The 117,851-nt window shown below is 42.4% G+C and overlaps 3 protein-coding genes across 3 annotated transcripts; 2 read left to right on the plus strand and 1 right to left on the minus strand.

Annotated features, from left to right (window-relative positions):
- Positions 1-8,574: 8,574 nt before the first annotated feature.
- GKN1 (gastrokine 1) lies at positions 8,575-14,649 on the minus strand. Its single transcript, XM_032873605.1, has 6 exons — positions 14,583-14,649; positions 12,082-12,135; positions 11,610-11,747; positions 10,307-10,417; positions 9,332-9,479; positions 8,575-8,672 (listed from the first exon to the last, which is right to left on the minus strand). Exons 1-6 carry the CDS (start codon positions 14,592-14,594, stop codon positions 8,578-8,580), a joined length of 558 nt encoding a protein of 185 aa, XP_032729496.1. The 5' UTR covers positions 14,595-14,649; the 3' UTR covers positions 8,575-8,577.
- A 14,627-nt stretch (positions 14,650-29,276) lies between these two features.
- GKN2 (gastrokine 2) lies at positions 29,277-37,174 on the plus strand. The gene is made up of 6 exons (XM_032873606.1): positions 29,277-29,731; positions 31,717-31,767; positions 32,216-32,353; positions 34,868-34,978; positions 35,605-35,761; positions 37,087-37,174. Exons 1-6 carry the CDS (start codon positions 29,720-29,722, stop codon positions 37,167-37,169), a joined length of 552 nt encoding a protein of 183 aa, XP_032729497.1. The 5' UTR covers positions 29,277-29,719; the 3' UTR covers positions 37,170-37,174.
- Positions 37,175-82,976: 45,802 nt separating this feature from the next.
- Positions 82,977-89,196, plus strand: BMP10 (bone morphogenetic protein 10). The gene is made up of 2 exons (XM_032873607.1): positions 82,977-83,400; positions 87,954-89,196. Exons 1-2 carry the CDS (start codon positions 83,067-83,069, stop codon positions 88,892-88,894), a joined length of 1,275 nt encoding a protein of 424 aa, XP_032729498.1. The 5' UTR covers positions 82,977-83,066; the 3' UTR covers positions 88,895-89,196.
- The last annotated feature ends 28,655 nt before the right edge of the window (positions 89,197-117,851 follow it).

The following is a 117,851-nucleotide window of genomic DNA, read 5'->3' on the forward strand; positions in this document are numbered from 1 at the left end:
CCCGCTGAGCAGAGGGCCCTATGCAGGACTTGATCCCAGGACCCTGAGATCCCGACCTGAACCGAAGGCAGAGGCTTTAACCCACTGAGCCACCCAGGTGCCCCAATAGTCAAGGATATTATCTGCTCCTCTGTGGTGCCTCTGGGGGTTATGAAGTCACCAAAACTTCTGATGACCCTGCAGGCCAGCTCTGTATGCTCCCTGCACATCTTCTGACCCCCGTGGCACGAAGCACACTGGGCAAGGCTCGGTTTGGTGTGACTTCCTCAGGCATCATTGAGGCCAAACAAAGTGCACATGGGAAAGCACACTGCAGGCTTCCATGCTCTGATTTAGAGCCTGGCAGAGAACAGACTTGGCTGCAGTGCACCTCAGGAACAGCGGCTTCGCTCTGCAGACCTCTCGGCATCCTGGTGCTGAATGAGCTCGTTTTCACTTACTCTTCTGGGGACACGGGTCAAAGGCTGCGTGTTTGGAACCACAAGGCTCAGAGCTGATCAAGAGATGAGAGGCCTCTGCTTTATGTCGGAATGAAAGGGCAGTGTCTTTCCATCCACACTGGTCTATCCTCTTATGGTCTTCAAAAATTATCTTACTTTTCGTGCTTTTAACTTTTAAAAATTGTCATTAAGTATTGAGTTAGTGCATGAGACTATTTAAAAATGTAGGCTGAGTATAAAGAATAATGACCTCGCCCATAGCCATGAACACTCCTCCCCTCAGTCTAGTTTGAGGCAGAGGGACGACCTCGCCGCAACCTTGGAAGCCTTCCATCCGCCCTCCATGAACCCTTCTTTCCCTCTCGGGGGTGCACAATTACACCGAACTCTGTGTTATCGTTCCCTCGCTTTTAGTCATAGTTTACCACATTTGAAGGTGTTTCCAGAATAAAATGCATGCGTTGTTTAGTTTTGTGTATGTTTCAACTTTATATAAATACAATACGTTGTCTTCTGCGATTCCTTTTGTTGGCCGAACATTGTTTTCCCTGGAGTCATCCATGTTGTTATGTTTGGCTCTGATTAATTTTGTTTTCTCTTTGTGATGTTTGGTATTCTACCAAGTAAACGGATCACAATTTATTTATCTGCTCTTCTGCTGCCAAACATTCGGATGGTTTCTAGTTTTTTGCTGTTCCAAGCTCTGCTGCTTTGAACACTCTTGTGACATGTTTCTGGATGTCCATATGCAAGAATTTCTCTAGGATATATATCCAGCGGTAGTGTTGTGCCATAGGAAGTTCACATCTGCAGGTTATTAGACAATGCCCAGTTGTTTTCCAAGGCAGTCTTACCAACTCGTGTTACTAATTCATGGCCACGTACTGTTACTCTGCATCCTCTCCAGCTCCCAATATTAGACTTTTACAGTTGCCAATAGGTTGGGAATAAAATGATCTGTCACTGTGGTTTTAATATGCATTTTCCTTATTAGAATGAAGGTAATAGCCCTTCATATCTAGGTTCACCATTCGGGGTTCCTCTTCTTCAAGAAACATATTTGTGTCCATTTTTCTATTACTTATTCATTTTTTTCTTGTTGGTATGTAGGAGCTCTTTACATAATTTCTGTATTACTTTTTTATCCAGTTTTTGTGTTGCAAATATCTCTTCTAGTTTGCGGCTTGCCTTTTTGCTCTATTTTTGGTGACTGGATAAAAAGACTTTTTTTTTTTTTTTTACGCTGAAATATGCCAAATTTTATTTTATTTTATTTTTTAAATTAACATATGATGTATTTTTTGTTTCAGGGGTACAGGTCTGTGATTCATCAGTCTTACATAATTCACAGGGCTCACCATTAGTACATACCCTCCCCAATGTCCATCACCCAGCAACCGATCCCTCCCACTCCCCTCCCCATCCAACAACCCTCAGTTTGTTTCCTGAGATTAAGAGTCTCTTATGGTTTGTCTCCCTCTCTGGTTTCATCTTGTTTCATTTTTCCCTCCCTTCCCCTACGGTTCTCTGTCTTGTTTTTCAAATTCCTCATATCAGGAAGATCATATGATAATTGTCTTTCTCTGATTGACTTATTTTGCTTAACATAATACCCTCTAGTTCCACCCATGTTGTTAAAAATGGCAAGTGTTCTGCTTTTTGATGGCTGCATAATATTCCATTATATGTATATACCACATCTTCTTGATCCATTCATCTGCTGATGGACATCTAGGCTCTTTCTATAGTTTGGCTATCATGGACATTGCTGCTATAAACACTGGAGTGTACATACCCCTTTGGATCACTACGTTTGTATCTTTGGGGTAAATATCCAGTAGTGTAATTCTTTTAATGCAGAGAAATTTATCACTATTTTTACTTTATGGCTAGAGCTTTTTCTGCAAAGTTTAGGAAATCCTTCCTTCCATCTGTAGTCCTGAAGTTACTGTTCTTTTTTTTTTCCACTATAACTTTTGATGTAGTTTATTATAGAGCAATAAATAATACAAGGAGATTGAGAGATCAGATGCTTCTTTCTGTACTCACAAAAGATGAAGGCAGAAAGTAAGTAACAGTTCTTATAAAAGACTTCTTTTTTTTTCTTGAAAGAGTGTCTTATTTATTAAAAAAATTTTTTTGGATTTTCTTTTTTTTTATTGTGTTTAGTTACCCACTGTATAGTACATAATTAGTCCTTGATGCTGTGTTCAACGATTCATTGGTTAAGTATAACACCCTGTGCTCATCACAGCAGGTGCTCTCCTTAATACCCATCACCCTGTTACCACCCTCCCCCCACCCCATCCCTTCTGAAACCCCCAGATTGTTTCTTGGGGCCCATAGTCTCTCGTGTTTCATCTCCCTCTCTGATTTCTCCCCCTTTGGATTTCCCTCCCTTCCCCTATGGTCCTCTATGCCATCCGCCTCCTCTCCAAGGCTGTTTGTTATACAAACATCCCTACAAAAATAATTGAGAGCAAAGAGCAGTCCGTGTCTCTACTCATAATATGTATAGAAACATCAGGGACTCCTGATTTTGCAAGCATATTCTAAATTTAGCCCATCATGTACCACACACACTCTTGGCCTGCTGAGAATTTGTTTTGAATCACACTGAATCTATAGATTGAGGGAGAGCTGACTTCCTTATAAAAACAAGTCCTCTGATTCATGGCTGTGGTCTCTTGGCACTTACTTAGTCTACCTTAATGTCTCTCAAGAAAGTTCCCAGAGAAGTCTAGCATATCTTTTGTTTAACATATTACTTGGTAAGAGTGTATCCCGTCTTGCCTCAAATTCCTGCTGCGTCTCCCTATTTCATCCAGGATAATACCTGAATTTCTCACAATGGCCAAAAGGCTGCTCATGATCTGTCCCTCTCTTAACTCATCGCCCTCATCTCCTCTGCTCTGTTTTGTTCATTCTCCTTTAGCCACACTGACTTCCATACTGTGCTTTTAATGTGCTAGGCACACTTCTGGCTTAGGTTGTACACTCTTTCCTTTGCCTGTAATGCTTTTCACCCAGAACTACTAGTGTGGCTAACTACTTAATCTCCTTTTGTCTTTCAATATCACCTTTCTTTTCTTTTTTTTTTTAATATTTTATTTATTTATTTGACAGAGATCACAAGTAGGCAGAGAGGTAGGCAGAGAGAGGAAGCGGGCTCCTTGAGGAGCAGAGAGCCCGATGTGGAGCTCGATCCCAGGACCCTGAGATCATGACCTGAGCCGAAGACAGAGGCTTTAACCGACTGAGCCACCCAGGAGGCCCTCAATATCACCTTTCAATGATGTCTAGCCTACATACCTATTCAAAATTGCAAACTGTCTATTTCCTCCTGGCATTCTTGATTCCCTTAACTTGCTCTGCATTTTCCCCTCGGTATTTATGATTTTTCCATCCAACTGTATTATACTACGTAATACTATTCTACCAAATGTCCTACTCTTCCTTTATATATTTGTTCTTTTGTGTGTTAATTGTATTTATCCTTGATACCTGTGTCCTCTAACTAAAATATTAGCCACCTGAGGCAAGGATCTTTGCATTTGTATTGGATTTCAAGTGTGTGCAATAGTGCTATGCCTGTAGAAGTTATTTAAGAAATATTGTTAATTAAATTGATTTTTCCAAGTAATGTTGTATATTTTGCTGCTGTTACAAATGCTATTTCAAAATCAAATTTCTATGTTTGCTGCTGATATATAGAAAGGCAGTTTATACTTGAAAGCCATTTTTTAAAAGCAGGAATTTCTTTCTTTCTTTTGAGAGAGCGAGCAGGGGAGAAGGTAGAGGGAAAAGGAGAGAGAGAATCTTAAGTTGGGCATGGAGATGGATGTGGGGCTCCATCCCATGACCCTGAGATCATGACCTGAGCTGAAATCAAGAGTTGGACACTTAACTGACTGGTTTAAAGTTCCTACAGGGAATCTTTCTAAATGCTTTGACTCCTATGAATTATCTGCAGATTTTTTTGTATTTTTACACAGAAAACTATGTCATGTGGGCATAATGGTAGATTTTTCTTCCTTCCTCCCTTTCAAATCTTTATATTTCAATTTTTTTTTTTTACTTTACTATCTTTCAGTGTAGTGTTTCTAGGAGTTTTGATGACAGACATTTGTCTTATTTTTGTCTTAAGAGGCATGTTTCCATTGTTTTTCATGATACTTACACTAGTTCTTTTTAGATAATCTTAATTAATAAAGTTTCTTTTGATTCCAGATCTTCTGAGAACTACTTGTTTATTATGAATGAATATTTAACTTTACTATGGAATATTGCTACTGTTGAGATACATCATAAGACTGTTGTCTTTTAATCTTTCAATCTGGCACAGTACATGATTAAATTCCTAATATCAAACCAATTTGCATTACTAGAAAAATCCAACATGGTCATGTTACAGTCAATCTTTTCTACACTTTGCTCAATGGATTTGCTATAATTTTGTTAAGACATTTTTGCATCAATATTCATAACAAAGATTGTCCTGTACTTTTCTTTTCTTATACGATCCCTGTCGAGTTTTGGAATCAATTTAATAGTATTCTCATAAAATGAGTTGGAGAGGACTCCCCACTGCCACTGCCCCCGCCAACATCCACCTATACATTTGAATAGTTTTATAACATTAGAATCTGTATTTTCAAGTTTTGTTAAATCTCAGTATAAAAACCACCTTGGCCTGGAATTTTCTTGTGTAAAGTTTTTAAACTTCTGAACTATCTCCATTACTGGTTATAGAATGATTCAGTCTCTGTATTTCTTATCGAGTGAGCTTTGGTAGGTTCTTTCTTTAGAAATTCAGTTCACTTACACTTTCAAATTTATTGGTAAAGAGTTGTTCACAACTTCATTTTATTAACATCTCAGTATCTGTGGCTTCCATGGCTTAGTATCTTCTTGTCTGTTTGCTTCTAGCATTGCTTGTGTTTTATCTTAAAAAAATAATTAAAAATTTGTAGTGGATGTTACATGATGTTACATTAGGTGCCTCACATAGTGATTTGACAAGTTTGTACATTACTCTTTGTTATTAAGCTTTGTTCACAGGTGCAGCTACTTAATCTATTCTGTTGTAGTGTTACTACAATATCACTGACTGTCTTCCTTACACTGTGCCTTTTATTCCTGTGACTTCTTCATTCCATAACCAGAAGCCAGTACCTCTCAATCCCCTGCTCCCATGTTGCCCAATCCCCAGCCACCTCCCCTCTGGCATCCATCATTTTGTTCTCATAGTTATAGATCCAATCCTGCTTTTTGTTTGCTTATTCATTTGTTTTTTTGTTTTATTTTGTAGATTCATTCTACTTGTTTCTTTTTGGATTTCTGGTCATTTCTACTTAAAGTTTGTCAATTTTATGCCTTCCCAAAGAACTACGTTTTGACTTGTTGAGTCTTACTCAACAAATATTTATTTTTTAAAGCGTTTATTTATTTATTTGACAGTGAGAGAGAGATCACAAGTAGACAGAGAGGCAGGCAGAGAGAGAGGGGGAAGCAAGCTCCCTGCTGAGCAGAGAGCCCAATGCCGGGCTCAATCCCAGGACCCTGAGATCATGACCTGAGCCAAAGGCAGAGGCTTAACCCACTGAGCCACCCAGGTGCCACAACAAATATTTTTTGTATATTGTTTTCCCTATCTTATTAACTTCTGATATTGTCAATATTATTTCTCCCCCCATTTATTTTTGATATTTTATGCTTTTCCCTCATTTTTAAAGTTGAATTTTTTGACTCAATTTTCAACCTTCTTTTATGAAATGAACATTCAGACTATAAATCTTCCTCTATCCATTGCTATAGCTGCCACTCATGATGTTTTGAAATGTAGTGCTTTCATTATTGCCCAGTTTTAAATGCATCCCACTTTCATCATGAATTCTTCTTTGACTCATGTGTTACTTAGAAATATACTGCCTAATTTCAAAACAAATGTAGCTACGTTGTTTTATTTAGAAGGGAATATTTGTTCTCTTACTTAGCTTGAAGGCAGAAAAATGTGTTCTTTTTTTTTACACAGATTTTTCCTTTATTTAAATGTTCACATTTTTAATCTATACATTTTTATTTAATTTTATTTTTAATAAACATGTAATATATTTTTATCCCCAGGGGTACAGGTCTGTGAATCACCAGGTTTACATACTTCACAGCACTCACCATAGCACATACCCTCCCCAATGTCCATAACCTCACCCCCCCAACCCCCCTCCCCCCAGCAACCCGAAAAATGTGTTCTTTATGATGCCAATCATTTGAAATTTTTTGAGACCTGATTTGTGCATTAACATGTGATCAATATTTGTAAATGTCCAATACATTCCCAAGAGTAATATGCATTCTGAAATGTTCTACATATGTTCATTAAAATAAGCTAGTTAGTTGTGTTAAATGTTTTTATATTCTTAGCTGCTTCATCTATAAGTTATTGAAAGATGTGTCAAAATCTTTAACTAGGACAGTGAGATTGTTAAATTCTACTATAATTTTTATAATTTTTCCTATATGTGTATATATATATATATATATATATGAAAATGTCCTAGTGTATACAAAAGGAAATGTCCATGAAGAGCTTATTTATTTATGAGATGGAGAGAGAGAGAGAGAGAGAGAGAGAGAGAATGAGTCCAGGGAAGGGACAGAGGAAGGGAGAGAAGCAGACTCCCCACTGAGCAGGGAGCCCAATACGGTCCTAGATCCCAGGGACCAGGGATCATGATCTGAGCTGAAGGTAGATGTTTAACTGACTGCACAATATATTTTGATAGGTGTATATAACCTAGAATTTTTATATCTTCCTAGTGAGTTTAATTTCTTATCCTGAAACAGTGACTAGACAATTCTTCTAAGAAACATGGGATTCATCAGTTCCCAAAAGTCAGTTATATGACATTGTATCCAGCTTGTGAATCACATGTTTCTTTCTTTCACACTGCCAGTGACAGGGCAGTATGTAAGACCTTGATCTTTGATGGGTTTCCACATTTCATGGCTTCAGGGTATTTTGGAAATTTTACTGCTCTGGTAGTACCTGTCATGTGAATAGCAATTAAATTGCCTCAGCATAAAGAAAATTATTATAATTGCTTCCCAAGAAGGCCTGGTAAATATTGCATTTTTTCCGAATGGTGGAATCAATGTCTTTTGTTCTTATGGTTCTTTAGGGTATCCCATCTGAAGACATTAGCATGGATTAGATATCCTCTTATGGCATCAGGACTAAAAAAATATGTATGGGGAGCATTAACAAAAATGAACTGAGTTTCATATTGTCACACACAACATTTGGGGTCTCTATTTTTTCTGAGCTCTTTCTTCTTCAGCGAAGACCCCATTGCTGCACCTTCACCAGGTGACTCCACTTCCCTGGTCAACTGTGATTCCTTGAACCAAACAGAGTCAGGGAAAATTGGAATTGGGCCATTACCTCTTGAGGGAGAAAGGCATATAAACATGGGAGTTGAGGCTAATATTTTGGTTCAACCCTCTTCCACCATGACAGAGCCATCTGCAAGATGGAAAGAAGAGAGAAGCAGAATTTAAAGAGGAACAGAGAAGAACTAAGAAGTGGCTTCAGGGAGAGAGAAGGGAGACTTGGGTCTTGATCTCAATATACTTCTTGGTTCCAGTCTCTTTGATTTTCTTGCCCTAAGATTATTTTAGACACTCCAATAACCTTGCAGTAACCCCCCACCCCTCCTGGTGAAAGCTGGTTTGAGCGGATTTCTGCCCTTGCTGATCTGAAAGATTACTGTGCACATCAGCTGTGGATCTGGCTTCAGATCAGTGGGATTGTCTTGGATCCATGCCCAGAACTGTGGTTAGTAGTATCCAAAGCATCTGAAGGGCTTCTTTATAAGGGACAAGCCCTGAATATAAGCTAACCATTGGGTCCCATGCACCCCAACAGCTTCCCACCATCATGTTGCACTTTTGAGCCTGTGTGTTCCAAACAGGAATCATAAGGAATTTAGTGCTAAGTAGGTTTATTGAAACTTGAAGAGGCCAAACATAATCAGCAGAAAACATTTCAGAATGACATGAAAAAAATCATCAGAACCCGCATTTTTTGCATTGACTCTTCTGATGACTAAACTCCAAGTGACTTTTTTTTTTTTCTTTAACTCTCAATTACTTCTCCACAGTAGGAAAAGTTGAGAAGCAACAATACATTAACATCGTAACAACGACTTCCATAAAAGAACAGGCTGGCCCCTATTAAAAAGAAAAGAAGAAACTGTTATCAGTATCTTTTCAAGGACTCGTGTGTGTGTGTGTGTGTGTGTGTGTGTGTGTGTGTGTGTGTGACAGTTTCCAAGCTAGCTATGTACTAATTTCAAGATCAACCTACCTCTATCACCTGTCTAGCTATTTATCTAGATTTAATCAATCAATTCAGAGATCTGGAAAGTTGCTGTTATATTAGGTAGGTGGATACTTTGTTTTTCTGCAAGTCATTCTTTGAAGGTGCAGAAATTAAGTGAGCTGTAAAGAGTCAGTACATTCTATTGGCATTTTCTTTTTCTTTAGCAATTCAGGCCTTCCTTTAAATATATCTTGCAGTAACTCCAGATCCACTCTTGAAAGGCAGTATTTACTTCCCAGTGGCAAAGAGCACAGAATCCAACGCCAGAATGCTTGGGACTGACCCAGACAAGAGACCTGTGACCTCTCCCTGTGCCTCAGTTTCCTCATCCAGAAAGTGAGAATAATAATAACTTATCAGGTAAGACTGCCGGCAGGAGCTCCTAATTTAACACACGGAAAGCACGAAGCAAGTGCTGAGTGGTCGGTGTCTTCTATGGACATGCCCAAGAGTAGTCTGACAATCCCAGCAGCAATACCTTGGAGTGTACTCCTGAAAGGCTACTCACCTTTGATCTCCTCAGCCATGTATGTTGGAATCCCCCTGCACATGCTAGCAATGGGTTTTCCTAACTTGCTCAGGTCGTTGACTTTTTCCGGGTTGACAGAGTACCTCAGGCCCTTGGGAGGAGGTCCTCCTGGTCCTTCACCCTGAAGCTGAGTGTGGAAAGGAAGAGAGAGAATGAACGCCCAGCCCAGTGGTTTGTTGAATGAGGGTTGGGTACCAGGTCTGCAGGCGGTATTGCCGGCTAGTTTTTTTCATAATCAGCACCCACCCTGTATATCTCAGAATTTCTATGTTCCAAAAGATTTCGCTGATGTGCAACCTCAGCTTCTCATAAAAGCAGAAGTCTGAGGTTAAATTTATTCTGAAGCTTGGACCTCATTGGGTCACTTTATATTTCTTGGATGGAGCTGTATGATAATCAGTTTCTGAGAATGCTGTTTATTTTCTCTACCTGGTCAATGAAAGGTGACTGTTTTTCAGTTATAGAAACATGAACTCAGGCAAACATTTTAAAGAGCAATGGGTCTTCTCTCCCTACTTCACTAAGGTTGGCAGATAAAATATAGGACACTCACTTATGTTTGAATTTTAGATAAATCATTTTGTCCTAAATATTGCATAGGACATACTTAAGTTAAAAAACCATCCATCGTTTATCTGAAACTCCAACGTAACTGGGTATCCACTATTTTCATTTCTAAATATAATAATCCCAACCCAACGCTTGTGGGAAAAATGTACTTGGGGAAGTGTAGACAGCTGCCATTGGCTTGAGCAGAACTTTACTCCTCTAACAGAAAAGGCAGGTGTGAGCCACAGCATTGAGGGCTGGCCGCTCCTTTGTCTTAGGCAATTACCAGTTCCTCTTCCCTTTTTGTGCTGCACATGACAATGTACTGTGGTCAAGAGGAAATGACTGTGACCTCATTATTTACTGACCTCCCTTGAGCCAAATTAAAAAGTCTTTTATTTATACCTTCTTTTCCTTCACCAATTTATCAAGAGTTTGAAGAGAGGGCATGGCGTCCTTGTTCATTCTATGCACAATGCATTTCTTCTTGCCAAAGAGTCTGACTGCAGCAAGGTCCTAATAGAGAAGACGGTAGATAGTAAGAAGTAGGTTCCCCAAGGAGCTTTTCTTACAAAAATCAGTTTGACCAGCAGAGGGAAATGGAACTCCAAGATTATGATGAACTCAGATCAGAGCACCGGGTCTGGCCCAGTTTTGCAATCATTTTTGTTGTTAACATTTGTAAGCCTGGAATACAATCTTCTTGAGGGCAGAGACCCAGAGTCTAACTCGTTGCTTTATCTTCAGGTTCTAGCATGGAGTCCCCCTGCACATGTCTGCTTTGCTGAAATAAACTTGAAATTGCTATCACATTTTAATCTCACATGATCTTCATACCATTTCAAGGAGACAGGTCAGACAGGGATTGGTTTTCTAGTTGATCACACGATAAAACTAAGATGATAAAGAGTTGCCTTTTTACAAAGTACAAAGTTTGTTAAATAAAAAGCTAGTAATTGCAGAATTGGGTCTTCTAACCAGAGCCAAGTGTTATTTTGGTTTGGTTTTGGTTTTTTGCTTCTTTTACTGATTAATATTGTCATTTACATTTCCTGTAATGAAATATCCATTTATGTCTTTTTAGAAGCAAATTGAATATGGACTGAAATAGGCAATAGTGATATCATGCAGGTCTCTCCTCATTACAGAGGGTATCTTCAGGGAAGGCAGAAGGATGTTCATATTTGTCTAACAGCCCCGCAATCCTTGGACATAGTAGATCCTAATTACTTTTCCTTGGTCTGAATTTTGACTGTTTGTGGGAAACATTAATAGGGTTTACATCTAGGGAGTGAAGCTCGGTGACCAAAATAAGCACTTTGACCTACAACTCTATGCTTATGTGCAGACAAATGTTACTTATGATTTAAGTATCATAAGTAACCATGTTACTTATGATAAAGAAATTACTTTATGTAGGGGTGCCTGGGTGGCTCAGTCAGTTAGGTGTCTGCCTTCTGCTCAGGTCATGATCCCAGAGCTCTGGGTTCTAGCCCCGCATCGGGCTCCCTGCTCTGCAGGGGGCCTGCCTCTCCTTCTCTCACTCCCTCTGCTTGTGTTCCCTCTCTTGTTATCTCTCTGTCAAATAAATAAAATCTTTAAAAAAATAGAAATTATTTTTAATTCTTTTATGGTTAGCAGACATTTTTGTTGTTGTTAAAAAAGAAACATATTTGTAAAGAATGTAAATTGTATGTTGGCTACCTACAGTATTATAGTCCCAGAGGGCATTCCAGGAGTCCCATCCGTTGTTATTGTCCACATTGGCCACATTATGCTCATTGTTGACACTCACTGACTGCTGCCCACTTATACCACTGTTGCTGTTACCGCCAATGTTGATGTCCTAAAATTTATAAGAAATTGACAGTGATTTAATACCATGTTTCTTTGCAAATGCACTTTAGTAATACACTTCAAAAAGTTTAATACTGGAGCACCTGGGTGGCTTAGTTGGTTAACTCTCTGCCTTCTGTTTAGGTCATGGTCTTGGGGTCCTGGGATTGAACCCCAAGTATTCCCTGCTCAGTGGGGAGTTTGCTTCTCTCCCTCCTTTTGCCCCTCCCCACTCTGCTAATGCTGACTCTCTCATGGTCTCTCTGTCTCTCGCGTTGCACACTCTCTCACATAAGGAAATAAAATCTTTAAAAAATTTATAAAAAAATAAGTTTAATACTTACAGTGGAAGCAAGGGCTGGGGTCAGAAAGACTCCAAGAAGTCCAGCGAAGACAATCTAAAAATCATAAGTAATATTGGTCTACTATCACATGGCAAAAAAAATGCCCTCTTTTTTTCTTTACCCAAGCTTACAAAAAATACTAATTTTACCACACTGTTGAGTGGTCTGTCTTTTCTTCTTTGACCTTTGTATTCTTTTCAGCCATAGAAAGTTTTAAAGAATGTAAGATTGTAGTTTGATTACTTGTAGCAATCAGGTTATTGTGGTGTATAGTTTTAAAAGTATTAATGTAGTTCTTATGAAAATATATGTAATAATAATATTATTATAATATATAATATATAGTGTTATATTATTATAAATTATATGTACATTATATATAAATTATAAAATATATATAATATATAAATTATATATTCATTTATATATTTATTCATATATTTATTATATTTATTTATTATTTATTATAAATATTCTTATATTTTATTATATATTATATTATATGTTATATATTTTAAAATATGATTATAAATATAAATATATTTATTATAAATATTTAGGTATGTTATATATAATTTATATATTATATATTTATATATTATAATTATATAATACATATTTATATTATATATAATATATGCATAAAATATATATTATATATTATAAATTATATAATATATAATATATAGTAATATATATTATATAGTTATATATTATAATAAATATATAAGAAAATTAAATTAATTAAGAATTTAAGATTTAAAATTAAATTTAATTTTAATAAAATTAAAAATTAAATTTAATAAATTAAAATTTCTTATAAAAGTTTTTCTTATGAAAAAACTATGCATTTTGAAATATTTCATTTTTTATGAAAAAACAGCATATTGAAAAACACATTTGATAATGAATAACATACACGATATGCAAATGGATATAGGTTCTGAGAACTATGTCAGAAAATGATTTACTTTTCTTATTTGATCTGGAATACTTTCCTTCCTTCACAGACCTCCTAGTAAAAAAAAATACTCTTCTTATATATAAAAAAAAAAAAATTAAGCAACGGATCAGTAAGCAGCCTGGCTGCTACTGAGGGACTGAGGGTGGAAAGTTCTGGCTGTCGAGTGTGGTTGGCAGAAAGGAAGTCAGGCACTGTCCTAGGGTACCTGGATTAGTCATTTGTCACTGGGTACATGACATTAGTTATCAGAACACAGAGATTTTATACAGGTGCCTGATTCCGAGTACCTATTAGCATTTCCTTGGCCTGGGACAAACTGGTCTGAGATCTGCCCTAGTGATTCAAGCTAATTGTTTTATTTGCTTAATTTTTCTCCTGATAGCTTAAGAAGGAGGTAAAAATGAGTCTCTTAAACAGTGAGAGATGGGGAAAATTTAAGAGATCTACTAGTACAACACAGTCCTTTCACATATGAGGAAGTAAGCTTCAGTTGTTAAGTAACATGGTCACGCTTATCTTGGCTTGTCACAGCAGAACAAGGAGAGAAACCACATTTGACCTGGGCTCAGAGCTCCTTTTTTTAAAACTGTGCTGTTATTAGAGCTTAATTCTAGGTAATCATTTACATTTGCAACTCCACTCTGAAGCAGCGGCTGCTGTAATATAATGTTTAGTATGTTAAAGCATGAAGACATCCATTGGATTTCCAGCCTCTCTGTGTCTTGCTATAAGTGACACACAGTGCCACCAGTTACTTTGGTGGAATTCTGTGGTCTACCTGCCACGCTCTCAGCCTTTTATCTGGAGCCACAGGGAAAATGCTGCACTAGCTTCATGCTTCAGGTGTTTTCATGGATAAATGACTATGGTCAGGGTTCAGGAAAGCCATTCATACTTGGAGATCCATTTCACAGCAGAGAACGTGACAGTAAGTCTCTCACCCATCTCATTCAAGAATCTGCTTGTTGTTTTTCCTGAACATGCTCGGGAATTTTGGTCAAAAGAGGAATTCAGTGGGGCACTTGGGTGTCTCTGTGGGGTAAGCTTCTGCCTTTGGCTCAGGTCATGATCTCAGGGTCCTAGATCGAGCCCTGCATCAGGCTCTCTGCTCAGTGGGGAGCCTGCTTCCCCACCCCACCCCCCCTTCCTGCTGCTCTGCCTACTTGCTATCTCTCTCTCTGTCAAATAAATAAATAAATAAAATCTTAAAAAAAAGGGGGGGGATTCAAGAATGTGGAGAAAGATCAGGCATTTTCTAGGGTTTAGGGACTGCCTGCTTTGGGACCAGCCCTGAATCAGGAGGACTGGAAGGTAATTTCATTAAGATAGCATGAAATACAACATTTAGACAACTGTCTACTCCCAGTACAACTATCATTCTCCACAGAGATGCTTATAATTGCCATGATTCAATGACAAGAAAGGAGATTTTCTTAAAACAATGGCGAATTGTCCTAAGAAGCAGACCCCTCTTAGCTGAGAACGTTAACGGTCCTTAATCATAAGATAATACATTCATAAGGAAAAATCTACTCACTGTGAGCTTCATCTTGGCTTCACCAAAACAACGGAGTAGAGAAGAAGGCAGGCATGAACTCAGACAAGAACACTTCTCATATTTGTACTTACCTAGATTTACTCAAACTAGGTGTGACTAGGTTGGGCCAAAGATTTATCTTTCTCCATTTTCCATATCTGTGCCATGGTTCGGCATACCAGGAAGCCTTTGGGAATATCAACCTGCTTGCCAAGGCACTTTGACATGGAGCCCAGCTGACTCATCACTGTTGAACTTGAAGATATCCCAACAAACTCAATATGACTTATGATAACTGCTGGTCCAACGGCAGCTGTGGGTGTGGGTATTTTACGTATTTGGTGTCACTCGGAGTCAGAAGAAGAATATCCCTAAAATCAAACAAGAACATAGATGAGAAACTGTGGACACCCTTGGACTTGCAGATAGCAGGTCCAGTAAGGATGTGGGAATAGTTTCCTCCTTGTACTGTTCTTTGAACCCATCTTGATGGTTTAGCGTAGGCAAAATGTGTCTATTAGTGACTCCCAGCACACCTGCTTCCTTTTCTGCACTCCTGAGCTCTCTCAGTGGCACCACGTACCACACACAGTACACAGAGAGTGCCATGCATGCCACCAGAAATCCTGGGGGCTGTCTTCAGCAATGTCTTCTCACCACCATGTCTAGGCATTTACTTAACCTTGTCATTTTGTCTCAGAAGGGCCCCAGGACTCTGGTCTTGTCCACAGCTTCTTTCACCAGAACTTTTATAATAGTAGTGTGATGGATCACTCCGGTCACTGGTCTCTCATATTCCAGCACGTTTTTCCCAAGGTGATCTTTCTAAAGTACATCTATAAATAGACACAACTCTTCTATGCGAAGAAACGTTCACTGACAGCCTGCAGGACGAACTTTAAACTCATTGGAATGGCACAGAAGGTCTTTTAGAATTAGGTTTCCAAAACCTCCCCCGCTGCGTCTCTCCTATAATCCCGCTACACCAGATTTCCCGCAATTGCTGGAATATTCGCTCTACCCCTTTGTGCATGCTGTTGTCCCACCTTGGAGGGGTACCCTTTTGCTTTTCTTTAATTCATAAACTGCTATTCATTTGTCAAGGCTCCGCTTAAATACCACTCCTTCCAACATACCTTCCCTACCTCTCAGGGGAGACTCCCCCCCCACCGCCCCCGGAGCTATAAAAGCAACCTCTCCTTTCATTCATCTCTAGATAACTTAATTTTCAGAAATTATGTCAAAATAATTTTTAAAAAATGTTTTCAGCAGAAACACAGGGTAGAAACTGTCTCTTGGCCTGACAAGGGAATGCTTAAAACAGTCCTGGAGATGAATTAAAGTTTTAATTTTTTTTCTACGTTCTCCTCCATACTGAACCTACTAAAGCAAATTGCCGAAGAGGAAAACTGTATTTCATTTATCACTGATTTATAAACACCCTCTTTAGAAGCCGTTCTGAGATCATGATTGTCCTTGTACATGTGGACTGGAACTTAGGAGGGGGCTACACAGTTATAAAGCTTGATTCACTAGCAATGCCTCTTTGAAAATGTAAGTGGGTTAGTGTAGCTGTGATAAGATTTTGTTCATGTTTTTAATGTGTCCACTAATTTCTTGCAAACCTAGTTTTTAGCTGCAAAAGATCAATAAACCTGGGGTAGGGGGAGAAGACATAGGTGAAGAGGCCTTCATCTGCTTTAGGAACTGTCACATCCCTGCAAAGTCAAAGAGGGGACAGCACGGTGCCTTTAGGTCCAGTCTTGGGTAGTCACTTTGGTATATGAGTACGGTCTAACACACTTTTTGCATGTAATACCTTACCAAAGGTTCAAGGTTGACATTTTTTCCAGTGGGCCTGTGAAATGCTGGTGTGGAGGATCCTCTGGGAAATGGACACATTGTGAGACAGATAGAGAGCCGATAGCCGATAGATAGATAGATAGATAGGGTTCAGACTCCAATAATGCCCTGCTTAGAGACTGACAGTTTACACTCACGTATCAAGTGTGCTAAGACATCTGTAGGGGAGAAATCAATGTCGTGTTGTTTCATGCAGATTCCCCTAAATTTAATTGACCATAGAACCTGGTTGTTTTCCTTTTCTACTGATTTATTTTTCCTAACACTCCTTAACGTCCCTGAGGGGTACCCTCCTTAGGGAAACAACAATTGTGCTACATCTGAGGATACAACCTGGACGTGAAGAGCCACTTGGGGAGCTACTGGTTGGAATGAGGGGCCAGGAGACCTAGATTCTGTTCTGCTACCTTCTTTCTATGAGTCTCATACACTCTAGGCTTTAGATTTCCTGTGGGTAAAAAAGAAGAAATTTCTCCTTTATACAACATTATTTCAATGGCTCCAAAAATCACAAGAACTTCTTCCTCTGTACTCTGTGAGGTAGTTATGGAAGTGCCAAAGGTGGTGGGGGGTCAGGGGGTCACAATTCTTGTCTCATCTAAGGCCAAAAGTCCTAAGGAAGTGTGAGTGAGTCTCTTGTTCCCTCCCATAAATGTTTTGTGTGTTTCTTTTCATTCCATAGGAGAAAGGAGAACATGTCAACTTTTTTGCCACCTCCACAGAACTAGAATATACTCACATACACCTGATGCCCAATACGCCCATTTTAAAAATAAGCATTGTGGGGCACCTGAGTGGCTCAGTGGGTTGAGCATCTGACTCTTGGTTTTGGGTTGGGTCGTGATCTCAGGGTCCTGAGACTGAGCCCCAGGTCGGTCTCCATGCTCAGTGGGGAGTCTGCTGAGATTCTCTCTCTCTCTCCCTCTCCCTCTGCCCCTCTCCATGCTCCCACAAGCACTGTCTCTCTCTCTCTCAAAATAAATAAATAAATCCTGAAAAAAATTGGAATTGCATAAAGGAGATGCTCAAGCTAGAATTAAAAAATGCATTATGTTTACTCATTCCGATTTTTGGAGCCAGCTGGAGAGGTGCAGCTTTGCCTTGGTCATGGTTACATAGCAAGGGAGTCCCAGGAGATGGGGTGGCCCAGTGCCCTGGGATTAGTGTGGGGCAAACCAGCACAGGAGTAAACAGGGCCTGCCCTGATCGCCGAGCTGGACGCTAAGCCACGCCAAGAGGCAAGCCTTTATCGTTGTTTTATCTCATGGCTCACACACCCAAAGCCTCACTTTACCCCACATCCTGTTGTGTCAAGCTGGGTGGGGGCTCCCTTGTGTGGAACAAACAGGGAATGCGGTTTTCCCTGTGATAGCTTCCTCCCATAAATCTGGGGGGCCTTTCGGAGCTTCACCGCAGACAAACTTTTATTTTCCTTCTTTTTCTCTGAGTAGAGGAGAATGTTTACTTACTGGGCCTTTCTCATCATTAAATATCCTCCTTCAAGATTCCCTCTCCTGTGTGGACGATGGGTGGACCTCGACGTCATTAACATCCAGGAAGCCCTTGGTAATCTTGTTTTTCCCTTCAACCCTTCCCCTATTTCCCCCAATATTTAGGGTTCAGCTGGCCTTCAGCCTGTTGGACATCCACCATAATCTAGTGGCTTGAGTGTGGAAGCTCCTTCATGCAGAGATTCCTTCCCAGTTTCTTTGCCTCTACTGTTGTTTTCTGAGCATCCTTCGTACCCATTGGACATTACTTGTGACACAGCCCCAAGTCAGACGGTTGGTTGGTTGTGACGTCTGAATACATTGGGTCACCCCAGGGGTGGGAGGGGGGGCAGGTTGGAAAACCCCTGCCTGCTCCCGTGGTCTCAGGGTACTGGGCTGCAGCTTGGACCCTAGTTTCTGTCCCGTGACCCCAGCGGTGGGGGCTGCGGCCACACGTCAAACCTTCCACATGCACTTGTGGCCAGGAATGCCACATCCAAAAAAAAAAAACCAGCACAAGGGCCATGTAAAATAACACATGCACGATCATTGCTAGAAAGCTTCCAATTCCAGAAAAGCCATGCTTATTACATAGTCGTTTTTGCATAGGAAAGAAATTCTTTTCAAATTACAGCAAAGCGGGGGAAGCTCTTTCCTGGGGCATCATCGAGCCCTTCCTTTTTGTTGTTTCCCAGAGGCCCTTGCTTTCCAAAGTCTATATAACTCTGCCTTTCTGTTGCTGCTTGCATGTCAGTCCAGTTGCATCTGCCAAACATTCTGGGTCCCCTTAGAGGCCACCAGTGATAATTTTTATCTCCGATCTGTCATTAACCTTGAGCATGAGAGAGTTGTGAACAGGGTTTGGAAAAATCTTGCTCAAAGAAGGTCTCCTGAGCTATGACATCATTTGCATAAAATATATGAAAGTAGAGATAAAGAGAATTTTGGTAAAAAACTTCATTTTTTGTCATCATGAAGGACAATCGGACCTGGTTAAGTACTTCCATCCTAAAAAGGAGCTGGAGAAAATATGACCATATGAGGAATGGAAATCACCAAGTGAAGGAATATGTTGCTTTCCTAATTATCTTGTAGATGACTTGGAAATAAGAACAATTATTCTGTGTTCGGCGTTCACACTGAAGCAATTCAGAGAAAGTAGTGTAAAAACACTCCCGCGGAAGGTGTGTTCCTTCCCCTGCAGCCCTGAGGTGTGGGGAGGGCCAGACTCAATGGGGGAAGCTGCATATCCCATCCCATCCCACCCCATCCTGGGAGGACCAGCAAGCGGCAGCTGCGGGGGCGCACCTGGGGCCCACGTCTTGGGAGGACCCAGTGCACCCCTTCAGGGAACTGCCTCCTCTGGGGGCTTTGCAGGCAGGAGCTGAAGGCCAAAGTCAAGGACTGGCCCCAAGGTGGCTGAACCATGATGTGGGATTCTGCGAATCCTTGAGTTTTCTGCAGGGTGACTTATCGGAACTGGTTTCCTTTCTACATCTCAGGTAGAAAATATACACATATGCGTCATCTTTCCACTCCTGGAGGAACGCACCTTCAGATGAAGACACTAGGTGTTCAGAGGTGCCTTGGGGAATTCCGAACTTTCATGTTTATTCAATTACCTACTCTTTTCCTACCCACACCCCAGCCTCCAATTCCTGGAAGCGCTTAATAAAACATATCCAGTGGGGCTGATTCTGGAGTGGCCGTTTTCTTTTGAGGTCCCACTGGGTTTAAATAAAAAACCAACTCCCCACATCTAAGCCAGGAAAGTTTTCTCATTTGCTGCTCAGCAGAAGGTCACCAGGCCTACAATCCTTTCTTCGTTTCCTCACTGAAAAATAATCAACAACCACCAGTGTGCCATGCTTCAGCTAACACAACGCCCCAGTTCAGCACAAATGCCACAGGAGAGTCAAGGTTGCCAAACAACTAGTGCTCCTACCCCAAGATCCTGGGGAGAGACAGGGCTGGCTTCATGGACACGGGACCAGGGTAGCTACATGGGGCTCACACTAAGAGCCCCACACTTGAGTTTAATACTTTACAGTTGCCATCTTGAAATTTTTAATGATTTTATTTTGGGGTTTCTGTTCTGTAAGTAAATCCAATGGGACCATGGAGGATGCCCTGGGGGCCTGGAGCCTTGGTCGATGGGTGGTCTTACTTCCTGCCTCTCCCACCTCTGATTCCTACCTTCTACCATTAGGTAGATGTCTTTTTTTCTCAAATTTCAACATCTGCCTGTTGGTTTGCTATTTCTTTTTGGTTCATATGGGAAAATCTCCCCAATACTAAAAAAATGAGTCAAAACCAAACATAAAAACCTTCCCTCAGCTCTACCTTCTGCATACAAAACCTTATTATCTCCCTTCCCTTTATACCTCTTAAAAGAATCGTGTAGATTTTCTGATTCCATTTCCTCACCTCCCAGTCATAACTGTATCCCCTGGGATCTGGCTCAGGTCCGAGGGGTAACTGGTCATGCTGGGACTCAGAGAGAGCAGGGCAAGTCTTGGATGTTGGATGTGCTGGTATCTTTTCAGTACTCATGTACTGAGCAGGTGATTTGACCTCTCTGTACTTTTTGACCCTGAGAGTCTCTTCTTTTTTGAACTTCTCTTCTCCCTTAACATCTACAACACCTCTTTCTCCCATTTGCCCTTCAAGGGCTCCTTCCACCACCCAAACGATGGCTTGCCTCTCTTCTTCCATCTGTCCCTTTAATGTTGGTGTTGGATTCTACCTTGACCCTCCTCTTCCATCATCCCTCTTATTTTCCCTGGAAGTTCCTCCATTCTGAACACATGAGCCACCTCTTCATGACGGAAGAACAGATCAAACCCCACCAAGCTTCAGATGTTAGTTTATAAATGTGGGTATTAGATTACTTCAAACCAAAACATTTTCATTAGTCCCCCAACATGCTGTGTTTCTATAACATATGTAGTCTTATGGCATTTTTAACTACCAGGCAATCAAGACAGGCCTCCCAGCTGTCCTTAGCTCTGCTTTCTCACCCACCCATCCCCGCCTCACATAATCAGTCACCATGGCCTGTAAATGCTACCTTTTCAGTGTTTCTTTTTAAAAATAACTTAAACCACTCCCCCATCATAAAAGTAACTCATAGGAAATTGTAGAGAATATGGAAAATTTTCAAAGAAAATAATTGACATGTCAATTTACTATGCAGAAATAATCACTGATAACCTTTTACCATATTTCCTTTTCACTTCTTTTGAGCCTCTTTTGATCTGTGTGTTACCTAGAAGTGTATCATTTTGTCTTCAAATATTTGGGGATTTTCTAGTTACCTTTCTGTATTGATTTCTACTTTAATTCCCTTGGGTAGACTACTACTACTTTGTATGATTCTATTCTTTTATGTTGTTAAGGTGTGTTTTATGGCCCAGAATCTGGTCTTTCTCAGTGAATGTTTCCTTTGAGCTTAAGAAGAAGCTGTATATGGATATTGCAGAATGAAATATTCTATGTGTCAGTTAGATGTGACTTCAGTTCTCTGATGGGTCCAAGTAGTTAGTTGATTTCTGGTCTGTTCAGCTTATTTCTTGCAAGGATAGGAGTAAGCACTTCCTATGTTGGAACTAAAATCAGAAGTACCATATTTTTAAAAAATCTGTTTTTTCAGTATATGTATACCTATGTTGAGTATGTGGTATTTTTTATAGAATTAAAACCATACCTTACACACAATCTTATAATTTTTCATTTAACATTGTATAATGGATATTTTAATATCCTTAAATACTCTTCACAAACAGAACTTCTAACAGCTGTGGTGTTATTGTTAAACATATATGATACTTGTAATTCTCTACATAAATAATACTGCACTGAACATCTTAGTATATGAAATATGGTACATATATCTGTTTATGCATTTTGATATATTTATAAAAGTTAAATTACTTGGTCAAAAGAATAAGCATTGTTATGGTTCTTTACATACAAATAAATTATCCTCCTGGAAGTGTTTTTAAAAACTCAGTTTGTACTTCCACCAAAAGAACAAGACAATTTTTTCAACTTAGGTTCATTAAGAGAAATAAATGGTATCTTATTAAATTACTGATTTTCAATTTCTTAAGAATTAATGGATTCAATGTGTTTTATTTATAGTAATTGGTGGCTATAATTTTAGATAACATTTATTGTGAACCTACTATATCAGCTACTATTTTGAGTCTTTATATGTATGACCTCATTTCATCTGCCCAGCAATCTTGTGAGGAGTCCTTATATTGCTTTTTATTTATGAATGAGGATATTGAGGCACATAGAGGTCAATAACTTGCCAAAGATCATACCATGAGTAACTGTGTGAAAAAATTAAATTCAAGTGGGATGTATCAGAAGTCTCAACTCTCAACCATCTCCTATTATTTTATTCCTCAAAGCAGGTCATTGCCTGTTAAAATAAATTACATGTGTTCATTTTTCCCACTGTGGATTTATAAAACATTTTATGAGCTGAGGATATTACCATCTGTTTCTTATATATGTTGAATATTTCACTCAGTTTTCAATCTTTTTTTTTTTAAGATTTTATTTATTTATTTGAAACAGAGAGAGAGAGATCACAAGTATGCAGAGAGGCAGGCATAGAGAGAGAGAGGTGGAAGCAGGCTCCCCGCTGAGCAGAGAGCCTGATGCGGCCTCGATCCCAGGACCCTGAGATCATGACCTGAGCCGAAGGCAGAGGCTTAACCCACTGAGCCACCCAGGCGCCCTTCAATCGGTTTTTAAATTTTGCTTATATTTTTATACTTAATGAATATTACTTTCTTAATCAGGTTGAAATAGAATTTATAAACAGTAAAGCTTATCCTTACGACTTTATAGTCCTGAATTCTAACAGATGCATGCAGTCATAAACCAATACAGAACATTATCAATATGACTTCACTCATATGTGGAATTTAAGAAACAAATAGCAAAATTAATACAGAACGTTATCACCACTTCCCCAAAACTTCCTTGCTCCCCATAATATGTGATCTTACCCTTCATCCTCAGACACTCAATCGTTCACCTGTTTTTTTAGTTTTATCTTTCTAAAATGTCATATGGGGTGCCTGGGTGGCTCAGTAGGTTAAGTCTCTGCCTTCAGCTTAGATCATGATCCTTGGGTCCTGGGATGGAGCCTTGTGTTGGGAATCTCTGTTGAGCAGGGAGTCTGCTTCTCTCTTTAGCTCTGTGCTTTCTCTCTCTCTCTCTCTCAAGTAAATAAAATCTTTTTTAAAAGCCATATAAATGGAATTATACAGTAGGTAGTTTTTGGTTCTTGCTATTTTCACTTAGTATAATGCATTTGAGATTCATCTGTGCTGTGTATCAGTGAGTTGGTCCTTTCTTATTGCTAGGCAATATTTCATTAGATGAACATACCACAATTTATCTGCCCAATCACCCACTGAAAGCATTTGGGTTGTTTCCTAAATTGGGTGATTACAAAAAAAGCTATTACAAATATTCACCTACAGGTTCTAATGTGCACATATATATAGTTTCACTTCCCTTGAGTAAACACCTATAAGTGGGATTTCTGGGTCTTGTGATAATTTCACTAACTTAATAAGAAATTACCAAATGGTTTTCCAAAGTGGTTGTAGTATCTTGCATTCCTAGTTGCTCTAAATTCTTGACAACACTTGGATTGTTCACTTTTGTTTGCTGGTTTATTTTTAGCCATTCTAATAGGTACATTATGGTTTTAATTTGCATTTCCCTGATTACCATTAGGGCTAAGCATCTTTTTATGTACCTATTTGCTATCTGTGTATCTTCTTGGGTAAACCATCTTTTAAATCTTTTGCCTATTTTAAAAATTGGAATATATGTTATATTATTATTAAATTTGAAAGTTCTTTATATATTCTAGATATAAGTTCTTTGTAAAATTTGGGTTTTTTTTTTTTGCAAATATTTTCTCCATATCTGTGGTTTTTATTTTCAGGTTTTTAACAGTATCTTTGGGACAGCAGAAGTTAATAGCTTTCCTGAAGTCCATAATAATTTTTCTTTTATGACTCTTTAAGCATGATGTTAGCTGCAGGTTTTTTATAGATGAACTTTATCAAAATGAAAAAACTCCTTTTTTCCCCTAGTTTTTTTAATAGCCGTTATCTTTGACGTACAATGAATTTTGCCAAATGCCTTTCTATCAAGATGGTCATATGGGTTTTTATTTATTTATTTTTAAATTCTTTAAAATTTACATTCAGTTTTAATTATCACATAGTGTATTATTAGTTTCAGAGGTAGAATTCAGTGATTCATCTGTTGCATACAACTCCCAGTGCTCACTACATCAAATGTCCTCCCCAATGCCCATCATCCAGTTACCCATCCCACCGCTCACCTCTCCTCCAGCAACCCTCAGTTTGTTTCCTATAGTAAAAAGTCTCTTATGGTTTGTCTCCCTCTCTGTCTTCATCTTATTTTATTTTTCCTTACTTCCCTCATGTTCATTTGTTTTGTTTCTTAAATTCCACATATGAGTGAAGTCATATGATATTTGTCTTTCTCTGACCGACTTCTTTCACTTAGCATAATACCTTCTAATTCCATTCACTTCTTGCAAATGGCAAGATTTCTTTCTTTTTGATGGCTGAGTAATATTCCTGTGTGTGTGTGTGTGTGTGTGTGTGTGTGTGTGTGTGTGTACCAACAACATCTTCTTTATCCATTCATCTGTCAGTGGACATCTGGGGTCTTTCAATATGGCTTTTTATTTTTATATTCAATATATTGAATGACATTGATTGATTTGCAAATGTTAAATGAACCTTGAATTCACAGGAAAAACTTCTCTCAATTATGATGTATTATTATTTTTATATATTGCTATATTCATTATGTTAATATTTTTGGAGATTTTTTTCATCTATGTTTATAAGGGATTTTGGTCTATAGCTTCTTTTCTCATAATGTCTTTGTCTATTTTTGGTATTAGGATAATATTGGCCTCATAGGATGAGTTTGGAGATGTTTTCTCCTCTCTTGTTTTCTGGTAGAATTTGTGTAGAATTGATACTATTTCTTCCTGAAACGGTAGAATTTGCCTGTGATGCTCTGAGGTCCTGGAATTTTCTTTGTGGAAAGTTTATAACTACAAATTCAATTTCCTTGATTGATATGGGCCTACTCCAGATAGTTATTTCTTCTTGAGTAAATTTTGGTAGTTTATCTTTCAAGAATTCTATTTGATTTAGAATGTTGAATTTTTGGACATAAAGTTGTTTGAAATATTTCCTTATTATTTCCTTATTATTCTGTTAATGGCGTAAAATCAACAGCACTGTGTTGATATTCCCTTTTTATCAGTAGTATTAACAATTCACGCCTTTTTTTGCTTGAACATTCTCTTTAGAAATTTATCGATGGATTGGTCTCTTAAATAAATGATTGTCATTTTTCATTGAATTTTTTTCTTATTTTTCTGTATTCAATTTCATTTCTTTCTGCTCTTATCTTTATTATTTCCTGTTTTGTGCTTGCTCTGGGTTTAGTTTGATGTTTTCAGGCTTCTTAAGGTGAATACTTCAATCATTTATTTGAGGATCTTTTCTTTTTCTTTCTCTATTTCTCTCTTTGTTTCTTTCTTTCTCCGTTTCTTTCTTCCTTTCTGGCCCTTCTTTTTTCTAGTATGAGTATTCAGTACTACAATTTTCTCTTTAAGCTGCATCCCACAAATTCTGACATGTTGCATTTTCACTTCCTTAAGTTCAAAATATTTCTAAATTCCTTGTGACTGACTACCTCTTTAACCCATGATTTATTTAGAAGTGGTTTTTGAAAATGTTCAGATACTTAGGGATTTTCCAGCTATCTTTGTTCCGTTTATATTTAATTCAATACAGCTGCTTGACTTTGCAATTCTTTAATAACTTACAAGTTTAAGCATGTTTTACTTATAATAAATAGTGTAATAATATTAGGTAAATCTTATTGCAAGCTTACTCTGAGCCAGTGACTATTGTAAGTATGTTGTGTATGTGAGCTTGTCCATGTGCACACGGATGCCCTAAGGAGGCAGGCACTTTGTTCTCCTTTCCTCAAGAGGATTTTGAGGCACATGGTGAGAAATTAGAGAATTCGGAATTCAAATCCAGGCAGGATGTTTTTGGAACATCAACTCCACACCTGGTAGGGCCCCTTCTTCCCTTAATCAGGTTCTTTGCCCATTAAAAAGCACTGTGGTTGAATACGCAACTTTTGTATCAACATGGACGGGACTGGAGGAGATTATGCTGATTGAAATAAGTCAAGCAGAGGAAGTCAATTATCATATGGTTTCACTTATTTGTGGAGCATAAGGAATAACATGGAGGACATTAGGAGAATTCACTTTGGGGGAAATTGGAGGAGGGAGATGAACCATGAGAGACTGTGGACCCTGAGAAACAAACAGGATTTTGGAGGGGAGGGAAGTGGGGGACAGGTGAGCCTGGTAGTAGGTAATATGGAAGGCACATATTGCATGGAGCACTGGGTGTGGTGCATAAACAATGAATCTTGGAACACTGAAAAAATAAAATTAAAAAATAAAGAATAAGGTTTTATTTAAAAAAATGGATTGTATGCATCCACTACTCTCTCGTGAATTTGTAAAAACTTTTTGTAAGTTTAAAATATTACTTTTTGGAGATTTTTAACATATACTTGTTTGTTTATTGGTAATAAAAATAAGAAAGCTTATTCACTCCCTCCAAAACAAAGAAAATATTCCTCTTTGTCTCTCCTATGTGTTAAAAATACTTTTCCTGAGTTTTAAATGTGCTTTTACTCTTTCTTAACAACTTATTTACTCTTTCTTAATGATCCCTTATATCTTATTCAGTGAGGTTTGTACATCTTTTTTCTTGTGATTTATTCCAATACTTTTAGGCTTAGAAAATATTTCACATTGCAAAAATTGGATCAAAGTTTATGTGTATTTTCTTGCAGTTTTTTCCATTTTTTTCTTCTTTTACATGATATATGATGTTTATATGTATTTAAAAATTAATTTAGAATTCATTTTTCTTAGGGTAAGATCTATGGTAACCTGCCCAAATAACTAGAGCCTCCTCCCAGGACCTTTTAGAATGGAATCTTTCTCCCCCATGAACAGGAGTTTTTGAGCTCTTGCTTGGGTATGGCAATAAATAACATGGTAATGAATTCATTGAGCGCACCATAATAAAAAATGGCAAGAGTCATAACAAGAAAAATAAGATCATAGTAAAGAAGGTATGAATTAGGGATGCATGGGTGACCCAGTGGGTTAAGCCTCTACCTTTGGCTCAGGTCATGATCTCAGGGTCCTGGGATGGAGCCCCGCATTGGGCTCTCTGCTCAGCAGGGAGCCTGCTTCTCCTCCCTCCAACCCCCACACCCCCGCCTGCCTCTTTGCCTACTTTTGATCTTTGTCAAATAAATAAATAAAATCTTAAAAAATAAAAGAAGGTATGAGTTAAAATGCATTTCAACTTATGTGACTAACCAAACAAACAGTTGGGAATGGATTTGCTATTTGGTTTGAACAAGAAAACAGCAAGAAAAAGACAATAACTGAGGATGTGCTTTTTTAAAAAATTTTACTTTCTATTAATTAACAATTATTCAACTAATTACAGCACATTATAAGTTTCAGAGGTAGACTAAGGATGTGGTTAAGATATAAATGAAGGTATTACACTCGTAAAAAAAAAAGAACAAGAGATTATGAGACAAAATAGCAGAAGCTTAACAGCATGTAACTGGAAAAGAACAAATCAGGAACATTGTAACTGTGTTGCTAGCTGGTTTCACCTCAGCGACAGTGGAGTTGGAAAGACAATGGAATAGCATCTTTATTTTTTTTTAAATATTTTATTTATTTATTTGACACAGAGAGAGATCACAAGTAGGCAGAGAGGCTGTCAGAGGGAGAGGGGGAAGCAGGCTCCCGGCCGAGCAGAGAGCCCGATGTGGGGCTTGATCCCAGGATCCTGAGATCATGACCTGAGCCAAAGGCAGAAGCTTAACCCACTGAGCCACCTAGGCGCCCAAGAATAGCATCTTTAAAGTGATAGAAGGAAAATACCTGTCGATCTATAACTCCTATTCCAAAGTGAGGGGAAAATAAAAACATTTTCAGACATAATAAGAAATTAAAACCCAGTGGCTCCCAATAAAAGAACTACAAAAGATATACTTAAACCAAAAGAAAATAAAGTTTTTGGGATATAAAAAATAAGAATTAGCCCCCAAATTGATAAAATATTTGAACAAATTTAATGATCTATTGATGGGAGACTTGAGTATTTTTGTGCTATTTTAAAGGTGAAAGTAAAACACTGTCCAAATACAACAATAGGGGGCTGGGAAAGATGCTTAGTGATGACTCCAAGATGACTGAGTTCTTTGTTTCTGTTGAGTTCAAAATACAGGACTCCTTTTGGGTTTGTAGATGATGGGAATAATTAAGGATGTAAGCTAAAATCTCAAAGTTAGAACTAATGATAAAAAAGTCAAAATGTCCCGGAAATAGAAGGGAAAGAAAGAGAATGCAGAATTTTTATCAATACAAAGAAGGCAGACAGCAAGAGGAAGAAATGCGAAGGGTGTAATACCTCTGTCTGCCCTCATGTCTGCAGGTGTGGGAGCTGGCTTGCTTTTTGGGGTCTTGGGAGCCAGATATGGGAGAACATTTGCAGATGTGCTATAAAACTGGAGTTCTTCTTGCTGCCAGTATCTCAAAACGGCTTAATAAAGCAGCACATTTTTCATCCACCCAGCTGACCAGCCAGGGGAGGGGAATTCCAGGAAACTAGGTAACCCCCAAACTGCCCAATGTCTGCTTTTTAAAAGTCCCATTTTTTAAGCCGCTAGTCAGGAAGTCATTCCGGCTGTAGAACAAGGACATCACTTGTGTTCCTTCTGTGCTTACCATAGCGATTCTCAATGGTAAACAAATTTGCCATTGACAGGTAATGTTTATTTTTATATTTCCCTGCCTTCTGAATTAATGATCCCACTGTAACCCTAGCCAAACATTTTTGAGTGTGGTATTATAAAAATTACACAAATTCAACTGTATCCCATTTTTTTTTTAATCTGAGAAATTTTCAGTGCCCTTCAGGATAGCTAGAGATGTATAACTCATAGTTTTTATGGAGTTATGGGCAATGCTTAATGTAAACATGTGGTTAACTCTGGTAATTGGGCAGAGTGCTCTCTAGATCTTGTTCCTCATGAGTCTCTGGAAATTGGAAGTGACTTTAACAGGGAGAAGAAATTAAGTCATAGGAGTCCCCTAGCCACTGTGTTTCCTCTAGTCTTACGTCCATCCTTCAGGCAGAAGAATTCAAAATACAGGGCACACATGAAAAGACACCGAAAACCCAGTTCAAGTCTGAAGGGAGGACTTTACCATCAGAGGCAGATAGTAGGACTTGTTTGTCTATAAGATGCTGGTGTAGAACAAGCATCTTATAATATTTTTAAAGGGTGGAAATTGAAATCTTGACTGCAATGTTACACAGATAAGCAAGGAATATTTACTGAGTGACCAAGTGGCAGATTTTTATTACTGACTAATGAACTTTATTGATATCAGGTTATGCGGCTATGTCTCAATCCTGATAAAGGAGTTTGCTGGGGTTTGTCAGAGATATGGACATAGCCTTTTCCAATGTAATTGTTCTGGAAAGAGATTTCCACACCTTAAAGCTAATATAAAGGGTTGGAGTTGCACCGGCAGCCTCGTCTGGCACCTTCTTCCCATCAGGCAAAATGAAAGTCCTTGTGAGTATTTTTTTATGCTTCTTTATATTCTTGCGGTGGCTTTTAGAGAAAATGCTCAAATCCAATATGCCTTGGATTTCAGAAGTCTTAGATGAACACTGTGCATGCTTCTAAGCTTCTGTGGTTGAATTAAATAATGTCTTCGGCAACGATAGTGTTAAATATGAGGTCGGATATTTATCAGTCCATTGTCTATTTTCCAAGACATTTACTTAAAAAATGCAAAGAAAACATTTTGGAAATATCTAGAGAATTTTAATTTGGAGAATTCTTAATAATAATTCCTTACTATCATGAGCTTGAGAAGGAAAGTAGGCATTTTGGGACAACTGCATTTACTCTTTAAAAGAGAAGGGGCAATTTTTATTGAAAAAGATAATAGCAGCTGTCATTTTCTGAGTGCATATGAGATCCTATGCTGAACATAAATACTTTGATTTATTCACCTCAAGAATTCTGTGAGCTGAGCAGTATTACCCCCATCCTATGGATGAGGAGACTGAGGGACAGAGGAATGTGATTTTCCCATTCCAGTAAATATGAGGTTTAGACTTGAAATGTACCCATCTTCGGCCCCACTGGCAGGAGCAATCAAGGCACAGCGTTCCTGCTGTGCAATCTCTCCTCCTCCGGATCCCAGTCCTGACCCCAGTCTCCCATGGCTCCACTCTGCACTGCTCCATGAGCAGAGCTCTATGTTTTGACCTAGAATGGAACTCCTTCCCCCAGTGATCTATCCTTTATCCTCATTTAGTTGGTGATGGAGAAAGCAAAATGATAAGTTTCTTCCCATCAGGTGTTCAAGATTGTTGGCTTAAAGAGTTCCATCTCCAAGGGTCTCTTCATTTTCCAAGAGGAGATCTGTTGCTGAAACCTAATCCTGTAACCTTGGTGTATTAAACACGGTGTTGGGCGGGTGGTTATTCGGGGGGCGGGGACACTTCCTGAGCTCTCTCTAATTGTATTACTATGGTGGTCAGTCCTCCACCCAACTGTTCAAACCTCTGTATTAGACCCATTTAAATAGAATAGAGAAGAGTGTCAGAGGTTACAGGAGCTGGCCTGGAGTCAGAGAAGGCATGTGGCTGGGCGAGTAGGCAGGTTGGAGATCTGCATGCTGGTCTTTGTCAGACACTCCTCCCCAGTCATCAGAAGAGAAATGTTACTGGTGATTGTTAGGAAAGTAAAAAAATCTTCCTGACAGGTCTTAAAAATACTTGCCTTCCTGCAGACCTCCTTCATGAGCGGCTTGCAATGGCAGTGGTGTACATGGTAGTGTTCAGAAAAGAGAACGCAAAACTGGGTCTTTTACCCATTGGATAAGACTCTTCACACAACTGCAGCAAAATGTCAGCACTGCGTCAGTGTCAGTCTCATGGTCCATCAGCCTAACATTTGTCTGAGGGCATCACTAAGGAGAATATAGAGGTTTTCCTTGATGTCAGCCTTGAAAGTTTGCCATGCCTCCAAGTATCCTATTTTCATAGTTTCCCTTGGGAATCCATTGTATCTCATCACCACGAATCCCACTGTAATATACCCTCTTGGTCTCAAGGGAATTTGATACATTTTTTTTTTAACCATGAGACACAACTTCACTTCTGTCATCCACATCCACTGTGAGTCACACCAGGGTGTTCTCATAGTAAAAGGAGTCCTTCCTCACTGTTCACCTACTCCAAGTTGTATCTGGCATAAGAACTCTTGTTGCCTACAAGCTTATGATGTTGGGAAGGGTCAGGGATGGGGCATAAAGGTAGAACCTGGTGTCTGACAAATAGCATGAAGTCAGCAAACACCTGTCTAATGAGGGAATGTGTGTTTCACATCTGGGAGATGGACTGTTGACTGCCCATGACCACCCACCTGTCTCTCTAAGTGTATATTTTCTGAGATACTTGTGCTTGTCCTGTCCAGTGTCTCCCTAAGTCCCCATCCTTAATGACTGCCCTATAGAGAATGGATGCAACTGGTCTGTTTTTCAGGTGGTGTTTCTGGTGTTGGCCATCTTTGGGACACAATCTCATGGATATGAGGTAAGTTGGTTTCCTTTGGACTTCATACCCTGCAGTTACTGGCAGAGAAAAAGGAAGATACAAGATCATCTATGTGGAGCACGGTAGAGAGCCCATATGCCCTATTTGGGATGGCATCCCAGAAATAACCAATAATGGAAATGATAATTTTGGTTATTTCTTTCCAAACTGCAATCCTTTAAAAAAAATGCAACCCATTGCTTTACAATGTGGTCACTTTCATTTCTTCTGTGATGTTATTACTTTTCTTGTATATAATATAGTAAACCATGAAGAAGAGCTTCACATTCTTACTTTAGCATGGTTTTTGGTCTGGGATGCCAGGGAAGAGGTTTCAGACTTCAGTCTCTTGCTCACAACAAGTGGAGGGCTTCATTTGGTTGGAAGGGTTGTCTTTCCAGTGCATAGGACTTATGGAAAAACCATTATGTCTTTGTTGTTAATCTAGGTTTATAACATCATCAGCCCAAGCAACAATGGTGGCAATCTTCAGGAGACAGTGACAATCGACAATCAAAAAAATATTGCCATCATTAACATCCATTCAGGTTCATGCTCCTCTACCATGATTTTTGACTATAAACATGTAAGCCACAAAGGAATTTTTATATTCTTCAAGACTCACTGGGTTTCTAAAGGGTGAAGGGGCAGCCATTTACTATGCATTTGAATTCCAAGAACTATCCTTGCAATTCTTCCAGAATTCCCTTACTTTTGCTTTTCTCTTTTTAAATTTTTTAAAGATTTTTAAAATTTATTTGTTTGACAGAAAAAAAGAGATCACAAGTAGGTAGAGAGGCAGGCAGAGAGAGAGGGGGAAGCAGGCTCCCCGCTGAGCAGAGAGCCTGATGTGGGGCTCGATCCCAGGACCCTGGGATCATGACCTGAGCTGAAGGCAAAGGCTTTAACCCACTGAGCCACCCAGGAGCCCTGTTTTCCCTTTTTTTTTTTTTTAAAAGGGAGATTTTATTTATTTATTTTAGAGAGAAAGAGAGAGAGGGTGTGTGTGCGTTTGAGGAGAGGGAGGGCCAGAGAGCAAGGGAGAGAGAGAACCTCAAGCAGACTCTGAGCTGGGCTCAGATTCGGGCTGGGGGCTCGATCTCATGACCATGAGGTCATGACCTGAACTGAAAGCAGGAGTGGGACACTTAACTGACTGAGCCACCTAGGTTTCCCAAACAAAACCACTTCTAAGAAAAATGTGTAACAGGTAACATACACATCTGTTTGGTCTTTTGAGGTGGTAATTGGAGCATCATGATAATTGCCTCACTACAGGCTCAGACAGTGTCTAGAAGAGGGGACTAAAACCCAGAGTATAGCCTGGCACACAGGCTTTCAAAAATATTGGCTGAATGAATAAATGAATGAATTAGGGCTTCTAATAGAAAAACTCATGCAGAAAAAGAGTGATTATGGAATAAACAATCATAGAATAGCAGAAATCCAGAACAACTATACCTCTTCAACTATGTCAGTAGGATATGCAATAAATCATACTTCTTCTGGAAGAAGGAAAGTGTGCTAATCCAAACTCTTTACAAATTTCAGTTACTTAACTGAAGCTATTAACAATAAATCTCAGAAACCTGCTTAGAAAAGTTATTGGGTCCTTTATCCATTTATTTGTTTGTTTTCTATTCGTTCCATCTGATCAGGAGGCTGCTTTTACCCTGGGACAGAGCTACGTACTGTGGATATAAGTATGTCACAGTCCATCTCACTGGGCATTTGAACGTACTTTTTGTCTCCTTTTCTTGTAGGAACCTCCTCACATGTCTCCTCCCCATTGGCATTGGCAGTTCTAGGACACATCTGAAAACACAAAATTTTTGAAAGATACAATTTTAAAGGAATTTGTACTGAAATCGTTTTTAAAGCAGATTTCAGGGAAATCCCCCAAGTGTCTTTTAAAAAAACAAAACAACAACAACAAAAAAACCCAGAGAGGTGAGGACTCGGTTTAAGCCCCTTCCACGGCCATCAGGCTTTGCCTCGGGCTATTTTTGAATTTTAGGAACTGGCAATTTGTGAGAATTGAAAAATGGGAACTAGAAGTGGGTTTGTATGACATACAGCCTCACAGACTGTATAATTATTTGGGTCTCTGTAGAGAAAATTCCATTCAGGGTGAAGGTGAGGTGGCCTCCGGTTTCGTCTGGCTCCTGGGCCTCCCCTACCATTGCTATTTCTATACCACCTTCCTCCAACCCAGCCTCTCCAGCCTGCTTGGGTTTGAGATGGAGAAAGGAGGGAGAGAAGATGGTAAAGGAGAGAAGAATGGATGAAATGTGTGTGTGTGTTGGCAGGGAGGGGGAGCATGCCACGCAAAGGAGATTTTCTCAAGCAGCACTGTCCAGCAGAAATTTCTACAACGCTGGAAATGCTCTATATCTGTATTTTCCAACAGACAAGCTACTGGCTGCTTGTGGCTACAGGGCACTTGAATTGTGTGACAGAGGAAGTGTATTTTAAATTTTACTTAATTTGAATTTAAATTTAAATAGCCCATGTGGCTGGGAGTGAACATATTGGAAAGCACAGTTCTAAAGAATACTATATTTACCCCAAATTAAGGAAAAGGCAGAACGAAATCAATAGAAAGAGAGACAGGGGCGCCTGGGTGGCTCAGCTGTTAAGCATCTGCCTTCAGCTCAGGTCATGATCCCAGGGTCCTGGGATCGAGTCCCATATCAGGCTCCCTGCTTGGCAGGAAGCCTGCTTCTCCCTCTCCCACTCCCCCTGTTTGTGTTCCCTCTCTCGCTGTGTCAAGTAAATAAATAAAATCTTAAAAAAAGAAAGAAAGAAAGAAGGAAACAGACAGCTGCTGCTTCTTAATTGTTCAAACCTAACACTACAGGCCCTGGTTGCAAAACATGAGAAGTGGGGCACAGATTATGGGTTTGTACAACCTCAGAGATAGAAACCACAAGCCAAAAAGTAAACCTATGATGAAAAGAAGGCGAATGGGTAGCGAAAAATGGTCACGTGCACTCACTGCGCATGTTCAAGGCTTTCGTCAGTGAGGCTCAAATGTCCTCCCCACCAGTTTGGAACCGGGGAGCCAGGCAGGCCAGTAACTGTGTTCTTCCTGCCCCAGGGCTACATCGCATCCCGGCTGCTCTCCCGAAGAGCTTGCTACATCCTGAAGATGGACCATAAGGCGATCCCTGCTCTGGACCAACTAGAACGATACATCTACGAGAAACAGGTGATTCTGCAGTACCTTTCCCCATTCCCCGTTCCTTTGCCCGGGAAAATGGGTGCCTACAGAGGAAAGAAGAGAGTAAGGGGAACGATCATAATATTACATCTTACCATGGTTATGCACTCTCCACCCCTTAAAGTGTTTTCTCCTTTATTGATTTTACTTAGCTTGATTTCTACCATCCAGCCCCCAATTCGAGAACTTATAAATTCCAGTGTTTTTCTGTAAAGGACTGAACAGCAGTGTTCTTAGAAATAGTGACTGGCAGAAAAACGAGTGAAGTCATATTAGTCCACAACACAAAGGTGCAAAGAAACAACACGGGACAGCGAGAATAAACAAATACAGCGTAAGGCTTGCAACGTGGTGTTGCATTCTCCCCTGTAACTTCCCATCTGTGTCCCCTGTGCCATGGGAGTCACCCTCCCTGGGTTTCACTGCCACCAAGAGGGATATAGCTTTGGTAATATCGAGGCTTCCCTGCAGACCAAGTGCTCAGAAGGAGATGGCGTCCTGAGCATTGCTGATGGGTTTCTGCTTCATAGTATGAAAAAGCAAAAGCTTAGAATAAGGGACATCAGGTTAGGTCAACCTGCTTCATCCTATCCCCCTCTCCTCTGCTGTTCTAGGCTATGAAGAACATGTACTCTGACAAATACTTCTGGGTCAAATACAGCCCCCTGCAGTCCTTGATCATGGACATAGACTGGTTCCTGATCGGTTCCCCGATCAGGTATCTCTGCAGTCACATCCCCCTGTACAAGGGGGAAGTGGTTGAGAAGATAGGTGAGTACTGAATTATTCCTTCCCCAGACATTTCCTGGAAGCTTCCTGTGTGGGCCATTCTGCTCGGAGTTGTGTGAAATACAGGTAGACGTGAAACATGGCTCATTTTGGTTGAGTTCGGGAACGAAACACCTATGGTGTGTGGCAATCGTGCTAAACATGAGGGAGAGTGAGCAATGAATGATAAACTCTGCCCTAAGGAACACGCCCTCTGGTGGAGAAGTTGATGGGTTAACACAGAGGATGAAATTTTCAGATGTCCTGGGTGCCAGGGGAAAACTTGTTGGATTTCCTCCTGTGCTTCGTGCTGATGGGTGTTAATGATACAGGATTGTACACTTGAAAGTTGCTGAGAGGAGAGCCTAAGCATTCTTACCACGCAGCACACACAGGAAAGAACTACCTATGTTAACTGTGTGCAGTGACGGATGTGTTCTCTCGATCTTGGTAATCATTCTACAAACGTGTGTGGATATCAAATCAGCACGGTGTACACTTGAAATGTATACAAATGCACTTGTCAATTATTCTTCAAAAAAGTTTTAAAAGCTATTTTCAGAATGAGTCTAAGGAAGAGCAAGCAAAGTGCACTGATTGACAAGGAAAAAAAGCCCTGAGTGGTCCAGCTAGCATATATCATTGCAGTCATCACTGGTATTTTTATACAAAGTTTCTAATATGGGAGAGGGGCCAGGCTGCAGATGGTGAATGCAACAAGATAAATTACCCAGAGTAGTGGAAGAAGGTAAGAGGCAAAAGAAAATAATGAACATTTATCACATTTTTACTGTCTAGAAAAAATGTTTTAAGATATTTTTCTTTTAGCAGGGTCATTGTACTTACGACTAAAAGCACACAGGCAGGTCACCCATGCAGAATGTCAAAGCATTAATCAAATAGAGCCATACAGCACTTCTAGAAGTTGTCAGTCTTTTTTTTTTTTTTTAAACATTTTATTTAATTACTTGAGAGAGAGCACACAAGAGTGTTGGGGGAGGGGCAGATGGAGAGGGAGAAGCAGAACCCTCCACTGAGCAGGGAGCCCAAGATGGGGGAGGGCTCCATCCCAGGAACCTGGGATCACCACCTGAGCCCAAGGCAGCCGCTTAACGGACTTGAGTCACCCAGGGGCCCCCAGGACTTGTCAGTCTTATTTAAGCTAACGCATCATTACCCTTTGCAATACAAGGGTAGCTAAAAACTTGGGTAACAGAGAATTACATGTACAATCCCTCGTCAAGACATTAACGAGAAGGCATGGGTCTGCTGCATTCTAATAATGTATTTCTCAATGCTCCTTCTTCACAAATTTGTCCCTTTTTCAGAAAACGTCAGTACTCGCTTCTGCTCCAAGACTGGATTCCTGGGCATCTTAGGATTCTCCATCTGCGCAAGCGTGAGCGCTTAAGGCCTCCCAACCCCCGCCCCCACCACCCCCTGTCGTCTTTTCTAAGATAGGTGCCTTTGTTTTCCACTCAGCAGCCAATTTAAGTTCTTTCCCAATGCTCCAACTAATGTTGAGACTCAGTGGTAAAACATAAATCCTATATCTACAGATCTCTGGGTGTTTGCTTTTTTTTTTTTTTTTTTTTTTGTAAACAAAAAAGGGAAGCCAAACCATGCTCATGTCAACATGTAGAAGGCAAGAATTTGCCAGGATTTCAAGTGAAGCACATAAGGTGTGAAACTTCCCAGATGATAAAACTGAGTCATCACAGGGTGGCCAGCGGGATGCAAGTGTCCGTCTTGCCTCCATCAGACCAGCTGCCCATCTGTCCACCAAAACAAAGGGGATTCAGAGCACACTTGTCTTGATGAGTACTGAGAAATGTATAGAATTGTTGAATCATGACCATTGTACCCCTGAAGCTATTTTAACACTGTAGTTTAATTATACTCGACTAAGAAAATAATAAAATAAAACTCCGATTAAAAATAAAACAAAACCATCTCCTTGCGCACTCTGGGCGAAGCAGGTGGTGGCCTCCCCTTGCTGAAGGGGGTGGAGTTTGGTGTTCTCTCAGCAGGTGATGGAAACTATCCCCTCTGACAAAGCACCCAGTCTGGAAGACCAGTCACATGCCTTTTAGAAAATGCCTTTTAGTTCATCGAGGCACTAGTCTCAACTTAATAAGTACTATTATAATATATTTTGTCTTGGACTGAGGGGAGAGGTTGTGGGGGAACACCCATCCCCCAGAGAAAGATGAACCTTCCTGAAAATCTTGACAGGAGTGAGAAACTAACTGGGAATGCCAAGTCAATATAAAAAAAAAGGAAAGCAATTTCCAATATTCCAAATAAATTGTGTAATGTGGGCACAGTCCCAAATTATACAGCTGGCTCTCTTGTGGACTGGTCAGCTAGGTGCAAAGTCAGAACACAGAGGAATGCCTTTAACAAGAATTTCTTCTATCAAAAATTCTCTCCTCTTCTTAACACTGTACATCTACTTCATAATAACCATTAATAAATATATTTAAAACACTTAACCATGTGCTCAGTACTGGGACAGGTATGCTGGCAAAACTACCATTGTCAAGGAAATTATTTTCTTGTTGGGGAAGTGAGACATTTACGTGAAAACATTTGCTTGCGACAGTAAAGAGTGTCTAAGAACATGCCAAATGAGTAATAGAGTGTACGAACTGGGACCTTGGTGTTTGCAAGTGATGGAACCCAAAATCAAATTAACTGAGGCAAGAAGGGTGGAATTTATTGTCTCCTCGTGCTGTAGAAAGATAGGGATATTCTGGTCTCGGATGGCTAGACCTAGGTGCCTGAAGGTGGCCAGACTCTTCTCCCACTCCAGACTCTCCTTCTCTCTGTGTGTCAGCTTCAGAATCTTATGTCAGCTTTCTCTGAGAGGATAGAAACACCACCACTGTGCACCCCAAGGTCCCCATTTTCCCAGCATCCTCGTCAGAGAGGAAGGGACTCCTCTTCATTCTAATCTCAATTAGTTTTAACTTACAAATCTTTGGAAAGGCACCAGATTGAATCACCTGGGGCACATTCTTATTCCCTGTGGCCAAGACTGGTCAGAGGTGAGGGAGTGCTATGATTGGCGACCTCCTTTGGAATTTACTGCTTAGAGCTGTGTTATCCTTATTAATTTTTACAATGTTAGTCCCATTTTTTAAAGCAGAATTTAGAATTCTGCTTTTTCCTGACTCTGCTTTCATTAAGTCGGTTAACCCTGCTCAGTATCATACTGAGTACCTATTAGATGCACCAGGAGGAGTGGGCCAGCCCATGCCTAGAAGGAATGTGTCCACATGGAAGTTATGAGGGAACTGGGGCACCATTAAACTTTCTTCAGAAGGAGCTTCTTCTGGGAGATTCAAGGTGCTTGGAAGGGGAAGGGAAGGGAAGGGAAGATTCAAACTGCTTCCATTTTTTGTATGCCTTGAGATATTTTCTAATCTTCCCTTTGACTTCTTTTTGACCCAGTTGTTAGTCCAGTGTGTGTTGTTTCATTTCCATCTACTTGTGAGTTTTCCTGTCTTCCTTCTGTTAGTGATTTCTAGTTTCACTCCACTGGGTTGGAAAAGGTACTTGGAATGATTCTTAAATGTGTTAAGACTTGCTGTGTAGCCTAATATTTGATCCCTCCTGGAGAATGTTCCACGAGAGCTTGAGAAGAATCTGCATTCTGTTGTTGTTGGATGGAGTGTTCTGTATAGGACTACAACATCTGTTTGGTCTATAGTGTAATTCAAGCCTGCTGTCATCTTATTGATTTTCTGTCTGGATGATCTAGCCATTATCGAAAGCGGAGTATCAAAGTTTCCTGCTATCTTTGAACTGCTACCCATTTCTGTCTTCAGATCTCCCCAGGTTTATATTTTATAATCAGGTTCTCTGATGTTGAGTGCACATATATTTATAATTGTTATATCCTCCTGGTGAATTGACCCTTTTATCAATATGTAATGACCTTCTTTTCTCTTGTGACAATTTTTGACTCAAAGTCTACTTTGTCTGATACAAGTACAGCCACCTTTACTCTATTTTAGGTGCAATCTGCATGGAATGTCTTTGTCTATCCCTTCGTCTCTAGCTTATGCATTCCCTTAAATCTAAAGCAAGCCTTATAGACTGTATATGATTGGATTTTTTTTTTGGACCCACTTATCTACCCTGTATTTTTTTATTGGGATATCAGCTCTGTTAAGTCCCTGTACACCCAAGCATCTACCTTCTCTCGGCCATCACAAAGGAGGGGCGAGTCTGGACCCAACACAACAAAGCATCAAGGATGGTAGCAGAGCTGATCTTGCTACTAGAGCTGGTCTGAGGGGGGAGGCGTGGCCCAGGACACAAATGTCCCAAAGGGGGTTCTGTAGGAGTCATGGTAAGTCTTGTAATGGGGGTTCTTACTTCCTGTGACGTTTCGTTCTTCCGAGTAAATGAAACGTCCTATGGACTCATTTGGTCATCTTGAGGTAGAACCAAATGCAATTTGTTTATTCAGAACTCCCCAGGATTTGAGTATGTGAGCCCAAACAAATACTTTATTTTGCAAATTCTTTGCTTAGACAATGGTTTGAATGAGTCTAAGCGTCAGTTAACCCAAACGTAATAAATATAAATTGGTGAACTGACAAAAATATGGAGACTTCTAGCTTCTGATAATGACGAATTAGCCTGTATCAGACATAACAATGACAAACCTGGGCAAAACAGTGATGAAATAAGTGTTTGAAGGCACTGGAGAGTGACCCAAAGCTAAAGAGGTAAGACCTTTGAAAGAAATGTTCATCATCTATAGTTGATCAGAATTTTCCAATATTACATGAGAAAAAAATCCACGGAGGACTCATTCCCCGCTTTGTCCCTATTCCCCAGCCCCGCTTTCCTGCTGATACAACCTCTTTGTTCAAGTGACAGATAAAGCACAGCCAGGAGGACTGAGACTGAAAGACCAAGGCTACATCCATCTTGTTTCCCTTAAGAAGATAAGGTAGAGTCGGCTTCCTCAGTCTGTGACTGGTCTTTGGGTAGCCGAACGACCTCAGCTCTGGTCAAGGAGATCTAAGTGGGAGTTTGCTAAATGAGACTTCCAAGAAGGGTCTTTACTTCCCTACAGAAGGACAGACTGAGCAGGCATGCAAGCCTGCCCTTTGCTCTCTCCTAGTATTCTTCCTTCGGTGCAGACATGACGATGATGCCGGGAGGTGCATCTGCTGTTTGGGGACCACCAGCCAACAATCCTGGAGAGGAACGGTTCAGAAAAGAGAGAGCGAGAGTGCCTGATTGCATCATTCTAGAGCAGCTCCAGCTGGGACCATCTTTCCCCGGATTCATCAGATACAGAGCAATGGCTGTCTGTTTGAATGCCTGTGACTGTGTTCTCCTTATTTGCAGGTCAAAGCGTTCCTTACACATACACCTGAAAGGGGGGCGGTTAATCTGCTTGGCTCACATATCCCCACATGTATCCCCGGATCTGGACCCATCCCAGCACCAATGACTGCACTCTGCTCCCCGCATGACTCCTTTGGAAATTCCAGGTTCACCACATCCCTGCACTCACAACACACTCACCCGACGCCATGCACTTCTCGTAGAATAACTGAGAGAAAACAGTTCCGGGGAGCCCACCGTCTAGCTCCGCCCACCCGCTCTTCCTTCTGTTAGTCCAGACCCGGTCCCCAGGGGCTCCCTCAGCTCCAAGGCCCATGTGTGAGGCTGCAGCAACTGTTTTTGCAAAGGACTCAGGACACACACAGGAACCCAATCAAGTGCTTCTTGGGGTGCCGGGGTCTGGGTCTACGCCACATAAGAAGGTAAGCCCGTTTCCTCAGTGTGCTTCTGACTGCAAGGGAGAACTTTCTGGCTAGAGTAGGGATCCGCCCTGCTTGTGCTCTAGAGTGTGAGCTCGTGAAGCTCTCCCGTGGGAACTCACCCCCATGCTTTTACTGACGCAGCTCCCCTCAAACTTTCTCTGCTGTCTCCATAAGGGCGTGGTCTTGGGCACGTAGGACAATGGCCAACTGTCCTGTTCTCTCCTTAATGATCTCTGGCACCCTCACTTTCCTCCTGTTTGACCCTATTCAGTTGTCATGTCCCCCAAGGAAAATCCTGGAGGTAGTGGCCAGCCTTTGATAGGCTGACGTCGGCCTCCATTCCAAGGGTCCTGACCAAGCTATGTTTGATTTTTGCCAAGAGATCCTCAGAAAATTCTACTACTGGCCTTCTCCACTCCTCTGGGACCAGGGTGTGGGTGGGCATTGCCAGGGAGTAGCTTGAAGGAACTTTCGGGGGGTGTTGGGAACATTCTACATCTTCATCCAGGTCACAGCTACAAGGGTATCTTCGTGTAAGTGTTCACAGAGCCATGGGTTGAAAATCCCATACCTTACTGTATGTTGCATCCCACTGAAAATGTCTATAGATTTTGCTAAAATTTGTAATGCAGTTGAATACAGAGAAGGCCCTCCCAGTGTGTGACTGTCTTAGGAGACACCACAAGTTGGTCACGGCTTTGGGTGGCCCCTGGCAGCACTGGAAGGCTCCTGAGCCAGGCAGGAGGGCTGAGTGCAGTGGGGGGTTGTGGGCCCATGGACAAAAACAACTGTGCTCAAGGGACCCCCCAGGGGACAGGCTCTTGGGGGAAAATCATGACCAAAAGTGACGCAGGCCCATGGAAAGGCTCCACAGGAAATGATGCCCAGAGATCTGGATGAAATGGGCCTGGTCTCTTCACTCCAGGATGAAGTGAAGTGGAGCATCCCGAGATGGATAAAGGGGCCCTATCCTGATCCCTTGGGAAATTGAGTCATGGAGCGGGCAGGGAACGAGAGAATAAACAAAGAGCAGCTACTGCCCTTGGCTGGAGAGCTGGCCCCCAGACCCTCAGACCTGAGGCTCAGGCACAGCTGATTTTTCCCTAGGCCGCAGAGAAGAAGGATAATGGCAAGAGATAGGAGCACCGCTGGCCAGGATGGATGGGCAGCAAAAGGACAAGACTGTTCCCTGAAAGGAAATTCTGCAAGACGAGTGTCACTCCAACCCAGGAGGCCAGGCACTTGACCTCTGTCTTGGACCTCTTCTCTCTGAGAAGTACCTCGTGGGCAAGTGTGGAAATTTTGCAAGACTCTCAGTGATTTTTTGGGAGGGAGCATTTTGTGTGGTCCCAGCTGGGATTTAGTCATGACAGAGGACTTCTGGTGATCCTTCCCAGTGACTGTTAGCAGGAGGCTGAGGACAAAACCCAGGGAGAGCTCAAGGTCAGGGAAGCAGGAGCTGGGCTGTGGTCCAACCCAACCACAAATCTCGGGTTGGGGGAAGCAATACCGAGCACGTTGTGAGGTCTCACACTCAGATTTGTCCCCGGTTGTCCTTAGGGGGCTCATACTGGGGACCTCAGGGTGGTGAGTGGGGACTGGGAGTAGAAACCACAGATGTGATGGAAGGGAAAGCCTTTTCTCAGTACAGTGTCTCTAAGAAACCAGAGCAGATACTGCAGCAATGTGAACAGTGGACCACAAAGCATGGAGGAGATGTGCTCTCCTGATCTCTGCATGAAGCCTAGAGGACCCATGCTCCTCTGACCCTCAAAGGCTCCCCACTGGCATGTCTTCCCTGGACAGCACACAGCAGGTGGTGGGGATGGCTCAGCTGAGGACATTGGGGGATATGGGTTTCCAGACCCCTTCTCCTGGTTCTCAGAGGTCAATGGCGGTGGGCACCCCAAAAGAGGGAAAACAAAAAAGAAAGAAAGGAAATAGATTTCCCTGCATGGAAGATGAATGGGCCAATTCTTAGCCACTTCTTAGATGCTTCCAGAGAGGCTCAGAAACCAGTATAATGGACTTAGCAAGAAGGTTGAGTTCTTTGAGCACAAGTAGAACAAAGTAACAGATGGATGTTGGTTTGATCATATTTAAAACAGAAGGCTGGTGGCTTTGAGAAACCTGTGAAATGCTTGGGTCTGGGGCGCTGGGTGGGATTCAGATATGGCGAACTTCATGGACTGCTGGACTGGGTGACCTCAAAGGACAAACACTGACAGGGGTCACTGGCATGTGGGGCTGGAGATGGAATGTTAATCTGTAGAAGGACAGCTCTCACCCCATACCCAGTCTGTGGGCACCTTGATCTTGGACGCCCCAGTCATCAGAACTGTGGGAAATAAATGTTTGATGTTTGTAAGCCCCCGAGCCCATGGAATTTTGGAATTTTGCCCCCCTCTGTCCCCAGCGCCAAATCCTAAAGGCCAAAATCCTGGTGCACACATGGAAGATTCTTAGTAAGATGAAGACAAGATTGTAGGCTGAAGGACCAAAGTCTACCTTGACAAGCCTTGTCGGGGCTAGCGGACTGTGCCTGCTGGGTCCCAGGACAGAGCTGTGAAAGCCTGGGCCCTGCTTGGAGATCCACTCAGGGGCTCTGGTTGACCAAGCCCTGGCCTGTCACATGGGATGGTGCCCGCCCTCTGTTTATGCACATAGCCCTACCTTCCTGACCCTCGACAAGCTGCAGGGGACCAAATCTGCAGGTTCAGAGCCTCTGGCCTGCTCCTCCAGACCCTGTGTTAGTCCAGTTAAAGGTTTCTCCTGGGCCTTCCCCACTCATGACTGCGGGTGGCCACACTAGCTCATGCCTCTGTGGGGCTGGCACTCAGCTCTGTCGCTTGCAGATTGAGGCTGAGACCCCTCAGAGTCCTCTCACTCCACGCACACAGACCCCCAACCCCCACCCTCTAGTCCTACCCTCTTAAAGTGCTCCAAATGGGGCACCTGGGTGGCACAGTCGGTTAAGTGTCAGACACTTGATTTCAGCTCAGGTCATGATCTCAGGGCGGTGAGATCAAGTGCCTCATCGGGCATGGAGCCTGTTTGAGAGCCTCTCTCTCTCCTTCTCCCTCTGCCCCTCTCCCCTTTAAAAAAAAGTGCTCCAAACTCCTACACGATCTTCTGTGGACATCTGTCTGTACCCCCAATAGGTCTTGCTCATTAATTCTTGTTTCTGAGGTGAAGGGAGCCAGGGATGTCCTGTATGTGTGTGGGGCTGGCTCCGTGCCTTCCAGCTGTGGGAATGGACAGTTAAAGCACCAGGAAGCGATCAACTCCCTTATTCACCTGTAACAGAGAGAAATGCCTGTGTGTTACCACTAAGGGGTTTAGACCAGTTCCAAAGAGAGCTCTGGGAGGCCTCACTTCACCTGAATTCTGCCCCCCAACCCCGGAGTGGTTCCTGGTGGAGGCTGGGCCCCCAAAGTGAAAAGGTTTCCACAGAATCTCAGCCCCAGAGACAGAGATGTGGTCCCAGACCTAATGGCTTGAGCCTGTGGTGGGCTACTGTCTTCCTGAATTCTCCAGAGAGAGCAGCGCAGGTGGTCAGGGTGGTGGGGTAGGGGGGGAACTGGACCTGCTGGGACTGGTGCAGGTTGGGGGTGGCGGGCTGGAGCCTCTCTGGAAGCACCTAAGTGAGGCAAGAAATGGTGAGGCAAGACCAGTGAGGCAAGAAAATATACTATTCCATCCTGGAGGGAGAAAGCATACCCAGTTTACCAGATGATGAGGCTGGATCTGGGGTTAAAAGGAAGAAGGTGGAGGACAAAAGGAGCAGCTTCCCCTTGGCAGAGTTGGCGCCCCTGGTGGCTGGTGTCAGGCCAGCGGCCCCCACTAGGGGACACCCTGGAGGTTCAGAGCCCAGAGATCTCACCACAGATGGAGAGTCCCATAAAGGCAGAAGTGGCACCACGGAATAGGAAGCAGGGTCAATTGCCGAAGTGGTTAACTTTTTTTAAAAAATAAAGATTTTAGGGGCACCTGGGTGGCTCAGTGGGTTAAGCTTCTGCCTTTGGCTCAGATCATGATTTCAGGGTCCTGGGATCGAGCCCCACATTGGGCTCTCTGCTCAGTGGGAAGCCTGCTTCCCCCTCTGTCTGCCTCTGGGCCTATTTGTGATCTCTCTCTCTCTCTGTCAAGTAAATAAATAAAATCTTTAAAAATATAAAATAAAATAAAGATTTTATTTATTTATTTGAGAGAGAGAGCCAGACAGACAGAGAGACAGAGATAGTGACAGAGAGCATGAATGGGGAGGAGAGGCAGAGGGAGAAGCAGACTCCCCTCTGAGCAGGGAGACCTATGCAGGGCTGGGTCCCGGGACCCTGGGATCATGACCTCAGTCAAAGGCAGAGTTTAACTGACTGAAAGAGAAGCATTTTACTAAAAATATCATCTAATCACTTTAAGATCCCAAGGCAGCATGGATATATTTTGAGTTGTTCCTAAATCAGATGAGGTGATTGGAGCAGCTCCACTATCAAGAGACTGTGGGACTGAAATGGAAGAAGTCCCCCATGCTGCCATAAATGGCCTCACATCCCCTCTTTCCATTTCTTTCACTGACCTTTAATCACTCTCCTTGACCGCTCTCCCCCCAGCCCCTCAAGTTCTCCCTGTTCTCCTGCTGGATCCTCCTGTATGAAGAAGACTGGTTCATGGGGCTAAAGCATACTTAGATGTAAGTGATGGGCAGCAGCCTAATGGGAAGAGGTTACTGACTATCTCTAGAAGAGCAGGTGGCTGTTGAAGTCTTATCTGGTAGCTTCCCAAGTTAGTCACCCCAGATCTCCCACCAGTGTCCCGGCAGGAATGGCAGCCACCGAGATGTTCCTTCCCCTGTGTGATCTACTATTAGGGTCCTGGACAGCATAGAAAGAAGAGGACCGAAAACCCCAAAACAATGCGCCTTTAATGGTGGGATGCTGATGAAGCTTTGGGTCAGGCGAGGGTACTCACCAGCTGTCAGTCCCACTGGACAGTCAAGGGCTGTCCTTGACCTTCCGGGAAAGCTAAGTTAATTCTGCCTCTTGTTCCCAAAGAGCCCTGGTGTCAGATGGGGATCTTTGCCACCAGAGAGAAATACATCCCGGGCTACATTATTTTTATACCCAGTAGTGAAGAAGTAGAGCAGACTAGAAAATGCTCATTAGAATTTGCCAATGACCTGAAAATCGTACTGCATTTTTTTGTCTCACCCATGGACTTGGCTTTCTGGTCAAGTTATTAACACACTCTCTTTCTGCTGCTGGGGGAAGTAGGTGAGGCTCTCTCTGCACGTGTTCTTGATGAGCATTCCACCTTGGGCTAAGTTCTTGGCCTGGCTGAATAGTGATTACAGTGTAGGTCGGGCCTCAAGTGGATGGGTAATGCTTTTTAAAGTCTGGAAGAAGTGGCATCCCAAAATGGCAAGGCAGTATATAGAAGTGGTACAGCAAGGAGTAAGAGAGAGAAACTCCAGGGCACCCAGAGGATGCAGTTTACAAAAAACAGCTGTGAACTCAAACTTGGCCCTTGTTTCCTCTCTAGCGGCAATATCCAATCTGACCACAAGGTGGCGACCTTACCCTAGGGGAAAAAGATCTGTGCGTGAACCTGAGTGTCTTTGTGACTCAGGCTCTGCTCCTCTTACCCTTGATTTCTCAACTTTTCTAGCCTTCAAAGCTTTTCTCATCTCTAACAATAACATAAAATGGGTTTGAATTGTTTCAGCATTTATAGTATGTTTTTGCTTGGTATAAATCAGGTGAGTGGAATAGTTTCTCTCTTTTTAAAAAGTTTGACAATTTTTTTTCTTTTAGGTAAACTTAAACACTTCGCTCCAAAACCACCATTTTAGAAATGACAAAACAATTCTACGAAAGATTTCTTTTCCATTTCATTTTATTTTTTCGGTGTTCCAGAATTCATTGTTTATGCACCACACCCAGTGCTCCATGCAGTCCGTGCCCTCCTTAATACCCACCACCAGGCTCACCTATCCCCCACCCACTCCCTCCAAAACCCTCAGTTTGTTTCTCAGAGTCCACAGACTCATGCTTGTCTCCTCCTCCAATTTCCCCCAACTCTCTTCTCCTCTCCATCTCCCCATGTCCTCCGTATTATTCCTTATGCTCCACAAGTAAGCGAAACCATATGGTAATTAACTCCAGAAGATTTTTTTAAAATGTGACCTGAAGTGCATTTGTTTTCCCTCAAGAATCAGGGACCCTCCTGCTATGCTGCCCAAATGTGCCAGTCGGTTTACTTAATCAAATGACCGCAGATTTCAAAGACTTGCCAAGGACTTCCTATTGATGTTTAATTCATTGACTACCCTTGTCATTTAAGAGACTGAGAGGCAGAGAGCTTCAGCACTCATGGGCTTATTTCCAACCAATGATAATATGTGTGTATATATTTGGAGAGTGTGCAGGGGAGGAGAGATGGTAATCCAGCTCAGGTGTCAACAAACAGTAGGAATCAGTGTTATCAGTATCTACCATCTTTTCATCAACCAACTGATGGCGGGAGAGCCCTTTTGGAAATATATCTATTTTCTCTTGGGGTGGAACAAGTAAGAGGAGTTAATTTGCTGACAGTCTGTGTGAGGGCATGTCCTTATATATGTCACGCTTGCTTTTTCGTGACCTACGGCAAGCAGTAGCTTGAGCAAGAGACTAGCAGAGGCCGAAAGGCTGTAAAGACTGAGTTAGCTGACTGCTCTTGTTACCAAATTCTTTATTCAAGTAAAAACCTCCAACAGACTGACCTTTTATTTCTTTCCAAATGACAAATGACCAGCATTTGGATCACTTGCCTTCATGAATATGTCCCCCAAAATATGACACCTAAGTCAAGATTGTGGTACCATCGTATTGATCTGGCTAACTTTCAGGAATGTACCAATCAGCAGTCTGATTGATGCAGAATCTTGGAAGATCTGACTTATGAGACAACACAGCCAAACCTGTTGACCTATTGAAGTGTCTTTTGGGCTCTAAGAGCTGTAACTTTGGCAAAGTTGCCATTTTTGAGAAAAGAGGGAAGCAGCCTTGGCCTTGGGCAGTGGGGCAGGCCTAGGAGGGACTGGGGAGTGTGTGTGCTCACGTGTAATGAGCAGAAACTGGGAGACAAGGGGACAAGGGGAGGGGCCAAGACACTCAGCCTTGGTTCCTTTACAACATCATTACTATGCTATAATGAGTCAGTGTTTCTATTAGCTGAGATCAATAGTACAATTACTTAGGAAAGACTTCCTTCCAAAAATTTTGGGTTCCCAGAAAAATGTTGCAAGGTGTACATCATGTAATGTGTGCACATATTCAGGCATGATCTCTATAGTTTGTCACATACATGATATTCACATGCAGCGTTTCCCATGTTTTCCTGAAGCTGCCTTCTGCTGTCCACTTTTGGCAGTCAGGTTCAGGCTGAGTGGGTGATGTATTAATTCATTACCATCCTTTATGGATGAAGAAAGGGGTGTGGTAACCAGCCTTCCAGATGGTCCCCCATAATCTCTACTTCTTGGTAGTCATGCCTTTGTGTAGGTCCCTCCCACACCAAATAAGACCCACCTTTGCCTGACCAACTCCATGTTGTGGAAATAATGGTGTGGGAATTTGAAAGCTAGTTCATAAAACACATTGTAACTTCTGCCTTATGCTCTCATGGAAACTGACTCTGGGGGCAGCCAGCTGCTATGTTGTGAGGACATTCAAGCAGTGTTATGGGGAGGTCCATGTGGCAAGAAACTGAGGCTTCCTGTCAACAGCCATCTTAGGAGGGCACCATCTTGGAAGCGGACCTATTAGCCCCAGTCAAGCCCTCAGAGGACTGCGGCCCCTACCAACATCTTGACTGAAACCTTATAAGAGAGCCTGAGCCAGAATTACAGAGCTAAGCCCTCCTGGATTCCTGACCCTCCTGACCCTCCAAAACTGTGTAATGTAATGATTGTTGATTGTGTTTACATTTGGGATGATCTATTTTGCAGTTAGTGAGAGCTAGTATTTTTTTATTGAGGTGAAAGTGATATAACATAGAATTATCCAATTTGAAGTGAAGAATTCACTGGCGCTTAGTACATTACAGAGTTGCACAACTCCCTCTTCTATCTAGTTCCAAAATATTTTCATCACTCTGAAAGGAAACCCACACCCATGAAGCAGTTACTCCCCTCCTGCCCTCCCCTCAGCCCCTGGCAATTACCAATCCACTTTCTGTCTTTACAGATTTACTTATTCTGCTTATTTCAAATGGATGAAATCATACAATATGTACCCTTCTGCGTCTGGATTCTTCCACAAAGCATAATGTTTTCAGGGTTCATCCGTTTTGTATTATCTACCAGTATCTCGTTCCTTTCATGACGGGATAATACTCCATCGTATGGGTATAGCACATTTTGTTTACCTACTCGTTTACTGTTATTCATTTTGGCTATTTCCACCTTCTGGCTACTGTGAATATGGCTGCTGTGAATCTGTGTGTCCATGACCTTGTTTGAGATCTTGTTTTCAGTTCTTTTGGGTGTACACCTGGAAACGGAATTGCAGGGTCATATGGTCGTTTTCTGTCTAACTTTTTGAGGAGCGCTCAGACTGTTTTCCACAGCAGCTGAACAATTTTTTGTTCCCACCAACAGTGCCTGAGGGTTCCACTTTCTCCTTATCCTTGCAGACACTTGTTATTTTTTAATTTTTATTTTTATGAGAGCCATTCTGGAGGCTATGAGGAGCGATCTCCTTGTGGGTTTTATTTGCATTTCCCTAAGAAAAGAATATTGTTCAGAGTGTCAGCTATGAAAATGTGAATTTGGGCCTTAGGAGGAATGCTGCATTGAGATGGTCCAGTCATGAACTCATTAATTCACTCTCTCCTTGAAAAAACACTCTCTGTGCATCTTCTATAGAAGGTGCTGCAGAAATCTCAGAGGTCAACAAGACAAGGTCTTCGCCCCCAGAAAGCTTGCAGGCAACTGGGAAAATGAGATGTTCAACTTCGCTTGAATTTCGAATCTCTTCTGACTGTAAGCAGTTTTGAAGGGGATGTGAGGAAGTGTTGGCAGACTTCACCTCACATTAAGGAGAACAGATACAGGACTCTTGGGGGATCCAGGAGCCAAGATTCTAAAAGTTCATGAGACAACATTTGTCCAGGGCCAGAAATTTCTAGGCCGAATGAACAAGCATGTGCTTGTGGCAGCCCACCCCAGATCTCCCCCACCACTTGGCTTGGGCAGGCTCACCAGGGCTGGACTTGGCTTTCCCTGTGCTGGAAGACAGCTCAGTTGACAGTACACCTGCTTGGCCTTGGAGTTGGTTTAGAGTTGGGGTCGTCAGTGGAAGAGAGAGTTGGCTTTTTCGCTTATCAGCTCCCAGTTCCTTTGGATCAGGCTTCACTCATCTCACCCCCGCCATCAACAAAGTCTTGCACAAAGAATGGCCCCTGTCTGTTCTGATGCCCCCATATTCCTGTTCATTCCTTTAGCTTAGACCAATTGGAAATTGTAAGGTGTGCTTACACTGAATTGGAACTTGGCATTTGACTGGCTTATATTAATCACTACCAGGACTCCATTTGCCCCTCTACTCCACTGGCTGGAGCCTATAAATCCTGTACAGCTTGCCTATATATCTTATGACACAATCTGCTTCTGCTTGCTGGGTTTCCTTTTCTTCCCTTTCAAAATGATTCATTTCATCTTAACAAATACATCTGAATGCCTCCAGTGCATGAGGCACTATGATCGTACTGAGGAGACAGAAATGGATGAAGTCAGACATGGTCTCAGAGTTGACACTCTAGAAGGGGCTATAGCATTGAACACACTCATACATTCTTTTCATTGGTTATTTATCCAGCAGATATTTATTCTTGCTGGGTGGTAGGCAGCATTCTAGATGTTAGGAATACAGTGGTGAGCAAACAGAATGGTCTTTGATGACAAGGAACTCAGTTACAGAGGAGATACGAACTTAGTACATAAACTTGTCCACTGTCTGCCCCTCCCCGTGTCTTCACTTCCTCCCTTACTCAGCCTAAATTCTACTGCCAGATATTATAATCATTACCTTAAATACACCCTCAAATACCTTGCCCTACTTTTGTTTCAATGAACCTCCTGATTAACCACATCTTCCCTACTCCATTGAGTAGGACAAAGCTGGAGAAGAGCACATAGCCACGCTGAGTGTTCTAACTTAGAAAGCTTGTCCACTGACCTATAGTGTGCCCTTTAAACTGTGTTTCTTAAGTCCAGTCATACCCTCTCTTTGCTAGACCACTACTGCATGTCTCTCTCCCTAAATGTCCAATGTCTCTCTTCCATCCTCACTCTCAGAGGTTGGTCTTGTGTGGTTCGTGGTACTTAGCCCCATTCCTGGTCTTCGAAGATCTGTCCTGGACGGCAGGGGGCAGGACATTTCATAACTAAATTTCCTAGACCCTCTTGCTAGCTGCTTTATCGTGAGGTCCTGCCAAGAGGAGGCATTGTCCCTAGATTAGAAGGCAGGGGTTGGGGAGAGGTCAATCTGGTTTTTGTTCCTGCAAAGCTGTGGCTTCCAGGTGCAGGCTTCAGACAATCAGTGTTTCTGCAGCTGATGGAGAGGGTGGGCCCTGCTTGGCCTTAACAGTGGCTTTACTAGCAAATCAACAGTCCCCCTGCAGGTACCACTCCTCCCAGTGACATCTTCAGCTGTTGCAATTCTTTGCATTACATTTCTCTCTGCTTGAGAATGTTTCCTGTTTTCCAGATTGGACACTGACTAATAAACCTTGCTCCTTATTTGTGAAGAACCTGGGAGCGATCTGAAAAGGACTTTCCTATGTTCCCACCACCATGTATGTGGGGGGGGCGGGGGGACTCTGACCTCTCCTATTTCTAAGGACTGACTCTGCATGGTCCCACCTAATGCCCTTCCCTGCTTCTGATCTAGGTCCCATTTCTTCCCTCTCATCAATTTCTCTTCCATGTGTCACCCATTTCTGCTTCTCTTCTGTATTATTCCCATAGGCAGAAATACATGCTGCCGTGTCTCCCACATTCAAAGGAAATAAAACAATGGCAGAAATAAAACAAAAAATAAATTCCTCTCCTGATAGCACTTCTCCCTCTCGATACCACTCGTCTTCTCTCCTTTCATTTAGAGCAAAATTTCTTGAACTAGAGGCCCACACTGTCTCTTCCCTATTTCCCTTGAGCCCTCTCCCATCAGGCTTAACCCCAAACACTCCCTTGAAAATGCCCTTAACAAATCTAATGACTTCCTCAACCACTAAATGCAAGAGTTAATTCTTAGCTCTTCTTTGACAAAGCGGCAGCATTGGACACCTGGAACCCCCCACCTTTCCTCAGTGGCCCTCAGAATACTGCTGTTCCCGTCATACCTTCTCCCTTTCACTTCCCCATCCTCAAAAGGTGGATGTGTCCTGGACCTTAGTCTTTAGGCTTTTCCTTTTTTTCCTGTCTACATTTAACTCATTCAGTGATTTCATCCATTGTGTTACGGCTTTAAAAAGAGTCTATATGCTGACATCTCCCAAGTGTCTATATCCAGCCTGTCTTTCCTTTGACCTGCAGCTTCGTTTGTCTCATTCTCTCCCTGATCTCTAGTCAATTAAAGCTCAACACACTCCAAGTGTTCCATCCCTGACCAGCCCATAGCCCACCTCCTTTCCTGTCCATCTCAGTAAATGGAAGCAGCCTCTACCCACTCAAGTCGGTGCCATTGGAGTCTTCTGGACTCTTCTTTCTTTCCCACCCATATCCAATCTATCAGGAAATCTTTTCACCTCTGCCTTACAAATATACACAGGGTTACATAAATTCAACTCTGTTTCTACTACTCTTGTTTAATCCACCCCCATCTGTCACCAGAATATTTTGAAAACCTCCTAACATGTGTCTGCCAGAGGTCCCCCCGTTAAATCCTAAGGCAGATGATGTTATTCTGCTGATCAAAACTCAGCTACAGCTTCCTGTCTCACTCAGTGTCAAAGTCACATGAGTCATAGGGACCTACCAGGTTCTATAGGGTCAAACCTCTCTGACCTCTCTGCCTTCACCTCCTGCTGCTCCCCTCATCCCTCTGCTCTAGACACTCTGGCTTCTTAGTTTTTCTTTGCTCAGGGCCTTTGCATGTTCTGTTCCATCTGTCTGGAACATTTCCCCCAGGGATCCTTGTTTTGATCCCTTATCTTTTAGGATCAAGGTGTAACCTCAGTTAGGTCTTCCCAGGCACCCTATTTAAAACTGCAAACTCGACCCCTGGCCCCCTCCATCCCCTTCTCTGCTTGATTTTTCTCTATTAATCACACTGATTACACCCTAACATGTGATGTGGTCTATCTATGTAATCAGACCCAATTCTTCTACCAGGATGTAAGGGCCGTGAAGTTAGGGACTTTTCTGCATTGTTTACTGCTTTATTCCCAGTTCTTAACACAGTGCATGGCACCTAGGAGGTCCTTCGTAAAGGACTGTGAATCATTTAAGTGCCCTCAAGCCAAAGAAAAGAGTGTCAAGAGAGAGAATCATAATGAAGACCCAAATGTAGATGCAGGGGAAATGGTAAAGACGAATCTGGCCTCTCTGAGAAGTGGCTTCTGGGCTAAGACCTTCCAAAAGCATGAGCATGGAGTGTGGGTTAGTTGGGGGCATGGGGTTGGAAATAGCCTGATCAACTATTTTGGTTTGCCAGGGACTAAGAGGTTCCTCAGTGGTAAAAGGAAAGTACCAGGGACCAGGCTGAGTGGGCATGATAGGCTGGGTCAGGGTGTGGTTTCCAGGGTCTATGCAATGGGAAGCCACCAGAGGGTCTTTTAAAAATCCTTTCTAGCTCTCCTGGGAGATGACCAGGAAGGCAAGTAAAAGTGCAATGTGGAGGCTTGTTATCTCCTGGTAATAAGGGTTATGAAAAGGGGTCCGGGTTTTATGCACTTCAAGTCAGAGTCAGTCCAGGCCCTGACCTGGTCAGTGGCAGGGATAAGGGCGGCAGGGAGGGGGGTGGGGGTGGGGAGGTGGCAGCCTTAGGTTATTGCTACCTTGTCTCTTGGGGTCGGACAGAGTGGGAAGATTGGGACCTACCTAATTTCAGTTAATATAGCCACTTACTATGAATTGTTAAGTGGGTGAGATTGGAGTGGTTTCTCGATAAAGAGAGAGCCTGTCAAGGGGGATTTCTGAGCCATTTTCTACATCAAATCCATAGAGGTGTTAATCCTCAATCTAGATAACAGAATAATTCAATTGCAGACATTGGCTTTAAACCCCACTGCAGATTAACCAACTGTCAAGGACCTCAGCCGCCAACGGACAGGCCTGGATGATGAGTAATGCCAGACTCTCAGGGCGAGACCGTGGATGTTCCAGACCTGACTCCCTGCCGTGGGCACAGGGGCGGTGCCTTGAACTCCTGGATGGTCCTGGGGACCTTGGGGCCAGGAAGAAACCCACTCTGTACCCGACTATAGGACAAGGTCTCCCAGTCTGGACACTTTCAGACATAAGCTGTGACTGAGGAAGAGAGACTGGCAGACAGAAAAACATCATCGACATACTACTGTCCTTTTAAAAATAAATTTCTAAACGATGAGAACATTAATAAGCTTCTTGAAGATAAAGTTGACCCTAGCACTCTCATAAAGTTTAATTATTCTTGTGTAATCCCTCCTGGCACTTTTCTATGGGGAATTTATCTATTAGCATAATTTCTATATGTGTGCCCTGAATTTTCATAATTATATATTTCAATTAATCACTCAAAGAGGTTAACAAAGAAAGGGGGGAGTATACAAACCCAGGACAAAGAGGGCTTTCCCCACCCAATTATATGTATACTATTGCAATGAATGTCTTCGTACAAAAACATTTTGATTCTTTTTATTACCTCCATGAGGTAAACTCCCAGAAGTAGATCAAATTTGAAATATTTGAATGCATTATGATTCTTCATACACAGCACCACATTATTTCCCAAAGTATTATGTTAATTTGCCTTTCCACCTGTAATGTTTCTGTATCTAAATCTCATAGCAAAAAATGTTATCCTTTTTTTTTTTTAGTTTTATGGGTTAGTAAGTATGACAATATATCTTTGTTCTGCTTTTATTTCCTTGATTATTGATGAGATGATTGAGTATTTTTCCATACGATTTTTTTCCTGTTTCTTTTTCTATTAGTTGCTTGCTCTCTGTGGTTCCTGAACGAGCTTAAACTTCCTTTTCTAGAAAATGGGGACACCAGCAGTGTCACCTCATAGGATTTTCGTGAAGGCTAATTGATCAAGCAGGGTTTGAAAATTGTTGCAAGCTGGGCTTGGATGTCGTCAGCCTGGCTTGGGATGCTGTCTCTGACATTTGGAAGCTCACCGGGGGTGGCAGAGCCAGGGGACTTGGTTGTCACCATCTTTGGAAAATACCATCTGTCACATCACCCTTTTCATCTTTAACTAAGTCTCTACTTACACAACCTATGCAGCCTATTAGAACATGGAAGTTGAAACTAAAGTCCCTTGTGACCAGCACCTCCATCCCAATCTCCTTTGCAAAGGTGACCGTCACCATTTTTTGGGCAGATGTCATCTGTGGATGCATACATAGTCACACACACACATACACGCCCACCTGCATCCAGGGAAAATCTGTAGTGTGTTTCTATGTTGCGCATAAATAGTATCATTGTGTATGTATTTCATTTCAACATGTTTTTCACTCAGTGTCTAGAGACTGTATTATGTCATACACTGAGGTCTGTTCTACCCTTTTGCATCAGTGGATAATATAGATAGAACATAATTTATTGAATAATTCCTTTAGTCACCAGCAGAGAATGAGAATGTCCTTTTTCTGGTTCTCTCTGATGGTTACAAACAATGGTTTTAAATTTTGGTGGTCAGATTGGTAAAAAGGACATGATGATTGTTTTACTTCGCATTTCTCTGATGATCAGTGAATTTTTTTCCATAAGTTTATGGACCATTTGCTTTTCTTCTATAAACTTCTTACACTGTTTAAAAATATATATACTTTGCTCTCTTCAATTGGGTCATTTAAAACATTAATTTACAGAAGCTTCTTGATATACCCCTATTCTTCGGTTGCAAAATTCTTTCAGATTTCACTTATTTTTTTAACATTGTCTATGGTCTTTTATTGCACTGAATTTCCTTATTTTGATGTAATCAGTTTTATCAATTGTTTAGCTTAAGGCTGAGGTTTGTGTGTTTTCAAGATTTTTGTTTAAAAACCTTTTTTACCTCTAAAATATTTCCCTTTGATATTAATACTTTTATAATTTTTGAACTATACTTCACTTGGGATTTAGTTTTATGAATGTGTGACTTCGGTTTCAAAGGACAGTTGTTCCAATCCCATTTATTGAATTCTTTCCCCACTGATTTGAAACAGTATCCCGACCACATGCTGAAGTATGCAGATATATGCAGATATGCTTCCAGACATTTCTTTGTGTTACCTTGATCGATTTGCTTGCTCTTGTGATGATACAAGTTTTTAGAACTATAGCTTTCTAATTTATTTTTCTCTTTCTCCTTGTTACTGTTCTTCACATTTGTCTTGACTGTTCTTTCCTGTTCAGTCTGCCCTATGAATTTGGAATCAACTTCTCAAGAGCTTTGGATTAGCAATGCATTGAATTTATCACCTAACTTGGCGAAAACGAATAAGTAATGTTCTATTTGTAAATTTGGTCATTTTCTTCTTTCTCCCGCTTCCCAACCCTTCCCTGGAGCATGCTGTTTACAAAGCAGCCACAAGGTGGTTGTAGGGACGAAGAAGGTGGAGCTCAGTCCCATCTTGAGACGCTTGGTAAGAGACACCGAGGGGAATGAGTGTGTTGGATGGAAGGAAGTTGGAATGATCTGTAGGGAATACCTTACTCTTATACTTACTCTGTTTAACTTACAAAAACTTCACTTCTATGATTTCCCTTGGAACAGAGATATTTCCCCCATTTTACAGATGAAAAATGAAGCCCGGAGAAGTGAAATGTCTTCTCGAGGCTCTGCGGCCAGGATGCTGGCATGCGGAGCCCACACCCTCCCACAGCAAGCGGATGGTTCTTTTGACCACATCCCATTGCCAATTTCTGGTTTCCTGGAATTTTGTCTGAAAAGAATACAAATGAATGGAAACTAAAATCCAAAGCAACAGCAGGAGAATGCGTGCAGGGCCATGAGCCCTAGGTTCACACTCTTGCTGTGACTTGGTAAGTACCATAGGCAAATGGAATGGAACAAAGAGATAGAAAACACGTTTTCTCCCTCTCTTCTGGGCTCAAATTTACCCTGTGGCCTGGAAGCAGTAGGTTTTGGGGTAGATGCTGGGTCATCTGTTGAGTCAGTCAGGGAATAGTCTGGCCCCTGGAGAGGGAAAGGGAGGTTTGGAACTAATAGCACAGAAGACCTAAACCCAAGTATTTCTTCTGGGTCAAGTCACCTCCCTGCTTGGCCACTGCTGTCCATTCAAACCCCTAGTGTGGTCTATGGACATTTTTGGTGGCTGTGGCCTGTGCCCCTCCCTCGTGTCCCTACTCAAGGGTCAAGGAGGCCCCAGACAACAGCTAGTATGCTTTGTTCATCTCCAAGGTCCCGAGATACCTCTACTTGTACATAGATCCAACATACCCACTCAATATTCAATGTTCTTCCATAACTGTCTTTATAAAGAAGGTCCATCTTATCTCCTTGTCCAAATCCCTCAGTGCAACTTCTTCTTGTTAGTGTGATATTCCTCTACCTCTTTCTTCTACCCTTGGAATTCCCATGTTGATATCCATCCTTTGTCCCTCGTTTATGTCCTGTTGTTGGCAAGTGCTGTTTGAGGCCCTTCACAATTACCAATCTGTTGCCCATGACCTACAGACTAACTGTTCATAGAGTAGCAGACACACTTCCAGGGTAGGTCACCAGCTTTTTGCCTGTCACCGTAGAGCTGTTCTACTTTCCCTATCACAGCAGAATTTACTGATGCCATCTTGTTCCAGCCCAACCAGATCTCCCCGTATCTCAGTGTAAGGAAAGATAGGAGATCATATTGTTATTCTAAATGTCAGCTGCCCTTTCCTGGGGTGGAAGGAAGCATTTTCTCTCCTTGGCCCTTTGATGTCAGACTTGCCCCGGTGACTTGTTTCGGCCACTGCCTGTGGATGGAAAGAGGACGTGTGTCCTCTGGGCAGCAGTTGGAGGAGATCGTATTTGTTCCAGAACGTTCCCTTTCCCTCTGCCACAAGCAGTAGTGACATTCCAAACAGAGGCTACTCTGTCCCTCTGAGCCCCAGAGTGAAGATGACAGGCAGATATGCAGGTGACATATAAAGGACATGTTATGAGCAAGAAATACACTTCTGTTGTAAGCTTTTGGGCTAGTTTGTTCCTGCAGCCTGGTGGTAGGCAGAAGGACTAACTCCACTCTTCACGTTCGCAGAGCAGGGAGGCCCTTTCTTCCATTTTGTGGGAATGAAGCAATAAAGCAATATAGTATAGTAGAGACCCTCCAGCCTCCTTTCTGGAGGAGGAGATATGCTTTATCTGCTGGGCTACGAGGGAGGGGGCTCGCATAGGTAGCTCGCTCTTTCCAGGCTCCTGTCAGGATCTGTCTACAGGGAATTGACACCTGCACACAGCTGTGTGGTAATGCCAGGGACAGGCTCTATGGAGTTGGCCTGTGGTGTCCCGGGGTGCCAGCGAGTTGGCAGACAAAATATTAAAAAGTCTTGTAGGAAAACACCTAAACCAACCCAGCTTTTATTAATGAAAAGATGATGTTTTAACCTCTATTGCTGGCGCTGTGTCTAACACTCATATCTGAACTAGGAAACAGTGGTGTTGTATATTTTCCTCCTAAGACTCCAAGATACAGCCTGTATGTGGTCCCACTCTATTCCCCCATCTTATCAGGTATTTTCAGTGATGTTCCCAGAGCTGTTTCTGGGGGATTTGTGGGCCATCCAGAAACACTAGAGGGCACAGCCTGGCAAGCCAAAGATGATGTGAGGAAGCTATTATTACCCTGACTGCGGGAGAGAAGGACTGCCCAGGCAGGTGCTCACAGGGCTGCTGCTTGGGACGTGTAAACACTCAGAAGTCATTGATTGTCTGACTTTCCATGACATCCCTCAGCAAACTGCCTCAATGACTCAAAACAGGGACTCAATCTATGGCTGAAGATATACTGGTATGCACCTCCTGTCTACACCTCTTGGCCCAGGTCCATTCAGTAGAAAATCATTCATGTCATCTATCTCACTCAGCAATAACCCTTCCCTCCCTCAGAGGAACTAAGACTGAAGGGTGGTGGAAATAGACCGCTCCATGATACCTGCCACCCCAAGCTAGAACCTACTGGTATAGGCTGTTCCACTTGGGAGAGGACAGTAGCTTTCACTCACATTAAATATACATTTCATGTCCAAAACGAGAGCTAAGGAGGTCACGTGACTAGTTCAAGGCCACGTGCCTCTTGTTTCTGTATTTCCTTTCAAACTAAATAACAGTAACTGTGACAATTCATTGCGTGATTCCTACAAGTCCAACCCCATGCTGACCTCTTGCCATATATTAGCTCATTTAATTCTTATGCCCGCTATGTGTTATTATTATTAACTTCAGGATGAGGAAACCAAGACTCAGAGAATTTTTAGAGCTTACTTGAAATCCGATTCCATAATTGATCCTATGACCCATTCTATACAGTTGTATTATAAAATTCAGTATCATAAAATTACAATACTCTGTTATGAAACTCAGAATTTGAGTCTGGGAGCTGCTCTGTACATTGCAAGTGGGAATTCAGATCCTGCACAACCAAAAAGAGATTTGAGAACGTCCGAACGTGAGAGCTAGAAGGTGTGGTCAAATGCAGACCATTGCAGAGCCTCCCCCTTCCCCACTACCACAAGCCCAAGCACTCACGCACACATGTGCACAAAGGCCACAGGTTTTCACTGCCATGGCCGTAGAATTTAAAAACGTAAATAGTGGCTGGCCATCTGCGATGTTCCTCCCTCTCACATCTTTGTTAAAAAGGTAAATGCTCTAATGCTCACCTCTTAGGGGCTTTTATTGTTCGACGTAATACCACAAGATTGATCACAAAAATTAACATCCCATTTTGATGGTCTCGTTCGGTGGGAATAGTGGGGTTCACAAGACAAGGTAAATAAGAAAAAATAGGCAGGAGCAGAATGCTTCCTTCATGTTCACAGAGGAGTACCAGTTCCACATTATTTCTTTATTTTTATCTGACGCAATTAAAAAGTTATACAAAAGCTGAAAGCAGAGAAAAATGAACTTTATTTTCCTGGCCGATTTGAGTGTAAATTGCCACCCTGATGCCCATTAGCAGCGAAACCTTATTTGTATTTCCTACAAACCAGGGTATTTTTTTTTTTTTTTAACATAAACACCATGCAACCATCAGAATCAGGAATTGAACACTGGTACATTGTTACCATCAAACGCCCAGCCCTCAATCCCCTTTTGCCAACTGTCTCATTTAGGTTCTTTATAGAAAAAGGACCCCATTCAGAATCACAAATTACATGTAGTTGTCATATGCTTTTAAGTTTTTTTGTCGTTTGAAACAATTCCTCAGTCTTTCCTTCACTTTAATGACTTTGACATGTTTGAAGGTTATAGATTGGTTATTTCGTAGAGCATGCCTTAATTTACATTTATTTGATGTTTCCTTATGGTTAGATCCAGGGTATACTTCCTGGTTGGAGCATTGCCAAAGTGAGGCTGTATTCTCCTCATTGCTTCCCATCAGGTGGCGCTTGAATTCTGTGCTCACCAGGCTCACCGTGATCTTGGATTAAGGGGCTTCTACAAAGCTCTTCCCCTGTCATTATTCTCCTCCCCTTTATACTTAATGAGGATCTGGTTGAGAGATACTTGGGAACTATGTAAATATTCCACTTCTCATTGAATATCCTATTCATTCATTCACTCATTCATTCATTCGTTTGTTTCTATTGTATGGACTTTCAGTTTCCTATTTTATTCAATGGGTTGTAACTGGTCACCGTCATGAGTTACTGGATGCTCAAATTCTCACCAGTTTGCCCAGAGGGAGTGCTGCACACTGGTTTCCATTTCCTTGAGCACTTATTTACTGTCTTTTGAGCAAGCTCATTCTCATAATTTTCCTGTTCCTGCCCTGGAGGCATTTCTTCAAGGAACACTGGGTCCTTTTGCTGGAGGATGGTATTCCAGAGGTCAGCTCTGAGCTCTAGCCATGTTCATCGCTATTTCAGTGTCTCTGCTCTTGGGTCCTCTCAGTGGTCAGAGTAGGGAGTATATGTATGTCTATTCATAGTTAGAAATATTCATGCATGTGTAGAAATAGATGGAGACACAGATGTAAATGTGTCACATTTTTGTTCTGCAGATATTGATAATTTATTAATCATCCATGTCAATCCTATGTCATTTATATCTGTATCTACGTCTATTAAAAAACATAGCTCATAATAATACCTTCATTTTAAATTTAATACCACAGAGTTCATTTTAATAGCTTTTACTTTCCGTATTTGTAACTCCTTTCTCTGACAGTGAGGGACCTGGCTCCTGTTATCCTTAATATATTTCCTTATTTGCTCAATCATCCTGCAGTAACCAGTTTCCCCATAGCCACAGTACCCTTTCCCTGGTGGGATGGCCCCCTCGCCCCACTCAGACCCAGACTCCCCACTCTAGGCTACCACGCTTCCCTCCTCTCTCCATCCTTCCTGGCTTGCATGCCTGCTTTGCTGGACCCCACCTAATGGATTTAGGAAGAAACTGTTCAGGAAGGCAAGGAAAGACACTAGAAATAGCACACTTGCTTATTTCTTTGCAAGATAGAGCTCTTGCAAGGAGAGCTCCTTCCACCTTAACCCTGTACTAGCTGAATATTTGTAACGGTGAGTACTCAAACCGGCTTCAAGTTGAAGGGAATACACCTGGGAATGACACCCTGATAAGTTTACACCAAAAAAGTATTCCCGAGGAGATCATCTTTGTTCAAAGACAGTCTCAACAAGCTGTGATGACCTAAACCAGAAATGATAAAAGCCATTTGTGAATAAAGACCCTATGAGATTCTCTCTCTGATTTGTCCTTCGGGCTTGGTGGGGAGGGGTGTCTGTGGGGAAGGTGGGAAGTGTGCTTAGTGGGATTGGGTTCTGGGTTCTAATCTTAATTGCACAGCCCATTCAGGGAGGCAGGGAACAGGTTGTGAACTGCTGAGGGTCAGTCTTGCGGGAAAAACCTGATCATCCCTAGATGCCCTCACAGTGAGATAGCCCAGGATTCCCGCACACGGTGTATTTATCACACTGTCCACCCACCCTCCTCAGGGGCAAGGACCAGACCTCACTGTCCTCTCCATTGTGTCCAGCTAGGTCTGGCCAATGCAGGCATTCGGTTGGCCTTTGTGGGTGAGTGTGTGCATGGCCTAAGGGCCGCAGGCTGGCCAGGTCTCTCTCTCTGGAAGCATCCACCGTTAGCACCACTGAGGGCTCCCTCCCAGCTCACACTTCCGAGAAGTCATGCTTCTTAGGACTGCTGGTGCACAGCAAGGGCGTCCGTCCAGCCCATGCCTCATAAAAAGCCCCGATTCCCCGATAAGGAGAGGAAGTGACTGCAGCAGGAATTTGATCTGTGATAAACCGTTCCGCGGCTCAGGCTGGACGGTGCTGAGCAATCGCACCGCGTGGCTGCTTGTCGCACGGGGGCCGCCGCCCGCAGCCTCTCAAGGAATGTGTGTCCAGGACTTGGTGCTGAAAGGCTGGAAGGAGAAGCAGCGACCAGGACATGTCAGGGCGGATGAGTCCCCGTGATGTAAAGGGCGTGATCCTCACGCGGGCAGCAAGTGGCAGCCCGGGTCGTGGGGAAGAATGCAGAGAGGATTAGGAGGAGCTCTTGCTTCCCTGGGCATAATTGTTTTAAAGAAGTACAAAAATCCTTCTTCTTTTTTTTTTTTTTAAACATTTCATATCCGTTTCCCTTGAATCTTTCAACCTGGTCTCCACTAAAACTGAATTGTAAATAAGCACAGTTAGGAATGCCTCTTGTGCTCATTGGTGAACTTCATAAAGAACGCTGGCCCCATGCAGATAGGAAATGGTCTGTCATCTAAGTCTGTAAGTCAGCTGTCAAAGGAGCCCAGATTTCTCCCGTCAGGAGTGGGGTTGGGGGAGCAAATTTTCAGAAGGAAAGAGTCAGGTGGTTGACTCCTATTCTTGTTGGAGGAAGGGAGAGTGTAGTTTGCTCAAAAATACCCGGACAGGCATCCCACCCATTCATTAGGATAATTTGTGAGTGGAAAGAGTTTTGGGTTAAGTGAGGGGAGATCTGGTGTCTGCTCCAGTTTTGACACTTGCTATTTCTGTCCAGACAAAGGAAGGCCTGGCCTTGAGCCTCGGCTCAGTCCATCTGTGCAATAAGATATCCTACTACTATGCGCTTCCTTATGAAAATGCTTTGTAAATGGCCAAGGGCTGCAAGTATGCAAAAAGTACAAATTGTTGGTGACTTCTCTTTTAAAATATGCATGTTTCCTGGAAGAGTCACCCTATTATCGTTCACATCTTAGTGTTAATTGCATTAGCTAATAGCAGTCTCCCGATTTCTAACTGTAATTAGCAGTGGAAAAAACCCAGAATTTTGTTTCAGATCCAACTTCTACTCTCACAGCACCAGCTGATGGGGAGAAGGGTTCTAGAGCTGGACAGTTGAGGGGGATGGGGGTTATCATAGAGCAGGAATTAGCTGGGGGATGCCAATGTCCTGTGGTGGAAATGCTCTGGACTCTCGAAGAGTTGGGTTCAAATCTCAGCTCTGTTAGAGACTGACCAAGTCATCTGGGGAAAGGCATTAAACATCTTTCTGCCTACTGGTTCACTTCGATAATATAATGATGTAGGGTTTCAACAGATGATCTGTGGGCACTAACATTCTTAGATTCTAGGGTACAGGCCATGATAGCAAAATATGCCATGGGAAATGAACTACTGTCTGGTATAAGATATGCTATCATCTTGGAATTATTACCTAAAGAAATTAGAAGTATTGCCCGTAAAGTGGTGATTCAAGGCTGGACTGAGGACAGATAATTAGTGTGATTTGTAGCACCCGCAGCACAAAGCACTGTGCCGGGAACACAGTTAAGTGTTTATCTATCATAGAGACTGTGTTGTGTTAAAAGCAAGAAAAAAGTCAAATTTTCTGCTTGTGCCACTGACGTGTTGTGGGTTCGTCAGTCTGTTTATTAGAGATTCCCCCGGTTAATTTTTTTAAGTACAAAGACATATATAAATGGTAAAGAAAAGAAAAGGAAACCACCTAAATATTTAATCATAAGATAACAGCTAAGCAAATGTAGGTCTATGTAAATAAATAGAGTCTTATGCAGCCATTTAATGAAGATGAGGTAAATGTACCTTGGCATTAAAAATACGCAAGTTACATGGTTAAGTTTAAAAAGACAGGTTACTAAACAGGTCTTAGAGCATGGGAAAAAGTCCAGAAGACTTACACACCAAAATGCTTACCAAAGTTATATACCTCCATGGTAGGGATAAAGGTTTGTAAAATATCTTTCTCTTTCACCTTTTACTTTGCATTTTGAAAGTGTTGCGTTGAGATAGAATTCACATATGACAGCACTCACCCATTTAAAGTGTATAATCTGGTACTTTTTAGGAAAGTCACAAAGCTGGGCAACTTGAGAATCTTTCCAACACCACGAAAAGAAACCTCACACCCTTCAGTGGTCTCACCTCCACCCATCCCCTTGTCACCACTAATCTACTTCCTGTCTCAAACAGCCTCCTGATTTATATTCTAAATTCACATTTACATATTAAATTCTTCTTTCATCACAACTCACCAGAGAGTACATCCTGTGACCAGGTATCAAAGCAACCATTCATTACTTAACTCTTTCCTCTGGACCCAAACCAGGGACCAAAGGTGCATTTCTTGTTAGGGGTGGTTTCAGACCTAGCGGTACAGCAGCCTGGCATGTGGGTTGAGGCGTGATGAACCTAAGCTCCCTTTGATTTTGCATGGTGCTCTCAGGTGTCTCCTGGCTGGAGAGAGACCTTTGTAACTTCTAGCTTCTTTGATTTCTGATCTGGGATCTCTTTTCTTTTCTTTTCTTTTTGGAGAGGACAGGGATATGACTGCAACCCTCACCCTTGACCTAACTTCTATTTCCATGTTGTCATTTGCACAGCCTTATTTTTCATCAGGAATCACTGGATTGAAGTGAAATGGTTTCTATATGATAGATCTAATTCCCAAACTCAACCAGGTCAACTGAAATCAGAAATATTCTCTTTATTCATGTTTTTGAAATGACTGTGTCAACTTGATCTTAGGGGGTTTTTAAGTTTTTAAAAATTAATTAATTGATTGATTGATTAATTAATATTTTTAGAGAGAGCAGGGAGGGGCAGGGAGGGGCAGAGGGAGAGAGAATCTTAAGAGGGGCTCTATCCTACAACCCTGAGATCATGAGCTGAGCTGAAATCAAGAGTCAGATGCTTAACCCACTGAGCTACTCAGGTTCCCCAGCAATAGGGTGATTTTGTTTTTTAAGTAGTTGGTTGCTTCCTAAAGTTCAAGTATTTCTATGTATAAATTCATTACTCTAATATTTATTAATCATCTTCTAGGTAGAGAGCCCTGAGTTAAGTGCTCAGTTGTACAAAGAAGTGTAATCCTGAATGAAATAAACTTACAATTTGAAACAAACTTAAAAAGACCTCCAGTCTTTGGATAACATATTCCTTTCCTTATTTACACTCTTTAGGAGATCAGTCTCCTTAACTGTAATGACAACCAACATAAGTCCTTCTAGCAAACACAACATACATAAAGTTGAACCATATAAAGTCACCAACATTTTACTATTTTTGACATACAAAAATGGCAGTTTCAAATAGTTCAATCTAATGGAAAAGTGAAAAACTTGCACTAAATAGTGATAGCGAATACTTACCATTTACCCACATTGGGTTTAAACTATTTTATACGCATAATCTTGTTTAGTCTCACAACAACCCCATGAAATAGGAAGTATTTTTATCTCCATTTTATTTATTTATTTATTTACCAATCTATTTATTTGTTATTATTTTTAAGTAATCTCTACACCCAACACGGGGCTTGAACTCACAACCTGAAGATCAACAGTTGTACCCTCCACGGACAGAGCCAGCCAGGCACTTCTTGACCTCCATTTTATAGATGGGAAAAGAGAGTCTCAGAAAGATTCAGTAATCAGCTCAAGTTCATAGGGTCAATAAGAGGTCTTATTGTGTGATATGCAAAAAACTCTGTGTGACACAAAAAGACTATGCTCTTAAATATTGTACTAAATAAAATATTAAATTGGAGAGAACGTAATGGCTAAGCAACAGAGAAGTCCTTCTCCAAGTGCTTGGTGTATAGTGTGTGCTTAATAATATTGGAGGGCAGAGAAAGGAATGATGAATGCTAATAAAAATATGCCCAAGTATGAAAACCCTTCCTTATCTTTGTTTTATATTCCAAAGGGTACAGGTCATTCTCCCCTCACACTGTAACATCTCCCAGTGGACATCATCTCTATCTAATTTTGTTTCCAGAGGTTCTGAAAAGCACTCCACTCAATTCCTCTTTAGTGAGTAATCTCAGATCACTACCAAGAATCTTCAGCCTGCTGGACCAGAATCTTGTTTCCATGGTTAGCTCTCCTCTTTCCCGCAGGTCTCAGACAGTCCCAGGATCCATCCATAAACTAGTTAAGGGATGAGATATGAGCTCACGGAAATTGAGTGACCGTATGAAACAGCAGTGGAAGAGCTATGTGGACTATGAACGGGCCCCATCTTGACTAATACATTCTAGGCAGAATTCTACTGTGTCAGGGTATCTGGATGGCTCAGCCCATTAGGAATCCGACTCTTGATCTCTGCTCACATCTTGAACTCAGGGTTGTGAGTTCAAGCCCCTACTTAAAAAAAAAAAAAAATCTACTGCCTCAATGATTCAGGCTGTCTTTGAGCAAAGGCGATCTGCTTGGTAGGATACCTCTGCGTTTACTAACAACGGTCAACAACTGATAAAACACCAATGTGTGAACCACTTGACTCCATCTTGTGATGAATACATTTTCCCGAAGTTCTGGCATTGCAATCCACCACTCTTTAAGTTCTGCTCGCAAGATGTGTGCTGGCAACTGTTCCTGCAGCTGTTTCAGAATTCTGACATCTCTCAATGCTCTTTGAGCAATGGCATGCTACAAGTTGTTCTCGTAAGTCATTGGTACCAGAGGGCAATGCTGAGTTCTCTCAAAGCATGCTGGGAAGAGCATCACGAAGATGCCCATAAATGCTATCAGGCACTGCCTGCCACACAAGTGGACCGTTCAGGGAGAAGAGAGATATCGAGGAGTGTGACAATGGTTTGAGCATGTGCAGGATAACTAAAATTAGTTTCCAATCTGAGATCCTCATTTCTGCCTTCTCTGGAATGACCGTCATTTTCCACATTTTTCCCCATACATGGTCCATTCCGAAATAATCCCTATTCAGAGGTCTAAATGTCAGCTGCTCAGAGAAGGCGACTGAAATTCTAAGCCCTTACAAAGCCTCGTGCTACAGTGACTGTCTCAGTCACTTTCTTTTGACACTTGACATTTTGAAATACTGCTTGGACCGTGTAACGACCTCAGATGGATATTTATCGAGGTCTGTTTGAATTAATTTTTTAAAAAAACAAGGCAAAGAAGTGTAATCCAAATTTTGTCATTATTGTTGGAAGTGTGCTTCCCAGTTGCAACCACTGAGTGTCAGAAGGAAGAAAAAAAAGAAAGCTTTCAAAGATCTACTTAAAAAACAATAAAATAGGGGCACCTGGGTGGCTCAATGAGTTAAGCCTCCGTCTTCGGCTCGGTCATGATCTTAGGGTCCTGGGATCGAGGGCTCGGGCTCTCTGCTCAGCAGGAAGTCTGCTTCCCTTCCTCTTTCTCTGCCTGCCTCTCTGCCTACTTGTGATCTTTGTCTGTCAAATAAATAAAGAAAATCTTAAAAAAAACCAATAAAACACGTGGTTACTTAGGTAGCTCATACACACACACCACAGGAAACTGAAAAGACTAAGAGCCAGTGTTCTCCAAATCCATATTTGGGATCAGTTTTCTAGTGACAGATTGATGTTGCAGGTGTCTCGGGGACATGGGGTGGTCTGGAAACTGTGCGAGATGACCCCCCAAATGGCTCACGTGATGACACTGATGTTGGAGATTCCCTGTGGGTAGTTAGAAGGCAATTTTGAAAAATGTGCAAATGGAAACAATTCTAAACTCATGTTTTGTTTTCTATAACATTTTAAACATACAAGCATTAAAATTATTAAATGAAATAACAAGGAAGCATTTGACTGTCATCTATATTCTGAAAAGATATGTATTCAAGGTCCCTACACCTCCAGTCTATTTTTTTTCACCTTTCATTGGAAAAATAGGGGGACTACATTGTATTTGGGCTTACATGAGCTATATTATGTGAGAGATATTTGCAGATTGTTATAGAGGAGAGTCAGGTGTCATATATTTGAGGGAGACTGGATGTCATTGTGCTTAGTTTTGGCTGAATTATTGGTTCCAAGTGTTAAAATACTGTCAGCAAACATTCTATAGAATAATGAAACCTATATCAGGTGTCTGAAATTATTAAAACCATTAACCAAATTCCTTGATTTATTGTTCTTGTGCTGCCCAGCACATTTTATTTTCCTACAAAAAAAGGAAAAATCCCTGCTTGGTTTCTCGTTCATCTTAGTTAAGACTCCTCACTTTCATGATCGCTGTAAGAGGTCTTTGACAAGGGTTTTATCCGGGAAGAGTCATTTCACCCTTCGGCATCTTGGTTTCCCCATTTATATAAAGAGGATGGTTTTCCATACGGCAACCGTGAGGGTCTGATGACATGGATATGGACCGGGAGTACTGTACTAGGCACGTTTTCCTTCCTTAATATATGTATTTTAAAAACTGAAAAACCTAAAACACTCAAAGCACATATTTAGGAAGGAAGGGAGGGAAGATAGGAAAGAAGGAGGTAAGAGAAGGAAAAAGGAAGGAGAAAAGGGAGGAAGGAAAGAAGGAAGGCGGCAGAGAGGACACAGCAAATAAATTACTCCTAAACCTACACTGTAACGATGGTGGATTTCTCGTTTGGACTCCTTCACCTCACCTCAGTTGACTCTGGTCACATCATTCACACCCAGGCAACCATGAGAGGACAGGCTGGCAGACATTCTGCATTTCTCCTGGGGGTGCAGACTGCACTTCTCACTGACGTTTTTTCTTGTTTCAGACACAAAATGGAGACTTGGTTGGAGTTCAGGATTTGAGCTTCTCTTGTGTGGAATATTCTAATGGCTATGTTAACTGGCATAAATGAAACGGGCCATTCCCATGAATGAAACTTCTCACTGAATGAGGGTTAACTGTGTATTCATTTAATCACTGAAAATAATTTCTAAGTTTTCAAAAGGATTTGATTCATAACTTAGGACATGATAAAAGGTAGAGTAGATATTAAATTTTAAAACAAGATTTTACCTAAAAGGGGGAGAATAAAGAGATTCAAAGCAGGAAGATGAACTGATCTCTACATTAGTAATAACAATGATTAGAACCAAGCCTTATAATTTCCAGCACCATTTCCCCTTATTTATTGATTGCAAAAGTAAGGCTTTTGGGGGATTGAGAAAATGGCCTAATCAGAGCAAGGATCAAGGTTTTCTGACCACAGGAAGTCCTAGGCTAAATGTGTCAGACTCTGGGCAATACATTTTATTCTGTGCTTTCAAGCCACGAAGATGAAAATAAAATCTACACAGTTTCAAAGGAATTTTCTAGGAATAAAAAAAGTAGAAATGTACAGATTCAATCACCAGCCGACATGCGGGTACCACTATTCTGACAGCATCACAGAGTAAAGACTTGCCAAAGGAGAAGGCGCAGAAGCCACAAGCTTGTAGAGCATGCCGCAGAGGGTGTGAGGCCCTGCAGAAGTTTCCTTCCGAGGAGCATAGAAAGCAGTGGGCCACTCGTGGAAATGGAAATGGCTCTGGTTCTCCTTGTATGGACCGGTTAAGATTCTATAAAGGTTGCTTAAAATTTATGTTATATTTTACTATATTTGATGGAGAGAAATTATATGTTTTAGGGACGTTCATAATGGTTAGGATTTACATATGTGGTGAATTGTATCGCTCACTAGGTCAAAATTTTGGAAATTACGATGCATTATATGTATAGGAGGTGTATTTTGGAAACTACGATGCATTCATACATACATGAACTCATTTCTCTCTTGAACTTCAGTTTCAACTACCTCCTTGACATGGTGGCCTTGCTGTCCCGTTTTCAGTTCCAGACTGTTATGAGAAAAATTGCCCCCATGCCACCTCTCAGACCACTACTTTCAATTTTTATCTTTTAATTGAAAAGTAAGTTAGAAGTTATCTTTCCACATGTCCCTACAAGGCTTCTCACTTTCCCCTTGGTGGCTTGGGTTCTGGAGGCAGACTGTCTGGGTTTTAAGTCCCAGTTCCACCACTTGGTACATGTTCCACAGTAGGTCTAGTGTATATCTCTTCGAGCCTTGGTTTCCAGTTTTTTGGAATTGTGAGAATGAAAAAGAATTACTTGTGTGAAGAAATTGGAGCATTGTCAGACACACGGTGGACTCCATATTTGCCATTATCATTATTATTATTATTATTATTCTCATCATCACCATCATCACCCCTGCCCTGTCCTTACACTCATTTTACTTACCAGATGACATTGCCTCTCACTTCCCAGAGGAAGTGGAGGATATTAGGGATGAAATTCTCTAACTTCTACTACCTCACATGTGGCTATAGCTCCCTCCATCTTTTCCTCTTTCCCTCCATCATAGACAATGTTCTGCTCCCTATGACTTCTCCTCCTTCTCCCAGCTGTGCTGTCTTTGTCACCTGCCTCCCCTCCATCCAGTCACCCCCTCTTAGGGGAATGCTGTGTTGAAGGGAATGCCTAGGCTTTGTGAGTGAACACAGCTGGTGTCAATCTTAGATCTTCCTCTTCCTGGCCCTCTGACCAGACTCTTCATCTATAAAATGGAGATGATGATAGCACCTTGATCGTAGGGTTGGGAGGACAATTGGATGAGAGAATGAACATAAAGCATGGGACTCAATGCCAGGCAGAGAGAAAGATCTAAACAAATAGCAGCCTTTTACTGTTATTGGTATGCTTGTCAGGGTGGCCAGTGTGGTGCGTTTCCTTGCCAGCCTTGTGGCACTGTGTGTTACACAGTGTAGGTGCTTAATAAACATTTGTTCTAGTGCTGGTGGTTAATGATGAATTATTAGCCATGATAAGTTGCCTCTGGCTGGGGCTCAAGATTCCTTACTCCTGAGAGAGCTGCCTGATGTCACCACCGCAAGCTCCAGAGAACAACATTTATGGAGCAGGGGGAGCTTCCAACCAAAACCATTTTGTTTCCATGAGGAGTTTGCTCCAAACCTAATACAGTCGCCCAGAGAGTTGGACTGGACCAAGTAGAGGAATGCCTTTTCTCTGGCTATATGCATGTTTAAAGCTTAGGGATAGCACCAGTCACCTTGGCTCCTTTTGGATCATAATCCAATCCACTGGAGAAGAAAAAATGACTATATAGAAAACACATTAAGAACAGGAAGGGGTCCAGAGACCTTCGTCTTAAAGACCTAGGGAAGGGAGTCAGAGGTTGGGAAGGATGTGCCATCCTAATTAGAGGATTCCTAGATCCTTCTGGTCTTATCCGCCATTCGGAGGACCAGAATTCCCATAGGTCAAACCCTGGCCAGTATGACTAAAACCACTCATTCCATAAAGAAATGGTCAAGAAGAGAACCTCAATATTTTCAAAGGAGACCCCTGAGAAAGGAGAGTAGGTAGTCATAGGAGAGCAGTGGGTCGGGACAGAAGATGGATGACAAGAGGCAAGAGATATAAGTACTTTTAGGGATTAGAATGCATCCACAGAGTTGAGGAAGAGTGAGACATTTAGGTAGGTTGGTATCCTTAATTTGAATGTAGATTCCTTTGAACAACTTTCAGCTTAATTCTCTGTATAGTAGTATATAAAATATAAGAGGATAAGTATGGAATGGGGTCATATCAGAAATATGCTCCTTTGTTCATTGATTTCATTGAGTAGGTACTACGTGCCAAGCTTCATACTAGGTTCCAAGGATAAATGAATGGAATACAGCCTCTGCCCTCAAGTTGTCTGTGGTATTCACAAGACAGGCATTCTTATCTTATCTCAGGAAAGCTGATAGAACTCACAAATATGTTAACCATGCAACAGAGAATGACCATTCTTATGCCTGGAGTAACAGCTTGGGGCTGCATATTTTGGAATCTCTTTTATCACAAATTTGGTCACTTGGCTTTATTACGCCAGTGTCTCATGTTAGCTAAACCGATGATTGCTGTGTGGTAAGAGTGTCAGAATCAGGCAACTGCAGAAATGTCCTTTAAAAACTCTTACAATTTTCTATTATTCATCTAGCCAAACTCCATTTAGCTGTCTGGTTGGCTATTTAAAGAATTCTGTTGTTATTCTTCACTAGAATTCCTTTTAGATGCTGTTATCAATCCCAACTGCACAAAATCCCCAGAGGTAATTAACCAACAAGTCTAAAACACAAAGCCTTGATAGATAGTTCACTAATAATAATTTTGGATGACATGCGAACAACCGTATCAATGGCTTTGGTCTCCTGGACTTCCACACTAAGTAAATTGTACCAGAACATGCTTCACTGAAGGTACTTATCTAAAATTCACTTTGTCATTTTTCCAGCCATATATTCACATTGCTTTGTAAAGATCGTTTAAACAGAATTGCTGTCTTATGACATCATGTGATTAGATTGGAACTTGACTCTGTAACCTGACCTTTTTCCTTTGAAGGGAAATAATGAAAAGACATTTGGTGGGGGGGAGCGTGTGGGTAATGAAGCCTTTTAAGGCAGAAGTTACCATCTCTCTTCGTTTAGAAACCAAAAGTTTGATTCCGTAAATAGATTTGCTGTTCCAACATTACCTAAGTCCAAAATTTATTCATGGCTTCAAGTTACTTTTTTTCTTTGTTGTATGCATGACATTTAATGAAGATGGGTCACATGCAGACTGTGATTTCACGAGGAAATTCGCGATGCCCAGCAACGGTGCTGTCACAACACACTTAGGCTATCACTCTGATACGGAAGACCTTCTCCAAGAAGCCCTTCTGGCATGCAACCTTCTGAACTTGTCAAGTGAAAGTATTCAGAAGAGTGCCTGCCTATTGATAAGGAGGTCTCAGTGGCTTCTCTCCCCTTCCTTCTCTCTTCCTGCAGAGATCTGGGGCCAGCTATGCTGACCTCTGGTGTTCCTTCCCACTTTCAGAGGCAATGATTCTCAGTTCTAGGATTTGCCTTGGTGGCTCATGAAACTGGGGAGCAATGGGTTACTTTGATAACATTCCTTATGGTCATACATTCTCAGACTAGGACACTGATATTCACAAACTGATTTGGTGGAAATGACTCTTTTTAAACAAAACCATGTTTATTTGTTTTTTTCCTTCCAGGTATCCATCATCTTACCTACACTCGTCACTTTCCAAGTTCAGTATCATGAGCATGTTTGCCCTGACCCTTGTAGCCCTCCAGGGAAGTTCCTGGTGGTGATCTCAAAGAAGGAATGTGTGTGCAAAATGTATGTACACTGAATTCTACAGAAAAGGTGACCATATTTTCTTAGTGAAAAAAAGAAAGGGGACTCATATTTTGCTTGTCCTGGGTATACAGGACAGAACAGAAACATTAGAAACTGGAACTGTCCTCGGAAACCTAAAAACCTTAAAGTATGCATTCTGCCTTCAGGTAAACCACATTAAGAGCTAGCACAGAGAAGTCCAGCACTCCCCACCTGATTAACTACGCAGTCAAGGTTTTATATCATGCCCTATTCACCTTCTCACAGCCCAACCATATGGACCATCAGCCTGTTTGGACAAATCGGAGGAAGCAGGGAGTTTAAATCCAAGTTTCTCCAATCTCTACTCTCTATGACCTTAGGGGGGTTCATTTAATCGTTTGGACCTCAGTTTCATCTGTGAAATGGGGAAAGGAATTCCACCATAACAAAATGAGTCTCGGATCATGGGGGCAAATGGCTGACACGCAGTGGGACTTCGTGTAGGACCTTGGAGTTATTCCTCTCTCTACTGCTCCCCATTATCATGTTGGGAAGGCCTGGGAGACATGCTTTTTATGGCTCTTTATGGAACTGGAGTCTAAACAACCAGAAATCTACTAGTTTCTTACCCTGAAATAATTATACTTATTCGTGTCTCTTCAGTTTTTCCTCTAAGCTGCTTTCCAGATCTGAGTGTCCTGTGAGGCGTGAATGGCAGCTTATCTTACTGAGAGTGTGGAATAAACCCTTAGCAGCCTCTGGTGTTAAAGGGCTTGACTTATCTCAGTGCGGTGGCAGAGCGCCCTGGCTGGGTTTACGTCTTTGTCTTTGCACTCTGGATGGTTGCTTAGCACAGCTGTCAAACACCTCGAGTGATCCCAAGAGCACGCTGATGGACAGTCTATGCCACTCCTAAGATCTCCTAGGTCAGTGGACATTTTCATTTTCAGCATTTACCACTTAAGGAGCACATGCCAAAAGAGATTTTGTTAGCTTCAGAGAACTATGAAAATGTTACTTAAGATACAGATAACGTAATCTTTGGTAACATGCAAAAGCTTGTCTCTCTCCATGAATAAATGTGTTTCTGAAAGGAAAAAAAAAACTTCATTTAAAACGTAATTGGGGAACTCATTATTCTAAGAAATTCTTGGTGAAGTTTTTTTTTAGCTGATAATCATAATAGTATTTTGTCTCTGGGTTTTGATGGATAATATTAATTTATATGCTTTTTCTAAATGTGAGGCTGTCTTTTCTTCTTTTTTTGAAGAAAGGGAGATAAGATAACCATTTATCTTCTTGTTATTTTCAAGAGTTGGAGCTCGTAGATGAGGTACTAGTTCTTAGGAAGAGAAGCACCCTTCTCCCAGAACTTCTCCCCAGGGCCTCTAGAGCACCAACACAAAGGTTCAAAATTGTTCTTGCATAGTAAGGCCTTAATCTATCTGGATTTTATTTTTGCATAAAGAGTGAAATAGGCAATCAATATTTCCAATAAATGATCCCAGCACCATTTATCAAATCACTGACATTTTTCCCACTAACCTGCAAAATGCCAGCCATTATATGTTATTTTTTCATATTTGTGAGTCTTCTGCCAGGCTCTTTTCTGTTTTGATCTATTTCTATAACAACACAACATCATCTTGATTATCGCTGATTTTTAATGGGTTTTAATATTTGGTAAGAAAAGTCTCTCATCCAATTCTCCGAGAGTATGTTAGCTATTCTTAACTCTTTGTGCCTACATTTAAATTTTAGGGCTATTTTTCAAGTTCTATTAAAAGTCCTATTAGGATTGTGACTGAAATTTTATTGATGCCGTGTAATGATTTAGGGAATATTGACATCTTTATTATGTTGTCTTCTTATTCATGAACTTGGAGTGTTGCCACATTTATATAAGTCTCCTTTCCTGTCCTCAATAACATTTTTTGCTCCTGGGTGTCATGATTTACATGGGTTGAATCATTCATTATAGCATTGTGGGAGCCAACACAATATTTTAAACCAGTGCTTGCTTCCCAACTCAAGCTATACCTTTTGTCCAGAAGACGATCTTATGCTCTGTTGCAGATGCCAGGAGTGAATGGGGAGAGCAAGGGAAGAGGGAGTCAGTCAGCTACAACCAGAGTCCTTGAAGTTAACCAACACAAGTTGGCAATGATGTGTAATGACAGAACTCCTCCTGTGAGAAACAGAACTGGGAAACTCATTATGGAGAAAACGTTGGCAATAAGATTATTTGTAGTAGCACAGTATTGAATGGGGAAAGAAGAAACAATCCAAGTCTCTATCAACAGTGTGATGGACAAATAAAATCTTTATATATTTATAAAACCCATAACTATGCAGTAGGGAAAATCAATGAAACATGGCCACGTGCATTGACCTATGTGCATCAAAAGAATCCTGTTGAATGCAAAAATCAAGTCACACAAGAGAACTTATAGTGTGATTCAATTTATCTATAAAGCTAAAATAGGCAAAACTAAACTTTGTATTTTTAGAGATTTGTTCATATGTAGTAAATCATAAAAACGTAACAAATCGATTAGCAGAAAATTCAGTCTAGTAATTACATCCGCTGAGGAGAAGGAGATGAGTTGGGAAGGGTTTCACTTTAGGTCTTTTGTTTTGTTATTTTTTTTTAAGAAGATTATTTATTTATTTGAGAGAGAGAGAGAGAGTGAGGGAGAGAGAACATGAGAGAGGTCAGCAGGAGAAGCAGACTCCCCGCCAAGCAGGGAACCCTATGTGTGACTTGATCCTAGGACTCCAGGATCATGACCTGAGCTGAAGGCAGTCACCTAACCAACTGAGCCACCCAGGCACCCTGTTTTGTTATGTTTTGTTTTTTACGATTTTACCCATTTATTTGAGAGAGAGAGAGAGAGAGAGAGAGCACAGGCAGGGGGATGGTCAGAGGGAGAGAGAGAAGCAGGCTCCCCGCTGAGCAGGTAACCCGATATGGGGCTCGATCTCAGGCTCCTGGAATCATGACCTGAGCCAAAGGCAGACGCTTAACCAAGCCATGCAGGTGCCCCTCACTATAGGTTTTAAAGGTAGTAACTGGCCTTTTCCACTTTTAAACTGAGTGGTGGATACACGGTTACTTCAGTTTTATTATTTTCTTCACACTTTTTATATACTTTATGTAAACACTTTGTATGTATGGTAATAAGGTTTTGGAACGATAAATTCATTTTTTGTGAAGTTTTAGATGAGTGGTCTATTATGGTATAAAAACTCATCTAGATACATAGAATGGGTCTCAAGAAAATGCTTGCCTACTTTAATAATGGATATTTATTTTAAATGGCATTTGTGCTTTTATGACATTAAGTAATCTAAGGAAGAGAGTATTTGAATATTTGCTATGATTTATTCCTTCAGTGACTATGTATTAACCACTACATGCCAAATAAAGATCTAGTCACTTACAATACATGGGGGAAGAAAACGAGGTTCCTTGATATTGTGGCACACATGGTCTTGCCAAGCAATAAGGAGTAAGTGTCAGAGAAAGACAGAAAACCATGTGCAAACTATATTAATCAATTATGTCTTGTATTGGGAGTGATAAGAACTGCCAGAGCAGGCAAGTAGGCTTACGAGAGCGGAGCAGGCTGCCATCTTGAATAGGGTATTCAGGGCAGCCTTCATGGAGGAGGTTACTTCTGAGCAGAGACTTGAAGTGGGTGAGAGTGACCATGTGGGGGGAGGGCAAAGTTTGTTTCTGGCAGAGGAGCAGCTGAGGCAAAGGCCCTAAAGCAAAAACACGCATGGAGTGTTTAAACAATGCCAGAGAGACCCCTGGGCTGAAGGGGAGTTAGAAAGGCGTTGACCCCAGAGAGGTAACAGAGGGCCATGAGGGCTTTGGTAGGATGTTGCCTTTTTCTCTGAGTGAGGAGAGGAGTGATGATATGATGTCGTATCAGGACCTAGGTGCCATGTTGAGAATAAACCGCTAGGAGGTGAGGACAGAAGCAGTTAGTAGCCCGTTACCGCAATCCAGGCAAGAGGTGATGTGGCGCAGACTGTCAGTTTCCAAGTACCTTCCAGGCCGGTGGTGTTCTACAGAGAATAAACGTTATTTGACCACTCCACAGACAGGTTCTCTTTTTCAGACCCACATTTCAAGTTAGTAAATATATTCATACATTAATGGTTGTGAAAACTTTGTGGAAATATGAAAAACCCGTAAGATGGCATGGTCAGTGACAGAAAGGAAAAGGCAAAGTTGTGTGACTGTGTAGTAGGGCTGTTAAAAAGAAAAATCCTGGGTGCCTAGGTGGCTCAGTTGGTTAAGTGTCTGGTTTTGGCTCAGGTCATGATCTCAGGGTCCTGGGATTGAGCCCTGCATTGGGCTCCCTGCTCATCAGGAAGCCTGCTTCTCCCTCTCCCTCTGTTGCTTCCCCTGCTTGTGCCCTCTCTCTCTCTTTCAAATAAATAAAATCTAAAAAAAAAAAAAAATTCATGACCTCCTTATTGGTTCAGGACCTGCTTATCCATAGACCTCATCTTCTCTGTGACTCTCTCCCTCACTTGACTTAAAAACCTCTGCCTGCAATGCTCTTCCTTTGGGGGCCTGCATGGCTGGTACCCTCACCTGCACCTGGGAGGCCCACCCTAGCCTTGACAGTGAAATTGCAACCCCTTGCCCATGGCATTTCTTATCCTCTTCCTTTGGTTTGCCTTTTCTGCTGTATTTGTCACCACTCAACAGACACTTTATTTGTATATTTGTTTATTCTCTCTCTTGTCTCAGTTGGAAAGTCAACTCTACAAGGTCATAGATTTGGTCCCTTTTCTTCAGGTTTTGTTTTTGCACAGTTCCTGGCACATAGGAGGTGTGCACAAGAACTCTCAAAGAAAAGACAAAGGCCTGAAGTTTTTTATTGCTTGCCTAATTATTGATGAGAATTCACATGAGAGGCCTTATTGGTGAATGAAAGGCCCATGTGGAAAGTTACAGAAAGAAAGAGGTAAGGGACTATTTAAATCACAGATGCGGAAGGACCTGAGTTGAGGAGATGGCAACAAGTGTGTGGCTGTGAGAGAACCACTTGGCAGACTGATAAGCCTCAGGCAAGTAGCAACCTAAATGTTGTGGGGTCAGAAGAGGCAAGGGAACACTTTCCCCGACTGAAAATGTAGACTCTGGGATCTGGATTGATGAGAAATGCCACTTCGGTCGAGGCGGTTTCTGATCCTAGAGGAGGCGCTGGGGCAGATGATATCAGAGGAGAAGGGGCAGGAGCTCTCTGAGCCAACCGAGGGGCAGAGGCAGCCCAAATGGTGCCTAGGTCTGAGTACGGTGGGCAAGGCCTGGGCTGGAGAACGAGAGGACAGCCAGCGACCAGATTCTAGTAACAAGCAAGGGAATAATCAGTGCAGGCTGTGTAGCCTCATGCTGAGTTAGCAAACGCTAACAGCATGTAGCTTGCAGAGCTCTGGCTTAGGAAATTTAGGCGATACTCGCATTCACCTGTTATACATTGTACGACGGTAATATGCCGGCTAAAATATCGAAATATTCCCATACAGGTGGAGGTCGAAGCCCCTCTGCCAGCATCCCACCCCAATCTCCCCCAGATCTAGAGCTCAGTAAGTGAAACTTGGGGTCTCTGGGATATCGCTCTGGCACTCTAACTTGTAATCTGTTTTGATTGGCTGGGACCTCCTGTATAGCTTACTAAATATTTTTATTATCATACCTGGTTTGAGAAGGGTTACCTCAAAGTCCTGAAAATTCCTGAGCTAGTAGCAAGCGTGGCACCATGTTTCTGAAGTGGGGTCCAAGGTACAAGTGTTTCCAAAACCCTGGAGTCATGTTCAAAGACCTCCTAACTTCACTGACCTGTGGTCAGTCAGGAGAATTTTGTTGATTATCTTTATTAGGGATCTGTTCGGTCCTAACCGGCACAGCAGAGTTCCAATGGATCCAACCTTCCCTGATCACAGATCTCTTGGAGAATCTAATGGAGTTCAGTCAGATCCTTTAGGTGTGTCCAGCTACTAGAACTAGTTTTAAAAGTTGGCCCCAAACTTTGTAAAGAAGAGACTTTGGAGCATTTTGCAGTAGGATCGACAAAGCATGATATGTAGTTAATATTTCTCTTTCCATCCGTGGGGGTTTGCTTAAAATATCTAGATGTGCTTTTCATCTTTGGTTTGGCAAAATTGTCATCTTCTGTCTGCTCTAAATGAATTACAACACCTTCCAAATGAGCAGAATCCAAAATAAATAATCAGGGCAGAGTAATAGAATCGATTGTGTCCAGAATATCAAGATTGAGGAAAGAACGTGAAAATATTTGGATCTTTTAAAGTCCGATGAGAGCCATTGGGAGAAACTTCTAGGTAAAGTCATGGGGATAGAGACTCTGCAGCTAAAATGCAAGGCATTCCAGGCCTAGAAGAGGCTGGAAGCTTATGCCCCTTTCCTCCATGCATGGAGCTCAATCCCCTTCCTCCCCTACCCCAGCACAGGTGTGGGGCTTAAGGACCTTGCATTAAGGTCACAGGCATTGGGATGTGGTTATAGACATTTTCCTATTTTATCTTTAAGTCTGCCCAAAATATAAACATTTATGATGCAGAAACCGGTCTAAATAGTCAAACCCAACGATACCTCTAACACCAAGTACAGGAAATCTCAATTGCCTATCTTTCCCCTTAGAATGCAAAGAGCTAGGACTCAGCAAGGTGGGACGTCCGTGCCTCTTCCTGACCCGTGAAGCCTGTGCGCCCGGGCTCCAAGTGCCGCCACTTACTCAGCTGTCCTGTGGCAGTTACACGCACATGCCTGCCATTCAGAGTTTTGGAGTGTGCGTTGACATCTGTGTGTGTGAAGAGAAACGGGTGCTTGTTTTGAGGCAGGACATGATACAAGGACCCTGCTGGTATGCTGTCAGGAGCCTTCTGGTAAAGCCCACCCGCAGAATGGGTTGGACTCACTCACTTTTGGACCCACTAGGGTATAGTCTATTTCCAGTCTACAACTATCTTTTCAATGTGGGAGTGGGAGCTTTCCCCACGACGGAAGATGGAATCAAAATCAACAGCTACTGAACAATTGGACAATTCTGTGGAGACACTTTTCCTCAAAACACAAGTCTTTCTAAGACAGTTCAAAAAACTGTTGTAAATTTACATTTTAGCTGGGGAAAGGATCAGAAGACAGCTCCGGAAGGAGCTTAAAGGAAAAAGGATAGTGGAGGTACTGTAGCGGACCTAATTGGGGTAAATGTTGGAAAATGTAACTCAGAAACTGAGAGAGTATTCCACTGTACCAAGTACCGAGACACAGCCTTCTGAACACAGTGCCAGGCACCTGAATTGCACAGGGAGTGCACTGAACAAGTAGGGAAACAACAGTCCCACTGCTTCCGCGGGCGGTCCACAGGACCACCGTGGCCGCACCGAGCTGCTACCACCATTAAGTGGGGCTGGAAAGGCAGATGAACTTGATTTGTCTTTCTTAACCAGGCAAACCATCAATTTCACCATTGCTTCTCAGACAAAGAAACATTTTTCATCTGCCCCATAATGTGGTTTCCCAAACTTTGACTTGGAGCCACCTGGCCCATTTGACGTCGCCATTAAGATGGAGTTGGCAGAGATTTTGTCATCCTCACGATCCACCACCGCCCCGGTAAAGGACCTGAGGTCCAGCTCCAACTGCGAATCCTTGTCTCCTGACTGTGGACTCTCCGGGGAAGGGCGAGGCTGGGACTTAGCCTTTCAGCATCTCTGCCCCTGCTCCAGTCTCAGGAGCACTGGCTTGAAAGTCTGATTGTTTTTTCCCTTTCGTAAGAGTGAGAATGCCTAGGTTCAAATCCTGACTCTGTCACTTTGAGGCTCTGTGACCTCTGGCAAGTGACTGACCCTTAGCGACTCATATGTGCGATGGGCATCATAAGGGGGTGATTATAGGGAGCACACTTGGTGATTGAGATAAAGCACTCAGTACCATGCCTGTTTACAGGAAAGCACCTAATGAATTTGAGTTGCTGTTATAATGAAACACTCACCCTATTTTTCAAAAGCCACTTAGCCAGATCAAATCTGTATGAAAAAGGCCCTTGACCACGAAGTTTATACTTCCCTGTTTCTAAAAATGTAAGCTTCTAGAAAGTTATAGAAATGGATTTATAGTTATTAACTTAGCTTGGAGGTGTTGGATATTTGGTCTTTCTTCTGAACCGTTGCTGTGAAGATGGAAGCCCCGGCTCTTGAATTAATCTGTGATGCCACTGATGTGTATTGTGTTGATTCTCAGTATCTATTCTATGCATGTGTGAAAGCAAATCACATAAAAGCAGAATTTAGGCATTCCTGCCAAAAGGAAGTGAATTGAAAGGAAGAGAAGCAGAGCTTCTGCAAGGAGAAAATTGTCCTATCTCTTAGCCAGTGTCAGAATGTGGAAATGTTTATAAAATGCTCATTAAAAGAAAAAGGGATCGCGAGATAGAAACAAAATCTAGTGCACAAGTTTACACTAGGGAGATAAGAAAGGCTAGGCCCCTATAGGGGATTTTGTTATCCAATTACTGCAACCTGACTTTGGGGGGAGAGGAAAAGTGGTAGGGGGGAGGGAGAGGGAGGCGAAGAGTTTCCAAACTTGTCTCCAGTGACACGAGACATTAACGCTGCACAAGATAAAACTGCCACTTAGAGCCCAGGAGAGCTAAATCTTCCTGGGTTGGCCTGGGGGCTTGAGCAGAGTCATGGGTTCTCTGCAGTTGCAGCTGTGCGCTCTCCTCTGCCTGGTGGCTCACTCGGTTTCTGGCAGCCCCATCATGAGCCTGGAGCAGTCACCTCTGGAAGAAGATATGCCCCTCTTCGATGATGTCTTCTCAGAGCAAGATGGTGTCGACTTCAACACATTGCTTCAGAGCATGAAAAATGAATTTCTCAAGACACTGAACCTATCTGACATCCCTTTGCAGGATTCAGCCAAGGTGGACCCACCCGAGTATATGTTGGAACTCTACAACAAATTTGCAACAGATCGGACCTCCATGCCATCGGCCAACATCATTAGGAGTTTCAAGAATGAAGGTAAGTTGACATTTTATTGACAAAATTTGGCTTGGATTTTTTTTTTCAAGAGATGATAAATTCAAACAATATAGATGGGGTGAACACTTCTATGTAAAGGTATATGTACACTGATACTCAAAAACGGTGCACATTTTGGTCTATACCATTTTCATGGTCATTTCCCAAATGCTATTAAAAGGTACTAAAGAATATCTTTTAATCCAAAGTCATAAAGTGTCTGTCATTTTGACATCATAATTTGGTCTTTAAGATTTTTGAATTTGAACCACAGTAATACAAGAAATTAATGTCGGGTTATTTCTATACCTTTGTCTGTCATTTTCCAGATAGGTCTCTGTTTCCATTTGTCCCTGAATTGACCAAAAAATAAATAAATAAATAAAATCTGTCAACTTCTACTTAGAATGAAAATAGACAAGAACCAAAGTCATGACTTGTGCTTCACTCAAACTTTGAATGTGTTTCCATTTTCTGACCTTACTTAAGAAATATTCAGACAGGACAAAACTTGTATTTTAGAGGTTCTTCCTAAAATATTGTTGTGTTTTTGTGACATGTACATCCTTGAATCACTCTTTATAATGTCCAGGAAGTACACGGCCCAGTTAATGATCCAGCTTATTTCAGTGTCTTCATGAATAGCAATGCACAAGCCTTAAATATCAGCAGAAAAACGATGTTAGCCCCCCCCCAGCTTTATTCAGTAGCTAAATGTAATGACCTAGCAAGTTGATCTTTTATTTAATATGGTGGTAGGTGACAAAAATATATATATTTTTTCTAATATGCATGCTTAAAGATGTAGGTCCAAAGAGATTAATTCTTTAATATTTCCATTGTCATGAACCAGGTGCATGATAATGACAGCCCTCATGGAAGAGGGTTTTGACTGATGTTGACCAGTTGTTCTTAAAAGCAGAAAGGTGGTAACACGGAAATAGCTTGGGATTTGGAATTTTGAGGCAAGGTTGACTTAGTAGTTGTGGATAATTAGCTTAATTTCTCTGAATCTCAGTTTTATTATCTGTAAATTGGGCATAATATACCTAAGTAACACAACTAAGCGATTTCAAAGAGGTTATGAGTAAGAAAGTGCTCTATTTACTCTGAATTGCTGAACAATCATTAGCTATTACTAAGGAATTCCTTAAATTCTAGGCATTAGAGGAAATGTGGAGTGGGTATTGCTCAGTCCTGAAGATAGCATTTGCCTTTAAAATTTAAATAAGTGCCAAAATTTTAGATATTTAGTAACACATCAGAAATGTTACTCAGTAACATTTAGTAACATAATGGAAATGGCAAACTGAAATTACAGATTCCTTTTGAGGGTGAGTCTGAATTGAAAATAAATCTCCTCCTTCCATGGGAACCTTTCCTAGCACTTCTGAGCACTGAGCTCTGGGTGCCTTGTTCGGAGGGTAGGTGGGAAATGTTCACACCCCCAGGGAGAAATAGAAGATTTTTAGTTCTCGCTTCTCCCATGAAGGATTTGCGTGATGCAGGTCAGGAAGTGGAGTTTACAAAGGGTCTTATTACAGGAGACCAGCAAAAGCCGGAGCGGATCTATCTGTGGACACCCCTGCTGCTCGCGGCTCTGCTGCCAGTCTTCAGGAGGCATGCTCAGCCCCAAGGACATGGATCCTGCACTGGGCTGGCACTAATGGCTGTTCTTGACTTTCTTTTGACTCTTTGAGTCTGCACAGTGCAACTGCCTAGGAGACGAAGACCAACCCCGCCTTGTCCTGCCCCTCCACCCCCAATCAAAACCAAAAAAACCCTCCTCCCAATCTAACTAATCAGGGGAAAGCAAGAAGACTTCTAAGGTAGAAAAAAGATGACTTTAATTCCTACCACTTCTGACTTCACTTTGTCATCTTGGGGAAGTCAGTCCTCTGCATTGAAGCTTGATTTCTTCTGCTGTAAGATGAACACAATAGCAATAAATGGTCTTTATAAGAAACAAATGAAACAGTGTTTGCAAAACACTGGCACATTTAAATACGCTCAACAAACATCAGTTCCCTTGCCTAGAATGCAACACCTTCATCTACTACTTTGTATAGTTGCACATACACAGTGAACTTATTTTTTAACAGCTTTATTAAAGTATAATTGACATACAATAATCTGCACATATTTGAAGTATATAATTTGGTAGGTTTTGGTATTTATAAACATCCACTGAAACCATTACTACAATGAATATAGTGAGCCTAATCATTACCACCAAAAGTCTCCTTGTGCTCCTTTGTAATTAATCCCCTCTTCCCATGACCATGAGCTTTCATTCCGCACTTTTCTCATGCATAGAGCAACCAGTCTACTTCCCTCGTTTTGGTCTCATGCTCCCTTTCCAAGGAGAGGAAAATCTCTCTATTCTTATATGAGGGGACAACTCTCAAGTTACTTGATGTATTAAGGACCTATGCCATTCCCGTAAATCAGTTTGATCTTTTGTGATGTCCAGAATCATCGACTAGTCCATATTTTGAAAACATTGCCTCTGTTTAAGGTATCCCAGTAGCTCGGAGGCATTGAAGGAATTTAAGCTGGGCTCCCTGCCAACACGATGACTATCTGCTTGGGAAGACCCATTCATAAAAAGAAAACTGAAATGTAAGGATGTAAATGGCAAAGCTTATAGGAGAGATATAAAAAGTAAATATCAGAATCACTAAATTCTACTCCTGAAACCAATATTACACTATATGTTAACTGACTAGAATTTAAATAAAAATTTTAAAAAAGAGTAAATATGTAAGTGACCCAGAAGGCAGTGGACTTCTAGATAGGGAGGTGAAGAAGGGAAAATCCCACAAGGAGGGGTCACAACCAGAGAGGTGGAAGGGAGGGGAGAAGGCTTTCCAAGAGTCAGAAGCACAGCTCCAGAGGTGTGGTGTACATCAGGGCAAAGGAATGTTTTGGCAAATGGTGAAGATATCGGTCTACTCTAAATAGGAGGGTTTACAATTCCTTTAACCTTTCAAGAAATACAACTTGTTCTATTACAATGTTCCAGGCACTTTAGGGGTTGAGTGGGAACTATGGATAGATCAAGACGGTAAGGCCTGTTTATAGCTAGTTTTAAGAATCATGCTAGAGTGTTTAAATTCATCTCATTGGCCAGTATTTCCCACTGGCAGTGTATGAGATGATTTTAAATGGTACCCTACAGAGAGAAAGCTGTGAATCCTGTACAATTATTATACATTTTCATTAATGTGGATCAGAAAAAAATCTACATGACAACCACCTTAATCCCTTCATTTCATGAATGTTGTTGTTTAGGACAAGCCTAAAAGAGACATTAAAGAGTATAAAAAATCATATAAAGCTAAAGAAAAATATTTAAGAGTACAATCTGGAGCAGGGACCCTACTAAAATAATGAATTAGGTATACAGTTGAGAAAACACTGCCAAAGATGACAGGGAACCCCTCAATTGGGTGTCCTTAGCACTCTGGTGTCACTGAATTTTGATGGATGACAAATGCCCCCCAGGCATAGTCTTATGTTTACCAGGGGCAAGGTTACAGAAGCTCTGGGCGCCTATAAATTCTTACATAGGAAGTCAATGTGATAATATCTGGAGATGCACTTCTGAGACTAAAGGACCTTATTTCATAAACATTCTGAGTGATTCTTATGTGCCAAACTCCATGCCAGTTGCTAAGGGTACAAGACTAAAGCAACCCATCTATCCCAAGGTTCGTTTTCTCCCATTCCTCCTTGTTGAAGTCTATACACCCAAAATTCAACTGCTGTGACCCCCCTGGTTTGTGGCTATCTTGTCGGCCTTGTCAGACATTGGTGTCAGAGGAAGAGTCAGCAAACTCTTTCTGTAAAGGGCCAGACAGATAGCAAATATTTTGGGTTTTGTGGGCCATTTGTTGTCGCAACTCTGACACTGTAGTGCAATGGTAGCCACGGACAACATAGAAATAAATGGGCCAGGCTCTGTTTCCCTGATCCTTTATTTCCAGACATAGGTGGCAGGCTCATCATGGCCCATGGGCTATAGTTTACCAACCCCTGATCTACATGGGGGTCTTTAAGGAAGACCAGTCCTCAGCCAACCATGTGGAGAATCTTCACTTATTATGAATGCAAATATGGAAAGCCATGAGATGCTTATCCCTGAAAAGCTTCCAAAAAAGAACAACCACCCCACCTTCCATTTGATGGCCTTTTACTGTCTAGGCTAATTGGGGGCTTGCCTGCACAGTCTCCAGAGTCCCTCCTAGCTCTGTAATTCTGTGGCTGATAAGTGAAACCAATGCAAGCAAGACTGGGAGAGTTTCTCCCATTCATAAGACAGCCGCTTTCCATCTTAGCCTTGGCAGCTTAAGTCAGTTTAGCATTCTGCCATTGACCTTTCAGTATTTTCTGTCAGAAAATGGTAACATTGTGTTTATTTTCATCAATGGTCCCTCTCGTTCCTCTGTATCAAGCTTCCCGCACAGACAGTCCCTCTTATTGCATAAATAAGCATCTATTTTTCTCTGTGACACACTACAAATCTGATTTTTGTCTTTTTTTCCCCCCAGATCTGTTTTCCCAGCCAGCCAGTTTTAACGGACTCCGAAAATACCCTCTCCTCTTCAATGTGTCCATTCCTCACCACGAAGAGGTCATCATGGCTGAACTCAGGTTGTACACACTGGTGCAGAGAGATCGCATGATATACGATGGAGTAGACCGGAAAATTACCATTTTCGAGGTACTTGAGAGCAGAGGGGACACTGAGGGTGAAAGAAGCATGCTGGTCTTGGTGTCGGGGGAGATCTATGGCACAAACAGTGAGTGGGAGACTTTCGATGTCACCGATGCCATTAGACGTTGGCAAAAGTCAGGCTCATCCACCCACCAGCTGGAGGTCCACATCGAGAGCAGACACGATGGAAGCGAGGATGCTGGCAGAGGACAACTGGAAATAGACACCAGTGCCCAGAATAAGCATGTCCCCTTGCTTGTCGTGTTTTCCGATGACCAAAGCAGTGAGAAGGAACGGAAGGAGGAACTGAATGAAATGATCGCCCATGAGCAGCTACTGGATCTTGACAACTTGGGCATGGACGGTTATTCCAGTGGGCCAGGAGAAGAAGCTTTGCTGCAGATGAGGTCAAACATCATCTATGACTCCACAGCCCGCATCAGAAGGAACGCTAAAGGAAACTACTGCAAGAGGACCCCGCTCTACATTGACTTCAAGGAGATTGGCTGGGACTCTTGGATCATCGCCCCACCTGGATACGAAGCCTACGAATGCCGCGGGGTTTGCAACTACCCCCTGGCAGAGCATCTCACACCCACAAAACATGCAATTATCCAGGCCTTGGTCCACCTCAAGAATTCCCAGAAGGCTTCCAAAGCCTGCTGTGTGCCCACCAAGCTAGAGCCCATCTCTATCCTCTATTTAGACAAGGGCGTTGTCACCTACAAGTTCAAATATGAAGGCATGGCAGTGTCTGAATGCGGCTGCAGATAGAAGAGTCCTGGCTTATTTAATAACTGTAAATGTGTACATTTTGTGTTCCTATTTAATGAGATTATTTAATAAGAGTGTACAGATCATAAAGGCTCGCTGCCTTAGGGAAATGGGCAGGTCAGTTTGTTGTATCAAATGCATATTTTGCTAATACAGTCTCATCCCTTCCAATCTGTTTTTTCTTTGGACTCGGCATTTTCTGGCAATGCCACGTCCAATAGCAAGTGGCAACCCTCCCCCCAAATTGTCCTCTATTTTTATTTGAAAACAATAAGACCCAAGCAGAAACAGCGTGTTGGATGATAGATATTTGTGTATGTATATGTGTACATAGGTAAACTTCTAAAACTCTTTTGGTCCCATAGAGGTAGATCATACTCACACGTGTGCATGATTCAATCAAATGTGTATATATTAAAAACCAGTGGTACGTTCTCAGTCAACTCTTCTCTGAGTAGGATTTATGTGAAGATAATTAGCACCAAGAATTTCACCCTCCTAGGAAGGATTGCATTTCCTACATACTATTGGATAGGTAGGTGTAGCATTTATTAGTTGAGTTTGTGCCATAGCTCAGAGCTGCAGGACCAGGTAAGGGACGGTGCATGTTTGAGGGGAGGGGTTATTTGATACAGAAACCAAAGGGTTTCCAAAGGCAGTGGCCTGAATCCACCATAGCAAGGGATGAGCCCCACCGACCACCACTGCGCTCTAGAGGGCAGCACTTGGTCAAGAAAAGAAAATAGGGGATTTCATGATGTTCCTGAGATAATAGGACTGACTGCAAGGTCAAGTGTGTTGGCCTTTACTGCTGTGGAGGGTAGAGGAGGTGGGGGGGGGGGCGCTTGCAGGAGAGGAGGGAAAAGGATACAGATGCTGTCCTAGGTTGTGTGTGTAAAATTATAAGCAGTTTTAACTGGAGAATTAAGTCTTTGGGACAAAATAAAATTACCTGAGATCGAGAGGAGGAAAATCAGAAGGGATCTGTCTGTTGGACTCTTCTTAATATTTTGCTTCAATTCTTAATATTTCTCCCCTGCCTCTGCACCACTGTTTTTGCTTCTTTCCACCCCTCTCCTTCCCTCTTTCTCTCCTGCCCCAGTGCCTCGTATCTTTCTCTTATTCCTGTGTCCCCTTTCTTCATTGGTCTTCATTGACCTTGCTGTGGGTTGGGAAGGGAACCTGAAAGCATTTGCTATCAGGGTGAGTGGAGTTAGTGCTCTAATTTTTAGATTTCCTCCCAATATCTAATTTGATTTGATTTATGAAATATTTTGTTCATGAAAAATACTTAAATATAAGGGGAAAAAAACGGTCCAAAAGGATATTTCTAAATGAATGAGTGAATAAATAGACACATAAACAAATGACTCCAAAGCTAAGCCTGAATTCTGAATCAGATTGGCGCCATGGTAGAAACCCTGTAGGCTTCTCAATCCCCTCATTCTCAAATCTTGCCAGTTTGGAACTGGCCAGGACTAAGGGACTGGGAAGCGTTCCTGATGGGGATGGTCCAGCGGGTTTGCCGGCAGTTGACTCGTTGGAAGGACACGGCGGAGGTTCTTCCTCCATGCAAGGTCACGGGCTTTGTGCGGGAAGAACCAGAGCAGTGCAGTTCTCAAACTATTCGACTCTTCCAGGCATCTGACGCTGATGTTCACAGTTCTAGGAATGCAGTTTCCAGAACATTGTCCCCCACTCACCCCATTGAATGCTTCCTTAAGAAGTCTTGCATTTTTTCTTTTTTTTTTTTTTTTTACCCTGGGAAACCATCAGCCTCCCTTTCACAAACCTCTTGGGGTTATAAACTCCACTGGAAAATAGAGGTAAGGGAAGCTATTTTGAAGGACATTTTGCCCAATTGGGACATCTACTCTGTACTTCCACTGTCCACTGACATCCAGAGGGCAGATCCTGGGAACTCAGTGCTCCACAAAAGTGCAGTTTCGACTATCAGTGAGTATACAGTGATTGACAACCTGAGATGGCCACGCAGCTCGGAATCATTCATTTATGAAAAAGCCTGCAGATAAAATGGCATGCATGAGTGTGTATGTGTGTATGTGTGTGTGAGTGAGAGAGAGAGAGAGACTGGTTTTGGATAGCCACCCTTAGAGCCCTCAGTGGGGTGTGGTGCATCATTTCTATCCATGGTACACAGTGGGTGCTCAGTTACTCTACGGTACTGCTTCTCCTTTCTAAAGGACGCTGTCTATAATAGACATAAAGTAAAACCTCAGCTGAGCAGGGTTGTTCTGGTTAGATAAAAATCAAGCAACATCTTCTTTCTGTGTAAAATACGTACGACAGTGATGCGCGGATAAATGCTTTATGGCCAGCCATCTTGATTTGTAGATTTCAAAGGTAGATTTATAGATTTCAATGGTAGATTTCACCAGAGCCTCTTTCAAACTATCCATGTGATATCAAGTGGTTTGCAAAATTCCTGAAAACCAAGCAGGGTGCTCTCAGGAGACATGTGTGCAGGCCCCCCGCTGCTATTAGCAAGCTGATGTTAGAATACTAGAATGTGCCAGGTCCTGCTTTCTGAACGCTCTCTGCCGACATGGCCAGGTTTTGGGAAAAACCTCGTGGCAAGCACTTAAAATTGCTCTTCTGTTAAAGGCATGTGAAAATCTAAAGCCACATACTGGTTCTTCAAATGTTGCTAGTTGCATTGTTTTTCATCAGAAATGCAAAGGCATAAATCCTAAATAGGGGACCCCTGCTCCCATCAGGCCACTTGCAGTGTGTCCGCACCTCTCCTCCATCACTGTGTTAACGCTAAGCCATGAAATTGTCAGATCCTTAGGAAGTAGGAGTCACTGGAAGTCCTCTCTGGTCGTAGACCTTGGCTGCATGCCACACCCGTCTTTTTTACTCTTTTATGGAAGAATTATCATCACTGAAGTTTACACACCTAAATGACTCTCGAGGAGGACTAGCAGAGGGACTTCGACAGCCAACAACTAAAATATTCATGTAAAATTTCTAGGCTTCTTACTATTTATTGATGGATATATTTATTTTTGTAATATAGTGTAGAATATCAAATATTTTATTTTTAATGTTTGTGATTCCCTCTTGAATACAATAGTGCTTTTCAAATAATGCCTTCCTTAGAGTATGGCTCCTTTACAATTTATGGCCTGTATTTTCATCTGTCTTTTTGCACCAGAATTCCCTGTTACTTTAAGAGGACTTGCAACAAGCTTGCCATCACTTTTTATATTTGTGTCTTGTAGGCATGCTGTGAACCCCCTGGCGTATTTACTCCTTTGTAAACAGTAGAGTTTTAAGTGGATAGCAGAGTTTTAACTGGATAGGTAGTTTTAACCAAAGTGTAGGCCTCCCAGAAAATAATCAATAGGTTGTCCTTATTCCGTGAGAGGCAAATATTGTCAGGCTGTGAGGGGCTGTGATTGCGGGTCAGTGAGTGGAGGCGGAGTTTAACTGGGGCTTTTCATTCCCCAAACTAGTTTCTTCCTCCTGACTGTACCCTTTGCCACCAATCAGAGACCCAGTAGGACAAATCCATTTGTCATTAAACCAATGACTCTATAAATATTTTTAAAAATTGTTAATTTAGGGATTCCCAAGGGACTTAGCCTCAGAATGCTTGATTCTTTCCCTGTGTATAATTTTTGGTCCAAGAAATTAATGGTAAATACTTTCCCCCAGAACTGTTAGTACATGTTTTGGCTTTGTTTGGAATCTGTATTCTTTAAGTAAATCAGGTTTCTACAAACAGGAGTTTTACATATTACTTCTTACTGGACCCATCAACAGCCTGTAAAGCCCAGAAGCTTGGCGGCAAAGCCATTTATGAGTTGTCTGTCACACAGAAGGAATGTCGCCTTTTCTAAGGGAGGTGGACCTTTCCACAGAGTCACTGTGGGCCACGCCTCACCCTTTGCAGTTCCAGCGAAAAAAGAACATGGCTGAGTCTGCATTTTCTCACTCGCGACGAGGACATTTGGCTTCACACATTTGGTGGAAGGAAAGTGGAGAATGCTGTACATCAGCCACATAAAAGGGTGTTTCTGGGCGTGGAAATGCCTCAGTAAGGCAACAGCCTCAACTAGGAATGACTGTTGTGCTGGGCATGCTTGTCTCACACATGAGCGCTTGTCTTGTGTGTGTGTGTGTGTGTGTGTGTGTGTGTGTGGCTTGATCACGTTGAGGAGGTGCACGTGGTCCTGCTTACCCGACCAACCTCCACAGATGCGGGAAACCCGCTGAAACCACAGTCCCCCACAGCCAGCTAAAGCATGCACATTTCTCTTGTGTAAACCGTGTTCATCATTTATGTTCAAATTTCTGTAATAATGACTAGACTCAAAGGAAGATGGAGATATTTTACACTGTGTTCATAAACCAAATGTGTACATTGAGTCATCATGTTAAATAAAAATGGAAATGTTATTTTGACAATAATTATTTGCAGCTTATTTTTCCTTAAGATGAAATGTCTTTTGCACTACCCCCCTACCCCTACCATTTTTTTTTTTTTTTACGTTTTCGTCTCACTGTAAATCCAGGTGGACTAAAACTTCTTGCTATATTAGGAGAACATGGTCTGAAGAAACAGTGTCTTGGCTTTAGCCAAGAAAACAGAGAGTGAGCTTCTGTTATGTGGTTCTCCCATTTGACACAACTTTTTCTAAATCTCATGAATGCAGAGACGAAATGAGCTCTTCTTGGTCCACAACCAAGAGATATTTCTTCTTCGAATTTAGAATGACACATATGAAAGAGAGATTACTTTGGGAAGCCCATTCAAGCTAAGTTTCATTGAAATTTAATCATTGAACCTCATAGAATCTCAAGCTAGAACGGACTTGTAAACATTATTAACTGTCCCCCAGCAACCCACCAAAGTACTTTCAATCTTTTCTGCAAATATTAGTAAAGAGAAGGGAATACTTTACCTTCTTAAAGGCACCTGTTACAGTTTTAGAGGACTCTGCCTCCATGATACTCTATCTGGTGGCATGGGTCATGATGTGCTCAAGTCACTGCAGGAGAGAGGTAAGGAGAAAGTTACGGGGAGATCTTCCTTCTACGGAATTGAAATGTTTGCTCTGTCCCTCATAACAGCCCAGGTCACAGCTCTTGGAGCGACACATACACATGGAATCCATCTTTACGACAGCCTCTCAGCAGGCAAATAGCTCTCCTGGCCATCTGGGTCCACTGTTCCCATTTCCTGCAATGGTGTGCCTCTGAGCACACAGCCAGACACAGCGAACTCCCTCAGCCAGATGGAAACAGAGAGAAGGTCTGCACCTGAACTAGATCTGCCCCCTGAATGGATAGCAGGCATGGTGGACAGATGGCCCCTGCTGCCTGTTCTGGAAGGAAGTTCATTTCTATGGCAGGATGTGGGATTTGAAGGCCATAGAGACAGAGCCAAGTGAGCTAAAATTCCTTCTATTGGACAATCAATGTGTACCTCTTTTGGGGAGAATTCTCTGATGTCCTGGCTGGCAGACTTTATCTGACAAGAGTGTCAGCAGAGAGCACAGCCCTTGTCCCTCAGGATCAGGAGAACTGATGAGGCCTACACAAGAGTTCGAGTCATGGAGGAAAGAGAGCTGAGAACCCAAGATGGAGCTTGGGCCAGGGATGGACTAAGAAGGCCTGGAGAGCCGTTCTTCTGACTTGATTTTGAATTCTTTAGCAACCTATTCATTCTGTTCTGTAAATAATTCCACTTGTGGTTGTATCTCACAGGGTGATGCCTGGACCCATTCTCCACACGTGGTCTGACCTGAACATGGCCGCCCAGGACCAGCCACTGTTATTCCAGGAGTTTCTTATTGACTGAGACAGCCTGGGATTGAATTGGGGAGACATGGCTGCACATCATTTTGAGGGGTAATGTGTTTACAGAGTGAGAGAAAATATCATTTTCAAAACTCGGGTTATGCAATGAGTACACTTCCTGATAGCGCTCCTAATGTGAATTGGTCTGGATGGTGTTACAGGAAAATAAAGCCATGAGACGGGATGCATGTGACTCCAGTCATATGGACGGGAGCCCACTTTTGCACCAGAAGTGACTATTTGTAAATAAGGGGCCTATTTGGAGAAGGTGAGAGCTTGTTAACTTGGGTGGTTATAAATGGATTATGCGATTATCTCCCAACTCACTCGCCCGAGCTGTCAGTTTACAGGAACCAGCTCCTGCCCTCTCTCAGCCTTCCTCAGACCGTCAGCACAGATCCAAAGTGCTCATCTCGTTCTGAGGAGGAAGCCCCCAAACACACGAACACCTCGATCCATGCTTACTCTTAAATGTGATTCTGAGAATCTTACAAAAAATTCAGGCCATTCGGTTCGAATTGAGATTCTTTGGTGGGAGACAGGAAGCACCATGGTCAAATTGGGAAAATTTTCACTCATAGGACACAGGGCCAACTTTCTCACACCGCATGGGAACGGTGCTAGAAAATTCGGTGCTAACACCTGACAAGTGTTCCTGCCTAACACGCATAACCTAACCTGACCCGGAACGCGGAAACATCCCATGAACCCATTAGAAGGACATGCTACAGAGTGACTAGACTGTACTCTTCAAAAACGTCCATGAAAGGCAAAGACCAGTGGAGAAACTGTTCTAGATTAAAAGAGAAGAAAAAGATGTGACACCTAAATGGAACGTGTGATTCTGGGCTGGATCCGAGATCCCTAAAAAAATGGCCAAAAAAGGAAATTATCTTTTGTTAGACTCCCTGAAGCTCAGTTGGGAGAACGTCCAACTGTATCAACTGTAGACTCTCAAATGACACTTGCTTTCAAAAAGCTTCGGTGTGGTTATTGCTCTTTTTCTTTCGGAAGCTGCGAGATGTTTGCATAGGAGGAGTAAGTAGGCTTTTGCCCAATGCCATGTTGAAGAAGCAAGCAGATGGCATGAAAATGAGACCTTTGCCCAGTATGCAAACTCAATGGCAGGAATGGAGCCAGGGGTGGTGGGGGTGTGTGTGTTGGGTGGGAGGGGAGACACACCATCAGTGTGGCAAACCTGACGTCAGTACGAGCCCTACAACAACACATTTTCCTGAAATAACCAAGCTCAACACTCCACTCCCTGAAAAGAAGCATGCTTTTCAGGCAATAAACCATCTGTTCCCAGTGTTTAAGAAAACGGATCTCCAATCACTGGTAATTTAAACTTCCTTATACCCCAGTTCAATGCTTGATAAGACAAGAGTGCTAACAAGATGGGAACTGAGTTACTATATTAAGGAACCCAGACAGAACAAAAACCAGCCCTCTGTGGTTGTTTTGTTTATACTGTAGACCTATCTCTTTTAATTAACATAATATTTACATGAGACCAGCTCCTGGTACAGCATTTGCTGCGGTTTGTTCTTTGTTTTTATGAAGGTCCTGCCAAAGCGTAACTGAGACCTTGCCTAAATAAGGGATATGCAGTGGAATCGTGTCACAGCATCCTAACACTCCCCCCAGGCCAGGTGCACCTGCTTTGTGGAGTTGGGAGCCAAGTGTCAGATTGCCAGAGAAAGCCTAGACATCCAATTCAATCTGAATCTAAGATAAGCAATCAATAACTTGTTTGGAGTAAGTATATCTCAAATAGTGCACGAGACATATTTATACTAACAACATGTTCATTGTTTTTCTGAAATTCAAATTTAGTTGGGTGTCTTGTGCATTTATTTGTTAAATGTGGTAACCTAAGTTGGCTAGTGCCCGGCAGGCTACGGGAGGGGAAAGAGCCAGAGGAAAATAAAGTAGCTGTCCTTCCGTTCCCACGTGGGCTATTCAGAGGATCATGAATCAAGCCTAAGAGGGTTCATTTTTGAAGAGCCGCTCTGAGACTGGAGGTTGAAATCTACTTGACCATGATACTTACTATACTGAAAACAGTAACAGTACCTAACACGTCAACCTCTCCATCCCCTGAAAATCTTACCTTTAAATCTTTTAAAGATTTATTTATTTGTTTGAGAGAGAGGCAGGGGGAAGGGCTGAGGGAGAAGGAGAGAGAAAATCTTAAGCAGACTCCCCACTGAGCATGAAGCCCAACCTCACAATTCTGATATCACAACCTGAGTCAAAATCAAAAGTCCAATGCTTAAGTGACTGAGCCACTCAGGTGCCCCAAAAGTCTTACCTTCAAAGGTTCTCTTTTTCATATTGACTTTGCCTGTTTTTAATTTTGTTATATTCATAAAAACAAAATTGCTGGAGAAAAGGACATGCACATTCAGAATATATCATTCTGAGAAATACTAGCAAGTTCATCACCAAAATGTTATACAAATTCTGCTTTATTAGCTGTATACAAGATACTGTTTCTCTACAGTTTCCAGTATTCAACACTACTGCTTTTTTTTTTTTTTTAAAGATTTGATTTATTTGACAGAGAGACACAGCAAGAAAGGGAACACAAGCAGGGGGAGTAAGAGAGGGAGAAGTAGGCTTCCTGCTGAGCAGGCAGCCCGATGTGGCGCTCGATCCCAGGACCCTGGGATCATAACCTGAGCCTAAGGCTGACGCTTAACCACTGAGCCACCCCGGAGCCCCACTAATGTTTTTCTTAATGGATGCTGCTCTTGTTGAACTGTGCCCCCAAGTTCATAGGTTGAAGCCCTAACCCCCAATACCTCAGAGTGTGACTTTATTTAGAAATGGGCTCTTCAAAGAGTTAGTCAGTTAAAATGAGGTCATTAGGGCAGTTCCTAACCCAACATGATTGTTGTCCTTATAAAAAAGATAGATTGAGACAATGAGATAGACATAAACATGAGGTGAACACCATGTGAAGACAAAGGCAGAGGTCAGCATGGTGTGTCTTCAAGATAAGAACTCCGGTGATTGTCAGCAGACCACCAGCAGAGAGAGGCGTGGACACGATCTTGTATCACAGCCCATAGAAGGAACCAACTTTGCCAACACCTTGATCTCAGACTTCTAGCTGCCATAACCATGAGACAATCCATTTCAATTTGTTACAGCAGCCATAGGAAACCAATACAGATTCTAAGTACAATAAATATGAATACATTGAAATTTATTTCTGTAATGATTGGTGAGTTTGAATATATTTGCTTATATTTTTTGACTAATTTTCTTTATTCTTTCAATAGACTTCCCCTCTTTTACCCATTGTTTATATCCTCCTAACTGATTTGTTGGCATATATTACACTGTATGTACTGTGTGCAATTAATCCTTTGTTATATGCTGTCAATAGTTTTCCTGTTTGTTGCACCCTGAACTTGGATTTCCTTCGTGAGACTCAGATTGAGTCTTTGTTCTTCCTCCCCACAAAACATAGGAAATGCATGTCAAGCTCTCTGTGGGGCACAGTTTGAAGCTACTTTTTATTCCATTTCAAGGGTAGGACAGGCATTCTTCCCCTCCCTTTAATTCCAAAATGCAGATATTATCCAAATGAATTCATCATCACAAAATCACATTTTGAATACATGTACGCATGATATTTCCTTAATAGGAACATTTGTTTCTTAAGTCAAATTGTGATAGGTTTTCAAAACTTGGTGACTCAACATGGCTAACCACCATGCTTAAGCTAGAGCTGTAAACTTCTTTCTGTTCTGTTTATTAGATTTTAAATAAATTCTAATTTGGAATTTTTACTGTTTGCACAAAGGAATAACAGAAAAATTAAGCAACTTAATTAAAGTCAACTAATTAGTCAGTGGCAGAATTAATCATTAAGACCTAGGTACTGCAACTTCTTATGTCAGGATTCAACCTAACAGGCAACCAAGATGTTTTTAGTGAACTTTTACCCTAAGGTTTGCTTTAATACTTGGGGTTGTTGTCATTGTTGTTTTTAATGAGCAGAAAACAAACAAAAAATTCCAGATCCTAATAGACTATCTTATATATTTTCCAAAATTTATGAACATATTTGAGCAAAAGCCAGATTTTAACAAATAAAGACTGCTAAACAATATTATTCAGTAAGCACAGATCTACATAATGTCACTGAATGTCGTTGGTTTGAGGAATTGCAAAGTGAGAAGCAAAGTGCTTTTGAAGCAAGCCAGGAACATGGTGTTGAAAAGCTACATGTGGAGTGAAGGAAAGGTTGGAGGCAGGGCAGATTCCCAGGGCAAGTACAGTAACCAAGTCCCGTGATCCATCACCTTTCGGTTTGTTGCTTTTTGCCATGACAACTGCTTATCTTTGGTAGATGTTTTTGGATCCACCGCTGAAGGAGGTGGCTTTTCTTAACTGGATTAACAAATGAAGACCAAGTATGAAAATAAAGCAACAGAGCCAGAGATTTCTGTATGGAGGATATGAAAGGATTCAGTACAACTCTTCTTTCCGTGATCACACAAGTGATGTCAAAAAGACACAAGTGGAGAATACTGGTTTCTCTGAGCTCTTATATTCACAAGGAAGATGCAGTGAATCAATCACATTCAGCTAATCTGAGCCCTTTAGAGCTATGACTAGTGCTATTGCTAGCACAATAACTTAAAATTGGTAATAGAAAGATCAAACTGTTGGCCTCTAATCCTTGCACCCAGGCAAATTAGATCAACCTTGAGTCCCAGAGCCATATTTCAGACTCTGCTAGGCCACCCTGAGTTTGTGTGGCCATCTTCTGGACAAGAAGGGTAGAGGCACTGGGACAGCCCTCACCCTTGTCTTCTTCGTATACCACCAAATGATCCCACCCTTCTATTTGAGCTGTCTAGAATGAGGATGGCAACCCCCAGGTTCAGGCAAGTCACATAAACAGTAAGGTAGCCTGGAGACTGTGGAAATTATTGACATTATTGTTATGACAATGACTAAAAGAATAGGTGTTAGTATCAAGCACATCAGCTCTCAACTGGACCTGTTCACAGCGGCACTAGTGCAAGGCCAGACAATGGTTGCCATGGTAGAGTTTAGGCCCATAGAGTTTAAGATGAGCTAGAAATCTGGAATTGCAATTTTTTTTAATGCTTCTGTCTGATTCTACATTCTGCAAAGTACAAATAATGCAACTCTGTGTGCCAGATTTGGCCCACAACTTACTTCTCTGGCCCTGAAGTTAGTTGAAACATGGAGAATCACAACCCCCCAACTGGGTCTCTGACATTCCCCTACCGAGCCCAGAGCTCTAGCAATTGTGTCTAGAACTGGAAATGTTCCTCTTGAGGCTCATTCTCTCTGTTTGACTGTCACCTTCTTCTCTTAGTTAAGAAGAATCAGGAATTGGGTTGGGTGCTTTCTTGCCCGCTCAGAGCTGGAGAGTTTACATCTGCTCTTTGGTGATGCAAAGTCAACAGCATCTTTAGAGTCCCCAGGAGACCTGCTAAGGTTTGCACTTGATCCTGGCATTGTTCCTACAGCTCAATATTACAATGGGACTTTCTCCAACAAAGAGGCATTCTATTCCAGTAGTTCTTGGTCTACATCAGAATCATCTGAGGAATAATTTTTGAAAAGTGTCTGGTCTTACCCAGGAGAATCAGATGTAGTGAAACGGATATGGTGTAGAGCAGCGGTTCTCAAATGTTTTGTCCTCAAATCCCCTTTATATCCTTAAAAATTACTGAAGATCCCAACAAACTATATGTGGGTTCTATCTATTTATATTTACTATATTTACTACTTACAGTTATTATAATTTTAAGTAAGAATATTTAGATATGTATTTATTAATTGATTTTAAAATTAATAAGCTCATTCCATGTTAATATAAAGTAACATATTTTGTGAATAACAAATATAGTTTCCAAAACAAAATTGATGAGAAGATTGGCACTGCTTTACAATTTTACAAATCCCTTCAATGTCTGACTTAATAAAAGACAACTGGGTTGTTCTATCTGCTTCTGCATTCAATCCATTCAAATAGGTTGTTTTGGTTGAAGAGATGAAGAAAATTTGACCTCCTACAAATTTGAAGTTAAAAAAAGGGAGGCATACTTTGATATCCAGTTCAGATAATTGTGGATATTCTTTGATATATACTAAAACTCAGTGAACGACAGTTTCTTACATGTTAGTGGCAAAGTGAAATCTGAAATCGTATTCATGAACTCTGTATTTAATTGAAATCTATTGACCTTTCTGCAAATTTTTTTGGCCTCATCGTTCTGGATGCCAGAAGTCCAGAATTAAGCAGAATCAGAAGGGTTGGTTTCTTCTACTTTTAAAAGCATTTTTTTTTAGTATAATTGATACAAAATGTTACATTAGTTTCAGGTGTGCAACATAGTGAGTCAGCTTCTGTCTGTGTGATGCTGTGCTCATCACAGTGAACTGCCACCTGTTCCCACACACCATTACAATATCACTGACCATATTCCCTACGCTGTACCTTTTATTTCTGTGACTTCTTCATTCCATGACTAGAGATCTTCTTGCACTTTTAATGGCTATCTCACCTAAGAATAATTCTATAATATTTGTCATTTGGAAAATATTTGTTCACAGTTGTACTAAATGTCGACACACTTCATTATACATATACATCATTACATATCATGTAGCTTCTGGAAAACTGCATGGTACCCTTCCTGAGAGAATGAAAACGAGAAAGGCAAGTATCTTGGATTGTTGGGAAAGATGGTTTTGACCTCTACGGACGCTCTGGTGAATCAGGAGGAGCCCTTTTCTAGAACTATCTAGATCTACTATAGATAGCGCTACAAGCTAGCTAAGTGACCTTAAAATTTCCTCACTTTTCTATGGCAGTTTCTCAGTTTTAAAATGGAATTTCAGAACTCGAGTTGGTGTTTATTAGTGAGGCACCATTGGCATTCAAGGCAGAAAAATGTGTTGTTGTGAAGGACTGTCCCTCTTGTTATGGGATAGTTAACATCTCTACCTCCCTCACTAAACACAAGCTGTACCCCATCTTCAATCCTTGTAACACCCAGAACCCTGGTGAGAACCCTCTAGGGGCGATATTGCCTCCACTTGAACTAAAGGAACTTCAAGAATTTGTAGTCTCTGATAGTGGATAATGCTCCCACTTGAGCAGCTGACCTGCGGTGTGGGAAGAGAGAGCTAAGTTTTCCCTAGACTACCAAACTCCGGAGAACCTATAGAAAGCCATGAACACATCCCTCGGCCAGCTCTGCCTCCTTTCTGCTCCTGAAGGAGCAGTAACTCCCAGAGGCTGAAAGGCCAGCCTGCCTGCCTCTTACTTAAGCCCTCTATGCCTCTGTTTCCTCATGTGCCCAGTGAGAAGAATCAAGTCACGTACCTTACAGACTTACTGTGAGAATTAACTGTGTGAACACATACAAATTACTTGGAACAGTGTGTTGCAGTGGATAAAGAAGCAATAAATGTCAGCTAATGGTGTTACTAAGTAAAAGAAGGAAGCCCAACTCCCCTCTGCTGAAAATTTTGGGCTGCCTTTGAAGTTTTGTTCCCCTTACCCTGTTATATTTTTCTGTTCTTCTCTCGTAAGGCTGAATATAAAACTGCCTTTATCCTACTTTTCTGTGAGCACATGCGCAGTTGGTTTTCAGAGGGGGAAACACCATGTTGATAACCCTGGGGGGTTTCCATGAAAAGCTCTCAGGCTGCTTTCCTAATGTTCATTCTAAGTAAAGGCAAAGCAATTTCCTGAAGCCCAATAAAGCAGGCACACCAGAATTTGGGGGGACTGGAACACACACTTTTAAATGGGGTTGATGTGCAATCGTCACTGTTGGCAACGAAAATCCCACATAAACAGGCCAACATGGAAACTCCTGAGATTTTTAGCTTTGCAAATGACCAGTCAGAAGAAAATTCCAGATTTAAAAGGGACACCACCTAGCCAGGACTTTTCCACAGTAAGCATTTGGAAAAGGTTGCGAGAGGAATCCTGGAGGTTGGATCGTCTTCCTCTTCCTCCTCCAGAAAGGCAGAGATTGATTTACCTTTGGCACTCTGCTCTTTGTAGAACCTCCCCCTGGGCTCCAGAGAATTATATTTTCACATCACCAGAGAAATGAGGGTGGTGGAGGGATAAGAAAGCAAAGGCACCTACCTCTCGGGTTAACTGCGGCCCTATTTGTGACCTGACTTCCGGCTGACTCATGGAGCTCTGAGAGCAGAGTTCTGACAGACATGTACAGCATTGCAGAGATAAGGGGAAGGTGATCTCACAGCAAAGCTTCTGTGTGTTTGTGTATGTTTGTCTCTGAATAAACATTCTCTGGTAGAACTTCTTGGTCTGTGGTTCTCGTGTCTGTTCCTAAGTGACCCGAACACTTAGCTACTCTTTCCTCAGGATTCTACTAAAGACCAATTTAAGTACTTGGTGGGAAAGATGCATTTGGAGTCTTTTCCAACTCTACAGATGTATAAATTTATGTGTTTGTAGAGCTAGAAATGGCTTCAGAACTCATCCAGTTGGACTCTGTTGACATGGAAACTTCCTGGATCAGAAATTGCTTTCAAGGCAGGACAGAACCAAGAGCTCCCCAACCACAACCCTTTCTCTTACTTACTCCAGGGTTCTTGAGATTGGGGTCCACGTGCTCCCCTGGAGCTATGAGCCATGTGCACGGTGCACACAAAAGTAACAGGCTTGGGCGCCTGGGTGGCTCAGTGGGTTAAGCCGCTGCCTTCGGCTGGGGTCATGATCTCAGGGCCCTGGGATCGAGTCCCGCATCAGGCTCTCTGCTCAGCAGGAAGCCTGCTCCCTCCTCTCTCTCTGCCTGCCTCCCTGTCTACTTGTGATCTTTCTGTCAAATAAATAAATAAAATCTTAAAAAAAAAAAAAGTAACAGGCTACAACGTGGGGTACCCTCCTAGAGATTCAGTTTTACCCTTGAGCTAAAACATAAGCAATCTTCATACCTCACGTGCCACTATTCCCATCCCAGGTATCATCTGCTCCACAGCTCCCAGAACACCACCTAACCTAGTGGGTCATCAATCAATATTTATTGAATGAATAACTGTTATAAATAAATTATGACACTTTATCAAAAAATGTAGCTTACCACGGCCTTAGAGATATGTCAGTGGAAATATCTGAGAACACCACAGTGACACTAAAACCAGGTGTCTCAAAGAAGCGGCTAGATTGTGGCTGTGTGCCACATTTGAAAATCTTTCTATATGTTACTGAAATCCAATGTATTTTGAAATCAGATGAATAAGAAAATCACCTCCTTTGTCTCTCTTGGACATAATTCCTGCCCTTCCCGCCTAACTGCATAATATTTTACCTTTTCTTACCACATCCCCAGGGAAGCCTTCCATGACCCCCTAAACTGGGTGAAATCCTCCAGTTTTATGTTTTATTGAAACCTCCCCCCCTCCTTTGTAGCATTCAACACACTTGATTTGTGTCTGTCTTCCTGGCTATGCTGTCAGTTTCCTACACAAGGCAGGACTCGTGTTGTTCTTACTCAATGCCTGGTATCTCTGAGGCCTTGACCAGAACCTAAAACATGGTAAGGACTCAATAAATAGTGTTTAATAGAAAGAGAATTGAATTTTCTAAGCTAAGCATATAGTGATTGAAGATGCCTGGCTTATCCTGCTCTAATCCAGAAACAATGGTGCTTGGCTTGTCAGAACACCAGCAGCTCACTTGGTACCGGATAATAGATATCTCCCGCTGCCCCAGTTGCAGAAGCCAAAACAGATGCAGGTCACTGCTCTTCTGACCCAGTGGCCACTCACTGTGACCCAGGCTATTTTGGTCATATCTTTCACCAACGTCACTGATGCCCAGGATTGTCCTATTTCCTAGTTGAGAACTATTAGAGGTAGGGAGGGGGGTCCAGTAAAGATTTGAGGAGAGGAGAAGATGAATTCAAGAGATAATTTTGTGAGGAAATGGATGTGATTGGAACAGAGATCAGGGTGTGGAGAACCCTGAACAGTTCAGTGTTTTGTAGCTTGGATGACTGGTTGGAGACACTGCTGACTAAGAATGATGAAGGAGAGGACGATGTCTGAATGGAAAACCAAGAGCTGTGGTCTTAAAATATTGAGTGTGAGACCCCCACTGCTGCAGTGGGTGTGTCCAGGGATGGGCAGAGCTGGAGACTTCTACTAGAAAACTGCCAGCTCCCACCAGCTGACTGTTCTGTTCATAGTCTACTACCTGGCTTTCTACCCAAGATCTCAAAGTAGAGACCTTTACATCCTCTCTCTTGATAAATGAACTTTGGATCAAGTAGGGCAGTGACCGTGGCAGCCTCAGTGGGAGAGACAGGTCAAGCCACTGGACTTGGCCCAGCCCCAGTTAAAGATTCATCCCTGAACATGACCCAGAGAAGACAGGGGTTCCAGCACCATCAGGGTTAGCTCTGCTGGTGTTGTGTTAGGAGGTGGAACACATCAGTGAAAATGTAACAGGAATACATGGGCATATGTCAATCTTGACAGAAAAATGGACTCTTGTGAACAATTTTTATAGATACACAGACATGCCTGGCATATACATGATAGTCAAAAAATACTTAAAATTCAATCCAGAGCTGTGTTATTGCATATCTTTCCAAAATCTAATTCTCTATATTTTTTTGTTGTTGTGGAAAACTCTTACTTCATGCTGACCAGTATGATTAATATCACACACACACACACACACATACACACACACACACGCGCACACATGTTTAGGTGGAAATAATACAAAAGGCTTTTTTCAGTGGTATGGTGCCTGCTGGTGACAAGGACTGTATGCTTCTTGGAGACTACTGGTTCTTTGGGGCTTTGAGACAAAGCACATTTTCTTTAAAAACCCTTCCTTTTGCAAATCCTGGAAGCACCCTTGGGCATTCCATTCTAGGTTTTAGAGCAGGGGCCAGACCCAATGGAACTACCTGCCCTGTAATCCATGTTGGGATGTATGTGAGGCTCACTCCAGCCCAATGCTCCGGACTTATTGATTAACATCCCCACCTCCACTTACCTATCCAGACGAACTTGGAAAATATTATTTCCTCAATATTCCCTCTAGCAAAGAGAAATATTGTCTGCCATCATGGAGTAGACAGGACATGATATTTTCCTTTTCTATGCATTTTTTTTTCTTGGCATATCTGCCATTCAGGTCCTGCACAGGTGGTTGTAGAAGGCAAGAGGATGAGGGGCCCCGAAGATGTCCAGACCACGGCTCTCATCTGGTCACTTCCATACAGATCACCCTACAGTGAATTCAAGCAATGAAGTCTCTATGTAGGTAAAGTACCCCAGCGCTGAGAGGCCCATGAGCTCCCAGATGACTTTACAGCTTCTCTGAAAAGAGCCACTGACTCTTAAGAAGAGAACTTTGGCTTCCTTTGCCTTTACGTTTCTAGAAACTTCCAGCTCATTCAGGACTGGCCCATGGAGAATGACATCAAAATGTTGGGATTTAATGAGTCTCACCTGCCTGCCTCCTGCTTTTGGCATTGGTAGCTATTACTTGCTTCTAAGAAATTTCCCTGTCTAGTAACCAAGTTTTCTCCAGAAGCTCCCCCTTTTGGCCCGCAGTGTTAGCGCAGAGCACACTCAGTCTGAATTCAAAACTTGGTTGTATCTGCAATGGCAGCGAGTTGCTGCGCTAAGCATGGGCCTCGCCCAACCTCCTTCACACCGATTGTTTGCTTATGTGTTGTGATTTAGTGAAATAGGAGTGACTGTCCCAACAATGCCTCCTTTTTAAGATTTTCTTATTAAATGGAATAATCTGTGTAAATTGTTCATTACGATGTCTAATGTACTGTTACAGCTTACATTTTAGCAATAGTAATAAAAATATAAAGAGTTAAAATGATAGCTAATCATGACAAATTATCAACATTTATCAACATCATTATTGTCATGACAATGACTAAAAGAATGGATGTTAATATCAAGTACACCCGCTCTCAAGCCTCGTGTCTACCGCTTGCCATCTTCGCGCTCTTTTCCACCTATACAAATACGAGCAATGATCGCCCTCAAAAGACTGCTGAGGGGATTTGGTGAGGTCAAGTTAAAAAATAAAGAAATGATAGCTTAGGGCCTGGCTGATAGGTAACAGTGTTCAGTAAACCATGCGTTGCTCGAGAAGAGAGCTCAGTGGCTGAACTCTCTTCTCCTCTTGAGGACGAAGTTCAGTGACTCTTTTTCTCTGACAGGGACTTTCAGTTCATTTTGAATTATCTTGTAGGTAGAGTGACCGGGCACAGAACTGTGATCCTGAGGCCATCAGTCAGTCAACCAACACTGACCAAGCTAGAGGCTCCCACACGTCAGTTCATGGGGCTTTGCTTTCTCAGTAAGGGCTTCTCTCATCCCTGTGCCAAAAGAACTATCGAATGGCACCATTTATTGAGTAGTTAAGTCCAAACAATCTAGTAAGTATTTATTTATTTAATAATTTAGCAGCTGTTCAGGAAAAAAACAATGCACCTACATTGAAACAAAAACAGTACTATTTTTCAATTTACTTTTCTATCTCCACAGTTAGGAGCAGCCTGTGCTCTTGTTGGCCACTATGTGCTTTCCCAAACCTTGGCATAACCTGACCCGCCACTCCGGTTTCCTGTTCCACATTTATTTTGTGCAACTCATGTCCTTTTGTCATAGCAACAACCAAAGGCCAAACTTCAAAAGATCTGATGTCATCGAAAAAAATGCAGATGATTTCATGTTGAAACTGTGCACACTCTCCAGCCGGTAGTCTGCTCTGGGTGTCATGGTTGTTGAAGACCCCCGTGTTCCCCTCAGAAAGGTAAAACATTGTGGTGCCCTGTGCGTTTGCTGCAGTCCCTGGGGCAGGGTGCCTCGGCACACAGTTTGGGAACTGCCATTCAAGAGAATCGGTTGCTGTGGGCCAAGAAGTCCGCCAATCACCGGATCTGATGCATGAATCAGATGGACACAGTCTGCGCCCCATGATTCTTACAGGTGAGTGGATGAGACCAACATTAGTCAAAGAATCTTACCCAAAAATGCATTATTACGAACTAAGGGCAGTGAAATGAAACCAGCCTGTTCCTGGCTGGACCTTGTTCTCAGGCCCGAGAGAAGAATCTGTCCTCATCTGGTTCTCAGCAGGTGTTTCCTTTGGCAGCTGCAAACCCAGAGTTGTACTCAGTGCTGTCCTTCCTAAACAATGACTTGGACAGAGAAGAAAACTGGTATGGCTAGAACTGGGGAATTAAAAATAACAATGTCGGCCTTAATGAGATGAATCTGGTGCGCTCAAGGATGCCCATACTTACCTCACCAACATCTCCTTATCCCTGGTTCTCAGGAAAGATATTCAGAGGGGACTCTCCAAGAAAAATCACTTTATTTCAACAAGGCTTTTGCTAGAGACCCTACAGGTCGGGCCAGGGTACATGTCTGGGCCTCTTAGGATGGATGCCTTTTGTCCCGGTCCTGGACAGGCTGGAAGCAGGTTATCGGACATCTTGGACCTCTGTACACTGGACCCTGGCTGTCAACTCTAGAACTGTAGTTTTTATTTTTTAAAGAATTTATTTATTTATTTAAGAGAGACAGAGAGAGCACAGCAGGGGGAGCAACAGAGGAAGAGGGAGAAGCAAGCTCCACGCTGAGCAGGGAGCCTGATGCAGGTCTTGATCCCAGGAGCCTGGGACCATGACCTGAACCGAAGGCAGATGCTTAACCAACTGAACCACCCAGGTGCCCTGGAACTCTAGTTTTTAAACTCACAATGTGTAAGTGGGGGAAGGCCCCAAGTCTTTCTTACCAAACTAACTGTGTGAAGTAATGACTCCCAGAAGATAACACTGCAGGGGTTGGTTTTCACCTGGGCCTCTCAGTCCCTAATGCCAGGCCCACCAAAGTATCTGGCCCATTTTTGGTTGATGGAGACATGAATCTAGAGCTCCCACTAGTGGCAGGAGAGAGAAACCAACATTGCTCCACTTGCTTTCATTTCTTCCCTTGTTCACACTGAGTTTAATTGCTAGGTTGATGGTCTGCAAGAAACATTAAAAAACACCATCTTCACTTTTATGGGGACATTTTCCCAAACACTGGCAGTTTTCTATGGACCTTCAGGGAACAATGGATGCCTCCAGGCTTTTATGAATGCTTCATCGTTAACCCCAAAAGCCTCAGCTACTAGGAGGGAAGGGTAATAAATCACCTCTTCTTCCTAGATTTGCTTTTTCTCAGGGTCAGAGTGGTGAGATTGCAGGGGTAGGGAGCAGGCAGCAGGCAGGGGTCAAGGAGACTGCTCAGACTTGCCAGAGTACAGGGTGCAAATCCACCTCTAACCCAGTTACAAAGGACCTGGTGCTGCCACGAGGTCCAGCCCAGGTCACTGGGAGATTAAACAGTAGTTTGGACCAAAACCTTTGCAACAATAATGAATGCACTATTGTCTGTCTTGTCTCCACAAACCCACCACAGTAAAACCTGAGTGAGCGCAGGTTCAGCATTCAGGGTTCCTGGGTCAAGTGAGATACTGTCTCATTAGAGTTAACTAACAAAAATATTAATAATTATTATAGTTTAATACATAATCAAATAAAAATGCTATTTCTCATCATTTAAAGCCAGGTTTACTCACCCCTATCCAGTGTCCTTCTCACAGTACCTATGGGTCCACAAGATTTTAGAGTACTGATGCTATTGACCTTCTGTGATAGAAAATTTAAAACAAAATGCAACAATAACCCCTGGTTTCAAGTTTGAAGATATTAAGATATATACACATTTGCAGAAGAGATTCTGAATGCAATGATCCCTCTTCATTAGAGATCTAAATAATGAGCTTATTTTGATGATGAGTATTTTGAGCTTAATTGTGCCTTCTTCTGGAGTCCCAACCCCCAGTATCTCAAAACATTAACTATTTACAGAGATAGGGCCTTTAAGAGGTGATTAAGGTAAAATGAGGTCATAGGGGTCATTGGTCATAATCCAATATGACACCGTGTCCTTATAAGTAGCGTAGATTAGAACACAGACACAGAGGAAAGACCATGTGAAGACCCAGGGAGAAGGCCGCCATCTGCAAGCCAAGGAGAGAGACCTCAGAAGAAACCAACTCTGCCGACACCTTGGTCTCAGACTTCTAGAACGGTGGGGAAATAGATTGCTGTCGCTTAAACCATCCAGTCAAGGGTACTTTGTTATGGCGGCCCTAGAAAACTGACACACCAAGGTTGGGAGTTTTTCATCACCAATAGTGATGCCAAAGTCAAAGCAGTAGCACTGGATAGAGTAGAACTGGGTTTGAGATTCAGGTAATTCTCTGGAGACTTCACATCTATGGCGAATATTAGTCATTGTCCACCATGTAGGGCTGCTTTGAAACAATGACTTTCAAAATCATAATTTAAAAGGTTATTAAAGAACATTTAGGGGAATGGGTTTTGTTGTTGTTGTTGTTGTTTTTGCTTTTGGAAAAACTGCTTTCTAGGTGGTGTGGAGGACGGAGCAGGAAACTTCTGTGTGCATTTCGGGCTCTTCGAACGTCTGTCCCAGCACATGAGGCTTCTGGTTGGAAACATCAGTCTGGTTTCCGCATCTCATCCAGATGTTTGCTCCATGCCAAGTGCTCTGGTGTGAACATGGTTCCTGGAAAGCAAAAGCGCCATCCCCGGGCTGTGTGAGCACATGCCTGCATCAGAGTTTCCTCACGGGCACACTGGGTCAAGGACTGGAAACTTCCTCTAGTGATTTTACATGCGTCAACAGCCTGCTTTCTCAGGCTGCATCAGGAGGCCCAAATGCCCTCACTGGGGGCCTGGACCTTCATCCTCAAGCCCCAGGTACTCAGAGGAGCTGGGGAGAAAGTCTGCCTTGCTGGGAGACCATGGCCTGGTGGCGAGTCTTGCTGTGAGAGCCAGCATATCAACAGCCACATGGGGCACAAAGCCTGCTTGAAGGAGAATTCCTTGTTCTGGGGGGTCATGAAGTGCAGTGGTATATGTTACTACTACTGAGTAGTAGTAATACTATTCTAATACTCAGGCTACTGGCTCATGTGTGTACACACACATCACCCCACTCGGTCCTAATGGTCGTCTTGTGTGGTGGGCAGCACACGTCTCTCACATTATCCCAGGTCGCAGGTGAGGAAGGTGATGCCTCACAGGGTGACCGTGAAGGAACACGAGGACCAAGGGTGTATACATGCACAAGCGTCCCACGTTCTCTAAGTGCCCCCCACACCGGGCGAAGGTGTTTGAGCTGGTTTTTCTGGCAGGCAAAGGTTTATAAGGCAGAGCGGTATGGCAGCGCTGTAAGAAGTTTAGTACCCCTTGAGGTAAATAATTACAACCTTGGAACAATTCTCCTGAGATAATACTACTGTTTAAATTTGACTGGTACCATCCACCACCCAGACTAGCGAAAGGAAATCATTTTAGAATGGGAAGTTTCAGCCTACTTGTTCTCTCCGTTACTGAATCTTTTTCATATCAACTCTTTTTTAAAAAAATTTATTTATTTATTCAAGAGAGAAAGAGTGAGAGACAGAGCATAAGCGGAGGGGGAGGGGCAGAGAGAGAAGCAGACTCCCCGCTGAGCAGGTAACCCGACTAGGGGCTCAATCCCAGGATGCCGGGATCATGACCTGAGCCAAAGGCAGATGCTTAACCAACTGAACCATCCAGGTGCCCCAATATCAACTCTTTTATCTATAAAAAGAGCTTCTCATCTGCTATAAGTAATATTAATAATAATAACAGCTTCATCTACTAATAAAGAGCTGTTTTAAGATGGACTTCTTGGGAAATCTCTTGAGATCTAAGAACGCTCTTATCCCCTCTGTCTCTGAGTTCCTTGTAACAAGGGTGGCATGCCTGACCTTCCTTCTCTTCTTCAGGGTGCTCCGCTGCCATTTCTGCCCCACTGTGACCGTCTGTTGGAGAGTCCCCTGGCCACCTCTGGCTCCTTGGAATGAGCTGAGTCCTGCCCACTGTGGGCTGACAAGGTCCTGAGGTTCTGGGTTTAGTGAGCTGGCTGTACCTTCGTGTGGAGGAAAGGTCCCCCTTCCTCCGGGTGAGAAGTCAGAGCACATGGCTCAGGGCAGAGGAGGGGGGCTGTGCTCACCCCTTTGGCTGTACGGCTGCACATGGCAGAGGCAGGCGGCGCTCACCCCCTGTTCCACATGGTGAACTCCTTCTTCCTTCTGACCCGGTCTTTGGGGTTTCTAACCATTGCCCCATCCAACCCCCCCACCACAAGCCAGGCCTTTAGTTCAGTGACTCAGGACCACACCTCAGCTTTGCCCTGATGCTCTCCCCATCAGGTGTGAACTTTCTTACGCCGTCGCCTCCCTCCGCATTCCACCCTGGTTTCTAGTAAATCTGTTTCCAGTTGGCCCTGCGAGCGTGGCTATTCATACGTGAAAGCAGACTAATTTGTCAAAAGCCAATTTGTCACAGGAGCATTTCACCCAATTACTGGAGATTTTCTGAAGTGTTAGCATTGCCCTAAACCTGCCCCAGCTCCATCTTTAACCCTAGAAACTGTCAGAAAAATGTTTTCCTCTAAACGGGAGACAATGAGCAGAGCCACAGTCAAAGGCAGAAGCAAAAGCAGAAGCAAATTGCTTTGCTGTGAAAAGGGATGCTGCTATCTAGCTGTGAGAGATTTGTTAGGATTAACTCCGTTAATACAAATAAAGCACTTAGAACAGTCTGGCAGAAAATATTCAGCGCCCCATAAATGTTAGCAATTATTGCTATTATGATCAATGTTAACTTTAAATTTTACAAATGCATTTAAATTATAGGAATTAAACCACATGCTAGATGAAAAATAAAAATAACGACTTAAATGGGAATGCTGGGAAAGAAGATGGATAGCAAACACTAGGGCCGACTCAGCGGTCCATATATTTGGTCTCATCATTTACCTGTGGAGGGGGAAAAGGGCTGGAGACTGAGTTTAATCACCAGTGGTTGATGCTTTGATCAACCGTGTCCACGTAATACCGCCTCCATAAAACACCAAGGAACGGAGTTTGAAAAGCTTCCAGGTTGGCAAATACATGAACATGTGGCCCGAGGAAGCTCCAAGCCCTCTCCCCATATTTTGCCCCAGGCACCTTTCCATCTGGCTGTTTCTGAGTTATATCCTTTTATAACAAACCAGTATTCCAATAAGTAAAATGTTTCCTGAATTTTGCAAGCCACTCTAGCAAATTAACCAAACCCAAGGAGGGGTGCAGGGAACTTCTGATCTGTATCCAGCTAGTCAGCAGCATAAACCCCGATTGGCATCTGAAAGGTTGGGGCAGAAGGCATTGTTTTAGGACTGAGCCCTTAAACTGTGGGGTCTGATGCTGTCTCCAGGTTGATAGTGTCAGAATGGAGTTAATCGCTTGGTTGAGTTGGGAAAAACAGACATTGGACATACTAATTTCGAAAGTGTTCAAATGAAAAAAAGTTATCTCTCAGAAAGAAGATACTAACTATAAGTCTAAGCAAATGACTTAACCTCTGAAAGCCTCCATTCCCTCATCTGTAGAATAGAGGTAATACTAGAAACTTCCTCATAGTTGGCTGTGAGAATTAATAGAGATATTGCAAGTAAAGCAGAGTATTTCATGCTTAGGAAACAGGAAGCCCTCAACAAGTGCATTTTTTTAATGTCCTTATTTAAATGTAGTTCTTCTAAAACACTCAAGGGCAAGGGAAGACTCAAGTGTTGCAACATTTTGCTATATCTTGGGTTCAGCCTACATGTGCTGCAGATACCATTGTAAACACAATGTAAACACAGTAAAGATACCAGTGGCAACCCAACTGTCCATATTATCACTGCACAGAGATCAGCTTTCTCAAGACTGGCATGACCGCTGTCAGATGCTGTGTGATTTGCAAGTTTTTGCTTGTTCAGTAACCCTCAGATTCTTTGGGAGGTAGATTCCAACACTCTTGGAAGAGCAAGAAAGACCAGGGTGACTGTCAGTGACTACGTAAGTAGCATGAATGGCAAGACACACCACTGATGTGTACCTACTTGACTTCAGCGGAGTCCGTGAAACCCAACATAAGAAACCTTAATGAACATTGTGGCCGGAATTTTGAGGGTATGAGTTTCACATTAATAAATGACCAGCATTTCAACAAGTAAGCAAACTCAGTATGGTAGAACATGGTGTTTGCTTTTTCTGATTGGGGTGGATTTCCATTGAAGGTAACATCCAGCCTGAAAATAGACACAATACCTAATCCAGACCACATGCTTCCTGGTGATCAAGTTCAAGTTCCCACAGAATGTGTCTGATGTCTACCCAGCCAGCTGAGCTGGGCCGCGTGCTCCCCCAGCTTTTTCCCTAAAAGGACACTGACAGGCAAACCCCTGCCCTCTCTCACAGTCAGGAACAAGTGACTTCGAAGGGAAATGAGGGCTTCATATCTTAGCTGAGAATCAGTAATGGTAAAATGCAAGAGGCAGCGGGCGAGTCCGAATAAGTGCATCATTACACGGGCCCTGCTTCCCAAGGAGTCACGTATTGATCCTTGCTCTGCTCACCGGTCCCCTGGGAGTGCTACGGAAGCTATCAGACCACATGAAGCAAGCTGAAGATATTCCGTGCCTTACACTCAGAAGCCGCAAGCCTCTGGCCAGAATGAGCTCTTTCAGCCTGTAAACATCCACAGGGCAGAGCCTGTATTTAACTTATGACACGTCTTAAGTTGAGGAAAGGATGGGAATTGTGTTCTTATTTCCTCCCACCAACACCACCCGGCTCATGCAGACTCCCTAAGGTTTCTACGTGGACTAGGAAGAGGGTTTTTACTCTCTCTAAAAGGACTCATGGGCAGTACATCCTTCAAAGTTATCCAATAAGCCCGCTTGAGGGCCCCCTCTCAGCTCGTGCAAAGAGAAAAGTTGTTTCTAAATGGAAAAGAGAGTGAAGGATATGAGAAGAGAGCCAGCAAAGAGGTCTTAGACACTCACTCCTCAGCACTATGGAGCCAGACACTCTTGGGAGACCCCGATCCTGGAGTTACTCCCACGAGAACTTTCCAGTGTGGAGCTCACGACGTGGCACCCTAAATGTACTCCGGGTAAAGGCCTGGCGTGGTTTGTTGGCCTCCAGCCACCCTCAGGACAAGCAGGCAGGTGTGACTCGGGGCAGTGGGGAAGGCATCTGCCTGCTGAGATTTCTCCACTTTGATGCTGAATCAGAACAAAATGAGGGGCCCTTTCCTGGATTTGTACCAGTATTCTTTATATTAAAAAAAAAAAAGTCCTTGGAAATTTTATTTTAGTTCATCACCACTTAGAGATAGCTTTCTTCCTGCATTCTTTCCCCACATGAGGTCAAGGACGACATAGCATTGAACAAACTGGATAGACTCGGGCCCTTGCTCTGCTGCATTGGAACCTCAATTTCCGCACCTGTGAAATAAGTAGAGTAGCACGTAATCCAAAGAGTCTATCAAGGATTTGAAGGCGACGTCACGTACAGAGTGCTTGGCACAGCGTCTGACAGAAAGCAAATGGTATTTGTTGCTTATGAGTGGTAGTTAACGGTTATGATGTTGATGGTGGTACTAATTAAGAACAGAGACCGGAAAAGGAGGTCTGAGGGCCAACTTTGACCAGTCGTCAGGTTTGCTTGAGGGCAAACCAGCATTGCAGCCTGCTACTTAAATCCCCCTTTCCCCTTTTAGGGCCCTGTCCCCACACCCCACCTCAGACTATGTACCCTGTGCCCCCCCCCACCAAACTATTCCCTCCACCCACAACCATCTTACCCACTCAGGCTCTCATTCTTTCATGGCACAGCTCTCTGCTTGGAACCAGGTAACTAATATAAAGATGGTATTAATGATTAATGGAGGCTTCATGGCTGTCTCCCAGATATATCGCATTCGTGGTTAATTTCCCAAAGGCTCCTGATAGAGCTTTCTCAATCTGAGTTTGAAAGGAAGATGGTTTTAATCAGAGCCGTGCTTGGGACTCTTTAAATGAAGCTGTCAACTGCTAACCTTCTTAAAGCAAGTTGAGAGCATTCCCATATATAAAAGAAATCTCAGGCTCCTTGAATTTGTTCATGTCTAAGCTACTGTTATATTGAGATTTTTTAAGTAACAACTTCGGGCTCAGTTTTCCTCTTCTGAAAAATGGGTATGTAATGAAGATCCATTTTACTATCTCTTAAGCATTTCTTATCCTGAATGAGTGAACACAAGATAAACCAGCAAGTAGGGAGGACAGAGAATGTGCAGTGTTGACTGGGGATAGAAAAAAGGAGTAGGTAGGGGCACCTGGGTGGCTCAGTGGGCTAAGGCCTCTGCCTTCGGCTCAGGTTATGATCCCAGGATCCTGGGATCGAGCCCAAATCGGGCTCTCTGGTCATCGGGGGAGCCTGCTTCCCTCTCTCTCTGCCTGCCTCTCTGCCTACTTGTGATCTCTGTCTGTCAAATAAATAAATAAAATCTTTTAAAAAAAAAGAAAGAAAAAAGAATAAAGGAGTAGGTAAAAAAAAAATCTTTAAAAAAGTGGGGGCAGATCGCTCAGTTGGTTAAGGGTCTGCCTTCAGCACAGGTCAGGATTTCAGGTTCCTAGGGTCGACCTCTGTGTCAGCTGCTTGCTCAGCGGGGAGTCTGCTTCTCCCTCTCCCTCTGCCCCTTCCTCGACCCCCATCCCCCTTCTCCTGCACACACACTCTCTCTCTAATAAATAAAATCTTATTTAAAAAAGGAGTAGGTAGATTTAATATTATCATTAGTCAGGACTTGTGTCAAACTTAGCAGTTTTAGAACCATGTTTAACAATTCTGTCTGCATATTAGAATTAACCGGAAGTTTTTTTAAGGAAAAAATTCTTAGACTCCACTCCCCCACCAAAATTCTGATTCAGTTGACATGTTGACATGGGGTGGGGTTTGAGCATCACAATTTTTTTGTAAATCTCCTTAAGGTAATTCTATAGTGCAGCCAAGACTGAGAACCACTGTCTTAAAACAGCATCAGTCGTATAAAGTAGGTGGGAAATGGCATCCTGGGAGCCAAGTGTTGGTTTGACCAAAAGGTGAGGCTGGGTCTCTATCCCAGACAGACTCAGCAGGTGACATTCAATGGGTTTGGCCTGGGGGGAAGAACTCCCGGACAGAAGTGGAGAATCACTAGATAGTGGGCTAGAGGAATCACTGAGTCCCCTAACTTTAATCCTCTTCTGCATTGATATGTGAGCACCGGCAATTCAGCTTGCCTTCAGGCCGCAGTTTCCCTATCCATTAAATGAACAGATTAGATTAGATAAGCCCAGGGGGTTTTCTAAGTTAGTTTCTGCACCTCCAAGGCAAGATGCACCTAGGCGATGGCGTTCTCTGCGCACTCCTCGTCTGAAGTCACCCTGGGAAGCTCACAGATCCTTAGGCCCTCCAACTCCAGCTCTTCTGCTGCCATCCAAAGGCCGGCCTGGCCTCCATCAGCAGTAGCGAGACCTCCACCCTTGGGGCCTCGTCCAGGGGGAGGAAAGCCCGGGGGGAGTTCTTGTAAAGGCAGCGTGTTTGAATCGCAGGGGCGGCCTCAAAGTGATCTCTCTGGTCCCCGGCAAGCCGCGGGCCTGACCACGGACGGTATCTGCAGAGGAAGTGGTGGAATGTGGAAGTTTACACGACGTCCGTGTGCTCACATCCCCCTGTCTTGAGCCCTGGGAGCCCGGCCAACAGCTGCAGTTCCCTGGGGCTCCTCGTCCGCCCATCTCCACGGCCTGGAGCTCCCGCAGAGTCTCCAAGCTTTGAGCTTTTTAAAATGGAATGACTAGGCTGTTGAGCAGGGCTTAAGGAATTGAACAGAACAACAACAACAATGTTTGGTGCTTATATCCTCTGCCCAGGCTCTGCGTGAGGAAGGTTGCACTCCAGGCCTCAGACTCTGACCCAGATTCACCGGAAGGGAATTGCTGTGGTCTCAATGTTTGCGCCCCGACCCCCAATTCCTGTGTAGACATTCTAACCCCCAGAGATGAAGGCATCAGGTGGGTGGCTCCCTCCTGAATGGGATGAGTGACGGGAAAGAAACACCCAGAGATGGCGAGCCCCTCCACCATGTGGGGACACACG

This window comes from Lontra canadensis, unplaced genomic scaffold (genome assembly GCF_010015895.1).
Source record: "Lontra canadensis isolate GAN:19392208 unplaced genomic scaffold, GSC_riverotter_1.0 scaffold50, whole genome shotgun sequence".
Lineage (NCBI taxonomy): Eukaryota > Metazoa > Chordata > Mammalia > Carnivora > Mustelidae > Lontra > Lontra canadensis.

Excerpts from the sequence above, each read along its gene's own strand:
- GKN2 (XM_032873606.1), top strand. Across the intron at positions 31,768-32,215 it reads CACAATCTCATGGATATGAG|GTTTATAACATCATCAGCCC; the intron begins GTAAGTTGGTTT and ends TTGTTAATCTAG. Across the intron at positions 35,762-37,086 it reads GGAAGTGGTTGAGAAGATAG|AAAACGTCAGTACTCGCTTC; the intron begins GTGAGTACTGAA and ends TCCCTTTTTCAG.
- GKN1 (XM_032873605.1), bottom strand. Across the intron at positions 9,480-10,306 it reads AATTGGTGAAGGAAAAGAAG|CTTCAGGGTGAAGGACCAGG; the intron begins GTATAAATAAAA and ends TTCCACACTCAG. Across the intron at positions 8,673-9,331 it reads CATGGCTGAGGAGATCAAAG|GGGCCAGCCTGTTCTTTTAT; the intron begins GTGAGTAGCCTT and ends TCTTTTTAATAG.
- BMP10 (XM_032873607.1), top strand. The coding sequence starts at position 83,067 with ATGGGTTCTCTGCAGTTGCAGCTGTGCGCTCTCCTCTGCCTGGTGGCT. Across the intron at positions 83,401-87,953 it reads TAGGAGTTTCAAGAATGAAG|ATCTGTTTTCCCAGCCAGCC; the intron begins GTAAGTTGACAT and ends TTTTCCCCCCAG.